The 143258-nt window shown below is 47.3% G+C and overlaps 2 protein-coding genes across 2 annotated transcripts; one reads left to right on the top strand and one right to left on the bottom strand.

Annotated features, from left to right (window-relative positions):
• Positions 1-18730: 18730 nt before the first annotated feature.
• On the top strand, positions 18731-20297 carry LOC136289068 (transient receptor potential cation channel subfamily M member 8-like). The gene is made up of 3 exons (XM_066182533.1): positions 18731-18782; positions 19134-19252; positions 19968-20297. Exons 1-3 carry the CDS (start codon positions 18731-18733, stop codon positions 20295-20297), a joined length of 501 nt encoding a protein of 166 aa, XP_066038630.1.
• Positions 20298-64367: 44070 nt separating this feature from the next.
• On the bottom strand, positions 64368-112637 carry LOC136289067 (serine/threonine-protein kinase PAK 3-like). The gene is made up of 12 exons (XM_066182532.1): positions 112598-112637; positions 110697-110786; positions 110277-110314; positions 109710-109832; positions 107411-107545; positions 73333-73674; positions 70261-70373; positions 69505-69622; positions 68562-68661; positions 67919-68115; positions 65819-65956; positions 64368-64451 (listed from the first exon to the last, which is right to left on the bottom strand). Exons 1-12 carry the CDS (start codon positions 112635-112637, stop codon positions 64368-64370), a joined length of 1518 nt encoding a protein of 505 aa, XP_066038629.1.
• Positions 112638-143258: the final 30621 nt, after the last annotated feature.

Below are 143258 nucleotides of genomic sequence, written 5' to 3'. Positions count from 1 at the left end.
GCTTTGGGAGGCGGCCACTCCTGTGCACCCTCCTCTCCCAGCCTTTTCCAGTCTGCTCGGCCGTCCCTAAAGTGACGAGGCCCTCTGGTCCATGACCACAGGGACTGTGTGGGGCAGCCCGGGCACAGGGCACCAATTCCAGGGACAGCAGGGAGCAGGGGGTCTCACCTGGCCAGCAGAGCCACAGCATAGTACTGGGTATTAGCACAGAGCATGGTGTCCCAGCCATGCTTGGACTCCACAACCAACACCTGATTCTCACACTCCAGCCGGCAGAGCAGGGACTTCATGACCTGCACTGCAAACCTGTGTGCAGAGCAAAGCCCGGGTCACATTAGGAGCACTGGCACTGGCCACAAGGACATGGGAAGGACGGGAGGACAGAGACCTGTTGGGGTCGCTGGGAAGGTGGTGTTCCTCTCGGCACGCTCTCCAGAAGCGATCGACTTCCTGTGGTGGCATCTGCTGTGTGGTGATGACAACATGGAAAAGCAAAGCCACAAAGAGGCGGGAGGAATAAAGGGTCATAGCCTCGTGGCACTCAGGCACCTGGAGAATCACCCACACCACCAGAGTTGCCTGCAAAAGAAGTTGCCAAGGAGAGCGCTCAGTGCGAGGTGTCCATGTGGCAGGGCCCCAGGGGAGACGCAGGGGGAGCAGCGGGCCTGGTGGCCCCTGAGCCTGCCCTTAGGCCAGGTTTCAGCCCAGGGCCTGAGGCAGGGAGAGGATGGAGAGCTGCTGGAGAGGTGACCTGGGGGTGAGCAAATGCCCAGAAACTCACAGCCAGGGCAAAGACGCCATCGTTGTCCCCATCGGAGGTGAACATGCTGTGCAGAGGCCAATCCTCCATCACACAGAGCAGTGTTGGCAGAACCATCTCCACTGTGAGACTCGATGAGCCTATGCTTCTCCACATCATTGCAGCAGCTCTGTGGGATCAGAGCTCTGTGTCAGGGACATCTCAGCCACACTACCATGCCCTGTGCGGCTCTGGGGGCCGGGTGACAGAGCCCCGGTGCCCTGAAGGGCAGGGAGGGAGCACGGCAGCAGGCTCGGGAAACAGAGGGGCCCGAGGGTCCCGGACCTGTTTGCCGCTCTGGCAGAGCCCATTGCACGGGCCGTGCAGGGCCATGGCCCTAAAGGCCGGGGAGGCCTGAGCTCTCCAGGCAGGTGGGCCCATACCTGTCACATGTTGGGGCACAGCGCAGGAGGGTCAGCACCACGTCAGCTGGGTGTTCTTCGGCCAGCCTCACGATGTTCATGGGCAGCCTGGTATCCACATTTCTATGCGATGCAAGATTCTGGTGCATCTTCTTTACAATGGCTGGCACCTGGAAAGGGCATGGGGAAGACTTGGGCCGCTGTCTAGGAGAGCAACTTCACCAGCTTCCCCCAAGAATCGCTTCCCTTCCTGCCACGCTGTGCCGGCCTCAAAGGCTGAGGGGGCCCAGTGGCCGTGGCTGGAGATGACACACAATCCTGGGAGGCCTCTAGCCCCGGCCCCAGGCTGTTTACCTGCTGCTCAGAAGAAATACCACTCTTCTGGATAAAATCCTCAGTGGGAGCAGGAATGGCAGTGGGAGAGGCCGTGGCGCCAGTATCTCTGATGCCCTGAGTCTCTCCAGTGTCAGCCGTTTGGAGGGCCACATCCTCAGCCACTGCCTTGTCAGCCCTTGCCCTTTGATCATTCAACGCAGTGTCAAAATTTTCTGAGGGCTCAGCCAAATCTGTGTTGACATCAGGCTCTGCCTGGGGCTCGGTCAGCCCACAGTCAGGCTCAGCTGAGCCCTCAGCTGCCGTGGTGCCGGTGTTTCTACGCCGAATGCGCAGGAATTCTCGGATCATCTGCAGGAGAACAAAGGACAGGGAAGAGAGACGTGTTCCATGGACTGCTCCAAGCGCGGTGCTCGGCTGAGCAGTGACAGCAGGCCCAGCCCAGGCGGGGATGGCTGCAGGTACCTTCAGTGTCCTGCGGAAGCTTCCACCGGCAGGCCTCTGCTCTTGTGTGCCGTCCGTGGCTGCATCTGGCAAAGAGCGAGAGCAGCCAGAGCTGAGGGGCTGCGGGAGAGGCCGGAGAACACAGCCCAGCCCTGCCCTCCCCAGGCTGCGATAGGGACGGGACGGGATGGGGCCACGTTGGCTGCAGCCATCAGCCCTGTGGCCCAGCTGTGCCACTCACCATCCTGTAGTGTCTGGATCCGCTCGGGCTCTTCAGGCTCCTGTGCTGGGGTAGCTCCAGGGCCTTTGCTTTTTTTCCCCCTGAATACTTTGGACAGGCCGAGAAATCTGCCCGCCATGCCACAGCACCTTTCAAGAGAGATGCCTCAGGAAAGCACTGAGGCAACAAGTTGTGCACTTGCGCCTTGAAAGCGCCTGTGGCAGAAGAAGCCTCAGGAAGGCTGCAGGACAGCAAGTCCTGCACTCTGGTCTCAAGGGCTCCTGCCACGATGACAGGAGGTTCCTCGTAGATGATTCAAGTCACCAAATCCCACAGTCCGGCCTGGAGGCCACAGGCCACAGGGATAAGAGATGACTTGGAAAGCCTCCGAGTCACCAAGTCGTGCAGTTTGGCCCTGAGGTCAGCTGCACAACTCACTCCTTGTAGAAGCTCTGGGTCAGGCACAAACGAGTGCGCTGTGCGGGGGCTCCTCACAGCACCGCTCTGGCGCGTCCTGTCCCGTCGCCTGCTCCAAGGAATGTGGCCTGGCTGCATCACCGCCAGCACCTATGTCCCCACGTGTCACAAAGGGTCCTTGGACACCCTGTGCCGTTCAATGCCACGGTGACCGCGCTGCTGCACCGCGTCACAAAGGGCCAATGCACACACTGCCACCTGCCCTGGGGCCGCTCCCAGCCCAGCCAAAGTGGCCCAGGTTGGAAGGAACCCCTCTCCCCAAGTGTCTAAGACAGCCCTGAGACAGCATTTTTCGCAGCGGCTCAATCCATGGGCAAACGCTGCCCTGCTCTGCGGGCTCAGGGCAGCAGAAGGAGCCCCCAGGGCCGCCGATGCAGCCGCAGCGGGAAGGGCACGGGGCCTCGCACAGAAGCTGGCACGGCCTCCCTGGGACACGTCCCAGCCGGTGGCCGTCCTAAACCCGCGGGTGTGACACAGATGAGGAACCTGTGGGCCGGGGCACGGGCACTGCTCTGACCCCAGGGGCCAGGGCAGCGCTGAAATCGGCAGGCGTGACGGAGCCCCCGCCCAAGCAGAGCTGCCGCCCCCCCGAGCCCTGGCAATGCTGGTGCCATCTCCTGCCCCAGAGACCTGTGCCCCGGGGCGCTTCTCTGCCACAGGGCAGCCAAAGCCAACGGGCCCTGGCGGCTGGGCTCCTTCCTACAGGGGATGTTGGCAGGAGCACCTGGAGCAAGTGCTGGCAACACTTGGTCTCTGTCAGAAGCTCTTACTCCATGCTGAAATTGTTTTCTACTTGGAGTGATTTCCTGAAGCACAAAATCACCCTGGCAGCAGAGGCATAGAAGGAGCTGGCATTTAAGAATCCTCAACTCGGGAAAGCTTTTCTTCCCATTACTCAACTCAAGTAGTTGCAAAAAGTTGCCAACTTGCTAAATTAAGAGCAATGGCCTGAGAACCTGATAGATTTGCAAGTTTCCTTCCCATCTCAAAGCAGTGTTAGAAATGATCAGAGCTAATTTCCAAAATCAAAGATTTAGTTAACAAATTTGAAAAGCAATTTCGGGAAATGCCACGATAAATCAGGACAACATCGATCAAATGTTGGTTGGTCAATCCGGGAGCAGCACAGGGTTCTCCTCCGGAGTACTGCCCACAAATTCGGGGTCTCAGGGGAGGTGTTTGAGACCATTTTTCTACCCTGAGGCAAAAACAAGACGGTAACAAAGAACCCGAAGAGCATGACATCATGTACATAAGAGAATCATTGAAATGTCTGGTGTCCGCAAGGGATATCTGAAAGAGTTTCCTGAGAAATTGAAAAGACGTCTGCATGAAAAGTCTCCGAATCTTCTGTCAGAAGGTTTCTGTTGCCCTCCGCCCAGATTGGTATGGGATCTCCTGATGAACTGTGAAGATGTGGTCCGCCCATGCTTCATGGGACCTTTCCCGCTTATCTCTCTGGCAGATGTCCAGGTAACACCTTTGGACTGTGAAAAGACTGTGGTATGCAAAGAGAGGCCCTGGAAGTGTTTCCAGCAATTCTGGGGATTTTACCTTCCACTGCAAAGTTTTAAGACACACAATTTTAATCCAGGAATTTAATACTATGTATCAATTACAGCAGCAACACCTTTGCCTTAAGGTCATCCACTGCATGTCACTTTGCAAAGCAGAAGACCACACAGAGACAAAATAAAGGCCTTGCTTTGGTTTCAAACATTTTCCTAGGAAGGCATGAGAAGAACCTGATTCTCTTAAGGAATCAAAGCTCTCCAGGAATGAAAGTCCACTCAGTGTTACAAAAGTAGCCCAAACAAATGAGTAGATTGCAAGAGGGCTAATCCTCCCCCTGCTCCAGATATCAAAGTGGCCAAGAAAGTAGAGCTCTCCCCTCTTCTTCTCTGCAGGAGAAGCAGGATGACTAAGAGAAAAAGTCCCAGCTATTCCTTCAGTCCTCCATCACCAAAGCTGTGCCATAGCACAGGTGCTGCCTTCAAAGTGACCCCAGTTCCAGCCTAGACTTCTCACCTTCCAGACAACTCCTTCCCCAACACGCCCAGCAGCACCAACCCCAGCTCAACACCCTGCCAAGACCCGCAGCTGTCCCCATGCCTGCGCAGAGCTTTGCCACCCCCTGGTTCCCTGCACGTGCCGTGGCATGGCACTCAGGAGGATGTGCTCCAAGGCCTTCCCCGCTAGCAAGCTCAGGCTGCCAGGCCTACAGTTCCTGGATCATCCTTCCCACCCACCCTTCCCGTGCACGGCTGGTCCATTTGCGCTCAGCTCCGACTTGGCCGCTTCAGCAGGACTGCTGCTAAAGGATGGAGAGCAGCCTGGCAAGCTCCTTCTCCAGCTCCCTCTTTACTCTCGGGGGCAGGTAGAACATGCCACAGGAAAGCAAGCAGTGCCAAAAGACATGGGCCAGCATCAGGCACATTGAGGAATGAAACAAGGCCTTTGTTCGATGGAAGGAAGCACAAGCAATTGACAGAAGTGAAGAGGACTTAGCACAGATATCCAGAAGTCCTTAGCACCAGTGAACATCAGAAAAACCTGGAAGCCTAACTTGACATGAGAGTGACTTGACAAAAAGCTTGAGACATAGCCTTTGGGAAGACCTAAGGGCGGCTACAGAATCAGCCCTGTGCAGGGAAGGCATGAGGAAGATGAGCTGCTTTGGTGCGCTGAGACTCCTCCTGGCCAGCAGGTAGACACTAGGTTCAAGTCTAGGATTCTGACGCAATGTGTTTCCTTCTAAGCCCCTGCCTATGGAATCACCTCAGCAGTCTAAAGACGGAAGGGATTTTTGATAGAATTCCTACAGAAACCCACTGAAATTTGGACGTGGCAAAGAAGCCTTGTGCTGGGGTGCAGAGCCCTAACCTCCTGCCAATAAAAGAGCTCTTGGTGGACAATGCATTTGTCTGCTGATTTCTTTGAATTCTAGAGACCTCTCAGGACTGCTCTATCCTGAGGGAAGGCCCTTGGCCTTGAGCTGCAGGCACCCGTGCAAGCTTCAGATCAGCTCCCTCAGCTTCCAGGACCTCTCTTGGCCGGCATCCTGACGGGGAGGCAGGACTGCTGCCAGGCACTGCTGGGACCCAGCAGGACAGGACCGGCTGTCTCGTGTCTACGCAGCAGCCCCTGACACAGCCAGGGTCATCCCGAAAGCAGACAAGGCTCACGTGTCAGTGGAGAGGGGCAAGGAGCGCTGGGCTCCTCTCAGGGTGTCTCAGCTGGGCCTGCTCCACAAGACGCCCCCATTTGAAGGTGTCACGATCCGCTCACACAAGCGGGGTTCGTGATGGTTCGTTTTAGGGATCTCAGAGCACGAAAGACTCAGCGGGGGACAAACTCAGTTTACTCAATCACAAATGCACCTTTATTTAGTGCCAACATATGCGATAGTAGGGAGAGAAAAAGAGAATAGTTAGAAAAACAGAAAAGAGGGGAAGGGGATTATGGCTACCAACATGGAAGGTTGAGTCCTCGAGGCTTTTGAAGATGCCTATAGACGCGAGTTTCTCCAGTGGGGTGATCACAAAATTGAGCGAGGGTTTCCAGGGTTTCTATAGTCCTCTCCGAAGCGACAGGCAGTTGGCCAAACAGGTGGGGGAAATCATTGCAGTGTGTTCATTTAGAGAACCCAGAACAAGTCGGTCGTCAGCACGTACACTGTCAGCCAGTACAAGTCAGCAGCTGCAGTGCCAGCAGGCACAGTCACTTCACCGTGACTTGCCCATTGTATCTGCTCAGGTTCTGATGTTCCGATATGGGTGCTGGGTTTTTCCATCGAACACACCTGCAGGAAGCACTTGGCCAACATCCCACCTCAGCCAGGCCAGAACTCCTGTATTGAGATTTTAAAGTCCCTTTTAGGGGTTTCAGTCTCTGTCCTTGACGATGGTCGTGAGGCAGATGAGGGATCTTCAGACTGTCTCTTACAGAAGGCCTGCTAATGCCCAGCTGCCAGAAATGCCTGCCTTGTTCTCTCCAAGATGCAGAGAAAGAGGCAGGGAGCAGAGCGCCTTGGGAGGCAAAGCTTCCAAGCCTTTTCTGAGGCCACGCACACACCAAGAGCAGCCAAGACTCTCCCTGCTGCCTGGCCCACACAGCCCAGCTCGGTGCTGGCCCTCTGGGCCGCAGCAGCTTCCAGCAAGCAAGAGGCAAACACATATTGCGAGGAGTTGAAACACAGCAGACAGGTAAGATGTGAGACGTGTGTGTGGGAAGGCCTTTGAATTCACAGCTCTCCAAGACAGCTTTGGGGCTGGCAGCTGGACAGAGATGCTCCTGCTCACACCTGTGTCCAGAGAGGGGGAACACACCCTGCTGCAGGTGCTTGCCTTGGTCTCTGCAGGTCCAGCTGGATTCCAAACCTGCTCTTCACAGCCTTCTCCCTTCCCTTGTCCATCTGCCAAGTGCAACGGGCCTCAGGGACTGAAAGGACCACAGAAAACCAAAGGGGACAGTTCTTCCTACATCACGGGGAGCTCCTAGGAAAACGCTTTCCTTCAGCAGCAAGCCCCTTTCCCCCAGAGGCCTTTCCCCAGATTGGAAGCTTTCCTGGGGAACACCAAGACACTCTTAAGAAACCCTGGCAAGGCTGAATTCCCTCTGGACCTTTCTGGACAGGCGCTCCAGCTCTAGCTGGCATTTCCCCCAGTGTGATTCCAGCTGGAGGTTGACACATGCAGCCCCAGGCCCCCTACAAACACAAGCTGCCCGCTGCCTCCACTCCTGCCTGCGCTCACAGCAGCAAAAGCAGGCTCTTCCCGGCCAGAGACCAGAGAGCCCTGATCCCGCAGGACGCTCTCGCCAGCACCTTCCAGGACTCTCCGCTGTGCACGCAGCACTTTTCATGCCCGCTCTCCACAGCCTTTGGAAGACAGAGCACAACCTGGCTGGCGCTGCCATCAGCACACTGCAAACACGGGCAGAGGAAGGAGAAGCAGGGGCTGCTTTGCGGCCATGCCCAGGAGAGACTGGAAGGCTGCCCTCCCTCTGCTCTCACTCGCTTGGCTTTCTGGCAGCCTCTGAGGCAGGGGCTGCGATTCCTCAGCTCTGGGCACCAGAACCGCAGCCGGGATCCCGGCACTGCCTGACGGCGCTGGGGCCATTGGCTGGGTCACGCGTCCGAGTCTCGGCCACCGTGCTGCTGCTGCTGCTGCTTCACTTGCCCTTAGGCACACCCCAAGCTCCCTGTTAAGGCCTGGTGGTCTCTGCTTCTGCCATCTCCCCGACCCTGTGCAGGGATGGAGCACTGCTGTGCTTTCAGCAAGCTATTCTTGAAAGCTTCCAGCATTCCAAGCTCCTTTGCCCTCTGTAGATACTTGCCATGGAATCCCTCACAGCTGGCTTCAGAGCGTCCTCAGGTTGGCTCTCTCAAAATCCGGGAGCTTCAGGCTGCTCAGTAGGACCTTAAACTGCACAGTGTTGTGGAACTAGACCTTCAGCACAGGCACCTTTCCAGCCTGACGCGGCCTCGCTCCTCTGTGTCTCTGCACAAAAGACGGCGCGCAAGAGGACGGCAGCAGGGGCCTGTGTGTGCTAGGGCTCAGATTTTACACCGTTTCAGCTCCACAGAGACGCAGGTGAAGTGAAGAAGCCAAAGTGTTTATTAATTCAAGGCGAAGCAAAGGGATGAGCTGGGAGGGAATAAGGGGGGATGGGCAGGGTCTGAGGGCTGGAGGGAGGGAGCTAACTACAAAGAGGGAGAGGTGTGAAGCCAGGAGAATTGTGCTCAGCCTCAGCTGTGCGTGGAGCTCCAGCAGCACTGAGAGATGGTGTCCTCTTCAGTGTCTCCTGGTGTGTTCTTGGGACACCGGTTTGCTGGATTCAGAAGACGTCCCCAGTTGTTTAGCTTTCTGGGGAAAGCGGGCTTCATTTTGCAAGTTCAGAGCATGACGGGCTGTTGTCTTGCTTCTGGGTTAAAGGGCTGCAAGAGCAAAGAACAGAGCCATGGTCAGAGGCTGGATCAGTGGGAATCCTAGGAGATCTTCCTGCCAGGGCCATCCCATCTTGCCCTCGTCCACACAAGGAGCAAAGGCCTCCAGAGCTGAGGATTGCAGCTGTCTGCCCAGGCAGTGCAGCTTCCCCCGCCAGAGCCGCTGACGGCCCGCTGCCCTCACTCACCCTGACTGAGAAGGTGAAGCTGTCCTGGCTGCCCCCTCAGAGAGCGTGTCACGGCCCCAGCGGCACGGCTCCCTGCCAGCGCCGCTGCCAGCCCTGTGGCCACACGGCCTCCTGCCCCGGCAGGGCTCAGCCCGGGCCCTTGCTGCCTAACTGTCCTACCTGTCCCTGTGATATCAAACTGAGGTGGACCACTTGGTCCAGCTACGCTTTCATGTGCTCTTAAGACACCGTCCCTCAGACAAGAAATACACAAGATGTACTCAGTGGATCCAGGGAGTCCTTTTCGATCTGCTGTTGCTGAGCAGCAGCTGTGTCAGCGCTGCAGATGAACCGACTGCCCGGGCTCACCTTCTTGGCTTGGGGAGCAAAGGCTCCTTGACACAATGCTCCTGCTGCAGCAGGTTTGGTGCAAGAGCCTGTGTAGATCTGGGAGAAGAAATGAGTTTGGTTCAGAAAGGTGGCTGGCAGAGATGATCCTGAGATGCCGTTCCAAATGCAAGCCCTTAGGAAGATGCTGTCAACCTGCCACACTCAGGGCTCTTAAAATGGAATTTTTGCACATCCACTTCCCGTTTGACTGGATGGGTCAAAGCCAAAGACTGGTTTTATTGGAGTTCATGGTCAGATTCATCGTCCATTTTCAGGGATTTTCTGAAGGACGATTTCCACAAGGACCATATTCCACTTCTTCCCAAGGACCATATTCCACTTCCTCCCTCTTTTCCTCCTCCAAGGGCTGCAGACACACTTGCAGCTCCCGGTTCAAATGTTCTACCTCCCCCCACGGAGTGCTCTTGTCCTCCACCACGTTCAGGTCATTCTCAACCGGCAGCATTTCTGGTGGAGGCAGTTCCTGTGGCTCACGCCGATCCTAGGGCTCCTCCTTCTCAGCCATTTGCAGGAGGCCTTTGCAGGCTGCCTGGCCAGATATCAACACTTCCACCTCGAGTCAAAGAGAACAAAGCAGTCAGAGACTACAGCTTGTCCCTCTTAGCCAAGAGTCATCAGCTGTGAGCAAAGGGAAAGAAGAGATTTACAAGGGCTACAGACAACTTGTTTCCATCCTCCATCTTGGGCACCACGTTCCACTGTTAGAACACCACAAGAAACGAGGAGAGCGAGAAGAGGCCAGCAGGAGTCAGTTTGGATGACTGCTGGCCAAAAGGCCAAAGGACTACTTCCATTGTCCAGGGCAGCAGTCGAGATTCAAGATACCAGGAAATGTCCTTCAGAATGGCTGCCACAGACACTACAGCAGGATGGCCCTCAGAGGCATCACCCCACTTGCCTGCTGCTCTGCAGTGGAAAGGCAAGAAGGGCAGAAAGCACCAGCTTGGTGACTGTGGCAGTTATTGCTGTTTCACTCACTTGCTTTTGAAGACTTTGATGGAAGGCATTGAGTATGTCTCTCATTGTTTTCATTTCTTGCTCCATCCTCTTCTCTTTTTCCTTGATCCTAGCCTCCATTTCCTGCAGCCCTGCTTGCAGCTGTTCCTTGTCATTCTGAAGATCAAGTGAGAGGGGACGTTTCCTCATTGGAGTAGCTTCACCTCTCTCACTCACTTGAGGTTGTTGATGTCCCCTCTGCTGATGGAGATTCATCTCCTCTTGAGGATGAATCTCCATCATGTCTTCTGTGTTCCTCCTCTTCACTGCCTTGATGTCACTCTGAGCTTCAGACAGCTCTGCTTGTGGCCCTGCCTTGAGATTCTACGCACACAAACACAGAGCAGGTGACAGGGAGCCGCCATAAGGCTCAGCTTTTTCCTCTTTCAGCCTCAAAATCACATTCACTCAGCCACGTCTTTCTGTGTCCCTGCCCACCTCTGCTTCCACTGCCAACCTCCTTTCCCAGTGCCGATCTCTGCACGTGACAAGGCTCGGTGCTTTCTGTGCCTCTGGGACTCCTGGTCTCCTCAGTCCCAAGAGCTCTGTTTATGCCCCTCTTCCTGCCCTTCACTCTGTCATCTGCAGAGCCAGGCTTACCTCTTCATTCTCCTGTGGCTTATCCACCTGCTGCCTGAGCTGCTCTTCCTGCTCTTGGGCTGGCAACAGCTCTCCCTGAGTCTGGCATGGCATCTCTGAGAGTGCAATCTGCTCATGCCTGTTGTCTGGCAGGAGCTGCACAGAAAGCAAGAGAAGATGGCTTTCAACTTCCCATACAACATCTGTGGGCCAAGACTCCATTACTGATGGGCTCACACATTCCCAAAGCACTGTGCTGCTGTTCTCCTGGCTCATTCTCTGCCCATGGGGAGGCACAGATTCCCAAGTGAAACTGGTAAGATAATCAGGCTCCATACAGGGCTGACGCTCCAACAGCCTCTCAGGCAGATGATAGGAAAAGTGTGGCATTTCTCAAGGCTCTGGTGAGGGCATCCCTCCACTTCTGCTGTGTCCTCTTTGTCTTTCTCTTGTGACTGACACCCAGCCCTGTCGCACAGCTCCATCCTGGCTCTGCAGGTGGCTTCCTCTGCCAGCTCACTGCTTGTGAGAGACACTTCTGGAGTTCATGTTCTCTTCAGGCCTGCGCCGCCATTCCTGCCTTTCTGACATCTACACTCTTTTCAGAAATCCTGCTCATTCAGGAGATAAGGATGTGTGCAAAGATCCTCTGATGGACGTCACAGAGCCTCTACAGCCACCTCAGTCTATGGAGGAGGACCAAGGTCTTTATTCTCCCCCTTTTCTCAACTGAGAATTCTGACTGGCAGTGACAGAGACCCTCATAAGGCCCCACCAGCAAATTAACTTACACACCCCTGAGGATGCCAATGAAGGAAACAATGACCCACGGAATGCATGTATGACCAGAGTCACCAAACACCACCTAAAACATGGAATTATTCCACCTCGCTCGCACAGGCAGAAATTGCAAGAATTAACTGAGCGCTTCAGGGAAGAAGCGGCTGGAGGAGGAAAAGGGCTCTGAGGGGAAAGAAACCCCATGTCTACAGCAGGAAACATCTCTGCCTGCTCAGAATCGGCCCACGGAACATGTCTCTCCTCTTCTTTTGAAAGGGATGCCTTTAGGTGAGCTTTGCAGCTCCAACTGCTTTGCACCAGAGCCGGGAAGATGCAATTGTGTAGATGTTAGATAGATGGAAAGGTGGAGAGATGGATAGACGGACAGATAGAATGTGCAGGGCATTATGGAATGTGATGAGAACCAGAGCACTGCACTGGGAACCACACTCCTTGTGCACCTGTGCTCGGGCAAGTTCTTCTCTTGGAAATTACTACACTGATGGTGCTGAAGTGGCTGGAATCAGAAATTAAGAACAGCCCCATCCCAGTGCCTGTGATCTCTGAAGACAAGCTGGAATGCCAGGACATTGATTTCCTGCTCAGTTCCTAAAACCAACACATACAAATGCCCTGGGATGCCAAAAGGCACGGCACCAGTTAACCTGAAAGTGATGAGCAAGCCCAACTGGCTGCCTCAGCCAAACAACTGTTCAATCTTCACAAACATCCCTGCCGCAAATTACATATTCTCATGCAAAAATGCTGCATCTCCAAGACCTGCAACATTACAAATTAACTTCTAACAGAATCGTTTCCAACACTGGAAAAGGGCAGCAAAACTTGACCTAAAGAGCCATGATGGAAAAATAGAAGAACAGGGATTCTGCACTTACCAAACAAAAAAAACGAACAAAAACAGAAGGGAAAATGCCACGTCGTTCAGTAACTATGGACTTGGAGACAGTGAGGGGAAGGTCAAAGTCAATAATGAGACTCTAATAACATGCTAAAGCTCCCTCAGCACCTCCTCCCTGGGCTTGTCCTCCACACCCTTCCCCAGCTCCCTTGTCCTTCTCTGGACACACTCCAGCCCCTCCATGACGTTCAGCTTCCCAGGGCCCCCAAACTGGGCACAGCTGGAGTGCCCAAAAGACTCTGTAGAAGTGACGAACGACTCGAGAAAACTACAGAAACCTTCCAAAAGCCAAACACAGGTGTCCCAAGTAGGAAAACAAACAAACAAACAAAATCTCTTGACTTCCAGAAGGAACCTGTGCGCCCTTGGGCTATAGCTCTGCAGAAGCCAAGACATAGAGCTTCACTGAACCAGATGCTCACGCAGAGCACCAGCCCATTGGTGCCTCAACGTGGCAGATCAAAGCCCATTGCCCAGCTGTCACTGACTGGGGGGAGACCCTAGGTGCTGGCAGCACTGCAGCACTCAGCATCCTCAGCCAGCAGCAGCAAGTGCTGGCTGGGCAGAAACTTGCACCTCTGCCTTGCACTAAAGACAGCACCCTCCAGAAGTGGCACTTACCGTCTGGGACAGTTCCAGCTGTGGTGTGACCGCTGCTGGAGGCCTGTGGTCATTTGGCTCCTCATTGGCCTCTTCTGCAGGAGCAGAGGGAGCCAGAGGAGAGTCTGCTCTTGCTTCTGTGATCTGTGGACAGAGAGGACGGTGAGATACAGGCTCATTTATAAGCTTCTTTCTCTTCAGCCCTCAAACCACCTGTACTAAGCACAAATCATCGACTTTGAGAGCAATGGGATTCTAAGTCACTCAGACTAAATTCAAATAGGCTGATTCAACTGTGCTGCCAATTGCTCTGAATTAGATTTTCCCCCCTTGGCTACTATGTGGGGGCAACTTTCTCCCTGCAAAACTGGGCTTTTAGTTCTTTTGAAGCTCTGCAATGGAAAATGAGGAAATGGAAAATTAGGAAATAGCCAGTGACGCCTTTGCTCTTGCTGCTGCAGACATGGAAATGGATTTTCCTGCAGCCTGCTCATCTGGTCCTCTGCACTCTACTGCCACAGGCCAAGCTGGCAGCTTGCTGCACAATTCTTAAATGCCAGGAAAATCAAATGTTCCTTTCTTACTCACCTCAGGATCAGAACCTCTGAACGCCCGGCTCAGGTGACCTGCAGTGGGCAAGGGAAAATGAAACAGATTCTTTGAGAACGCTGGAGACAACCAGAGCATTTTTACAGCACCTTCCAAGAAGGCCTCCCAGTCCACATTTTCAAAGTTGTCCCGCTTGACTCAGCAAAGGGAGGAAATGACAGACTCTACTGCCACACACTCTCCCATGGAGGGAACACAACCCCTGCAGGCTCCCTTGCAAATGCTGCCTGCACAGCCCTGGCTACAGACACCCTCTTTTGAGCTGAACGTGTTGACAGCGCTTCACCCAAGCGGCATCCAAATGGCCTTTCTGTTTCCAAATCAACTCAGTCACTAAGAAAGAGCAGGAAGACATACAAAAGCCCGGTTAGGTGACACCCAGGGGAAACCTCTACTTATGTGCCAGCTGTGTCAGGAAATGGCAGCAACATCCGACTCCATAAACAGAGAAAACTACAGCTGCAAGCTGCCCAATCATTGTGGCAGCTGCTGTGCAAGTTTGCAAACTCTAACACTAAAGAAAAGCAAGGCTACTCTCCGTGTTCAGCTGCCCACTGACAAAAGACTCAAGCGCAGGACAAAAGCTCCTGTGCTGAGCAAGTTCAAGAGCTGCTCTGACACCCCTGAGGCCTTCCGTGCACCAAGACAACCTCGGATGTCACCACGACCACGTGGCAACCGTGCCCTGACATCACAAAGCAAACGCTCTGTGATGGTCTGTGAATTGATACAGACCGAGAGACTGATGTCTGTGTAGGCCTAGGCTGCATTTTTACCTCTTTCCCTCCTCGGCTGCCTGTTTCAGCTCTTGTTTTTCCCCCTGTGCCCCCTGTGCCCCCTGTTGCTGTGCCCAGCCCCAGCTGGCGGCCGGGCCGGGCGGAGCAGCAGTTCCAGCCCCGGGTGTCCCTGGAGCGTTGGGAGCTGCCGGTGGCCCCCGGCGCTGTCCCCTGAGGAGCTGCTGAAGGACGGGGAGACACAGGGGGCTGAGGGGGCAGCTCTGCCAGGCCGTGGAACCAATTCCAGAGGCTCCACTTTGGCCACGGCTGCCCTGCCGACCTTGAGGACAGGCAGGGACTGACAGGAGGCAGCGGGGAGAAGCTGAAGGCCACCAGCTCCAGCAGTGAGCAGGGAGCTGCTGCTGCTAGCCCCGAGCCCGGGTGAGGCCGCAGGGCCGGTCAGGCGGGCTGGACTGAGGGTGCCGCGGGGCTTTGGCCCTGGGCCGTGCAGCTGCCCCGGCCGCCACAGCGGCTGTCCTTGGGCAAGGCAGCTCTGCCCGCAGGGCCCGGGAGCTGTGCCCCTCTGAGGATCGTTTCCTGAGGCAAACTCCAACTCTAACCCCGAGCAGGAAGCAGAACCCCTCACAGTGCCTTTGCAGTAGCTTGGAAGGGGAAGGGCCAAGGGAGGAGTTTTGGGGGCAGGAGCCAATACCAAAGCAATAGGGGCAGGGTTCAATGTGGAGTGACAAGGTTTGAGCCAACCAGGCGGAACATCACAACACTGGAGGACTTTGTCCCTGCAATTCTCCAGCCATGCCCAGCACATGCCCCACTTGCGCCCTGGCTGGGCAAGGCAGGCACAGATTTGGGATGGCAGCAGAGCCACACGTTGGCTGAGGACTCGCTGCAAAGGCTGCTGAGAAAACTCGGGGACTCCAGAGTGTAGAACTCCAACCAGAAGCCAGCTGGGCAGGAGAAATCCTTCACCAGGAAAGAAAAGAGAGAAAATGTGGCAAAACCGGTGTGAGGATAACTATGAGAGTCACAAAATGCTCTAAAATCACCATTGCCTAGGCATGTCTTCAGCAAAAATAATTTGTTAAAAACTGAACAGCTTCCATGAAAGATAGATTGCACATTCTCCTTCACTTTCCTTGCTGTGCTAAGTGAAGATGTCCTTATCACTGGGAATTTTTGCCCTTCAGCACCTCCTACACATTCAAAGGTTCTGTACTACCACTTGGCACCATAAATTGAAACCCCTAAAGGGGACTTTAAAATCTCAAGACAGGAGTTCTGGCCTGGCTGAGGTGGGATGTTGGCCAAGTGCTGCCTGCAGGTGTGTTCGATGGAAAAACCCAGCAGCCATATCGGAACATCAGAACCTGAGCAGAAACAATGGGCAAGTCACGGTGAAGTGACTGCGCCTGCTGACTTGTACTGGTTGACACCGTACCTGCTGACGAAAGACGTGTTCTGAGTTCTCTAAATGAACACACTGCAGTGATTTCCCCCAACCGTTTGGCCAACTGCCTGTCACTTCAGAGAGGACTAAAAAAACCCTGGAGACCGCCGCTCACTTTGGAGATCTCAGAACTGGAGAAGATCACGTCTATAGGCATCTTCAAAAGCTTTGAGGACTCGACTCTCCATGTTGGTAGCTATAATCCCCTTCCCCTCTTTTCTGTCTTTCTTACTATTCTCTTTTCTCTCCCCACTATCGCGTTTGTTTGCACTCAATAAAGATGCATTTGTGATTGAGTAAACTGAGTTTGTCCTCCGCAGTGTCCTTTGCGCTCTGAGATCCCTAAAACGAACCATCACGAACCCCGTTTGTGAAAGCGGATTGTGACAAGGTGTAAGCAGGAGCATCTCTGTCCGGCTTCCAGCCCCAAAGCTGTCTCGGAGAGCTGTGAATTCAAAGGCCTTCCAGCACACGTCTCACGTCTTACCTGTCTGCTGTGTTTCAACTCTTGGCAATATGCATTTGCCTCTTGCTTGCTGGAGGCTGCTGCGGCCCAGAGGGCCAGCACCGAGCTGGGCTGTGTGGGCCAGGCAGCAGGGAGAGTCTTGGCTGCTCTTGGTGTGTGAGCGGCCTCAGAAAAGGCTTGGAAGCTTTGCCTCCCAAGGCGCCCTGCTCCCTGCCTCTTCCTCTGCATCTTGGAGAGAACAAGGCAGGCATTTCTAGCAGCTGGGCATTAGCAGGCCTTCAAATGGGGGCGTCTTGTGGAGCAGGCCCAGCTGAGACACCCTGAGAGGAGCCCAGCGCTCCTTGCCCCTCTGCGCTGACACGTGAGCCTTGTCTGCTTTCGGGATGACCCTGGCTGTGTCAGGGGGTGCTACGTGGACACGAGACAGCCGGTCCTGTCCTGCTGGGTCCCAGCAGTGCCTGGCAGCGGTCCTGCCTCCCCGTCAGGATGCCGGCCAAGAGAGGTCCTGGAAGCTGAGGGAGCTGATCTGAAGCTTGCGCGGGTGCCTGCAGCTCAAGGCCAAGGGCCTTCCCTCAGGATAGAGCAGTCCTGAGAGGTCTCTAGAATTCAATGAAATCAGCAGGCAAATGCATTGTCCACCAAGAGCTCTTTTATTGGCTGGAGGTTAGGGCTCTGCACCCCAGCACAAGGCTTCTTCGCCACGTCCAAATTTCAGTGGGTTTCTGTAGGAATTCTATCAAAAATCCCTTCCGTCTTTAGACTGCTGAGGTGATTCCATAGGCAGGGGCTTAGAAGGAAACACTTTGCGTCAGAATCCTAGACTTGAACCTAGTGTCTACTTGCTGGCCAGGAGGAGTCTCAGCTCACCAAAGCAGCTCATCTTCCTCATGCCTTCCCTGCACAGGGCTGATTCTGTAGCCGCCCTTAGGTCTTCCCGAAGGCTATGTCTCAAGCTTTTTGTCAAGTCACTCTCATGTCAAGTTAGGCTTCCAGGTTTTTCTGATGTTCACTGGTGCTAAGGACTTCTGGATATCTGTGCTAAGTCCTCTTCACTTCTGTCAATTGCTTGTGCTTCCTTCCATCGAACAAAGGCCTTGTTTCATTCCTCAATGTGCCTGATGCTGGCCCATGTCTTTTGGCACTGCTTGCTTTCCTGTGGCATGTTCTACCTGCCCCCGAGAGTAAAGAGAGAGCTGGAGAAGGAACTTGCCGGGCTGCTCTCCATCCTTTAGCAGCAGTCCTGCTGAAGCGGCCAAGTCGGAGCTGAGCGCAAATGGACCAGCCGTGCACGGGAAGGGTGGGTGGGAAGGATGATCCAGGAACCGTAGGCCTGGCAGCCTGAGCTTGCTAGCGGGGAAGGCCTTGGAGCACATCCTCCTGAGGGCCATGCCACGGCACGTGCAGGGAACCAGGGGGTGGCAAAGCTCTGCGCAGGCGTGGGGACAGCTGCGGGTCTTGGCAGGGTGTTGAGCTGGGGTTGGTGCTGCTGGGCGTGTTGGGGAAGGAGTTGTCTGGAAGGTGAGAGGTCTAGGCTGGAACTGGGGTCACTTTGAAGGCAGCACCTGTGCTATGGCACAGCTTTGGTGATGGAGGACTGAAGGAATAGCTGGGACTTTTCCTCTTAGTCATCCTGCTTCTCCTGCAGAGAAGAAGAGGGGAGAGCTCTACTTTCTTGGCCACTTTGATATCTGGAGCAGGGGGAGGATTAGCCCTTTTGCAATCTACTCATTTGTTTGGGCTACTTTTGTAACACTGAGTGGACTTTCATTCCTGGAGAGCTTTGATTCCTTAAGAGAATTGGGTTCTTCTCATGCCTTCCTAGGAAAATGTTTGAAACCAAAGCAAGGCCTTTGTTTTGCCTCTGTGTGGTCTTCTGCTTTGCAAAGTGACATTCAGTGGATGACCGTAAGGCAAATGTGTTGCTGCTTCTAATTACTGAGACGATATCTTGGTGTTCAAGATGTTCTGCATAGGGGAATCATAGTTCTTTGCTGTATGTTCAGAGGATAATTAATGTTGTCCTTTGGTGACTTTAAAATCTAACTCATTATCTACTTCCATTTAGGCTTTTTTAAATTTGTTAAAACCCAGGACTGATGAGAAGCAACTTTGCTACGATGCGGTGGTAAATTTCTTTGTTAAAGGATCTAGGAGATCTGCTACTAAACTGCCTTGATAGCTTTGAAAGGGAATTTTTCTATTCTTTTGTAGATCAAAGACATCCTTGAAAGCCCTCATTTACTGACAGTGATCAAAATAGAAGAAGGTGGCAATGAAATTTTGAGCAATGCCATTTCCTTTGCTCTGTACAAAGGCAAATAATTGTTTTTCTGGGTTTGTTTGGGAATTTAATAATAAATGGAAATGGGATGGCTATTTATTCCCTAGAGGAGGTTTCCTTAGAGCAGTGCCATCTCCCTAGAGCTAAGCTCCTGTCACAATGTGGAGCCTGTCTTCTTCTGCTGAAGGGGTGTGGGCAGGCTACAACAGCAGTATGGGATCTCTGAGCGTGGGAAAGATCCAAACCAGGTAACTGGGAAGGCATTTTGGAGAGTCTTGGGGATGCTGGTCGGGCCCCACTTGGGAATCCTGCAGAATCTCCCTGGTGTAGAGGGTGCAGGACTCTGAGCAGCCTGAAGAAAGCCTTGTGCTGATCTTGGTTAGGAAGTGCTCCTGGACCATAAACACATCCCTGAGCCTCCAGCAGCCTCCAGCCCCCAGTCAGGAAGATGTGCATGAGTCTGGGGAAAAAGCCACTTGGAAGAAGTCTTGTCCTGGCAGTGTGAGAAGCAGCGATGATAAATGTGCCTGGTTGTTACTCAGAGATTGTTCCTCGCCTGCAGCTTTCCGCACCAAGGAGCACGACAGGGAGAACTGGAACGGGCAGCTGAAGCTGCTGCTGGAATGGAACCAGCTGGACCTGGCCAGCGACAAGATCTTCACCAATGACCGAAACTGGCAGGTGCAGCCCCCTTCTGAGGGAGTGCTGGCAGCTGTGGGGAGGGACACATCCCAGCAGGAGCCACTGTCTCAGCACCTGGGCCTCTGTGTCAAGAGAGTGTCTATTGCTCCCGCACTGATCGTCACATTCCGTTCAGCCTGGAGAAGAGGAGGTCAGACCTCCTTGGCAGCTGCTGCTTCCTCACAAGGGGCAGCTCCCATCTCTACTGTTACAGGGACAGGACCACAGGGAATGGCTGGAGCTGTGCCAGGGGAGGCTCAGGCTGGAGACCAGGGAAAGGTTCTTCTCCCAGAGGGTACAGGGCGCTGCCCAGGCTCCCCAGGGAATGGGCACGGCCCCAAGGCTGCCACAGCCCAAGGAGCATTTGAGCAACACTCTCAGGGATGCATAGGGTGGCATTGTTGGGGTGTCTGTGCAGGGCCGGGGGCTGGACTCCATGATCCTTGTGGGTCCTTTCCAACTCATTCAGTCAGGATAATCCATAGAGCCAGCTCCATCATTCGCTGATGATCCATCCATTCTATCATCACTGGTTAGAAAGGTGATCTGCCCATGCCAGAAATGCTCTGGGCCATCTAGCCAAGGCAATTGTGCACAGAAAAAGCCCCCGGCCTGATTCTGATGAAAGTGTGACAGTGATTGTGTATCAGGCCATAGATGAAATTTACATGTCTCACATGTGATCCCTCACATTTGCTTTTCCAGTTCTTCCTAGGCTGCTGACCTTCAGGATGTGACGTTCACAGCCCTGGTGAAAGACAGGCCCAAATTTGTCTGGCTCTTCCTGGAGAACGGCTTGAATCTGCGGAACTCCCTCACCCCAGGGGTCCTGATGAAGCTATACACCAACAACTTGAGCAGCCTGGTGTTCTGGAACCTGCAGTTTGCCAAGAACTCCTACAACGATGCCCTCCTCACCTTCCTGTGGAAGATGGTGGAGGATTTCCAGAGAGGTTTCAAAAGAGATTACAAAAACAGCAAGGAGGAGATGGAGATACAGCTTTCAGTGAGTGAGGAGCATTACCACATAACCATCACCACATAATAAGTCATTCACTCTTAACTGCAAATGTCAAGATTAAATTAAATATATGATTTGCAATTGTTTTTTGCTTGTAGCTTACAAGCTTTTCTTGAAAATGTCTTTGTTTCACATTAACTTTTTTGATTAACCAATTCCAGGCAGTAGACAGAAAGGTGGTTTGGGCCCTCCATTCTACACATGTTGTACCTTTAGAGTTTGTGAATTTCTGCAACCAGCTCGATTTCTAACTCATGACTTGTGATGTAACTCCTTTCAGTTTTTATACAGCAGATATCATTTCATATTTCAATTGGAACTTCATATTGTTTCTAACACAATTAGAGGAACTCTAAACATAATGGTAAAATCTTTGTGTACCCAAAATAACCTCTAAATGGTTTCAGTATTATGGAGCTTTTTATTCGGAGCAACAACAAATGGCCTTTATATTCTTGATTTTAACTACAGAGGAAGGGGAGGAAGTGTGCAGTCTGCTCTGCTAGATATGATTGCAGGACCTTGCTCATCAAACCATCTGTTTACCATGACAGCAAAAGCTGCTGTGCATAGTTAGACAAAGGGGCCAGTGGGGTTCAACAGAGGCCAGTTAGGAACGGAGTCACGGCAAGGCAAGCAGATAGTAAGATTTTGCTTCACGGGATCATTGGACAGTCTGAGTTGGAAGACACCCTAAAGATCTCCCCGTGTGACCCACATGCCATGGGCAGGGACCCTTTCCACTAGACCGGATTCCCTAAAACCTCATGCAAGCTGGCCTTGAACACTTCCAGGATGGGGCATCCACAGCTTTTCTGAGCAACCTGTGCCGGTGCTTCACCACCTTCACAGAGAGGAATTTCTTTCAAACATCTAATAATGCCCTGGCCTCTTTCAGTTTGAAAACATTCTTCCTTATCCTATCACTCCATGCCCTCATCAAAAGGCCCTCTCCAGTTCTCTTATAGCACTCTTAGTTGCTGGAAGGTACTCTGAGATCTCTCCAGAGCCTTCTCTTCTCCATTCGGAACAACGCCTGTCAACCGTTTCTCACAGGAGAGCTGCACCAGGCCCTATGACCTGCTCTGGACGTGATTCAGCAAGGTGATGTCCTTCTTATTCTGAAGGGCCCAGAAACGGACCCAGTGGGGTTTCACGAGAGGATAGTAGAAGGACAGAATGCCTTCCCTCAACCTGCTTTGGTCCCATTTCTTTGGCTGCCGCCAAGGACAGAGGCTTTCTAATCTGGGAGCTCACATGTTGGGCTTCTCATCCACCAACACTCCTAAGTCCTTCTTCTTGGGCTGCTCTTAATCTAGTCTCCTCACAGCCTGTAATTTGTGCTTGGGATTGCCTTGGCTCAAGTGCCTGAAGTTCTACTTGGCTTAGTAGAACTTCAGAAGGCTTTTTCATAAACCTTCTAGAAATATAATAGCTTCAGACAATGCAGTCTGCAATGTCACTGAAAGAATATTAGGAAGGAAGATACACAGATGCACAGGTGCAGGCATGCCTCTTAACCTGTGAAAACATGAGCTTTGTCTCTTTGGACAAGTAGGTAAGAAAGAAATTTGAAACTAGTCTCATCTCATGTCTCTCTTTCCCACTGTCGACTCCATCTGCATGGCCAAATTGTCTTTTTTGTTTCTTTTCTCGCTTGAGATGCATCAGTTCAACAGCCAATGAAGAATAGATGTAAAAAACCACCTTAATTTTAGAAAATGGGTAAACCATCCTCCTTTAATTTTCATTGAGGAGGATTTTCTTAAGAACATCTCCTTGGATGCCACTCTGACTCTGAGGTGAGGTTTGGTTTGCCATACACATCCATTCCTCATTAAAAATCCAGTACTTGCCATCTGTCTGAGTCTTCCCTACTGGCAGAGGCAGTAAAAATAGACAACGTGAAAGGCAGAAGGGGACGCTAAAATAAGCAATGGGGAGAATGCTCTCCATCTTTTCTTGGTGGTCTAGGTAGATAATAGGCAGCATTTTGTGCCTCCAAAAAAGCATGGTAGGAAGGGGAGAAGATATTCTGAAAGAGTATCAAAGGCAAAATGTGCAAAGGAAGGGCTAGGTGGATCTACGAGGATAAGTGGAGAGAGTAGGTTTGGGTTTAAAAGATACAAGAAGTTCCTTGAAGGTCCAAGTCAAGTGTGGGAAGACTCCTAAAAGATCTGAGAATTCCATTGAATATCTCACATCAGTTTTCAATTCTTTAGCTGATTTCCACATTTGTTGAATTGACTTCTTTCCAAACAGACTTGGCCCTGAAATAATATGCCCTTGATCTTTGCTAATGTTTGTAACGGAATCAAAATCCCCAAGGATAAAGACATTAGGATTCAGAGGCAAATCTATCTTCATTTTTGTATCTACTTTTCTACTACTTTTCTTTCAAATTAATACTCTTCCTAGCCTGGATTCACCCTTGAAAGTCCACAAGGACAACTACAGAACACTCCTCCACCCTCTCCCGCATTCCTGACCCTGGAGGCAGCAAATTCCTCTTCAGAGAGACAAGTTCTGGTGCAGAGTCCCATTAAGCCTGTTCCTGAAGTTTCAGATAGAAATTGAAGTAGTAATTCTTTCTTCTATACAGACAGATGAAAAAAGCTTGTCTGTGTTGTCACTGTGAATTTTTAAAACTTTTTTTCCTGTCTTCAGGCCTAAAGAGCTGGACTGACACTTTGGCACAGTGGCCCCCTATTGTCCTGCTCTGGGGACTGCTAAGTCTTAACTCTCCAAAAAAATTATACTTTCCTCCACTAAAGCAATTCCAGTTCCTATGTGTAAAATGAAATCAAGGTTCAAAATTCTGTTGATGTCTTTCATTACAATTTGTTTCCACTAATCTTTTAATTCAAAGTCTCCAGTTATTCTCAATCTCACTACTTCTGGTAGCATAGGGCTGGAAACACCTAATCAAACGGTGGGGGCATTTATTGGTATAGTGATGAGAGAAGGGATGGGTCACAGGAAACTGGAAATGTTCAGCTTTTCTGCAAGGGGAAATTGTTCGTAATGTCTTTAACTTTGGGCTGAAAACAAAAGAAGGCACAAAAGAAAGCACAACATCCAGAAGTTGTCTATGGGACAATCCTGAAAGGTCTTTTAGCTTAAATTGTTTCTACATTAGTTCTGAAACATGTGTCTCATAAGGGGAACTCAAAGTTCTCACAAAAGCCTAGGATGGGTCATCTTTCCATGTCTTGCCATCTCAGAGGATGGGGGAGATGGCAACACACCTTCATTTCCCATCTGTGGGTAACCACTCTTTCCTGCTCAGCTGTCAAAGGAAGGGTAGCAGGAGACGGGAGGTTTCATGTTCAGGGTGTGAACTGCTCTTGCACCTGCTGGTGCCCAAGACAGTGCTGGAACAAACTCAGTGGGAAAAGGGAAAAATGCAACAGAGGAACAGGCATGAAAATAGGACTCTCACGTTTTTGGGGGCATGAATCCCAGTATATCACAGCAATTTCCTAGACAACTGCACACCTTCCAACAGAAAGAGAGTGTGCCCTTTATTGAGGTGCTTTTCATGAAGCGTTTTTCTGAGGCCATGGCAGACCTGGCAATAGCTCACTGTAGATCTTCCCACTGAGTTGATTAATGAGCAGGCATTTGGATAAACATGGCCAAAACATCCAAGGACTGTTAATCTCCACGTGCAAAATTGTCTATTTCAACAGTGTGGTAAAAGCAACTTTTAGCCTGCTCCTGCAGCCAGGTCACATGAAATGCTCTTGATGAGTGCATCAGCCCATCCATTGAAGTGATGACCAGCAGAAAGATGGACAAGCTCACAGGGCAGCGTTTCTAGAGCTCAGCCTCCTTTTCCTACACTAATTCAGTTTCTCTCATCTTGAGAGTATAAAAGCACATGCAGGGGCTTGACACACAGGCAGCAACTGACAGGCAGCACAAAAGGACACAGTCTCAAGCTGTGCCAAGGGAAATATAGGCTGGATAGTATAAAAAAGCTTTTTACACAAAGGGTGATAAAGTATTGGTATGGTCTGCTCAGGATGGTGGAGTCACCATCCCTGGATGTGTTTAAAGAAAGACTGGGTGAGGCACTTGGTGCCTTGCTTTAGTCGAGGTGTTAAGGCTGGGTTGGACTCAATGATCTCGAAAATCTCTTCTGACCTAGGGATTTTGCGATTCTGTGACTTATCACTTTGCCCTGTGGAAAATGAAATCCAAGGTTCAACATAATTTGCACCCACACACCTCAGCCACAAGGTCCAGGGCAAGGCTGCTTTGTGTATGGTGAGTGTATGTGTGTGTGTGTGCTGCACTGAGTCTGACAGGTAATATCAAGGCCAGTGGAGGAAGGCCACTTGTTGCTTCTGTCATTGCTGAGGCGATTGTCATTAATCCTCTGTGCTTTCATGTATATAGGGGCTGTGCTCACTGGGGATTCACTTTAATAAATAGCACTTAACGTGAATGCAGGCTTCTGTCATTCCCTCCTGTCCACGTCCTGCTTTTTTCTCCTATTTTTCAGGCACCCCCTGAAGAGTCCCAGGAGCTTTCATAGGGGGCTGCACAGCAGGGAAGAAAAGGTGATGTGCTATTTTTCTGAGGCAGCTTTTCTGTGCCCAGGTGTTGGGGGTTGAGTTTGTTCCTTCTTTCTCTAGGGAATTTTTTCCCCACGAGTTGCCAAGAGGACCGGATGTTGAATACTTGAGAGTGCTTGGCTGAAACAAAGAAGTGGACAAAAGGTAGAAGGGAGAGATAACGCAAGTAAAAGACACAGCTTGAGGCAGCTGCGTGCTTTTCTGCTTCCGGCGTTCGAGAGACGCGTGTCAGCCGCTCCTCGAAGATCTCAGCCGCCGTTTTTCTGCCTCGCCGTCGAGCTGCTTCGGCGCTGCTCCTCTTGCTGCAGCGTGACCCTGCACTCCCTGCGCTGCCGGGACATCCTGCCCCTGCCTGCCGAGACACCCTGCCATCCCAGCTACCAGCCCGGGACTTTTCCACTGTTCCAGCTTGGTGCTCTGAAGATCCTGCAGGGACACCAAAACCAAACTGCCCTGGGTTTTGTGAAACAAAGCCCTCAAAGTTCTTGGTACTGTTGTCGTTTGTCATTAATGCTGTAGTTGTTTGGTGGGGGGGGAGTTTTTTTTGTGTTTGTTTGCTTTGTATTACATACTAGTAAAGAACTGCTATTCCTATTTCCCAAATCTTTGCCAAAGAGCCTCTGATTGTAATTTTACCTAGCAGATACCTGTCTTCCTAAACCAAGACAGATTTTGGCGCCCAACGTGGGGCTTGAAGGCACTAAGAAAAGAAAAGAGAAGAAAAATAGCAGTTCTTAACTAACCTAGTACTTTCTTTTGTGTGCGTTGGATATAAAAACCTCATTAAGCTGCATCATGTGGTCTAACTTAGCCTGGTTTGAGTGGCATGTGGTTGTGGCTGTATTCCTTCCATTTGCAGGCCCTTATCTAAACATGAGCCCTATAACTAAAGCTACTGTGACTGTCATCCAGTTTATTTTATGGCTTAATAAGGTGAAGAACTCATGGATTTTTAATTTCCTCTGGAAGGCAGGCACATGGATTCAGGGCTATCGTACACTAACTGTGTGTTTTTGGAGTTACTTTAACAATGGTACCTACTGTGAAGAAATGACACCGGAGGAAGTTTCTTTTTCCCAACCCTTTACCCATCTCTTTGAGTCTGCCCCACCAGTTTTTGAAGGGTTTAAATCCTCTCTGAATGCTAATAATATCATACAATGGCTGGTGCTGCTAATATGCGTATTCTGTTTAGCATTCAGAGATAAGGGAAGATTGACCTAGATAACCACCCTGATACCTACCCCACAGAATAGGGATGATACCCCAGAGCCTAACTCTGCCCCACAGCCTGCCTCAGAAAAAACCCACCTGGATTGCGTTGAAGTTCTAGTAAAAGAGATAGGCCAAATGCTGAAGGAGTACATTTCCCCAGCTCATGAAAAACCCTCCCCCGGCCCCGAGAAGGCAGAGACTGATAGTGCAGCAGTAGAACCCACAGATGTTACAACTGTCCAGGTTCCAGCTGAACCACAAGGGCAGCCACAGCCAGCAGCAGTCGCCCCTGTGGAAACAAGGAAGTGTAAAGTGAAATCGTCAGATCCTGATATTAAGAGTAAGAAAGGAGGGTCCTCACAATCCACAGAAGAGCCACAAGTTGAGATCATCACTGAGTCCCTGACATATGAAAGTCTACGTAATCTGCAAAAAGATATTGCACGACGAGGACGTGAGGCTTATACAGCCTGGCTACTTCGAGTCTGAGACCTTATGGGTACAAGTGTGCAACTAGATAGTGCTGAAGCAAGGAATTTGGGACCCTTGACCCAGGACTCAGGTATAAATCAAGTATTTGTAAGAGAGCAAGGGCCCCTTTCCCTTTGGGAACGACTTCTAATAAGTGTGAGAAAGAGATTTGTCCACAGAGACAGAATGCAAGAGCACAACAATAGAATGCGATAGAAGACCCTTGAGGAAGAAATCCAACAGTTGAGAGAAATAGCAGTATTGGAAGTACTTTTTAAGAAGACCGGACAGCATGATAATGACCCCGACAAAGTTAAATGCACAAGGCACATGTTGTAAAATCTGGCAACTCATGGACCATCCCAATACGCCACATTCATCGCAACAATTAATGCCGAGGATAACCCAGAGACAGTGAGTTCTGTTGCCAACAAGCTCAGAAATTATGAAAGTATGATCAGTGGCCCAATGCAAGCTCATGTCTCTGCGGTGGTGAAGGAACTCAAAGAAGAGATAAAAGAGGTGAGAGAGGAGATGAGAAGAAACAGTTCCCATGTAGCACCAGTGCGAGTCACAAGCCCCAGAATCAGAGCCCAACATCCCCCAGCGAGAGAGAGAGGGTACACCCCTCGAGCTGACCTGTGGTTTTATCTGCGAGACCATAAGGAAGACATGAGAGCGTAGCATGAGAAACCTACTTCTGTCCTAGCAGCACGGGTACGTGAGCTCAAGGAGAAAAACGCTAACAGAAAGAGTTCCACTAGAATGAAAGTAGCCTCAACCTCCCATGAGCAAGCTGCCAAGTATTACAGAGGTGAGAATGCTGTGTCAAATTCCCTCGAAGGAACCTCTACCATGTATGTCCAAGAAAGGAATAATAACCAGTGCTAGAGGGGCCCTGCCTCTAGCCAGGAAGAGGCACGGAAAAATCGGGTTTTTTGGACTGTGTGAATTCGATGGCCTGGCACATCAGAGCCACAAAAATATGAAGCTTTAGTAGATACTAAGTCGCAGTGTACTCTAATGCCATCAAGACATGTGAGGGTAGAACCGATTTCCATTGCCGGAGTGACGGGAGGATCACAAGAACTGACTCTGGTTGAAGCCGAGGTGAGCCTGACCGAGAAAGAGTGGCAGAAACTTCCGATTGTGACCGGCCCAGAGGCTCCATGTATTCTGGGCATAAACTTCCTCAGGAATGGATATTATAAAGACCCTAAAGGACTCAGATGGGCTTTTGGAATAGCTGCTGTGGAGACAGAGAACATTAAGCAGTTGAACACCTTGCCGGGACTATCAGAGAACCCATCTGCAGTGAGACTCCTAAAGGTAAAAGAACAACAAGTACCTGTTGCCACCTCGACAGTGCACCGTCAGCAGTATCAGACAAATCAAGACGCCGTGATCCCCATCCACAAGATGATCCGTGAGCTGAAGAGCCAAAGAGTGGTCAGCAAAACCCACTCACCCTTCAACAGCCCCATCTGGCCTGTGCGCAAGTCTGATGGAGAATAAAGACTGACTGTGGACTATCATGCATTGAATGAAGTGACTCCACCGCTGAGCGCTGCTGTGCCGAACATGCTAGAACTTCAGTACGAGCTGGAGTCCAAGGCAGCGAAGTAGTATGCCACTATTGACATTGCCAATGCATTTTTCTCCATTCCTCTGGCTGCAGAATGCAGGCCTCAGTTTGCTTTCACCTGGAGCGGCGTGCAGTACACCTGGAACCGGCTGCCCCAAGGGTGAAAACACAGCCCCACCATCTGCCATGGGCTGATCCAGGCTGCACTGGAGAAGGGTGAGGCTCCGGAACATCTACAGTACATTGATGACATCATTGTGTGGGGAAAGACTGCAGCTGAAGTATTCGAGAAAAGAGAGAGGATCATCCAGATTTTACTGAAAGCCAGGTTTGCCATCAAGAAGAGCAAAGTCAAGGGACCTGCCAGAGAGATCCAGTTCCTGGGAGTAAAGTGGCAAGATAGACGGCGGCAAATCCCCACTGAGGTCATTAATAAGATCACAGCAATGTCTCCACCGACCAGCAAAAAAGAAACACAAGCTTTCCTAAGAGCCATAAGTTTTTAGAGGATGCACATTCCTAAGTACAGTCAAATCGTAAGCCCTCTCTACCTGGTTACCCGCAAGAAGAACAATTTCCACTGGGGCCCTGAACAGCAACAAGCCTTTGCCCAGATCAAGCAAGAGATTGCTCATGCAGTAGCCCTTGGCCCAGTCAGGACGAAACCAGATGTGAAGAATGTGCTTTATTCTGCAGCCAAGAACAACAGTTTGTCCTAGAGCCTTTGGCAGAAGGTGCCAGGGGAGACCCAAGGCCGACCACTGAGATTCTAGAGTCGAAGTTACAGAGGATCTGAAGCCAACTACACTCCCACAAAAAAAAAGATCTTGGCCGCCTATGAAAGAGTTCAAGCCGCCTCAGAAGTAATTGGCACAGAAGCACAACTCCTCTTGGCACCCCGACTACCAGTGCTGGGGTGGATGTTTAAAGGAAAGGCTCCCTCCACGCACCATGCCACCGATGCCACATAGAGCAAATAGACTGCCCTCATCACACAGCGTGCCCGTATTAAAAACCCAAATCGCCCTGAAATTTTGAAGATAATTACAAACTGGCCGGAAAGAGAAAACTTCAGTTTCACGAACGAAGAAGAGCAAGTGACACGAGCTGAAAAAGCTCCTCCATACAACCAACTGCCAACAGAAGAAACACACTACGCCCTTTTCACTGATAGTTCCTGTCGCATCGTGAGAATGAACCGTAAGTGGAAAGCAGCCGTATAGAGCCCCACACGACAGGTTGCAGAAGCCACTAAAGAAGACGAGAGATCAAGTCAGCTTGCTGAACTCAAAGCTGTTCAATTAACCCTTGACATTGCTGAAAGAGAGAAGTAGCCAAAGCTCTACCTCTACACTGATTCGTGGATAGTAGCCAATGCTCTGTGGAGCTAGCTGGAAAGGTAGAAAAAGGCCAACTGACAGCGTAGAAGAAAACCAATCTGGGCTGCTAATGAATGGAAGAACGTTGCCACTCGTGTAGAGAAGCTGCCTGTAAAAGTCCGCCATGTAGATGCCCATGTTCCCAAGAGTCGGGCTAATGAAGAACACCAAAACAACAAGCAAGTAAATCAGGCTGCCAAGATAGAAGTGTCAAAGATAGATTTAGATTAGCAACACAAAGGAAAGTTGTTCCTAGCCCGATGGGCCCATGATGCCTCGGGTCATCAAGGCAGAGATGCCACCTATAAGTGGACCCGAGACCGAAGGGTGGATTTAACCATAGACAGTATTTCTCAAGTTATCCATGACTGTGAGACATGTGCTGCAATCAAGCAAGCCAAGCGGGTGAAGCCCTTATAGTATGGTAGGCGGTGGTCCAAATATAAATATAGAAAAGCCTAGCAGATTGACTACATCACCCTTCCCCAAACCCGCCAGGGCAAGCGTTATGTACTAACCATAGTGGAAGCCACCACTAGATAGTTAGAGACCTACCCTGTGCCTCATGCTACTGCCCGGAACACCATCCTGAGCCTGGAAAAACAAGTCCTGTGGAGACATGGCACCCCTAAAAGAATCGAGTCGGACAATGAGACTCATTTCAAGAATAGTCTTATAAGCACCTGGGCTAAAGAACATAGCATTGAGTAGGTGTACCATATTCCTTATCATGCACCAGCGGCCGAGAAAGTTGAACGGTACAATGGCCTGCTTAAAACTACCTTGAAAGCACTGGATAGAAGAACCTTTAAAAATTAAGATACTAATTTAGCAAAGGCCACCTAGTTGGTGAACACTCGAGGGTCCACCAACCGAGCAGGTCCTGCCCAATCTGAGCCCTTGCAAAAAACAGACGGAGATAAGGTTCCAGTGGTACACATGAGAAGTATGCTGAGAAAAACTGTTTAGATTAATCCTGCCTCCAGGAAAGACAATCCCATCCGTGGGGTTGTCTTCGCTCAGGGACCAGATTGCACCTAGTGGGTGATGCAAAAAGATAGAGAGACCCGATGCATACCTCAAGGGGACCTTGTTTTGGAGTGAACTACCCATGACAATGTGGCTGCATCCATATTTGCATATATATATATGTAGTTTTACTAGTTCAAACTCAATGTAATATGTTTGTATGGGAAAAAAATTCGGGGTGAATAATGTTGAGGGTTGAGTTTGTTCCTTCTTTCTCTAGAGAATTTTTTCCCCACGAGTTGCCAAGAGGACCGGATGTTGAATACTTGAGAGTGCTTGGCTGAAACAAAGAAGTGGACAAAAGGTAGAAGGGAGAGATAACGCAAGTAAAAGACACAGCTTGAGGCAGCTGTGTGCTTTTCTGCTTCCGGCGTTCGAGAGACGCGTGTCAGCCGCTCCTCGAAGATCTCAGCCGCCGTTTTTCTGCCTCGCCGTCGAGCTGCTTCGGCGCTGCTCCTCTTGCTGCAGCGTGACCCTGCACTCCCTGCGCTGCCGGGACATCCTGCCCCTGCCTGCCGAGACACCCTGCCATCCCAGCTACCAGCCCGGGACTTTTCCACTGTTCCAGCTTGGTGCTCTGAAGATCCTGCAGAGACACCAAAACCAAACTGCTCTGGGTTTTGTGAAACAAAGCCCTCAAAGTTCTTAGTACTGTTGTCGTTTGTCATTAATGCTGTAGTTGTTTGGTAGGGGGGGAGTTTTTTTTGTGTTTGTTTGCTTTGTATTACATACTAGTAAAGAACTGCTATTCCTATTTCCCAAATCTTTGCCAAAGAGCCTCTGATTGTAATTTTACCTAGCAGATACCTGTCTTCCTAAACCAAGACACCAGGACATTCCTGTAAATGACAGGAGTATTAAGACTCTAACAAAACTCAGATAAAGGGAAAAGATGAAGGGACAAAAGGAATGAAACTTCCTTTAAGCATAATGTAAGCAGTCTCTTCATGATAGCTGAGGTTATTCAGGCTGACAAGTAAGCAATTCTCTTTTCACTTTACAAAAGCATTCCATCTGTGTGCAATGCAGTGGAGCCACAGAAGATCCATGTTTAAATTAAATAAAGCAGGAAAGAAAGCTCTTGACCAGTTCAGTGAGGAAAATCAGTGAGTTTGCTTTTCCAGTTAGCATGGTGAGAAGTGCCCCTTCTCCCTTCTGTTACTCCAATTAAAAATGCTTTCTTTCTCCAGACTATTGCCCTCAAGTGCTCTTGCACTAATTCAAGTGAAAAGTTTTACATTCCATCAGTTCAGAATCTTGCCATGGGAAACATGGCCAGCTCTTCTGTCATGATTCCTTTTATTTCTGATTGACTGATTTGGGGATTTAAAACAGCTCTCACTTTCAATGGCTGCTCAAAGATTTTCTCCTGTACTCATCGAGTCTTCAGACAGAGGGTTCAGGTGATTCTTCTGTCATCTCTGGTGATGAGAAATTCTTAGATGAGAGAAGGAATCCAGATTCAGGTCTGCCTGCAGCCCTTCTGGAAGACAGCAACTCAATGACCGCAGTTCTTGCAGTTTGTGAGGAGACATTAATATCTTATCGGACAATTGGTCATGAGCAGAAGTTCTTGCAGTGAATGTTGAGGCATTTCATGTCTTCCCAGGCCAGACCAACACAGTATTTTGGAGGCCAAATCCACGCTTAGAGCCTTCTTATGCATTGGTTAGGCACTTTGGCACTGTAAGAGGGAAATACAATGTTTTTATGGAGCTGGGGAAGGGGAGAAGGAAAGCAGGAGTAAATTGCCCAGTGACTGCTAATAACTTGAGGTTAGAGCCTCTCCTAGATTTATGCAGGACAGTTACAATGTAAGGAGTGGAAAGAAGGCAAATATTAATTCCTCCCTGTAAATTTAAAAGCTAGGCTGAAGAGAGCTGGATTGACAATTCTTCGGTATTTCTGCTTTCTCTGCAGATCTTGCAGAGCCTTGGCTTCATGCTCATTTTCTGTAGTAAAACAAATGACAGTACATCAGAGGAAAATCCCTCACATTTTAGCAAAGTACTCAGTGGTACATGAACTTAGGACAGTGGTTAAATACTGCCATGGAACTGGATGCTTCCTTCACAAGCAATTTTACACTCTAAAATCAGCAACAAGCGATCTCTGGGTTCAACGGACCTGAATTTTAGAGGCTGAATATCCAAGATATATGCCACCTTGTCTGAAGCTTTGATCTTGTGTTAGAAAGAAAAATAACATTATTATCATGCTGTTCAGCCCAGCTGACAGAGGATTTTGTATTTCAAGAATGCTTTTAAGATGCCTAAATTGAGAACAGAAGGCTGTTCTATTCCTCACTAAATGGAATGAGAGTTGTAGTTTGATCAACATGGTGTTGCCGCTGAAAATAAAGCACCTAAAACACAACAAAGCTAATATGTGATGAAAGAAGATGAACATTGAGTGATTGGCCAAATCTCTACCTGACACAGATAACATAATCACGTTTCTTCATTATAACATTGACACTTGCAGGGATGTGTGGGTCTGTCAGTTCCCAATTCAAAGTAATGCAGCATTGTCAAGCATCAGTGCTCAAAAAAAGTGCTCTGCTATTTACTTCACTCTCACAGGCAAGATGTTAAGTCATGACATTATTTCTATATAGATATATTTGTGGATATAGATGGAATAAATGCACACATACTCAAATTTAGAGATACACATGTGTAAACATGTATTTGTACATACATGTGCAGATGTTGGGGGTTAGGTTTGTTCCTTCTTTCTCTAAAGAATTTTTTCTCCAGAAGTTACCAAGGAGACCAAGTGTTGGAGAGTTGGAGAGTCCTTAACTGAAACAAAGAGGTGGACAAAGTTGGAAGAGGGAGATAAGGCAGGTAAAAGACAGAGCTTGAGGCAGCTGCGGGCTGTTCTTTTTCCGGCGTTCGGCGTTCGGGGAGAGAGAGAAGGGCTATTGCTGGCTGGAAGAGTTTCACTGTGGCCAAAGGGATCCAGTCCTGGAAATCTACTATCACCCGTTCGGCCTGAATCCAGAGTTTTCTCTGCCACCCGCGGGAGCTGGGCCGGCCTTGCCTCGCCTTCGGCTCCTTCGGCGCTGCTCGTCTTGCTGCAGTGTGACCCTGCACCCCCTGCCCTGCTGGGACATCCTGCCCCTGCCTGCCGGGACACCCTGCCATCCCAGCTACCAGCCCGGGACTTTTCCACTCTTTCAGCTTGGTGCTCTGAGGATCCTGCAGGAACACCGAAACCAAACTGCCCTGGGTTTTGTGAAACAAAGCCCTCAAGGTTCTTAGTACTGTTTTTGTTTGTTACTAATGCTGTAGTTGTTTGGTAGGGGTTTCTGTGTTTGTTTGCTTTGTAATACATTCTAGTAAAGAACTGCTATTCCTATTTCCCAAATCTTTGCCTAAGAGTCTCTGATTGTAAATTTATAATTGAAAAAGAAGAAAAAAGGGGTGGAGGGAGGGGTTTACACTCTCCATTCCAAAGGAAACTCCAGTTGTTTTCTTTTTATTACCTGGCAGATACCTGTCTCCCCAAACCAAGACAGCAGATATATATAAATACATTAAAGGAGCTCCTCATTTCTCCACCTCATTTGTACGCTATCTTTAAGTACCTGCTTCTCAAGTGAGGGACTATTTTTGTTCAGTCTCTAGGCCAAGCAAAATGCCTTTTTTTCATTTGGAGGTTCTTAGATTGTGTTGATTTGTTAGGAGGGTTTTTTGCTGTTATTTTTTATTATTAACACAGCTGGAAAAACTGTTCCTGTCACCACATCATGTTTACAAGGACTTGAGTGCTAAAAATAGAAGTTTAATGCTATGTTGACTTAGTCAATTATCTGGTTTGGTTAAAAAATCCCTGCAGAGTGTTCAGAGGAATGGGAAATAATTCCATTACCTTTCCCAATTATTTCCATGACAGTGCATTAAATTAGAAGAAATCAAACTCTTTTATTCTAGAAATCCCAGCAAGGGACGTTTCAGCAGGTAGATGTCCTGTAAAAACATTCACTGCCCAGACACAATCAAGGTGAGCTGTTACAAGACAGGTATAGTTTTTGCTACAAACACCGAGAGCAAAGGCTTGGACCAAGACTGCTGCTGGGATGAGGCAGGTCTCTGTTTAGCTGTGGTCTCACCATGTCCACAGGTCACATGCAAATATTTAATCTTACCTATAAAAATGTAGATAATATTCCTGTCAATGTGGCATTTTGGAAGGGCCGTGTAAATGAAAGATGTGTGGATTCTTTTTTTTCTAGTAGACAGGTGCACAAGTTAGAATAAATTGGCTGCCAGCCCAAATCACTGGAGTGGTCTCTGGAATTCATGCGAGTCTCATCTGATGGTGTTTCTGGTGCATCTTAAGGTGAAGGTTATGCCAGGTGGAAAGTTTTTCCTAGGATGTCCTCAAATGGGTTCTTGGTCTTACACCAGAGAATTTCTAAAGCACAAATGATTGTAATCTCTTAGAGTGACCACAAATTTGGCAAGTATATCTGCTCATTGAAGTTTTATTTTTAGCAAATCCAAACCTGGAACTTGCTTGCAGACAACACACATATGTGCTAGCATCTGTTTTAACTTTGGTTTTAATGTCTGATGTAATTAATTAAAAAAGTGAAATATGAAGGGAAATGAGATGGTGCTTCCTTTAATGTTCCTTTTAAAAGATAAGGATGTTTCATTCTTTTTCACTTAGTATTGGCAGAAAAATCTTGATTGAAATTAAGTTCCAACAAAACCAAGGAAAATATTAAATCTTTGAATGAATATTTTATCCTAACTTCAAACAAGGTCTACTTTCTTTGCACAGGACAGACAAAGACAACCAGAGGTTCTTTTTCCCTCCAAAAAAAAAAAAAAATCATTTCCTGTACATTGAAATTATTACTTTAAGTTAAAGCAAAATAGGCACGTTCATCTTTTAAGCATTAAAAGGGTGACTAAGGAAGTATCTGGAGCTATAAATTGGTTTTATCTGCATCGCAAAATGTTCCTCATTTCATAAAAATGTAGTCACTTGTTTGGAGCTTTAGAAGATGTTGCAAAAAAAAAAAAAAAACAAAATTAAATGAACTCATAGTTACCTCTAAGGATCACGTGAAAATAAATACCTTAGGAGTGAAACTTGCTTTTGACCTTGGCCCTTTATTGATCCATCTCCAGTTATATTTATGCCATTATAGGCATAAAGGTGAGCTACTCACCAAGGTTATTGTTGCTTGCTGTTGCCTGGTGCAAGGAAAGAATAGTGCATTTTTATGTTTTCACCAAGAAAAATGTGTAAATTTTTTATATGCCTCAGACTTAGTTTGGGTGGTTTCATTTCCTGACTTCCTTTCTATCTTCATAATGCAATGCTGATATGAGAGGTGGTACAGAGCAGTAGTAATGTGCTGGGCTTTTAAGAACCTTTATATAATCAGCAAATAATACGGGTGTTGGGGGCTGCTTACCGGCTAGCTCACTCACCGAGCCCACATGAAGGGGTACGGTTCAGTACCTTTCCAATTTGGTGGGTCTGAGCCTCTGGCAGAAGCATGGCAAACAGCGTGGAAGACCAAAGGAGGACTCCCATGTGGGCTTCACCTAGGCTTTATCCCACCCAGAGGGCTCCCCACGTATGAAGTGAGCTTTTGCCCTTGGGTTTCGGCTTAAGTACAGGGGGTGTGGAAAGAATAGGGGACAATCGAGAACCAATCCCAGGGAGGACGGGAGTAACCCAGAACAAGAGGACAATTAGGACAACATCTTATACATACATAATAAACAGAGAAGAAGTCATGGACTCTGCCAATCAGCCCAGCCCCTCAGCAGAGCCTGGGCAGGGATGCATAGTGATAGACAGCACCCACAACTAGGGAAAAACCAAAGAGGGGTTTTTACGTGAGGTAGGTAGAACAAACCATTTTACAGAAATTTGGTAAACCTGAATTTCACGTCCCAACAAGTAAAGAATCAGACAAGGCAAAAAAAAATGATCATGGTCTGAGTCAAGATAGAGCAGTTTGGACAGGCCAAATTCTCTGATCCATGGCCGAGAGTCCATTTTAAGATTTATTGATATCTTCCCACTAGAAGTTACCAGGAGATGAATGGCTGGTAGTGAGACCCTATTCAACAGCAGTAGGGAAACCGTGACTCCCTTACCAGTGTGGGTGCAAGGTCTTGTGGACATGAGATTTGCCAAAGCAATACACTAATGAAATGTACTTTTCATGGGGCATTCTCTTAAGAAACATTGCCGGTGGGAACAAAAGGAACATGTCTTTGTTCCTTGAAGGCCATGTCCCTAAGAATTGGGGCCCATCTGCCTCCTTTCTACCTGACCCTGAAATACATCTCAGAGGGTGCAGAAGTTAATGCAGATCCTGGCTACCATGGACTTTCTCACAATTAGTAGAAAGTACTGTACTGTAATTAAGGGGTGAAGTGGGGCATGATGAATATATGGAAAGGAAGACCCTTAATAACTGATAGAGCCTTGAAAAGAAATTTCTAATTCGTATGCATTTGATGTGTAATGTACCACTTTTAAGACTTTGCCTGGAAGAAACTGCTATGGTTGGTCTTTGAAGGAGTGGTGAGATTAGCATTTCCAAAGGGGGCAATTTCCTGTCTTCTTGGCTCTGTTCAATGAAGGAAATAACTTCCAAGACTGAAGCAGTAGTCAGCCCATCAATCATCCTCACAGCTGGAAACAGGGTCCCAAATGCTGAGTTAATCTGTCACTTAATAAATACATAGTGGCAGCGTATGGTGCTGACACACTCCACACTGTGGCAAAGGACAGAACTGTTTACACAGGCATGCTGCTTTCTCAGGTACCTCCCCACTGGCAGACCCTTTTGTTTGGGAGGATCAATTTACTTTGCACAGTAATTTGACTGAACTGATCAGTTCAGAGAACCTAAGTGTTGGCTAATCCTAGGTAATCCTGTTCTACCCAGATGGAAGGAACAAAGGGTGTTGGCAGCAGGCCAGTTTTTTCTTCATTCTGGAGGATGCTGTCTCTGGGCATGATGAACTTGAATTAAAGCTGATGGTAGGCAGATGTGTAGCCTGTACCCAATGGGTGTCAGAGATAACAGGAGGAAGCTAATTTACATGTCCCAGCCTGGCTGCTGTCCTTAATAGTCCCTCTGCCAGTTGTCCTGACTGGGAGAGGAACACAAACAAAAGTCAGGATTACTAGCTCCAAGAGTGACTGCACTTCTTTACAAACCACATGAGGAATGATAGGCTGGTAAGCAAAAAATAGTAACCCCTCCCTTCAACATGTTTAAAACCACATGAGTAGGACAATTTAGTACAAGTCATGAACATGACATCTTTCTGAATCATGTAAGGACACACCCAGACTGTGCTAGGCACTGCAGAATATGTAACTTTCTAGTTTTAACTTTTAAATTCCTCAATTTTACACTTATGTTTGAAGCCACTAATTCTAAATACTTTGATTACATTTCAACTGGAGTAATAAAACTCAAAGCAGTCTGTAAATATTCAAAGTATTCATTTGAATATTTTCTTTTGAATCAAGCTTGTTGTCTATAGCCAGCACCTTTCTGATTAGTTTTCAACAGAGGTGGTAGATTATTCATTCACTTTAAAAACAGAATAAAATAAAATAAAATAAAATAAAATAAAATAAAATAAAATAAAATAAAATAAAATAAAATAAAATAAAATAAAATAAAATAAAATAATCTCTTTTTAAAAAAACAGCACAATAAACAAATTTCCAAATATCAAAATACATGTTTGGAATTTGTAATGCAGCATGAAACAGTTTCCCAAAACTGGGATTATAGCACTGAGAAATACAATCACACATTTTTAGGGAGTTTCCCCACCTTGTCTTCACAGCATCTTTTTGATACATGGTGCAGGGACTTTTCTTAACTTTTAGCTTGCTGTTCCTTTCAGTTTCCTAACTTTTACCTTGTATTACTTCCATCCCTTTGAAATTGGTGGACTGAAATTGATGGTTAAATATGACCTAGAATTTAGAAATAGCCCCCCACTCTGAGGTAGATCTCATGAACTGAAAGAGATGCGTAATAGACAATTGGTTGGTGATTGTAAATGGTTTTGAGCTATTATGTTTATTTTATGGTCCACTGTTTTTGGATATTCATCTCAGTAGGCAGAACTGATCATCGTGACAGACAAAAAACTGTGAAATGTCCCTTTTCCTCCCCTCTTTCCTCTTCCATGTCCTCCAAACCTGTTCATTCATTTCAACAAAGATGTGCTGGAAGGAAGCTTGGACTGCCAGGAGAATTTTGCCAGAATTCTCCCCAACTTCTAGGAAAGCTTGTCTTGTCCCTTTTCAGCAGTGAAAACTAGAGTTTAGAAAACTACTGCTCAGCAATCTTCCAGGATAAATTAGAAAGGATCAGTGGCAAATACCTTCAAAATCAAGGGATGCAGCTTCCACATCATTGCATAAAAGAAAGATGTGATTTATTCAATAGCAGACAAAGGCAGAGCGGATGACCTTAGTTCACTCAGTAAAAGGGCAGCTCTTCACATGTACTTTTTCAGAAGGTAGTTGTATGTGGAAAGTACATGTAAGAGAGTGTAAATAGTGGAATGTATGTTCCTTATTTTCCTCTTGAAAGAAAAGAACTTCAGAAGAACAAAAATTCAACTAAATTTATTTCTTGCATAGAAGTAGAAGAAAAAAATTTTCCTGCATATTAGTCCTTGTGTTTTTTAATCCCATAGTATATTAGTTCATACAGAGTGTAATATCAACTACAATAAAAAATTCCTATTGGAGGGTATGACTTTATTTTAAATGAATGATGGAACTTTTGAGGAGGGAGATAAAAGGGAAGCCTTGTAGATATTAGATTTGGGCATGGATCTGTTTTCAAAATGATAGGCAAAAGTATATGTTAATGAAGATCTTTTCATTAGATCATTTCAAATTTCAGAAACAATCTGGTGACATACAAACCCTCAAAAATCTGTATTATTAACCACTAGCTGTTTGAGCAACAAAGTCAGAGTTGAGTGTGCTGAAAATAGAATGCCCCACTAGCATGCTTATAATATGTACAGCATTATATACATGAAGTATGCAATATATAAAAGAATCAGTTGCTTTATACCAACTTTCATTTCAAAGTCTATATTTTGCAGCTGAGTTCTGCAAAGCTTTCAAAAGCTGTCTTCCAGATGGAAGTACATCTATATCTTCATATGGAAAGCAATAAAGGCACATTTTCTTATGTAAAGAATGTGGAAACAGGTTTCATATTCTGGGTTGTCTGTTTTGACTAATTTTATTTTCCTTTCTTTACTACCTTTATATATGCAAAGCATAGAGAATTGGCAGAATATTTAGAGACAGCCTCATTTCTAATGGTGAACTCCCACTAGGCTTACCCTCTCCCTAAAAAATACACAGAGAAGATTCCTGAGGTCACAAGTGCTATCCAACAGAAAGGGGACAAATGGACACTCTAAGGAATCCTCGGCAATGGCAGCAGTAAATTGTAGTTACAATTAAAACTTCATTTTATTAAGAGAATATATGGTTAGTAAAGCACAGAATTTATGTTTATGGCACTAGTTCCCTACAACCAGATAGAATATAGTACAACTTATAACATTACTGGGTTTCAAGCTGGGGAAGCATGTCACAGGCAGGTGCCACTCATGCAGATGAGGTCAGTGCTTTGAAGACACATCCCAGAGACTCCTAAAACCTCCTTGGCTGTGATCCAATCTTACCTGTGAGCCTCTGTAAGAGCTAGGCTGAGCAGATGTGAAGTACCATGGATGTCCTCTCCAAAGGAGTGTAAAGGACTTCTCTACATTTTTCATCCTTAAAAAAACAAGGAGAAACATCCTATGCATGGGATACAGTGACAGAACACCACCTAGTGCACTCAACCGGTTCAGTTTTACCTCCATTAGCTCTTCCCTCTCTTTCAGAAAAAGAAAATACAGTACATGAAAATACAGCAACCCTTCATCAAGGAGTATCTACTCCACATCCCCTGAGTTTCTGGCACACACAGCAGGACCTAGGGAAGGAGTTCCAATCCAGAATGTGCGATTGCACAACTGAATTTGGGACAAGGCTAAACAATCAGAGGTTTCAGTTTCAAAAAAGCGGTTTCATCATTTTCTCAAGGCAGAGAGAATACTCAAATTGCCCTTCCCGATAGTTTCAGTAGTTTTTTGATTTATTAAGGTCCTTAGACAAAAATGAGATTCTAGAAAGCGCTTACCTTTGTGTCTCACCATCTTACAGTGTCCACAATACTGACAACAAAGGAGCAAGGAAAACAGCAAATTTTGATTGATTTACTAGCTATCTTTCAAGGTACCTGAATGCTCCTTTTCTGTTTGGCTTGACATACATGATCATTGAGCATAATATAAAGGCAAAACATTAACCTCTTTTGCCTTGTGCATGTCAAGAATCAAAGTTAATAGGACTAGAACCAACGCCAAATAGCTGTTCTGATACGTAAAAACATTATTGGCACAAAGAATTGACCAATATGAATATTTCTGGGTTTTATTTGCTGAATACAATCCTCCTCAAAGAAGAGATCTTCTTGGCAAGAATTCCCTTAATAAATAATCACACTTCTAGAGCTTGACATTTTTGGCTTCAGTTGCAGGAGACATTTTTCCATTTTTGAGGGGGAAAAGTCACCCAGCCCCCATATTTTCTCAGTCAGCAATGTTTTCTCAGACTCCTAGTAAATCAGCCTTCCCGTGTTCATGTGGTTCTTACAGACAGTATCTCATTGTGTCCTGACTGCAGACAATTTATACTAATTTTTTCATAGATTCTGGAAAGAAACCTTTGTGTGACTGTGTAACAGGAGCAGTGGAAAAGGACTGGAATTTGCAGGAATTGTGAACAATTCTCTTCCAATTACACTCATGTAATTAAGAGTGTAATTTGAGGCACAGCTATTATGACCCAGAGCAGCAGGTTTGCTTTCTTACCTGCTTAGGTCATTTCCATCCCTCACTGTGTTTTGAAGGTTTATGTCAGAACATCGAGTGCACGCATAGACAACCATTATCACCATGCTACTTGAGGATATTTTGCTGCATCCCACAACCCCCAGGTACAAAATGATGATGCCCAGGTTGCTTCTGCAGACCCAGTTGCACTTTTGGAAGCATGTAATATTAAAACAGATCCCACTGTCCTGCTAGGCTGCACTGTCCAGCTTGCAGAGTACATAGCAACAAGTGGCCTGTTAAATGATGAAAAATCCTTTAGCTCCTGGCTTTAGATCTCTGGCCTCCCTGCCTGTACCCAGGGAGCAGTCTGGGGGGAAGTCTGGGAAAAGAAATTACATCAAAACCAGCTGTTATATTAAAGCTATTACCATTAAAGATGGACAACATGTTAACCAAAATAGGGTCTTTTTACAGTGTGGGCTTTTGCAATCACTGAGAGTCCAGAGTTGCTTCCTCCCCGCGCACACCAGCCGTCCCCCCCCCCCCCCCCCCCCCGGTCCCCGCTTTCCCACTTTATGGAAACAGCAGTAAATGTCATTCTAAGATGTCCTATTGTCCCTCAAATTATGAGTACATCGTGTTTTATTGAAATCTCTTCTTTCTTCTTTTAATTTACTATGTTTCTCAGCTCTGAGCATTATGTCTTCCCAGCTTCACAGCACAGAAGTGATTCAGCACATAAGTCCTGCTTTTCAGTTGCTCTGACTGACATTTAGAGTTTGCTTGTATTGTAATTATGAATGATAATAAAATCTCTGATTTTCTTCTGGAAATTTATACACAGGAACATAGGAAATAATGTCTACGTTTGCCTTGCTAGTTTCAGTGCTGGCACCTGAAATTATTTTAGGCACAAGTTAAAGTGGATTGTGCCCAACAGAGGATGTCAAATTTTACCATGGGAGGTTTCAAACACCCACTGTGCTGTTCATACACACCTGCATCCAAAATAGAGAAAACCAGCAAGCATCTCAGAATTGTAGAATTACTGACTCATTTATGTCGGACAAGACCTCTAACATCATAGAGTCTGTGCATTTACGCAGAGCTCACAAGCCCATCACTAAACTGTGTCCCCAAACAACACATCTACACATTTAGATCACTCTGGGGATGGTGACTTCAACATTGCCCTGAGCAGTCTGTGCCAGGGCTTGACAACCTTTCCAGTAAAGAAATTTTACTTGATTTCCTATCTCAACCTATTGTGGCCCAACTTGAGGCCATTTCCTCTTGTTCTATCACTTGCTGCTTCAGGGATTTGGCTGTCGTGCATAGAGGAGAAAACAAGGGAAGGAGCATGATGGTGGTGGAGAAGCTCAGAGAAGAATGCATGCTGAGAAGCACCTCTTAAGAGTCCTTCAAACCCAAAATAGTTGTCTGTAGAATATTTGAACAAGAGTAGAGATGGAAAGGACAGCTCCTGAGAAGGAAGTTCAAACTTTTTTCACCACTTCTATTTTCCTCACTTTCACCACTATCATCTCAAGGTTTTTCATCAAATCTCCACTTGTTGCTGTTTCCTCTAACACTCTATGCTCTTTCTATGCCATTCCCTATCAAACTCAATTCTCCCTCTAATCAAATTCTATGTGGTAAACTAAAGGAAAAGAACAGTATTGGAAGTTCAACCAGAAATTTCAGTGAAGACATCGATTTATGGCCTTGTAAATAATCATTTTAAAAAGGTATTACTTTAGGTGACAGAGAAGAGTTGTTTTCAGCGAATGTTTGTCTAAAACCACCAACTGTGTCAGCTGTTGACGTTTGTGAAAAGTAGTTAAAAGTTGAGGAAATCTGGCAAGAGGAGGCAGCTACAACAGTTCATGTGAAGTCACATGATATTCCCAAAACACAGAAGAGCCTGCCTCCTGCTGGTGAAGAAGAGATGGAGAGCAACATTTAGTCTGGAGTAAATATAACTGTTAATATAACTAGAGACCAAAATTAAGCCTATCTGTAGGTGTCTAGTAGCTGTCTCAGCAGTCTACTTACTTTTCCAAACCTGTCTAAGCTTACAATACAGCAATGTGCTCAGAGGAGCTTGATCTGTAAGAAACAGGCTCTTACTTTTTGTTATTCATTAGAATACAGGACTAAAGAGAATACTGTTTAACATGACTTTGTGGTACTCCACTTGAGTAGCTGATGGGTCCTTCACTGAGATAGCGCAGGTCCACTTTTAGGAAGGATGACAGCCTACATTCAAAGAGAGATTTCTCATTCCTAGGTAAGCTGGGTGAAACTCCTCCTCTTCCAAATCATGATACTAAATTTCTAAAACTGAATATGTGAGTGGAGGATAGACAGTTTGATGGCTTTATGGACCAGTTGTGGTGGGTACGTTTTTGGAATAGCAATGGCCTGAGATCCTGCCCCTCATTTTTGTGAGTTCTATGCAAGCCAGTTCACTGGCCTAGGGCCAAATCTCTGCTACGTGTCACCCAAAAGTTGCCTATCCTCCTGTCCTCTTTCTTACTAATCCTAAGGATCTTCCTTTTCTGCCGTTCTACTAGGATAGAAAAGGAAGGGGCTAGGGGGCTCTATTACAACGAGTAACCAGGAAGATGGCTTTCAAAAAAAGTGGTCAGACACCACTTTCTGTTACTGTTTCTATTTTTCCCATCCTTAAAGGAGATGAGTTCTCAGATCATTGGTATTTCCTCTGACTCTCTCAGTAGGCTAACTGGAGCCTCACTTAAATACAGTTAAGCCCATTCCACACGCTTACTTGGAAATTTGGTATTTTGTTGGGAGGAATGGATGAGCTCTGAGTGTATGCACTAACATTTAGGCAAAGCAATGCACTATGGCTCACTCAACAAACAGAAAAGAGTTGGGCAAGAGAACAGAATTAAATTTTAGGGTTTAAAATGTATATATTATTGAGCTTTACAGATCTGAGTAGAAACAAAAGGTGTTTAGGTACCCAAAATTATTTTCTTACATTTCAAATCTCCTTGTAGGATCCAACTGAGCTGCCTTCACAAAGGACTCTTATTCTGTGTTTAGGATGACACTTCAGTAGGTATATGCATACATGGATTTTTCTCACTTTGTGAGAAAATGGATAAGAATACTTTCAACTTTTCTACCTACCAAGGAAACAGTTCTATCTGTAACAGCTAAAAGATATGCAGCTCCAGCTGGTTTGCAAAGTTACAAAGTGTGAAGGGAAGTTGAAAAACCCTATATGAGTTACATGTGGAAGAGCAGAAAGAAAGAAATGACAACTTGTGTTCATTTAAGAGAAACCTTAACAGCAAAAGGATAATTGTCTTGAGGTTTTCCTTCCCCAAGCTCGACATTTAACTGATTCTCTTCCCTTTTTTTAATTTTCTTTTTTTCTTTTTTTTTTGTTTTTTTTTTTTTTTTTTTTTTTTTTTTTTTTTTTTTTTTTTTTTTTTTTTTTTTTTTATTATTTTTATCATAGAAACCAAGACTGAGAAATATGCTTTCAGGAGTATATGTGCATATTTCCCAACAAATCAGGTAGTAGTGTCACTCCATTTATTTATTTGTTTTCAATCGTTGTAAAAAATACCTTCCTTCTGGAAATGTGAAGGATAGCAAAATGATTGGCCAGGGAGACCAAATGCCCCTGTTTTGGTTTAGATCATTTATTTGAGGTTCGTTTTTGGGTACAGGAAGGTTTGTGAGCCATCTTCATTGTCACACCTCATAGAATCATGGAATCATCATGCAATCACTGAAACACAGAATAGTGTGGACTGAAAGGAACTATAATCATCACCTCTATCCAACCCCTCTGTCATGGGCAGGGTCACCTTCCACTAGACCAGGATGCTCTAAGCCCCTTCCAACCTGAATTTAAACATTTCCAGATGTATAAATTCCCTGTGCCAATGTCCCACCCTCCTCACAGAAACAAATTTCTGCCTAAAACTCCCCTCTATTATTTCAAAACCATTCCCTCCTTATTCTATCACTATTTTCCCATGTAAAAAGTTGCTTTTCACCTTTTTTAGAAACTCTCTTTAATAACTGAAAGACCATATCTATCTTACTTCCAGTTTGCTTCAAAACTCTCCGTCAGCCCTCAGAGTCCAGCTACCTGGTGCATCACTAAAAATGATGCAATCACAAGACCAGCAGGTAAGACCTGCTTTCTTCCCCCAAAGACCTGTGATGACCTCTGACACAATGTCGGGCTCACAGCTGAAACTGAAGGCCGAAACAATTTCATTCTGTAAGAGGACAATGGGCACAAGCACTGCTTCAGAGAAATGCTTCTGCCTAGATGCCAAAACTGTGAGAACCTGTGAAGAAGCAATGTCAAGGCCAAGATGTATTGCTCTGCTGAAGCTAAACAGGCCCATTAATACTACTCCTGAAGTAATAATTAATAATAATTAATATTTATTACTACTCCTGAAGTCTTCTAGCACCTCTTTTCGTCCACAAACCTGTCCACTTTCAGAATGTGCTAAATAATACGAAAGACAGAATTTTCCAGTGGCCTCCTTGGTGATGCACCGGCTAGAGAAATACTCATCACAAAATTCTTAATTGTTCCGTGGACGTTGTTTTTGCAAAGCAATATTGGCAAATCTTTGATTTTCTTTTCTGTGCTGAACGACCTCTGTGATTTCCCTATATAGTTTCTAATCATCTAAGCAAAATATTCCCAGTGTTGCTCCTCTTCCTCATAGGAAATTTAACTTTCTGAGGTGGATTAAAAAGTCAGTAGTCCGTGGAAGTCTAAAGTGGTCAGCTAAGCATTAGCATACACAAGTGGCAGAAAAATAATTAAGTAATCCATTGCAGAAAAAAGTCAACTAGGATTCTCTAGTTGAAAAGCAGAAAAAACCCCAGTTCTGACTCAGTACACTGAAAGTACTGAGTTTTTCTATTGATGCCACCGGATAAGAGCTCTAACTTATTTATTTAGCAAGGTCATGGGGTAATTGCATATTTCAGACTGATGTCAGCAAAGTCAATATCTGTCTTCTGAATTCACCATTGTTTCAATTCACTCCTGTCTAATTCATCTCAGAATTGCCCACACATTGTTCCCAACTCGTCAAGAAATGCAATTAACAATTAAAAGGGGAGTAGCCTCTCGACAAATAATTCCACTTAACCATGTTAGACATAAGCTATTAATAGTATTTGCAAAATAGTGGGTGATGAACTAATGAAATACTTCATTCTGTCATGTAAGACAAAATTTCATCCCAATTCCAGACAGGAATATCATCTCAGAGACCGTGCTGCCAAAATGGAACTTTTCCTGATACGTAATGATTCTGTGACAGTTCTGTGTTTCCAGTTAAGGTACTGATGCTTTGGAGTGGCTACCTGGAACAGAGTAGGGGCCCAGAACTGGCACAGCACTCCAGCTGTGCCCGCAGCGCTGCCCAGCACAGGGGGACGGTCACTGCCCTGCTCCTGCTCTTCCCCTATTGCTGACACAGGCCAGGATGCCCTTGGCCTTCCTGGCACGCTGGGCTCACATTCTGCTGCTCTTGACCCGCACCCCTGCCTCCTTTTGTCCCACCCACCTCTCCTGGCACACAGGTGCACGTTTGCTATAAAATACAGCCTACAGGATTTCAACGTGTCCTTCCTGTTCTTAGCAACACAAGACAACAGGCAAGGACCTGCAGCTTCATCCCCGCTCCAGGCTCCAATGCACTTTTCAATGCTGTAAGACTTCACCACAAAATGGAGCAACAGAGACTTGCTGCTTCTGCCTTTTGCCTTACGAGAAGGATTCAGAGCCATATGGTTGCTTTCTTTTGCCACACAGGACAACATGTTGGGGGTTGGGTTTTTTCCTTCTTTCTCTGGGGAATTTTTTCCCCACGGGTTGCCAAGGGGACCGGGTGTTGGATACTTGAGAGTGCTTGGCTGAAACAAAGAGGTGGACAAAAGGTGGAAGGGGGAGATAACGCAGGTAAAAGACACAGCTTGAGGCAGCTGCGGGCTTTTCTGCTTCCGGCGTTCAGGGAGGCGCGTGTCTGCCGCTCCTCGAGGATCTCAGCCGCCGCAAAACACGCCGAGCAGAAGCTGGGCCGCTTTTCTGCCTCGCCTTCGAGCTTCTTCGGCGCTGCTCCTCTTGCTGCAGCGTGACCCTGCACTCCCTGCGCTGCCGGGACATCCTGCCCCTGCCTGCCGGGACACCCTGCCATCCCAGCTACCAGCCCGGGACTTTTCCACTGTTCCAGCTTGGTGCTCTGAGGATCCTGCAGGGACACCGAAACCAAACTGCCCTGGTTTTTTTGAAACAAAGCCCTCAAGGTTCTTGGTACTGTTGTCGTTTGTCATTAATGCTGTAGTTGTTTGGTGGGGGGGGAGTTTTTTTGTGTTTGTTTGCTTTGTATTACATACTAGTAAAGAACTGCTATTCCTATTTCCCAAATCTTTGCCAAAGAGCCTCTGATTGTAATTTTACCTAGCAGATACCTGTCTTCCTAAACCAAGACAGATTTTGGCGCCCAAGTGTGGGGCTTGAGGGCACTGAGAAAAGAAAAGGGAAGAGAAATAGCAGTTCTTAACTAGCCTAGTACTTTCTTTTGTGTGCGTTGGATATAAAAACCTCGTTAGGCTGCATCATGTGGTCTAACTTAGCCTGGTTTGGGTGGCATGTGGTTGTGGCTGTATTCCTTCCATTTGCAGGCCCTTATCTAAACATGGGCCCTATAACTAAGGCTACTGTGACTGTCATCCAGTTTATTTTATGGCTTAATAAGGTGAAGAACTCATGGATTTTTAATTTCCTCTGGAAGGCAGGCACATGGATTCAGGGCTATCGTACACTAACTGTGTGTTTTTGGAGTTACTTTAACAATGGTACCTACTGTGAGGAAATGACACCGGGGGAAGTTTCTTTTTCCCAACCCTTTACCCATCTCTTTGGGTCTGCCCCACCAGTTTTTGAAGGGTTTAAATCCTCTCTGAATGCTAATGATATCATACAATGGCTGGTGCTGCTAATAGGCATATTCTATTTAGCATTCAGAGATAAGGGAAGATTGACCTGGATAACCACCCTGATACCTACCCCACAGAACAGGGATGATACCCCAGAGCCTGACTCTGCCCCACAGCCTGCCTCAGAAAGGACCCACCCGGATTGGGTTGAGGTTCTGGTAAAAGAGATAGGCCAAATGCTGAAGGAGTACATTTCCCCAGCTCATGACAAACCCTCCCCCTGCCCCGAGAAGGCAGAGACTGATGGTGCAGCAGTGGAACCCACAGACGTTACAACTGTCCAGGTTCCAGCTGAACCACAAGGGCAGCCACAGCCAGCAGCAGTCGCCCCTGTGGAAACAAGGAAGTGTAAAGTGAAATCGTCAAATCCTGGTATTAAAGATAAAAAAGGAGGGTCCTCACAGTCCACAGAAGAGCCACAGGTTGAGATCATCACTGAGTCCCTGACATATGAAAGTCTACGTAATCTGCAAAAAGATATTGCACGACGAGGACGTGAGGCTTATACAGCCTGGCTACTTCGAGTCTGGGACCTTATGAGTACAGGTGTGCAACTGAACAGTGCTGAAGCAAGGAATTTGGGACCCTTGACCCAGGACTCAGGTATAAATCAGGTATTTGTAAGAGAGCAAAGGCCCCTTCCCCTTTGGGAACGACTTCTAATGAGTGTGAGAGAGAGATTTGTCCACAGAGACAGAATGCAAGAGCACAACAATAGAATGCGATGGAAGACCCTGGAGGAAGGAATCCAACAGTTGAGAGAAGTGGCAGTATTGGAAGTACTTTTTGGGAGGACCGGACAGCATGATAATGACCCTGACAATGTTAAATGCACAGGGCACATGTTGTGGAATCTGGCAACTCATGGACCATCCCAATACGCCACATTCATCGCAACAATTAATGCCGAGGATAACCGAGAGACAGTGGGTTCTGTTGCCAACAAGCTCAGAAATTATGAAAGTATGATCAGTGGCCCAATGCAGGCTCATGTCTCTGCGGTGGTGAAGGAACTCAAAGAGGAGATGAGGGAAATGAGAGAGGACATGAGAAGGAACAGTTCCCATGTAGCACCGGTGCGAGTCACAGGCCCCAGAATCAGAGCCCAACATCCCCCAGCGAGAGAGAGAGGGTACACCCCTCGAGCTGACCTGTGGTTTTATCTGCGGGACCATGGGGAGGACATGGGAGCGTGGCATGGGAAACCTACTTCTGTCCTGGCAGCACGGGTACGTGAGCTCAAGGAGAGAAACGCTAACAGAGGGAGTTCCACTAGAATGAAGGTAGCCTCAGCCTCCCATGAGCAAGCTGCCAGGTATTACGGAGGTGGGAATGCTGTGTCAGATTCCCTCGAAGAAACCTCTACCATGTATGTCCAAGAAGGGAATAATAACCAGTGCTAGAGGGGCCCTGCCTCTAGCCAGGAAGAGGCACGGGAAAATCGGGTTTTTTGGACTGTGTGGATTCGATGGCCTGGCACATCAGAGCCACAAAAACATGAAGCTTTGGTAGATACTGGGTCGCAGTGTACTCTAATGCCATCAGGACATGTGGGGGCAGAACCGATTTCCATTGCCGGGGTGACGGGGGGATCACAGGAATTGACTCTGGTTGAAGCCGAGGTGAGCCTGACCGGGAAGGAGTGGCAGAAACTTCCGATTGTGACCGGCCCAGAGGCTCCATGTATTCTGGGCATAGACTTCCTCAGGAATGGATATTATAAAGACCCTAAAGGACTCAGATGGGCTTTTGGAATAGCTGCTGTGGAGACAGAGAACATTAAGCAGTTGAACACCTTGCCGGGACTATCAGAGAACCCATCTGCAGTGGGACTCCTGAAGGTAGAAGAACAACAAGTACCTGTTGCCACCTCGACAGTGCACCGTCAGCAGTATCGGACAAATCAAGACGCCGTGATCCCCATCCACAAAATGATCCGTGAGCTGAAGAGCCAAAGAGTGGTCAGCAAAACCCACTCACCTTTCAACAGCCCCATCTGGCCTGTGCGCAAGTCTGATGGAGAATGGAGACTGACTGTGGACTATCGTGCATTGAATGAAGTGACTCCACCGCTGAGCGCTGCTGTGCCGGACATGCTGGAACTTCAGTACGAGCTGGAGTCCAAGGCAGCGAGGTGGTATGCCACTATTGACATTGCCAATGCATTTTTCTCCATTCCTCTGGCTGCAGAATGCAGGCCTCAGTTTGCTTTCACCTGGAGGGGCGTGCAGTACACCTGGAACCGGCTGCCCCAGGGGTGGAAACACAGTCCCACCATCTGCCATGGGCTGATCCAGGCTGCACTGGAGAAGGGTGAGGCTCCGGAACATCTACAGTACATTGATGACATCATTGTGTGGGGAAAGACTGCAGCTGAAGTGTTCGAGAAAGGAGAGAGGATCATCCAGATTTTGCTGAAAGCCGGGTTTGCCATCAAGAAGAGCAAAGTCAAGGGACCTGCCAGAGAGATCCAGTTCCTGGGAGTAAAGTGGCAAGATGGACGGCGGCAGATCCCCACTGAGGTCATTGATAAGATCACAGCAATGTCTCCACCGACCAGCAAAAAGGAAACACAAGCTTTCCTAGGAGCCATAGGCTTTTGGAGGATGCACATTCCTGAGTACAGTCAGATCGTGAGCCCTCTCTACCTGGTTACCCGCAAGAAAAACAATTTCCACTGGGGCCCTGAACAGCAACAAGCCTTTGCCCAGATCAAGCAGGAGATTGCTCATGCAGTAGCCCTTGGCCCAGTCAGGACGGGACCAGATGTGAAGAATGTGCTTTATTCTGCAGCCGGGAACAACGGTTTGTCCTGGAGCCTTTGGCAGAAGGTGCCAGGGGAGAGCCGAGGCCGACCACTGGGATTCTGGAGTCGAAGTTACAGAGGATCTGAAGCCAACTACACTCCCACAGAGAAGGAGATCTTGGCCGCCTATGAAGGAGTTCAAGCCGCCTCAGAAGTGATTGGCACAGAAGCACAACTCCTCTTGGCACCCCGACTACCAGTGCTGGGGTGGATGTTTAAAGGAAAGGCTCCCTCCACACACCATGCCACCGATGCCACATGGAGCAAATGGACTGCCCTCATCACACAGCGTGCCCGTATTAGAAACCCAAATCGCCCTGGGATTTTGGAGATAATTACAAACTGGCCGGAAGGAGAAAACTTCGGTCTCACGGACGAAGAGGAGCAGGAACAAGTGACACGGGCTGAAGAAGCTCCTCTGTACAACCAACTGCCAGCAGAAGAAACACACTACGCTCTTTTCACTGACGGTTCCTGTCGCATCGTGGGAATGAACCGTAAGTGGAAAGCAGCCGTATGGAGCCCCACACGACAGGTTGCAGAAGCCACTGAAGGAGAAGGGGGACCAAGTCAGCTTGCTGAACTCAAAGCTGTTCAATTAGCCCTTGACATTGCTGAAAGAGAGAAGTGGCCAAAGCTCTACCTCTACACTGATTCGTGGATGGTAGCCAATGCTCTGTGGGGCTGGCTGGAAAGGTGGAAAAAGGCCAACTGGCAGCGTAGAGGAAAACCAATCTGGGCTGCTGATGAATGGAAGGACGTTGCCACTCGTGTAGAGAAGCTGCCTGTGAAAGTCCGCCATGTAGATGCCCATGTTCCCAAGAGTCGGGCTAATGAGGAACACCAAAACAACAAGCAGGTAGATCAGGCTGCCAAGATAGAAGTGTCAAAGATAGATTTAGATTGGCAACACAAGGGAGAGTTGTTCCTAGCCCGATGGGCCCATGATGCCTCGGGTCATCAGGGCAGAGATGCCACCTATAAGTGGGCCCGAGACCGAGGGGTGGATTTAACCATGGACAGTATTTCTCAGGTTATCCATGACTGTGAGACATGTGCTGCAATCAAGCAAGCCAAGCGGGTGAAGCCCTTATGGTATGGTGGGCGGTGGTCCAAATATAAATATGGGGAAGCCTGGCAGATTGACTACATCACCTTTCCCCAAACCCGCCAGGGCAAGCGTTATGTGCTAACCATAGTGGAAGCCACCACTGGATGGTTGGAGACCTACCCTGTGCCTCATGCTACTGCCCAGAACACCATCCTGGGCCTGGAAAAACAAGTCCTGTGGAGACATGGCACCCCTGAGAGAATCGAGTCGGACAATGGGACTCATTTCAAGAATAGTCTTATAAGCACCTGGGCTAGAGAACTTGGCATTGAGTGGGTGTACCATATTCCTTATCATGCACCAGCGGCCGGGAAAGTTGAACAGTGCAATGGCCTGCTTAAAACTACCTTGAAAGCACTGGGTGGGGGAACCTTTAAGAATTGGGATACTAATTTAGCAAAGGCCACCTGGTTGGTGAACACTCGAGGTTCCACCAACCGAGCAGGTCCTGCCCAATCTGAGCCCTTGCAAAAGACAGACGGAGATAAGGTTCCAGTGGTACACATGAGAGGTATGCTGGGAAAAACTGTTTGGATTAATCCTGCCTCCAGCAAAGACAATCCCATCCGTGGGGTTGTCTTCGCTCAGGGACCAGGTTGCACCTGGTGGGTGATGCAAAAGGATGGAGAGACCCGATGCATACCTCAAGGGGACCTTGTTTTGGGGTGAACTACCCATGACAATGTGGCTGCATCCATATTTGCATATATATATATGTATTTTTAATAGTTAAAACTCAATGTAATATGTTTGTATGGGAAAAAAATTCGGGGTGGATAATGTTGGGGGTTGGGTTTGTTCCTTCTTTCTCTGGGGAATTTTTTCCCCACGGGTTGCCAAGGGGACCGGGTGTTGGATTCTTGAGAGTGCTTGGCTGAAACAAAGAGGTGGACAAAAGGTGGAAGGGGGAGATAACGCAGGTAAAAGACACAGCTTGAGGCAGCTGCGTGCTTTTCTGCTTCCGGCGTTCGGGGAGGCGCGTGTCTGCCGCTCCTCGAGGATCTCAGCCGCCGCAAAACACGCCGAGCAGAAGCTGGGCCGCTTTTCTGCCTTGCCTTCGAGCTTCTTCGGCGCTGCTCCTCTTGCTGCAGCGTGACCCTGCACTCCCTGTGCTGCCGGGACATCCTGCCCCTGCCTGCCGGGACACCCTGCCATCCCAGCTACCAGCCCGGGATTTTTCCACTGTTCCAGCTTGGTGCTCTGAGGATCCTGCAGGGACACCGAAACCAAACTGCCCTGGGTTTTGTGAAACAAAGCCCTCAAGGTTCTTGGTACTGTTGTCGTTTGTCATTAATGCTGTAGTTGTTTGGTGGGGGGGGGGAGTTTTTTTGTGTTTGTTTGCTTTGTATTACATACTAGTAAAGAACTGCTATTCCTATTTCCCAAATCTTTGCCAAAGAGCCTCTGATTGTAATTTTACCTAGCAGATACCTGTCTTCCTAAACCAAGACACCCCACAGCTTCATGGACAACACAATCACCTCCTTGCAGCTTATCAAAAGCCAGAAGACTCTGTAGAAGTGAAGAACAACTCGAGAAAACTGCAGAACACTTCCACAAGTCAAACACAGGTCCCAAATGGGAAAACAAGCAAACAAAACCTTGTGACCTCCAGAAGGAGCCCCTGCACCCTTGGGCTGTTGCGCTGCAGAAGACATGACACAGAGCTTCACTGAGCCAGATGCTCACATGGAGCACCAGCCCTTTGGTGCCTCAACATGGCAGATCAAAGCCCATTGCCCAGCTGTCACTGGCTGGGGCAAATGCTAGGTCCTGGCAGGACTGCAGCACTCAGCATCCTTAGCCAGCAGCAGCAAGTGCTGGCTGGGCAGAAACTTGCACCTCTGCCTTGCACTAAAGACAGCACCCTCCAGAACTGGCATTTACTATCTCAGGAAAATCTGACTCTGCTGTCACCACAGCTGCAGGGTTGTGGTAACTTTGCTCATTTTGCTCCTCTTTGGCCTCTTCTCCAGCAGAAGGGAGAGCCATCAGCACAGCAGGTGGCTGAGGAGCTACCAGTAACTGTAGCAATGGATCTGCAGCAATGGATCCGCACAACTTGGAATACAAAGTGCTCCAGCCGAACTACCACCTAGAGATATTAGTTACAAGTATCAGCTCTTTGGGAATATATCAAGGCCACAGAGACACAAACTGTTCTAAAAAGAAGAGGAGCCTGGGAAATTGAATACCAGGACAAGAAGAATGAGATAGAGGCCATGAAGGCTCGGAATTATAGCCAATCAAATTGCCTAAGGGACGTGTGCTGAGCAAACAAAGCAGATGAACCGATCAAGAAAGGCATGAAGGTGTGAACAGTGGTCTTACAATCAATAAACATAGTGTAATGTAAATATGAAATGGCTTCTGCAGAAATCTAATTGGTTCTGTTGTTCAGAGGTACCGAGCTCCCACAAGTATCATTCAGATGTATTTGCTGGCAGCCAGAAATGAAAATTCAGGACTCAAGCTGTAGCCCCAAAGAGCAGGGAGATGCTCGAGGAGGCACCACCTTTGTTTCAGCAATTCAGCAAGTGAGCGAGTCCTCCAGTGAAAGGAGCCACTCCCCTCCTTGCCTTCCTTCTGGCAGCTGAGAAGGACAAAGACTGTCCCAAATGCAACTGGCAGGCTGCCACAAGTCTGTGCTTCTTGTGTCTTTTCAACACAGCTCTAGCCAAAGCTGCAGCTACAGCTGACAGCAGAGAGGAAAGCCCCCGAGAGCAGCAGAGTCTGTGGGGGCTGTTGACATTTACCTCTCCTCCTGTGGCAGTGTCGAGTGCTCTACAAACCTCTCCAAAAGTCCTAGAAACAAAAGAGCAACAAAGAAAGGAGAAACCGTTTAGACCTTGGAGTGAAAGCCAGCCCAGACTGGAGATCTCTGCTGGAAATGCCTAGAACCTGCAGGATGCAGAAGGGCTCTGTCAGAAGGCAGATGATGCATTTTGCTCTCAAGCGCATGGCCACTGGGCCTGAAGCATTGAGGATTACTGCCTCAGCTCAGAAAGAGGGTTTCTTCTTTCTTCTCAGGTTTCAGTCTCTAACTTATGCAGTTCTAATCCTGACCATGGAGGATTTCCTTCAGCAAACTCTTGGAAAGAAAGCTATGACAGAGGGTAGGTTTCTCTTTCAGGCAAGCAAGATTCTTCTCCGTCTGTTAGTGTGGCCAGATGATTATAGATATACAAAAATGCAAAGGAAATTACCAGAGAGCTGTCCCATGCTTGAGAGACCAGGAGATCTACCAGGTCATATTCCTTGCTCCAGGCAAGGCCTTGGCAGTGTGACAATTTGACAATTTGACAATGCCTTCTGGTCACGCTTACAAACTCTGACTGATACTGAGAGATGGGACAATCTATCCTCAGTGTCTGAACATTTTTGCAGCTTGCCTGACTTCAGACCTGAAAGATATTCTACCAGGAAAACACCTGGCCCATGGTTTTGTGGTAGGACTCACCCACTGCTGATATTTTTGACTTTGATGTATTCTGTCATAGGATTTTCCATGCTCACAATTGTCACTGAGGAAAACAAAACTCAAGATGCTGACTTTCAAGCAGAGATCCCAGCTTCCAGGAGACACCTAAAAAGGCAGCCCCATTGCTGGGGCTCTGAACCCTTTGTGGTGAGCTGGGTAACAACAACCATAGAACCAGACAGACAGATCTGAAGCAAAAATGGCCAGCAGAGACTGATTTTCTACACAGGTTCCTATGGGGAATCCTAAATGTCCCTGTGATATCAAACTGAGGAGGAACATTTGGTCCAGCTACGCTGCCACGTGCACACAAGACACCGTCCCTCAGACAAGAAATACACACGACGTACTCAGTAGCTCCAGGGAGTCCTCCTCGATCTGCTGTTGCTGAGCAGCAGCTGTGTCAGCGCTGCAGATGAACCGACTGCCCGGGCTCACCTTCTCGGCTTGGGGAGCAAAGGCTCCTTGACACAATGCTCCTGCTGCAGCAGGTTTGGTGCAAGAGCCTGTGTAGATCTGGGAGAAGAAATGAGTTTGGTTCAGAAAGGTGGCTGGCAGAGATGGCCCTGAGATGCCATTCCAAATGCAAGCCCTTAGGAAGATGCTGTCAGCCTGCCACACACAGGGCTCTTAAAATGGATTTTTTGCACGTCCACTTCCCTTTGACTGGATGGCTCAAAGTCAAAGACTGGTTTTACTGGAGTTCATGGTCAGATTTATGTACCATTTTCAGAGATTTTCTGAAGGACGACTGCCACAAGGACCATTCCACTTCATCCCAAGGGCTCTTTCCCCCCTCCAAGGGCTGCAGACACACTTGCAGCTCCCGGTTCAAATGTTCTACCTCCCGCCGCGGAGTGCTCTTGTCCTCCAACACGTTCAGGTCATTCTCAACCGGCAGCACTTCTGGTGGAGGCAGTTCCTGCGGCTCACGCCGATCCTAGGGCTCCTCCTTGTCACTCATTTGCAGGAGGCCTTTGCAGGCTGCCTGGCCAGATGACAACACTTCCACCTCGAGTCAAAGAGAACAAAGCAGTCAGAGACTACAGCTTGTCCCTCTTAGCCAAGAGTCATCAGCTGTGAGCAAAGGGAAAGAAGAGATTTACAAGGGCTACAGACAGCTCGTTTCCATCCTCCATCTTGGGCACCATGTTCCACTGTAAAAACACCACAAGAAACGAGGAGAGCGGGAAGAGGCCAGCAGGAGTCAGTTTGGATGACTGCTGGCCAAAAGGCCAAAGGACTACTTCCATTGTCCAGGGCAGCAGTTGAGATTCAAGATACCAGGAAATGTCCTTCAGAATGGCTGCCACAGACACTACAGCAGGATGGCCCTCAGAGGCATCACCCCAACCCCCTGCATACAGTTTCATATTTTTGAATCACTTCCACAAAATTAATTGCATCAGAATAGAGGTCGCTTTAAAAGTCTCTGGTGGTCATTTGGGAAAGATCTCATGCCTCAAATTCTCCTTTGATGGTCAAGAGCCTCTGAAAACAAATTTCTTCCCCTTAAAGACATTGAAGCTATCTTTTCAGCAGGCCCACTCTCTTTATTCTCCCACCTCAGATAACCACTTGCACTGCTAAGAGGGAATACAGGACTAAGAACTGTCTGGTAAAGCTTAAGGAATTCACAGTTTGTTACGGTCAAACATTTCCCCAATCTTTTCCACTGCACTCTCTTGCCAGCAGACATCACCAACCTGTTCCATTCTCCTTGCAGAACCCTGTACCTGCTATCCATGGGCAGCCAGGAGCAGAGGCAGTCACAGAGGAGACGCACCTGCCACAGCAGGCAGCAACCAAAACCCTCTCGAGTCACAGCTGCAGGCCTGTAACTGCACAGAATGCTCTGGCTGCCCCACTCCTTGTGGGCTTTTGGCTGGAAATGTGTTTTCTGCCTCATGTAGAAGGACCAGAGCTGTGCAAACAAGGGCGGATGGGCCATATTCCAAAGGCACCGCAGTGTGGAGGAAGTGGTGCCCTAATGACTGAAAAATAAAACAACCCACTTTTGCCACATTACTATAGCAGGTAATATCAAATCTGGCCTTTAACTGGAGGCCTCCAGGGGCAGGTATGGAAAAACACCCGCCCCACATAGGGCAAATGTGGTTTTACAAGTGTGGAACATTAGCATAATTGACAAGAATTCTCAATTAGCAGCACAAGAAATGAGGAAATATCCCTGCTTTGTTCCCACCTCCTCTGGAGCCCCTCTTTCTTGCTCCTAGCTGTACTGCCTATCAGTACTGCTGTTTCAACCTTTGCTCCTAGAGGAGGCAAGATCAGATAGGAGACTTTGGAATGTGTTTTGTCTTTCTGCCTATCAGAGGAGGAAAAGTACTGAAGTTACCTAGGAACTATATAACTATACAACAGTAGTCGACAGAGGTAGGAATATATATGAAGGAAATAGAAAAGCAGAAATCGTGTTGGCATTAGAAGGAGACCATTCCGCAACTCCTAACTGAACCAAAATCACCATCAACAGGATTTTCCATCTTGAAAAGACAATGGACAATTCAGAAAGGTCATGTAGACCTTATTCACAGGGTGACAAGGAAGGGAATCTTCCAATGGAGTTGAGGTTTGATAGAGTTTTTATTCTGACTCCCACTCAGGGCTTGAACTGGAGAGAGTCATCCTGAAATGGTCGTCACCACCTCCTGAACTGCCTGCATTGCTTCACTGCAATGATCAGAGATGCCCATCTGGAGAGAGGCTCGGCTGGCATCAAATAGGGATGCAGCACAAAGGGAAAACAACAAGAACAACAACAGCAGCAGCAACAACAACAGCAACAATGGAACCATTACTTTGCAAACTCAGTGCCTCATAGGATCAAGAGGGATTCCCTGGTTCCCAGAAATACGCTGAAATAGGACTGGCAGGACACTCTGCACCTCTGCCTTCATGTCCAGGACCTTGCTATCACAGGCTCATATGGCCCACAACCCCACTAATCCATTCATTGAGGTGTCTTGAGCAGCAGCAGTGGCGCAGCTGAAAAACGTCAGGCAGCAGTTCCCATTCCCTGTGCATGCATGGCAGTAGGGCCAGCACTGCCACGGCCAGGGCCAGGGCCAGGGCAGAGAGCACAGGCAGCACCAATGCCGAGGAGCCGCTGCTCTGACACTGCCGGTGGGACTTCCACTGAGATGAGGCATCTGGGCGTGCCATGAGCACTGAGATGGATTTTGCAGTGCGGCGAGGCAGCTCAGGTGCCTACCTGAGCCTTGAGTAGGCAGCAGCTAGCTCAGCCAGCAGCACCGAAAGGCCAGAGAGCTGCTGTGTTTCAGACTCACAGCAAAGCCCACGCAGCAGGACAATTTCCATGTCAGAACTGCAGAAGCGCTTTCCTCTTGTTACCTTGGTGCATCCCAGAGCAGAATTTTGGACTCCGTGACAGAGAATCTGCTCACCCAAGAGACTGACGACTCCGCTCACAAGGAGTGCAGCACAACCAGAGTGTTGGCAATCCCTGTGGGACCAGCTGAAGATGCCATTGCAGCCGAGGGGACAGCACCACTGCCTGTAAAAAGACAATTCTGGTGAAGTACTAAAAACTCAACAACAGAGCTAACCTCCGGACGACCCTTCCAACCAAACATTGCATTTATATTGGCTCATAAACAAAACAGGCAGGACCGTTACCGGGATGATAGATGAATCCGGTTGGTAGTGCAACAGGTATTTACCTTTCCGCACTTAGAAGCCAGACAAGGCCACAGAATCAGATCTGTGTGGTCTTGTTTGAAGATATATGGTCAAAGCAAACTGCCTTGGTTCCTCTCTGAGCCCGGGCCAAGAGAAGGATGAAATCAGATGTTCCTGCACTAAAAGTTTTGGTAGCTTGTTTATTCAACAGAATAAAATCTGGGGTCTCTAACAGCAAAGTCTGCGGCCTGGCCTGTGGGTGGGCCAGCTGCATAGGAATCCCTGGCTACTGGGAGTGCATTTCCAATCCTTTGGTGTGACAGGGGCTCGCCAGCTGACGAGTGTGTCAGGAGGATGGCAAAGCATATGGGTAACTGGCGATGTACCTTTCTTAATCCCTACGGGCAGTCTTCTGCTGTAATAATCAGGTGCATTGCTTAGCTTATCCTCTGGTACTCCTTTGCTGCTTTGCACTCCAGTAAAAGCCGCTTACTCCTTACGCTGGTGTTGGCGTCTCTGGTGCTGACTGCTGGCAAAACAGCGACACGTTTGTTTCAGAGTTGGACTAGGTGGATGCACAAGATGGCAGCCAGGGCTGAGGCAGCCAAGAACAACATGGCGGCCGGGGCTGGAGCAGCCACGCCCAAGATGGAGGCCAGAGAGCAGAGGCAGCCACGCACAAGATGGCGGCTGGGGCAGGCCGAGCCCTCAGCCGTCTGCTGAAACGGACATTAACAGACACCCGGGAAACGGAGACGGCGTGGCACCTCTGCTCTGCGCACACCAACACAGACCAGCCAGTTTGGAACGGCGGCTGGCAGTATTTGGATGTCGAGGCAATTCAAATAGGTGAACAGAGGAAGAAACTCCGGGGTTTGAATGTTTTCAAATAAAAACTTTTCTTTTTTTTCCAGGAGAGGGCCAAAAGCATTTCCTGTGCAGATGGACTTGGTTTAGCATCAAGAAGCATCACAAGTGGTTTCGTCCAGGCAGGAGTCACAGTGACTGTGAGGTGATGAAAACGGAGATGGGATCCGCTTGGGGCGGATGGTGCAGTGGCTGCTCACCTGCCATGTGTATCCCTCGGGGTACCTCTTTATTTAGAACACTGTGAAGACCCTATAGAATTGAAACACTAATCAAAACTGCAGCAGGAAGTGCAGTGCAGCTGAGGTTGTTCTTAATGGGATTCTTCAAGCTGAGCAGCGACATTCTGTTCAGCAGACGCACAGGCAGGGGCTTCTTGGAGCGCTGCTCTGGCGCCCATTATTTGGAGTAGGGGATGACAGGAGGAAAGAAGAGAAGCCCCTCAGCTTCTGAAGAGGAACAGTCACTGACAGGAAGCAGTGGCTTAAGAAATGTGAGGGGAAAAAAAGGCAGCAAACGTGAGGTGACAAGTGTGAGAAATGTGAATGAAAAAAGGAGGGAAGTGTGAGGGAAGAAAAGGGAAGGAAACCTGAGTGGGAAATGGTGAAAAATGTGAGCGAAAACAGGAGAGGAAGGTGAGAGGAGGAAAAGGCAGGAAATACAATGGGAAAATTCTAAAAACATGAGGGGAAAAGCGTGAGAACTCTCGGGGGAAAACATGGAAGGAAATGTGGGGGGAAAAGAGTGAGAAACTTGACTGGCAAAGAGAGAGAAAGGGGCAGAAAACGTGAGGGGAACATGGTGAGAATCCTGCGGGGAAAAGAGTGAGAAACCAGAGGGCAGAAAAAGGCAGAAAACATGAGGGGAAAGAAAGGTGGGAAGTTTGATGGGAAAAGTGGCAGAAAACAGGAGTGAATAAAGGGCACAAAATGCAAGAGGAGAAGTAAAAGGAACGTGACGGGGAAAGAATGCTAAACGTGAGGGGAAAAGTGTGAGAAATGTGAGAGGAAAAGGGCGAGAAACCGGAGGGTGAAAGTGAGAAACGAGAAGAGAAAATACTGAGAAATATGACGGAGAAAAGAAGAGAAACGTGAGGGGAGAAAAGGGCAGGGTAAGTGAGGGAAAAATGGTGAGAAGCATGAGGGAAGAAAAAACCAGGCAAGAGTGGGAAGGTGGGAAAAGATGAGAGATAAAGCAGGAGGAAAGTGAGCTGAACAGGGTGGGGGAAATGAGAAAAAGTTGGGAGGGAAACACGACAGGAAAACTGTGAGAATTGTGAGTGGGAAGGGGGGGAAATGTGAGATGGAAAAGAAGAGGAAATGTGAAGAGAGAAAAGGAGAGCAGGCAGTGTTGGCACAACAGTTGAAACGATTCCTAACACATTCCCCCATACATTTGCCCACTTCTTGGACAAGCCCGGGCTTTCTCTGTATGTATGTCTCTGTCTCCACCTGGATTCCCACTTGGAAGCGATACAAGGGGCCAGGTCTGCCCCCCACCAGCAGCAGCTGCTCCAAGCCGGGAACGCGACATGTGGTGCTGCTTTCCAGAGGCTTCTGTGTCCCAGGCGAAGCCAAGGCAGGAGTGGTTTGAAAGGTGCTGGCACTGCTGCTGCTCTGTGCCAGAGTGCCCCGGCTGGGCAGGGCACGGCGCCCACTGCGCTGCGGGCTCTTTCTCCTGCCACAGCTGGGCACACCTGGCAAGAAATCATGATGGCTTGTGGGGAAACCAAGGGCTTTGTGGAGGCTGCATTGCTCTGCACACACCCGGGCCACCTGCAGCACAGAGCTTTGGCCCCCAAGAATGGAAACCAGAGGGAAACGGCTGGAAGAAGTTTCATTCTCACCTTTCAATAGAAGGGACTAAAATGGAAGTTCCCAAGCAGGGCCCGGTCCCCGGTGCCAGCTCAGTGTGAGAAAGGAGGCATGACTTTATTTCAGTGCTGCCTGTGCGGGGAATCACTTCTCTAACATGTGCTCACTCAGAAATCTCACCTACTGATTTGTAACCATGGAAATAAGACCTACTCATTACTTTGCAGAAACTCACAGGCTAAATATTCCCTCAAATTATTGGACAAATTTAAATCACGTCTCAGAAGTGAAGAACGAGAGAGTAGGGCTCTCTTAAGGATCTCTGGTGGTCATTCGGGGAACATCCCATTCCTCAAATTCTCCTCTGATGCTCAAGAGCCTCCTAGAACCACTTGCTTCCCCTTGAATGCATTCCCGCTACCTTCTTAGGAGGACCACTCCATTCTCAAGGCTAAGGTAGCCACTTGCACACATTAATCAGTGCACTGGAGGAAATAGACAGCTCAACTCTCTCTGTTAATGCTAAGGGAATTCATGATTTCTTTCAGTTCAAGATTTTCTCAGCACCTTCCTTCTCTGGGAATTGCTCCCAAGCATTTTGTCACTGCACCTTGAAAAGGTGTTTGCTGACTGAAGCCACGTTGTGTCTTTCCTTCAGAAATTAATCAAGAAAACACCAGTCACCTACTGAAAGCCTTCTGCTCCCATCCAAATCAGTTCCCTGCTCAAGCGCAAGCCACAGGCTCATCCCCGATTCCCTCTGTGAGATACAGGGTAATATTTTGCTGCAGCCGGAAGATGATTACAAAAATGAATGAAAATTGTTGGTTCTAGGTACTGTTATTTATGGCTTGGATTTGTTCTAGTTAATTTGTTGGCTTTTGCTGGGAGCTGGGAGAGGGGCCAGCTTGAAGCCCAGACCAAAAGGGAAGTAGTAGAAGAGGGGAGGGGACAGAAAGGTAGGCAGTCAGGAGAGAATAAAAGTTCCCCAGTACCCAGCCAAAGGGAAAGGGCACATGGTTCACCCTGGGCTGGGAAAGGCAATAAAAAGCAGCATTCCATTGCAGTGGGTGTGTGTGTTTGGCCCTTGGGGCAAGCTGTCCCTGCCGCCCGCCAACCTCGGTTCCCTCGGCAGAAGCGCCGTGCCTGGAGGACACTACTCTGTGCTGGAGCCTGCGGAGCAGCCCGGCTCCCTCCCCTGTGCCCGGAGTGCTGCACACACTGCTCCCCTTTGCCAGGAGTTCCAGGGCAGCCGGCACAAGAGTGGGAATCCTCAGCCAGGCCTCCAGCCCTCGGCTGCCGTTTGCCTTTCTCTGCTCCTGTGCAGACTGCAGACGGCCGATGCCACCCGTCTGTGCTGTGCCCAGCTGGGCTACGCTTCCCCTCGGGAGCGGCCGGCTGCCAGCCGGGCTCTGAGAGCGGAGCATTCGCCTGCTCCCAGGCTACAAGGGCCTCCTTGCAGCCTGCCTCTGCCCAGGCTCAGGCTGCTCCGGGCTCTGCCAGGGGCCTCTGCCCTGGGCGAGACTGCGTCCGCTCTCACCTCACAGACGCTGACAGCTCTGCACCAGAGGAAACCTCTCAGAGCACTCTCACTGATCTTGCTGATTTCTCACTTGAGCAAGACTCTCCTGCAGCCAAAGAGATTGCACTTCGGGATACAAATCCAAATGGCACGAACCCAAACGCTCTTGAGTCACAGCTGAAGACCTGCATGTGCACAGGATCTTTTGGCTGCCCCACTCCTCCTTTGGTTTTGCCTGCCAATGCCACTGTCCTTTCTGCCTCAAATTGAAGTACCACAGGTGTGCAAAATACGGTCAGTGGGCCGTATTCCAAAGGCACTGTGGTCTGGAGAGGATGACTGAAGCGGAGCCTTCCCCACTTTCAAGGCACACCTAAGAAGCTGTCAATGTCACTCTGCACCTTCAACAGACAACGGAACACTCAGACAGAAAAGCTGCACTTATTGACAGGGAGAGAAGGAACGGAATCTTCCAGATGAGCTTACGTTTCAGCAATTTTATTTCCTCATAACCCTATTCTATATAGATAATATAGAATATCAAACCTATAATCCTACTCTACAAGCCTTCTCTAAGGTGGTTATTGAGATAACCAGTCATTACATGAATGTCACATTCATGTCTACTCCTTCTTCTTTATCTTCTTCACTGCCATGATCAGCGGTGTCAGGGTGAATGCTGAATTTCCTGATCTTACAAACGGATGCTGTCCACAGGAAAGAAAATAAAAAACACAAACCAAAAATCAATGAACCATGACTTTCCAAGCTTAGTGCTTCACAGGCTCAATCAGGGTCCCTCTGGTTTCTAGAAAGAGCCAGAAACACGACCAGTGGGACAATCTGCACCTACAGCTTCGTATGAGGACCTTGGCATCATAGGCAAACCTGGCCCAGAATCCCACTCATCTGTTTATTCTGGTGTCTTCATCTTGATGGGACTTTTGCCCTGCCGCTGCTCTAGAAATTTCCCTGGGGTTTCCTCTTTCCAGGATACCTCTATGACTCACATAGGTCCCTCTCTTTGAAAGACAGGCACTGTGCTGATTTCCACAGGGACACGGAACAGTGCCTACCTTTCCATGCCCTGCCCCTCCTGTGCTGGCTGGCACCTTCCTTCCCAGCAGGGACAGCCGAGCGGCACTGGATCCTGCACTTCCCTCTCTGCCACACAAGCTGGCAGTAAACCCTGGGGCAGTTGCCATCGGCTTGACTGTGCCAGGCAGCAGATGGGGCTGGGACCAGTCACCCTCAGCTGTCCCTGTCTGCGTGGCAGAAACATCCAAGAGTGGAGGGGGGTACAAACCAGAACCCCTCAGAGGCTCCCAGTGAGCCCTCCACAGCCCCTTCTGCCCACGGCCAAATGCCTGACTGCTTGGCTGGGACTGGTTTCCCATGCTTCCTCCACCACTATTTCATGCCTCTGTTCTCCACATTGCTCTGCTTCAACTCTTTTGCCATTTGATAGAACTGAGCACCCCACCAAATTACAAAACAGGGCAACAGAAACAGTCAGAGGACAGAGCACCTGTCCTCTGAAGACAGGCTGAGAGACCTGGACTTATACAGCCTGAAGAAAGAAGAATGGACCCCAGGGAGACATTATTGCCACCTTCTAAAACTTCAAAGTGGCTTCTGAGGGAAAATAGAAGACTTTTTTACATAGGTCCACTTCCAATAGCAAGTGGGCTAATACTTTTAAACAAAATGGGGATGGAGTCAAAGCAGGTCTAACAACAAACCTGTTTACTCAAAGCATGGTGCAGCACTGGCACAGGTTGCCCTGAGAGCTGGTAGGTGCATTGTCCCTGGAACCATTCAAGGTCAGATGGGACAGGCCTCTGAGCAACCCGATCTCTTCAAAGATGTCCCTGCTCATTGCAGGCCACTTGGACCAGATGAACTTTACAGGTCCCTGCCAGCCCAGGCCACTCTAGGATTCCTCAGCGTTCTCATTTGAAAGCACCAAGTGTGGAAGTGAGGAGGAGGGGAGCTCATCTGATGCCTTGCACTTCAGTGCAGGAGGAGCCCGTCCCTGGGACACTGTTTCCCCTGCGGCCCCTTGGCATTTTACCTGCAGCAGCTCCTTGGCAGACCAGCGCCGTGCCTCGTCTGTCTGCAGGCAGCAGCTCAGGAAGTGACGTGTGCGCGGCAAGAACAGGTTGGGCTGCCACAGCCTTGGTCTCCCTCCAGTGGCTATCAGCAGTTGAGGCTGGAGAAAATGGAAACACCCGGCTCCACCTGCTTCTTTCCCTGGAACTGCAACTGCCCTCCCAGATCCCATTGTTTAAGCTCCACTCTGCAGCGACAGTTTGTGCCCTGGCCGAGAGGCAGAGCTGACTTTCCTGTACCAACAAAAACCCCAATGCCCATGCAGCCACAGATTTCCAACATCCAGCAGATCTTGCTTTGGCAGCTATTTCATTGACTGACGTAGTTAGTGGGAACTCCATCAGCAAAAGCATGTTTCCTTCTCTGAGGATTCACAGCAGCCTGACAGGCTTTTTAGAAGAGGCACTTTGCTAGTCTAACTAACCCTACTATTTCCAAGGATTATTACATGAAAGGCACCTCTGCACTGCTTGTTGGTCCCTTCCGCACAGCTGCCATAAAACAAAACTCATCAGGCCTTTTGTCCTGTTCCAGAAAACAATGGGAATTGGAAGAAATGAAAGGAAATCCACCAGGCGTTCCTCGGGGAAGGAAACAAACATTTGGAATCTCCTATTCAACACAGACACAAAAAGATGCCTGCACCAATCTTTTGCCATGAAAATGCCTCTTTGGGCACAGAGGAGACACCTACAGCTCTGTCTGTCCGCAGTCTGCAAGTTTCAGCTTCTTTATGTGGCAAAAGGAAACCTTCTCATGGTCAAATCAGAGGAAGGAGAAGTGCCATCCCTATGATAAGCCAATGCTCATTTGGATACTCGAGTCAATGCACTCATGGTGTGCCCAGCGCAGAAAGTGCCGGGCAGAGAACGGCAAGTTTCGGCAGGCTCTGCGCATGACACCAGGAGGCTTCTGAGCTGGTCTCTGTAAAAATGCCCATCACAATACCAACAGCTCTGTGCTGCTGGCACTGAAATAGATGGTGACCAAAGAGACTTTGTTATTATCTTCTTCAATCCAGAGAAAAATTTCCAAACCTAAACCAGCAAACAAACTCCCCTTGAGTGCAAATACTTATGGCAGCTTGCTTTCCTTTTCTCACACCGCCAGAGGTGAGATCAAAGGGGCTTTGATCGTGTCCCTCTGCAGCTGAGCTCAGCCACTGGGCATGGTGGGGAGCTGCAGTGCTCCCTGTCATTACAACTGTGCAACCCAGGGCTGTCCCTGCTCCCACGGTAAAGGAACAGCAGCGGCGTCAACCGCACCCCTTGGATCCCAGCCACGGGCACCTGACTGCAAGCCCATCAACTTTTTAAAGTACCCAGAAACAGCTCAGGGTCCGGCATACAATTCTAACTGCAGTTGGGGAGCAACACATCCTGAATTTAGAGAGGCCACCCAGACAGATGTCTTGAAAAGCTGAAAATCTGGATAACTCACAGGATTTGGGAAAGATGCTACAGCATGGAGAAAAATTGTTGTTCTGTGGTCAAAAAAGGAAAAAGGAAGCACGACTGCTTTGGGATTTACTTGGTGATTGTTTCTTTTCTCTTTTGATCTTTCTTTTGGCTTTTCTTTTTCTCTATTCTTTTGGCTTTTCTTTTTTTTTTCTTTCCCTTTTTCACTTGCTTTTGCTATTTTTCCTTTTTCTTTTTCTCTGGGGTTTTCCTTGGCTTTTTCCTCTTTTCTTACTTTGTCTATAAAATTGAAACTGCGAAGATTAAACCTCCCTTTCCAAGGGTACTAAGAACATATCTAACCATTCCACAGTAAAATTCCTTTCCTTCAGAGACAGAGCTCCAACATGGTTCAAAAAGCAAATGTCAGGCATGGCTGGAGGGCAAAATGGCAGGTTTCTGAACTGCTTGACCTTCCACTTCCCTTCTGATGCAACCAAAGCTACAGCAGATGCTGATGTGCTGCAGGGGACACTTTTAGGAGGCCACCTTCTAAAAAGAGCTGCAAGTGGTGCCAGCAGATGGCAATGGGATTTTGTCCAATGGCACACACAACATGGGACAGCTGAGAAAGACAGCGGGATCGGTGAGCATTTGCACCTTACCGAGACAGGAGTTTCATTCCAGGAAGGAACTTCTCCTTCCACCATGTGAATGCCCACGATTCCAAGCGACCAAATGTCTGCTTTGGGGCCATACGGTTGGTCTTTCATAACTTCAGGAGCCATCCACCCAGGTGTCCTGGCCACTGAGCTCTGCCTACTTTGCTCAGGGAGGAGCTGAGCAAAGAGGCCAAAATCAGCTGTGGAGAAAACAACACACAATGAAAACCACCTCAAATTAGGAACCCAAAGAAAAGAATTCCCCGCTCTCAGTCTAAGAATGTGCTCTTGAATCTCCTGGAGCACTGTCCACACTTCCTTTCCTCGGGGCTTAAGCCCAGGAAGTGTGGTATTGGCCACCTGCAAAAAAATGCCAGCTTTCTAAACACTGCTCACAGCAGTGTCCTTTATTCCCCTGAAGCTTTAGATTGTAGCTCTCTCCCTCTGGAAGGGACACAGACCCACGCCACTCTTGACTGCTTGTGGTTCCTTGTCACACCTCTGTGCATGTTGCAATTTTGCCTTCAGCTTGCAACAGGAGCCCCTGCACTCCCACCAGCACCATTTTTGGGGAGCTGGCAGTCACTCAAAGCAGCCCCACGCTCTGCGTGCTTGGAACGCCGCACCTGACTAAGAATACACTGACCCAGCTTGACAGAGCCGTCGCTTCCCAGAAGGATGTTGTGGCTCTTCACATCTCGGTGGATCACGTGCTTCGAGTGAAGAAAATACAATCCTTGCAGGCACTGAGAGAGAAAACAGAAACAGGAGGGCGAAACTTAGGGAAGTGATTTCATCACACAAGAAAGGAAACAGCCTAAAAATTCCCTCTCCAGGGGAATGGGGCGGCATGGCAGAACACAGTGCCAGCGAGAGGAAGAGCTTGCTGCTCCAAGACTAGCAGAGCAGCACCTTTCTAAGGAGAGGCATGCCAGCCTTTGGAAGAGCAGCAGCAACTGCCTTTGTAGACTGCCTTCTGCAAAGCAGCCAGAATGACTGCTGCTGCAGTGCATGTGCTCTCTTCATGCAGAGGTCAAACGAGGGTTGCCAAGAAAGAAAATGTCCCTCCCTTTGCTGTCAAGTTGGATCACTTTTGGCTGGGAGGCTGCATGACAAAGGTTTTATTGCTGGCCTCAGCACAGACTTGGAAGTATCACAGCAGTTCCCTTCCATGAGCAGAGAGCATTTTGGCTGCACTGCTGTCCTTTTCAGCTTAGGACTGTGAGAAATGAATCTCTCTCTTTTGTTTGCACTTTGTTTCAAATCCTGCTGCCACCACCTTGGCTTTTACAGGCAAGGAATGCAGTGCAGACAGGCTTGAGGTAAACATTTAAAGAGGCAAGGCGGAGAAGGGCAGATACAAATACAAGAAACAGAGCGAGAATACAACAGCAGGAGATAAGAGTACAGGATCAGAGTCCAGTGAGTGCAGAGGCCCTGGCAGGCAGTTGTCTTGAGATGCTCTTGCCTGTCCATAGCACACCAGCAATACAGAAACAAAGGCTGGCACATGGAATCACTCCAGTTCTGAGCCCAGTTTCCCAGACCACCCTGCCCAAGGCCTGAGAAGTACAGATGGGATCCCTGACCTCACGACTGATTGCTGCCATCTCGTCTTCAGAAAGGCAGACCTTGCTGATGATTTCACTCAGCGTGCCTCCATCCACGTACTCCATAACCAGCCAGAACTGCTCATTGACAAGGTAGCTGAAAGAAGGAAACAAGGGCATAGACATAAACATGCATGGCTACCTTGGTCTCGTGCTTGATTCTTGTTTCCAGGTCCCTCTGTGACAAGGAGAGAATAAAAGGAATGACATTGCCTCTAGGTTGTGCAGTGTTTGCAGTCTGTCTCAAGGAGAAAGGCAGAGCTGTGAAAAAGGAGATGCCAGCAAGTGAAAAATGCAGTTTAGGAACAGGCCAAATAAAAGACCAGTCAAGCTGCATGTTTCTGGGAAAAAAGCCCCCAGTCTTCCTGCCATGCAAAGCCATGGAAAAGAGGAGACACAATCCAAGGCAAATCCTTGTTTCGTTTATCCGCACCTAAGATGATACTTGAAAAAAAATCAAGCCCCAAAACAACATGGCAGCACTGAACTTGCAGGCTGTTGATTTACTTAGATACGATTGATCCAGGTCTTTGAACACTTTTCAAACTACACATGCCAGGCACGACTCATGCAGGCAAGATGCACTCTCTTCCCATCCATGGCAGATGAACAGAGCAATAAGAATCAACCAATAATTAACAGCTCTATTTTCGGCCAGTGACCAAAGTGGGTTTTTACTTTGCGTCTCTGCAAGAGGTAACCAAACATTCATGGGACAGAAGCACAACAACTCACCTGTCTAAAATGTTGACCAGGTTGGGATTCCCATTCATCTTCATGACCAGTAATTCAGAGAAGGTTAATTCCTTCTTCCGCAGTCCTTGGAGATTGATTTTCTTTATGGCCACCTAAAATGACATTGAAAATCAGTCACTTTCCAAGCTGGTGGCAGGAGACCACAACGCTCATGCAGCGCATGGTTTTGGAATGGCACAGCTAAGCTGTGCCAAAGTGCCTTGGGATTAGACCAAGGAGTAATTAGCAACTGACATTCCAACAGCCCATTTCTCTGCTCCTTTGGGGGCCAGTCACAGGACACGTGGTCACTGATATTTTGTCTTGTCCACTTGGTAACAAGGGTGTCTCAGCTATCACCCACAGACCTCTGAGCACACTCTTTGCTGCTCTTTCTGGGATTCAGAAGTAATCCGCCCCTTACTACTCTGTGGCTACCTCTTGGGCTATGGGCAGGGCTTAGGGCTTTTAGGGATGCCTTGCAGCTCTCTCCCTAAGGGCACTTCCTAAGTGCAGCACTGCAGGTGGCTAAGGGAACTACCAGTGACATTCAGATGTATTTGCTGACAGCCAGAAATGAGAACTCAGGACTCAAGCTGTAGCCCCAAAGAGCAGGGAGATGCTCGAGGAGGCACCACCTTTGTTTCAGCAATTCAGCAAGTGAGCGAGTCCTTCAGTGAAAGGAGCCACTCCCCTCCTTGCCTTCCTTCTGGCAGCTGAGAAGGACAAAGACTGTCCCAAATGCAACTGGCAGGCTGTCACAAGTCTGTGCTTCTTGTGTCTTTTCAACACAGCTCTAGCCAAAGCTGCAGCCACAGCTGACACCAGAGAGAAAAGCCCCCGAGAGCAGCAGAGTCTGTGGGGGCTGTTGACATTTACCTCTCCTCCTGTGGCAGTGTCGAGTGCTCTACAAACCTCTCCAAAAGTCCTAGAAACAAAAGAGCAGCAAAGAAAGGAGAAACCATTTAGACCTTGGAGTGAAAGCCAGCCCAGACTGGAGATCTCTGCTGGAAATGCCTAGAACCTGCAGGATGCAGAAGGGCACTGTCAGAAGGCAGATGATGCATTTTGCTCTCAAGTGCATGGCCACTGGGCCTGAAGCATTGGGGTTTACTGTCTCAGCTCAGAAAGAGAGTTTCTTCTTTCTTCTCGGGTTTCAGTTTCTAAACTGTGCAGTTCTAATCCTGACCATGGAATATTTCCTACAGCAAACTCTTGCAAAGAGAGCTATGATAGGGGCTAGGCTTCCTCTTTCAGGCAAGCAAGATTCTTCTCCCTCTGTTAGTGTGGCCAGCTGATTAGAGATACACAAAAATGCAAAGGAAATTAGCACACAGCTGTCCCACACTTGAGAGACCAGGAGATCTACCAGGTCCTGTTGCCTACTGCAGGCAAGACCTTGGCAGTGTGGAGATGTCTTTGATAACGCCTTCTGGCCAGGTTCACAAATTCTGACTGGTACTGAGAGATGGGACAGTCTAGCCTCAGTGTCTGAACACGTTTGCAGCTGGCCTGACTTCAGACCTGATAGATACTCCACCAGGAAAACACCTGGCCCATGGTTTTGTGGTTGGACTCACCCGCTGCCGATATTTTCGACTTTGATGTATTTTGTCATGGGATTTTCCGTGCTGACAACTGTCCCTGAGGAAAACAAAATTCAAGATGCTGACTTTCAAGCAGAGATCCCAGCTTCCAGGAGACACCTAAAAAGGCAGCCCCGTTGCGTGGGGCTCTGAACCCTTTGTGGTCCGCTGGCTAACAGCAACAACAACAAGCAGACAGACAGACAGACAGACAGCTCTGAAGCACAGATGGCCAGCAGAGACTGATTTTCTACACAAGTTCCTATGGAGAATCCTAACTGTCCCTGTGATATCAGACTGAGGAGGACCACTTGGTCCAGCTACGCTGCCACATGCACACAAGACACCGTCCCTCAGACAAGAAATACACAAGACGTACTCAGTAGCTCCAGGGAGTCCTCCTCGATCTGCTGTTGCTGAGCAGCAGCTGTGTCAGCGCTGCAGATGAACCGACTGCCCGGGCTCACCTTCTCGGCTTGGGGAGCAAAGGCTCTTTGACACAATGCTCCTGCTGCAGCAGGTTTAGTGCAAGAGCCTGTGTAGATCTGGGAGAAGAAATGAGTTTGGTTCAGAAACGTGGCTGGCGGAGATGACCCTGAGATGCCGTCCCAAATGCAAGCCCTTAGGAAGATGCTGTCAGCCTGCCACACGCAGGGCTCTTAAAATGGATTTTTTGCACGTCCACTTCTCTTTGACTGGATGGGCCAAAGCCAAAGGCTGGTTTTACTGGAGTTCATGGCCAGATTCATCTTCCATTTCCAGGGATTTTCTGAAGGACGACTGCCACATGGACCATATTCCACTTCTTCCCAAGGACCATATTGCACTTCCTCCCTCTTTTCCCCCTCCAAGGGCTGCAGACACACTTGCAGCTCCCGGTTCAAATGTTCTACCTCCCCCCATGGAGTGCTCTTGTCCTCCACCACGTTCAGGTCATTCTCAACCGGCAGCACTTCTGGTGGAGGCAGTTCCTGTGGCTCACACCAATCCTGGGGCTCCTCCTTCTCAGCCATTTGCAGGAGGCCTTTGCAGGCTGCCTGGCCAGATGTCAACACTTCCACCTCGAGTCAAAGAGAACAAAGCAGTCAGAGGCTACAGCTTGTCCCTCTTAGCCAAGAGTCATCAGCTGTGAGCAAAGGGAAAGAAGAGATTTACAAGGGCTACAGACAGCTTGTTTCCATCCTCCATCTTGGGATCCACGTTCCACTGTTAAAACACCACAAGAAATGAGGAGAGCGAGAAGAGGCCAGCAGGAGTCAGTTTGGATGACTGCTGGCCAAAAGGCCAAAGGACTACTTCCATTGTCCAGGGCAGCAGTCGAGATTCAAGATACCAGGAAATGTCCTTTAGAATGGCTGCCACAGACACTACAGCAGGATGGCCCTCAGAGGCATCACCCCATTTGCCTGCTGCTCTGCAGTGGAAAGGCAAGAAGGGCAGAAAGCACCAGCTTGGTGACTGTGGCAGTTATTGCTGTTTCACTCACTTGCTTTTGAAGATTTTGACGGAGGGCATTGAGTATGTCTCTCATTGTTTTCATTTCTTGCTCCATCCTCTTCTCTTTTGCCTTGACCCTAGCCTCCATTTCCTGCAGCCCTGCTTGCAGCTGTTCCTTGTCATTCTGAAAATAAAGTGAGAGAGGATGTTTCCTCATTGGAGTAGCTTCACCTCTCTCACTCACCTGAGGTTGTTGATGTCCCCTCTGCTGATGGAGATGCATCTCCTCTTGAGGATGAATCTCCACCATGTCTTCTGTGTTCCTCCTCTTCACTGCCTTGATGTCACTCTGAGCTTCAGGCAGCTCTGCTTGTGGCTCTGCCTTGAGATTCTGCACACACAAACGCAGAGCAAGTGACAGGGAGCTGCCATCAGGCTCAGCTTTTTCCTCTTTCAGCCTCAAAATCACATTCGCTCAGCCACTTCTTTCTGTGTCCCTGCCCACCTCTGCTTCCACTGCCAACCTCCTTTCCCAGTGCCAATCTCTGCACGTGACAAGGCTGGGCACAACTGGAGTGCCCAAAAGACTCTGTAGAAGTGATGAACGACTTGAGAAAACTACAGAAACTTTCCAGAAGCCAAACACAGGTGTCCCAAGTAGGAAAACAAACAAACAAAATCTCTTGACTTCCAGAAGGAGCCCGTGCGCCCTTGGGCTATAGCTCTGCAGAAGCCAAGGCATAGAGCTTCGCTGAGCCAGATGCTCACGCGGAGCACCAGCCCTTTGGTGACTCAACGTGGCAGATCAAAGCCCATTGCCCAGCTGTCACTGGCTGGGGGGAGACCCTAGGTCCTGGCAGCACTGCAGCACTCAGCACCCTCAGCCAGCAGCAGCGAGAGCTGGCTGGGCAGAAACTTGCACCTCTGCCTTGCACTAAAGACAGCACCCTCCAGAAGTGGCACTTACTGTCTGGGAAAGTTCCAGCTGTGGTGTGACCGCTGCTGGAGGCCTGTGGTCATTTGGCTCCTCGTTGGCCTCTTCTGCAGGAGAAGAGGGAGCCAGAGGAGAGTCTGCTCTTGCTTCTGTGATCTGTGGACAGAGAGGACGGTGAGATACAGGCTCATTTATAAGCTTCCTTCTCTTCAGCCCTCAAACCGGCTGTACTAAGCACAAATCATCGACCTTAAGAGCAATGGGATTCTAAGTCACTCAGACTAAATTCAAATAGGCTGATTCAACTGTGCTGCCAATTGCTCTGAATTAGATTTTCCCCCCTTGGCTACTCTGTGGGGGCAACTTTCTCCCTGCAAAACTGGGCTTTTAGCTCTTTTAAAGCTCTGCAATGGAAAATGAGGAAATGGAAAATTAGGAAATAGCCAGTGACGCCTTTGCTCTTGCTGCTGCAGACATGGAAATGGATTTTCTTGCAGCCTGCTCATCTGGTCCTCTGCACTCTACTGCCACAGGCCAAGCTGACAGCTTGCTGCACAATTCTTAAACGCCAGGAAAATCAAATGTTCCTTTCTTACTCACCTCAGGATCAGAACCTCTGAACACTCGGCTCAGGTGACCTGCAGTGGGCAAGGGAAAATAAACCAGATTTTTTGAGAACGCTGGAGACAACCAGAGCATTTTTACAGCACCTTCCAAGAAGGCCTCCCAGTCCACATTTTCAAAGTTGTCCCGCTTGACTCAGCAAAGGGAGGAAATGACAGACTCTGCTGCCACACACTCTCTCATGGAGGGAACACAACCCCTGCAGGCTCCCTTGCAAATGCTGCCCGCACAGCCCTGGCTACAGACACCCCCTTTTGAGCTGAACGTGTTGACAGCGCTTCACCCAAGCGGCATCCAAATGGCCTTTCTGTTTCCAAATAAACTCAGTCACTAAGAAAGAGCAGGAAGACATACAAAAGCCAGGTTAGGTGACACCCAGGGAAAACCTCTACTTACGTGCCAGCTGTGTCAGGAAATAGCAGGAATATCCGACTCCATAAACAGAGAAAACTACAGCTGCAAGCTGCCCAATCATTGTGGCAGCTGCTGTGCAAGTTTGCAAACTCTAACACTAAAGAACAGCAAGGCTACTCTCCGTGTTCAGCTGCCCACTGACAAAAGACTCAAGCGCAGGACAAAAGCTCCTGTGCTGAGCAAGCTCAAGAGCTGCTCTGACACCCCTGAGGCCTTCCGTGCACCAAGACAACCTCGGATGTCACCACGACCACGTGGCAACCGTGCCCTGACATCACAAAGCAAACGCTCTGTGATGGTCTGTGAATTGATACAGACCGAGAGACTGATGTCTGTGTAGGCCTAGGCTGCATTTTTACCTCTTTCCCTCCTCGGCTGCCTGTTTCAGCTCTTGTTTTTCCCCCTGTGCCCCCTGTGCCCCCTGTTGCTGTGCCCAGCCCCAGCTGGCGGCCGGGCCGGGCGGAGCAGCAGTTCCAGCCCCGGGTGTCCCTGGAGCGTTGGGAGCTGCCGGTGGCCCCCGGCGCTGTCCCCTGAGGAGCTGCTGAAGGACGGGGAGACACAGGGGGCTGAGGGGGCAGCTCTGCCAGGCCGTGGAACCAATTCCAGAGGCTCCACTTTGGCCACGGCTGCCCTGCCGACCTTGAGGACAGGCAGGGACTGACAGGAGGCAGCGGGGAGAAGCTGAAGGCCACCAGCTCCAGCAGTGAGCAGGGAGCTGCTGCTGCTAGCCCCGAGCCCGGGTGAGGCCGCAGGGCCGGTCAGGCGGGCTGGACTGAGGGTGCCGCGGGGCTTTGGCCCTGGGCCGTGCAGCTGCCCCGGCCGCCACAGCGGCTGTCCTTGGGCAAGGCAGCTCTGCCCGCAGGGCCCGGGAGCTGTGCCCCTCTGAGGATCGTTTCCTGAGGCAAACTCCAACTCTAACCCCGAGCAGGAAGCAGAACCCCTCACAGTGCCTTTGCAGTAGCTTGGAAGGGGAAGGGCCAAGGGAGGAGTTTTGGGGGCAGGAGCCAATACCAAAGCAATAGGGGCAGGGTTCAATGTGGAGTGACAAGGTTTGAGCCAACCAGGCGGAACATCACAACACTGGAGGACTTTGTCCCTGCAATTCTCCAGCCATGCCCAGCACATGCCCCACTTGCGCCCTGGCTGGGCAAGGCAGGCACAGATTTGGGATGGCAGCAGAGCCACACGTTGGCTGAGGACTCGCTGCAAAGGCTGCTGAGAAAACTCGGGGACTCCAGAGTGTAGAACTCCAACCAGAAGCCAGCTGGGCAGGAGAAATCCTTCACCAGGAAAGAAAAGAGAGAAAATGTGGCAAAACCGGTGTGAGGATAACTCTGAGAGTCACAAAATGCTCTAAAATCACCATTGCCTAGGCATGTCCTCAGCAAAAATAATTTGTTAAAAACTGAACAGCTTCCATGAAAGATAGATTGCACTTTCACTTCCCTTGCTATGATAAGTGAAGATGTCCTTATCACTGAGAATTTTTGCCCTTCAGCACCTCCCACACATTCAATCAAAGGTTCTGTGCTGCCACATGGCACCATAAATGGAAGCAGCCCTGCCCTTGTACCAGTGTTTGCAGCCTGTTCCTCCTCCTGTCTCCACGTCTCAGAAACTGAACCGTCCCCCTCCTGTCCAAACTGTGCCTGAGGGGACTGGGGCCTCCAGGAGCTCAGGAGGCTGCAACACCACTAGAGGTGGGAAGGTTTTGCAAAGGTTTCCTAAGCATGGGTAAACTCTGGGTTTGCCAGTCTTCCCCTGGAACATGTCCTACTCGTGAATGGTCTTGGAGGACACTGTGCCCAGCTCACTCAAGAAAGTTTGTTTTCTTGACGGCTTGAATAGAGGAGAATGAAATTTGTCATTTTTTAGAGTGAAACTTGGGGTTGGGTGCACCTGGGTATGCTTCATTCTTTGCTGCCAAAAGTAGAGGAAAAGCTTTAAATTGCCAACAGAAGCTGACTACCAGCCCACACAGAGACCTGAAGGAGGCCCAGGTGTGCTTGCTGCTCACTGGTGCGAGGGAAAAGCTGGAACAAAATCCCCTTTTATTGCGGATTGAGCCTCAATGCAGTGTTGTCTCCAGGGCTGTCTGTGGTAAGACAAAGTAATCCAGCCAGAAACTGTGCATATGTGAGTTCCAAGAGCAAGCTGCTTCTCCAGAGTGAGGGACAAGGCGAGCCCTAAAGCCTGAAAGATGGTTGGGTACTGGAGAAGGCCAGGCTGTCCTTGTGCAGAGACGGCCCTCAAAGAGGACCTTCACACCTTCTGCTGCTGGCAAAGGGCAGCTGGTGGCCTTCCACAAAACGCTTCTTTTCTCCAGCTCTTCAAAATGTTCCAGCCAGCAACATTCCTGCTGCTCACACCAGCCAATTCCAAGCAGTGCTCCCAGCTTGGCTCTCTAGCTGTATTCCCAAACCTGGGCATTCCCACTGAGCCTGACCTCATCCTAAACCCACTGCAATTAGCGTTTTACAGAATTCTCCTGTTACGTGAGGGTCGTGGGTTGGAGACAGGCACATGACACAGCACGCACCAAAGGTTGTCAGCAAACAGCTCCTTTTATTGTTCACAGCTTCTTTTTAGAGGGGCTTTGAATTTCCCAGGCTTGGATAGCTGATTAGTTGGGATCTCTGCACTGCCCAGCTCTCTGGCCAGTGATGTGTTTGCATCCAGGGCTCAGATGGGGTTGTCTGAGGTCTCTGCTTGAGTTCAATTGTTGACCTAGGGATTTGTTTCTAGAACAAGCCGGGTTAGCCCAATTGGATTTATGACCAGATTTATTTTGTCCAGCTACAGACCAGCTGTGCTGCGACATCTCTGTGTTAGAGACGGTCTGAAGATCCCTCATCTGCCTAACGACTATCCTCAAGGACAGAGATTGAAACCCCTAAAAGGAACTTTAAAATCTCAACACAGGAGTTCTGGCCTGGCTGAGGTGGGATGTTGGCCAAGTGCTGCCTGCAGGTGTGTTCGATGGAAAAACCCAGCATCCATATGGGAACATCAGAACCTGAGCAGAAACACTGGGCAAGTCAAGGTGAAGTGACTGCGCCTGCTGACTTGTACTGGTTGTCACTGTACCTGCTGACGGCCGACTTGTTCTGAGTTCTCTTAATGAACACGCTGCAATGATTTCCCCCACCTGTTTGGCCAACTGCCTGTCGCTTCGGAGAGGACTCTAAGGAGCCCTGAGTTAACCACAGACTTTGTGATCACCCCACTGGAGACACTCGCGTCTATAGGCATCTTCAAAAGCCTCGAAGACTTGACCCTCCACGTTAATCCTAGCTATAATCCCTTTCCCCTCTTTTTCTGTCTTTCTTACTGTTCTCTTTTCTCTCCCCATTATTGCCTTTGTTGGCACTAAATAAAGGTGCATTTGTGGTTGAGTAAACTGAGTTTGTCCCCCGCTGTGTCTTTTGCGCTCTGAGATCCCTAAAACGGACCATCACAAACGCCGCTTCTGTGAGCGGATCGTGACATTAAATTGGTGTCATGGACAGGATCTTGATGGACAGAGGGGTTGCGGGTTTTATATCGTTTGTAAAAGGGGAAGGACCCTCGTCTCAGCAGCACCTAGCACGCCACTTCGGTGAGCGCTGTTAGAAAGCAAGGGGGGGCGAGGGAAAATTCCCGCAAACTGTATACACCCAGGCGAATAGCACTCCCTGTCATCAGGATTTCTCAGAAAGATCTCATTGTGCAAAAGATGGGACTGCAGTTAATTTTTGTGTTTTGGGCTGCTTGGTGTAGTTGAGGAGACAACTATTTGTAACTAAGGTGAACCTCCCAGGCAGTTTTGGTCTCCTCGCCCATTCCAGGGAAGTGAAGGGAAACACCGTTTTAGCTGTGCCTTTGGTGTAACTTGAAGAGTACCTCCCTGAGAGTGGTTTTGGTCCCTTCACAAAATGAATGAAAAAGATAAGTATGCATTTTATGCCTTGTTAGCAAAACATGGTGCTAGACTTTCTCTAGACGGAGAAAGGTGGGCACAGAATAATTGGTTTAACTTTGAAAACATTGTAGATAGAATATATTCTTTGCAACATGATGCTAGATACAAACTGGGCAGAAATAAAAGCATTCTTTGCTCAGTTTTGGGGGCCTGCCTTTCGGCAGCCATAGAAACCCGTTTTGAACGGGTAAGTGAAGAAAAAACAGTAATAGAATCCCTGCTAAATATGGTAGAAGCTTTGAAAGAACAATTAGAACAGGAAAGAAATCAGAATTATTTGCTGCAGATTTCCCTTGCAGAAGGGCGAAGTAAAAACTTAAAATCTGCAGATTCACCCACAGAAATAGAAGGAAAGGAGACGTACAGCCTTAAACAAATATATCCTCAGAAAGAATTAGTACACATGCAAAATTGTGGGGAACTCTGTTGCTCCAACTTGAGACCTCTCATTAAAACAGAATATAATTATATAAATGAAGAGGATCATGATCCCCACATAACCACCAAAGAAATACCATACACAGCCACTGAATTAGCTCAATTAAAGAAAGAATACTCCCGCCTCCCTAGTGAATCAGAGACGGAGTATGTTTTTAGAGTCTCACTCACTGTGGGTGACCAAATTAAATGAAGTGAACAAGAAGCAAGTGGCTATTGGGGACATGGAGTTTTCTTAACAACAGGAAATACGCCTGCTCCATGGTCCCTGACACAGCGCGCAGCTTACTGGGCAGGGGGGTTAAACCCCCTTGAGAGGGGCGACCCTCTGGCAATAGTTGGCACCTCAGACCAACTCCTAGAAAACATACACCAAGCGACGTGCTTGCAAATGATACATGAATGGAAATTAATCCCTGGCTATGAGTCACCATTGCAACAGCCTGTAAAACCTGAGATTATGACCCCCCCTAATTGGAGGTTTGCCAGAGTCTCTTAAACCAACAGCAATTCTTCAGAAAACAATAGCATCTATCTCTCCGGTAGATAGACTTGAAAGATTTCTTGGACATACAAGAGATCAAACTGGTTCCACTGACTTCTCACCTTTCACAACTCCTAGATCACAATGTAACAGCAGTCATAAAGTTGGGACATGGAGTGAGGTAGCAGAAGAGTTAATAAGTTACAGTAGAAAATATGGACCAGTGAAGTACTCAGAGGACAAACAAGAAAAACCCAGAGGAGTCAGGCACATTGCTTCTCCTAATGAAAACCCAGAAAAGGGAAAACAAATTTGCAACCGGCAGCAGCTGTGGTTGCTAGGGCTGAAAAGGGGAGTTCCACGAGAGTAATGGATAAATAGCCGTATGATAAATTGGCGAAAATAATTTCTAATTGGCCCTGTCCCAAACCTATTGTGTCGGAATCATCCAACCGACAACCCAGCGCACCTCCTCTTCCACAAGCCTTGGGCAACAAGCCACAGCACTCCCTAGCACAAGTTTTAACAATAAAACACAGCAAGTGGGGGTGTTCAACAGAAAATAACTTCCCACTTAGAAAGCCTTGGTTTGCAGGTCCCCTTAGAGAGACTACAAAAGCCTTTTCAAGAAGTAAAATTTCAGGGTATCCGGTCGAAAGGAGGTCTGACATGTATCCCACCTGACACCCTAACCTCCTCAGATCAAATTAAAGTGCCTGAGTCCAGGAAAGATCTACAGCATGCCTTGGGATTATTAGTGTTTTGGGGAAAACACATTCCAGATTTTTCCATAATTGCCAGACCTCTTTATGATTTGTTGAGAAAGGGAGTAAAATGGGACTGGAGCCCTTCTCAGGAAAAGGCATCACAGTTGTTGATTTTTGGAGCCACAGCTCATCAGGCCCTAGGCCCTATCCACCCAACAGATCCTTTTCAGGTAGAATGGGGATTTGCTTCCTCAGGGTTGTCAGTACACATATGGCAGTGGGGTCCTGAGGGTCCGACATGGCCTGTTGGTTTTTATTCCCGTGGTTTCAGAGATGCTGAAAAGAGGTATACTACCTGGGAAAAAGGCTTGTTTGTGGTTAGCCTAGCTCTGACAGAAGTAGAGAAGATTGTACCACAACAACCAATTGTTTGGAGAAGACCTTTCCAAGTTTTTAAGTCAGTCACTACTGGGACTCCCCCACCTGATGGGGTGGCCCAGACAGCCTCAGTAAGAAAGTGGTATGCTCAGATTGAACATTATTGTAACATCTTCTCAATAACTGAAGGAGCTGTGGAAAAACTGGCAGTACAAGAAGCAGAAAACTTGGATAGCATCCAAGACAAACCTGCCTCAGTTATAGCCCCTCCCTTTTCCCCCGAACAGTCAGCAAATCCTTGGTTTACTGATGCTTTTCCTTTTGGCCCAACAGCTCCAAGCATAGTTCCCTCACTACGGGGACCAAGTGATTCCAAGAATCCAGCACGTTACCCTGGACAACCTGTTTTGGTGGACCTCCCCACGGAGGGAGAGGTACCACTAGTGCTAAAAACCCCTCTGAATAAATACACATGGGTAACCTTTGGTGCTCTAGGGAAAGAGTATTGAATAAATGCACATTGGAGAATTTCCATTATTCTAACTTTCTGCCTTCTGGTGGCAGATTCTCTTGTGCTTACTTTTTACAGGAGAACTCCGAGGGACATGAAGGCCATATAAACCATGATAAATATCTTAAATTGGGAATTTTGAACAGTATTGATTTAGAGGTATTAATGAACAAATTGGCTTCTACAACTAGGGATTTGACCGAATTACAACAACCATTGCAGTTGTCCTTATTGGTTTTGGGGACACATCAGTGGTTGCTATCAAACACATTATCAAATTGGGAAAAGGTGAATGTGAATGATCACAAAATGTTAATCGATGCACTTGGTGCTACACAAAACAATGTTTCTTTGGCTCTTAGCTGCACCCAGACACAGCTTTGGATGCAGACAGTTGTTGCCTCAATCATAAGGGAAGGAAAAGAAGGCACTTTTCCTACTGAAATTCAGAAAATAATTTGGGACAATGCAAATGATTTTGAAAAGGAATTCCAATCCTGGTGGAAGTTGGTGAACTTTACTTGTAACCCCAATACCAACAGTCACAGCTTTTGTGTTAACCATATGTAATGCCTTTTTGCACTCGATATTCCCCATCATTGCATTAGGACTGAATCATGATAGAGCTGTCCCCTATCTTTCCGAGCATAGGGAATAGGCCTATCAAAATGGTGAGAAATGGCAAACTGTTAATTTAGAGTCATATATTGTCTGTGAAAAACAAGGGTTCATCTGTGAGAGTAATGCAATCATAGCTCAAGACATTTGTTTGGACACAGAGCAAACTATTTGTCATTTTGAAGTACACCCTAACAAAAGTCCTGAAAGAGTGCTTGTGTATATAGGCAATGGACGTGCTTGTGTAAGGACTGCTTGTGATGTAGTGTTTGTAGAAGAAATAGGAGTGAATCTTAAAAATCACTCAAATTTTTGTGTCTGCAATTTTACCCCAATTACAGGATGTGACTTTTCTTGCTCAGCCCCAGTTACATGCTATCACATTTTACAATCACATTTTACCCTGTTTCACCGGATAACATCTGCCCCCATTGGAATGAATCTGACTTTAATTAAGCAATTGTTGCTTCACGAAGACTTAGTAGGAATTTTGGAAAAGGTCAAGAAAAATGGACAGAACACTTTGGTGACAGTCCATCATGATGTGAAAGAAATACATTGTGTTTTAGAAAGGGTCAAAAAAGATGCTGAATACAGGTGGTGGGATATCCTTTTTGGGTGGTCACCTGCTGCCACAGGTATCCTGAACAGAGTATGTCACCCCCCTGTTGTTCTTTCGGTTTTGGTTTTGATTGGTTTTGTCTTAGCAATCATTTTATACATCCTAAATTGGAAAATGATGAAGAAGTTAACCCACTTGGCATCTATAATGGAAGCGCACAGTTTAATCAATACCCCTTTTGCAAGAGACACTCCCAAAGTTATTGACACAAGACGTACTACCCTAAGAGTGAAAATTAGACCTCCAACAGCAGCTTAATTTGAACTAGTTGGTTGCTTGTTTTGATTATTGTTGTTTGTTTTAATTATGTTATATTGTAATCAAAATTAACCTTTTGTTTGAAAATTGTTATAACTTTAAGGAATTTGATGGTTTGTTTTGATTATTTTGATGAAATTGTTTTAATCAATATTGATTGATTTGTTTTGTTTCTATTTCCTTTTCCTATTTCTCCTCTCTCTCTCTCTCTCTTACTCTCTCTCTCTCTCTCTCTCTCTCTCTCTCTCTCTCTCTTTCATACACGCTCTCTACTGTCTCTGTTTTTTCCAGGATATGCTACTAACATGGATGAGTCCTGAAGACTTTGCAAGACTACGGAACCCTGCTGAAGGAGCTCTCTTGACGACAATTGTGAGTCACGGGGTGGTGTACGAGATGGCCTGAAGTTCCCTCATCTGCCTCACGACCATCGTCACGGACAGAGACTGAAACCCCTAAAAGGGACTTTAAAATCTCAACATTGAAGTTCTGGCCTGGCTGAGGTGGGATGTCGGCCAAGTGCTGCCTGCAGGTGTGTTCGATGGAAAAACCCAGCATCCATATCAGAAAATCAGAACCTGAGCAGAAACAATGGGCAAGTCACGGTGAAGTGACTGCGCCTGCTGACTTGTACTGGTTGACACTGTACCTGCTGATGACCGACTTGTTCTGAGTTCTCTAAGTGAACACACTGCAATGATTTCCCCCACCTGTTTGGCCAACTGCCTGTTGCTTCGGAGAGGACTATAAAAACCCTGGAGACCCTCGCTCACTTTTGAGATATCCCCACTGGAGAAGATCACGTCTATAGGCATCTTCAAAAGCCTTGAGGACTCGAACCTCCATGTTGGAAGCTATAATCCCCTTCCCCTCCTTTCTGTCTTTCTTACTATTTTCTCTCCCCACTATCGCATTTGTTGGCACTAAATAAAGGTGCATTTGTGATTGAGTAAACTGAGTTTGTCCCCCACAGTGTCTTTTGCGCTCTGAGACCCCTAAAACGAACCCGGCTTGTGTAAGCGGATTGTGACAAGGTGTGAGCAGGAGCATCTCTGTCCAGCTGCCAGCCCCAAAGCTGTCTTGGAGAGCTGTGAATTCAAAGGCCTTCCAGCACACGTCTCACGTCTTACCTGTCTGCTGTGCTTCAACTCTTGGCAATATGCATTTGCCTCTTGCTTGCTGGAAGCTGCTGCGGCCCAGAGGGCCAGCACCGAGCTGGGCTGTGTGGGCCAGGCAGCAGGGAGAGTCTTGGCTGCTCTTGGTGTGTGCGTGGCCTCAGGAAAGGCTTGGAAGCTTTGCCTCCCAAGGCGCCCTGCTCCCTGCCTCTTCCTCTGCATCTTGGAGAGAACAAGGCAGGCATTTCTGGCAGCTGGGCATTAGCAGGCCTTCAAATGGGGGCGTCTTGTGGAGCAGGCCCAGCTGAGACACCCTGAGAGGAGCCCAGCGCTCCTTGCCCCTCTGCGCTGACACGTGAGCCTTGTCTGCTTTCGGGATGACCCTGGCTGTGTCAGGGGGTGCTACGTGGACACGAGACAGCCGGTCCTGTCCTGCTGGGTCCCAGCAGTGCCTTGCAGCGGTCCTGCCTCCCCGTCAGGATGCCGGCCAAGAGAGGTCCTGGAAGCTGAGGGAGCTGATCTGAAGCTTGCGCGGGTGCCTGCAGCTCAAGGCCAAGGGCCTTCCCTCAGGATACAGCAGTCCTGAGAGGTCTCTAGAATTCAAAGAAATCAGCAGACAAATGCATTGTCCACCAAGAGCTCTTTTATTGGCAGGAGGTTAGGGCTCTGCACCCCAGCACAAGGCTTCTTCGCCACGTCCAAATTTCAGTGGGTTTCTGTAGGAATTCTATCAAAAATCCCTTCCGTCTTTAGACTGCTGAGGTGATTCCATAGGCAGGGGCTTAGAAGGAAACACATTGCGTCAGAATCCTAGACTTGAACCTAGTGTCTACCTGCTGGCCAGGAGGAGTCTCAGCGCACCAAAGCAGCTCATCTTCCTCATGCCTTCCCTGCACAGGGCTGATTCTGTAGCCGCCCTTAGGTCTTCCCGAAGGCTATGTCTCAAGCTTTTTGTCAAGTCACTCTCATGTCAAGTTAGGCTTCCAGGTTTTTCTGATGTTCACTGGTGCTAAGGACTTCTGGATATCTGTGCTAAGTCCTCTTCACTTCTGTCAATTGCTTGTGCTTCCTTCCATCGAACAAAGGCCTTGTTTCATTCCTCAATGTGCCTGATGCTGGCCCATGTCTTTTGGCACTGCTTGCTTTCCTGTGGCATGTTCTACCTGCCCCCGAGAGTAAAGAGGGAGCTGGAGAAGGAGCTTGCCGGGCTGCTCTCCATCCTTTAGCAGCAGTCCTGCTGAAGCGGCCAAGTCGGAGCTGAGCGCAAATGGACCAGCCGTGCACGGGAAGGGTGGGTGGGAAGGATGATCCAGGAACCGTAGGCCTGGCAGCCTGAGCTTGCTAGCGGGGAAGGCCTTGGAGCACATCCTCCTGAGTGCCATGCCACGGCACGTGCAGGGAACCAGGGGGTGGCAAAGCTCTGCGCAGGCATGGGGACAGCTGCGGGTCTTGGCAGGGTGTTGAGCTGGGGTTGGTGCTGCTGGGCGTGTTGGGGAAGGAGTTGTCTGGAAGGTGAGAAGTCTAGGCTGGAACTGGGGTCACTTTGAAGGCAGCACCTGTGCTATGGCACAGCTTTGGTGATGGAGGACTGAAGGAATAGCTGGGACTTTTTCTCTTAGTCATCCTGCTTCTCCTGCAGAGAAGAAGAGGGGAGAGCTCTACTTTCTTGGCCACTTTGATATCTGGAGCAGGGGGAGGATTAGCCCTCTTGCAATCTACTCATTTGTTTGGGCTACTTTTGTAGCACTGAGTGGACTTTCATTCCTGGAGAGCTTTGATTCCTTAAGAGAATCAGGTTCTTCTCATGCCTTCCTAGGAAAATGTTTGAAACCAAAGCAAGGCCTTTGTTTTGTCTCTGTGTGGTCTTCTGCTTTGCAAAGTGACATGCAGTGGATGACCTTAAGGCAAAGGTGTTGCTGCTGTAATTGATACATAGTATTAAATTCCTGGATTAAAATTGTGTGTCTTAAAACTTTGCAGTGGAAGGTAAAATCCCCAGAATTGCTGGAAACACTTCCAGGGCCTCTCTTTGCATACCACAGTCTTTTCACAGTCCTAAGGTGTTACCTGGACATCTGCCAGAGAGATAAGCGGGAAAGGTCCCATGAAGCATGGGCGGACCACATCTTCACAGTTCATCAGGAGATCCCATACCAATCTGGGCGGAGGGCAACAGAAACCTTCTGACAGAAGATTCGGAGACTTTTCATGCTGACGTCTTTTCAATTTCTCAGGAAACTCTTTCAGATATCCCTTGCGGACACCAGACATTTCAATGATTCTCTTATGTACATGATGTCATGCTCTTCGGGTTCTTTGTTACCGTCTTGTTTTTGCCTCAGGGTAGAAAAATGGTCTCAAACACCTCCCCTGAGACCCCGAATTTGTGGGCAGTACTCCGGAGGAGAACCCTGTGCTGCTCCCGGATTGACCACCCAACATTTGATCGATGTTGTCCTGATTTATCGTGGCATTTCCCGAAATTGCTTTTCAAATTTGTTAACTAAATCTTTGATTTTGGAAATTAGCTCTGATCATTTCTAACACTGCTTTGAGATGGGAAGGAAACTTGCAAATCTATCAGGTTCTCAGGCCATTGCTCTTAATTTAGCAAGTTGGCAACTTTTTGCAACTACTTGAGTTGAGTAATGGGAAGAAAAGCTTTCCCGAGTTGAGGATTCTTAATTGCCAGCTCCTTCTATGCCTCTGCTGCCAGGGTGATTTTGTGCTTCAGGAAATCAATCCAAGTAGAAAACAATTTCAGCATGGAGTAAGAGCTTCTGACAGAGACCAAGTGTTGCCAGCACTTGCTCCAGGTGCTCCTGCCAACATCCCCTGTAGGAAGGAGCCCAGCCGCCAGGGCCCGTTGGCTTTGGCTGCCCTGTGGCAGAGAAACGCCCCGGGGCACAGGTCTCTGGGGCAGGAGATGGCACCAGCGCTTGCCAGGGCACGGGGGGGCGGCAGCTCTGCTTGGGCGGGGGCTCCATCACGCCTGCCAATTTCAGCGCTGCCCTGGCCCCTGGGGTCAGAGCAGTGCCCGTGCCCCGGCCCACAGGTTCCTCATCTGTGTCACACCCGCGGGTTTAGGACGGCCACCGGCTGGGACGTGTCCCAGGGAGGCCGTGCCAGCTTCTGTGCGAGGCCCCGTGCCCTTCCCGCTGCGGCTGCATCGGCGGCCCTGGGGGCTCCTTCTGCTGCCCTGAGCCCGCAGAGCAGGGCAGCGTTTGCCCATGGATTGAGCCGCTGCGAAAGATGCTGTCTCAGGGCTGTCTTAGACACTTGGGGAGAGGGGTTCCTTCCAACCTGGGCCACTTTGGCTGGGCTGGGAGCGGCCCCAGGGCAGGTGGCAGTGTGTGCATTGGCCCTTTGTGACGCGGTGCAGCAGCGCGGTCACCGTGGCATTGAACGGCACAGGGTGTCCAAGGACCCTTTGTGACACGTGGGGACATAGGTGCTGGCGGTGACGCAGCCAGGCCACATTTCTTGGAGCAGGCGACGGGACAGGACGCGCCAGAGCGGTGCTGTGAGGAGCCCCCGCACAGCGCACTCGTTTGTGCCTGACCCAGAGCTTCTACAAGGAGTGAGTTGTGCAGCTGACCTCAGGGCCAAACTGCACGACTTGGTGACTCGGAGGCTTTCCAAGTCATCTCTTATCCCTGTGGCCTGTGGCCTCCAGGCCGGACTGTGGGATTTGGTGACTTGAATCATCTACGAGGAAACTCCTGTCATCGTGGCAGGAGCCCTTGAGACCAGAGTGCAGGACTTGCTGTCCTGCAGCCTTCCTGAGGCTTCTTCTGCCACAGGCGCTTTCAAGGCGCAAGTGCACAACTTGTTGCCTCAGTGCTTTCCTGAGGCATCTCTCTTGAAAGGTGCTGTGGCATGGCGGGCAGATTTCTCGGCCTGTCCAAAGTATTCAGGGGGAAAAAAAGCAAAGGCCCTGGAGCTACCCCAGCACAGGAGCCTGAAGAGCCCGAGCGGATCCAGACACTACAGGATGGTGAGTGGCAGAGCTGGGCCACAGGGCTGATGGCTGCAGCCAACGTGGCCCCATTCCATCCCGTCCCTATCGCAGCCTGGGGAGGGCAGGGCTGGGCTGTGTTCTCCGGCCTCTCCCGCAGCCCCTCAGCTCTGGCTGCTCTCGCTCTTTGCCAGATGCAGCCACGGACGGCACACAAGAGCAGAGGCCTGCCGGTGGAAGCTTCCGCAGGACACTGAAGGTACCTGCAGCCATCCCCGCCTGGGCTGGGCCTGCTGTCACTGCTCAGCCGAGCACCGCGCTTGGAGCACTCCATGGAACACGTCTCTCTTCCCTGTCCTTTGTTCTCCTGCAGATGATCCGAAAATTCCTGCGCATTCGGCGTAGAAACACCGGCACCAGGGCAGCTGAGGGCTCAGCTGAGCCTGACTGTGGGCTGACCGAGCCCCAGGCAGAGCCTGATGTCAACACAGATTTGGCTGAGCCCTCAGAAAATTTTGACACTGCGTTGAATGATCAAAGGGCAAGGGCTGACAAGGCAGTGGCTGAGGATGTGGCCCTCCAAACGGCTGACACTGGAGAGACTCAGGGCATCAGAGATACTGGCGCCACGGCCTCTCCCACTGCCATTCCTGCTCCCACTGTGGATTTTATCCAGAAGGGTGGTATTTCTTCTGAGCAGCAGGTAAACAGCCTGGGGCCGGGGCTAGAGGCCTCCCAGGATTGTGTGTCATCTCCAGCCACGCGGCCACTGGGCCCCCTCAGCCTTTGAGGCCGGCACAGTGTGGCAGGAAGGGAAGCGATTCTTGGGGGAAGCTGGTGAAGTTGCTCTCCTAGACAGCGGCCCAAGTCTTCCCCATGCCTTTTCCAGGTGCCAGCCATTGTAAAGAAGATGCACCAGAATCTTGCATCGCATGGAAATGTGGATACCAGGCTGCCCATGAACATCGTGAGGCTGGCCGAAGAACACCCAGCTGACGTGGTGCTGACCCTCCTGCGCTGTGCCCCAACATGTGACAGGTATGGGCCCACCTGCCTGGAGAGCTCAGGCCTCCCCGGCCTTTAGGGCCATGGCCCTGCACGGCCCGTGCAATGGGCTCTGCCAGAGCGGCAAACAGGTCCGGGACCCTCGGGCCCCTCTGTTTCCCGAGCCTGCTGCCGTGCTCCCTCCCTGCCCTTCAGGGCACCGGGGCTCTGTCACCCGGCCCCCAGAGCCGCACAGGGCATGGTAGTGTGGCTGAGATGTCCCTGACACAGAGCTCTGATCCCACAGAGCTGCTGCAATGATGTGGAGAAGCATAGGCTCATCGAGTCTCACAGTGGAGATGGTTCTGCCAACACTGCTCTGTGTGATGGAGGATTGGCCTCTGCACAGCATGTTCACCTCCGATGGGGACAACGATGGCGTCTTTGCCCTGGCTGTGAGTTTCTGGGCATTTGCTCACCCCCAGGTCACCTCTCCAGCAGCTCTCCATCCTCTCCCTGCCTCAGGCCCTGGGCTGAAACCTGGCCTAAGGGCAGGCTCAGGGGGCACCAGGCCCGCTGCTCCCCCTGCGTCTCCCCTGGGGCCCTGCCACATGGACACCTCGCACTGAGCGCTCTCCTTGGCAACTTCTTTTGCAGGCAACTCTGGTGGTGTGGGTGATTCTCCAGGTGCCTGAGTGCCACGAGGCTATGACCCTTTATTCCTCCCGCCTCTTTGTGGCTTTGCTTTTCCATGTTGTCATCACCACACAGCAGATGCCACCACAGGAAGTCGATCGCTTCTGGAGAGCGTGCCGAGAGGAACACCGCCTTCCCAGCGAACCCAACAGGTCTCCGTCCTCCCGTCCTTTCCATGTCCTTGTGGCCAGTGCCAGTGCTCCCAATGTGACCCGGGCTTTGCTCTGCACACAGGTTTGCAGTGCAGGTCATGAAGTCCCTGCTCTGCCGGCTGGAGTGTGAGAATCAGGTGATGGTTGTGGAGTCCAAGCATGGCTGGGACACCATGCTCTGTGCTAATACCCAGTACTATGCTGTGGCTCTGCTGGCCAGGTGAGACCCCCTGCTCCCTGCTGTCCCTGGAATTGGTGCCCTGTGCCCGGGCTGCCCCACACAGTCCCTCTGGTCATGGACCAGAGGGCCTCGTCACTTTAGGGACGGCCGAGCAGACTGAAAAAGGCTGGGAGAGGAGGGTGCACAGGAGTGGCCGCCTCCCAAAGCACCCACGTCCCCTCCAGGGATACTGGGGAAAGACTGCACTTCTGGGAGTCAGTCCTGTGAAAAGTGTGCCCCCCCCAGCTCAGGCTCTTTCTTCCTTTTTGCCCCTGACAGGGAGATGCGCCATGTCTTGATCCCTTTCTCTGCCTGCATCGCAACCCACTTGCTCCGGCTGCTCAGCATTGAGAAGCCAGGCTGCGATCTGCCTTTCCTGGCATTCCTTGTGGAGGTGAGCCTGAAGAGCAGCGCTGCCTGGCTGAGCTGCCTCCCAGCTCTCTGCCCTCTCGCAGCCGCATCCCTAGCCTCCTGGGATGGCACCAGCGCCCTGTGCTGCTGCTGCCTGGGGCTGGCCCTGGGCAGTTCTGGGCTCCTGCCAGCCGGGCCCTGTGCCACTGCCCTGTGCCTTTCAGGTCCTGGAGTGCCTGGACTTAACTAAATGTGGTGGCTGGGTCCTGAGGGTCGTGTCCAGGTACCTGCGGACCGAGTGCAGGAAGAGGTGTCGCCTGGCGCTCAAAGGCCTGCTGGTGCTCAGCAAGGATCCCCTGATGGTGAGAAGGGGGCAGCAGCTGAAGCTGCACTGGGGAGAGCAGCCCCATGGGCTGGCTGGCCTTCAGGAGCTGAGGCAGCTGCTCCCAGCTCTCCTGCCTCAGCTGCCCGAGTGCTTTGGGACAGGCCTTTGGTGTCTGGGCCCTGCGGCAGCAGGCTGGGCTTGCAGTGCCAGGGCGCTGTCGCTGGTGCAGCTGTTCACGGCTTCACAGCGCAGCCTTGTGTTCCACACAGGCCAGAAGAATGTGCTGCCTGTCTGAAAGCTTTGTGGATCTGCTGGCTGATGAAGACGGAGTGGTGGTTGCCCTGACCCTTCGTGTGCTTACTAATATGCTGGAGAGCGAAGACATCCTGGTATCCAGCACCACCGCCCCAAAGCTGGCTGAGGCACTCCTGGCGCTCTTTAACAATGTAAGGTTCTGCAACCCGAGCCACAGGCATTGGGTGCTGCCCAGAAACCTTGTGCTGTCTGCATTTTCAGGCCTTTGCCTAGGTGGGCCTGGAGTAATTGATGCTTAGGTTTTTTCCTTTCCCCTAGGAAAATAGCTACATGCAACTGCTCTCCATGGACCTCTTCTGTAAGGTGATGGAGTTGGTAGTGAAGGAGGGAAAAAAGCCCCTGAAGGCAACTGTCAACAAGAGCCTGTACCTACTTTTAATCTACTGCCATGATGAGAACTGGCGTGTGGCAAATGTGAGGTTTTGTGCATCCCTGGGACGGGGGCTCAGCTGCCTCCTGCCCTGCTGCAGGAGGAGGAGGAGGCTGCGTCCTCCTCCAGGCCTTGGCACAGGGATGCGAGTCCTTGTGCCCTGGGCTGTGGTGCCATCTCTGCATCTCTGCTGCTCTCCAGACCTCTCGGGAAACCCTGCAATGTGCGGCCAAGTTCCTGAAGAGGAGGGATCTCGAGAAGCTCCTGACAAAGGAACAACCGTTGACTATCGATGACTGTAAGGTAAGGATGGCTTGGAGAAGTGGCAGCCTCAGCCTGGAGAAGATCCGTGGCCGCGGGGCTGGCAGCCGTGGCCCCTGCCCAGTGCTGCACCCGGGGGCTCCAGCCTGCGCCCCACACGCCGCTGCCTTCCCTGGGCCCCGCGGGCTCTTCTCCAGGCTCCTGCGGGCCCGAGCCGGGTGCCCGTGGAGTCCCGGCCCAGCGGGGCTGCGGGCACGGGGCGGCACCGCGGCTCCCCGGGCAGCAGCCGGCCCTCTGCCCCCTCCAGAGCCCGGCGCCAGCGGCTGCTGGCCGGGCCTCAGGGCCGTGCGGGCAGGGGAGGCCGGGGCTGGGCACGGCCAGAGCCCGGCCCAGGGGCTGAGCCCGCGCCAACCCTTCCCTCCTGCCGCTCTCTCCAGCTGGCAGACGACAGGATGCGAGCGGCCGAGTACCTGCGCCGGGCCCTGCCCTACCTGGAGAACCCGCAGGAGTCCCTGCCAGAGGCGGCCATGCGGTTCATGGGTGAGCCACGAGCCCGGGCTCCCTCCCCGGCCCGCCGCAGCTCGGCCCCGGCCCCGGCTGCTGCTGCCCCGGCTGCAGCGGCATCCGGGCCCGGCGCCGTGGAGCCCCGCCTGCCCTCGGGGCTGCTGCCGCCCTCTGGCAGCCGTGCCCTGGGGCGGCAGCAGGCGGCAAGGGCCCGGGCTGAGCCCTGCCGGGGCAGGAGGCCGTGTGGCCACAGGGCTGGCAGCGGCGCTGGCAGGGAGCCGTGCCGCTGGGGCCGTGACACGCTCTCTGAGGGGGCAGCCAGGACAGCTTCACCTTCTCAGTCAGGGTGAGTGAGGGCAGCGGGCCGTCAGCGGCTCTGGCGGGGGAAGCTGCACTGCCCGGGCAGACAGCTGCAATCCCCGGCTCTGGAGGCCTTTGCTCCTTGTGTGGACGAGGGCTGGAGAGGGCACAACGCACAGAGATTTCAGGGGCACGTGGGGGATTCGTGGCAAGGACCTTCGGGCTGATCCCAATGTCTCCTGCTTGCTTCTGGGTGGGATGGTTCTGGCAGGAAGATCCCCTAGGATTCCCACTGATCCAGCCTCTGACCATGGCTCTGTTCTTCGCTCTTGCAGCCCTTCAAACCCAGAGGCAAGACAGCAGCCCGTCATGCTCTAAACCTGCAAAATGAAGCCCGCTTTCCCCAGAAAGCTAAACAACTGGGGACATCTTCTGAATCTAGCGAATTGGTGTCCCAAGAACACACCAGGAGACACTGAAGAGGACACCATCTCTCAGTGCTGCTGGAGCTCCACGCACAGCTGAGGCTGAGCACAATTCTCCTGGCTTCACACCTCTCCCTCTTTGTAGTTAGCTCCCTCCCTCCAGCCCTCAGACCCTGCCCATGCCCTTTTTTTCCCTCCACTCTCCACCCCTTTGGACTGATCCTTACCTCCCAGCCCTCAGACCCTGCCCATCCCCCCTTATTCCCTCCCAGCTCATCCCTTTGCTTCGCCTTGAATTAATAAACACTTTGGCTTCTTCACTTTACCTGCGTCTCTGTGGAGCTGAAGCGGCGTAAAAACCTGAGCCCTGGCACACACAGGCCCCTGCTGCCGTCCTCTTGCGCGCCGTCTTTTGTGCAGAGACACAGAGGAGCGAGGCCGCGTCAGGCTGGAAAGGTGCCTGTGCTGAAGGTCCAGTTCCACAACACTGTGCAGTTTAAGGTCCTACTGAGCAGCCTGAAGCTCCCGGATTTTGGGAGAGCCAACCTGAGGACGCTCTGAAGCCAGCTGTGAGGGATTCCATGGCAAGCATCTACAGAGGGCAAAGGAGCTTGGAATGCTGGAAGCTTTCAAGAATAGCCTGCTGAAAGCACAGCAGTGCTCCATCCCTGCACAGGGTCGGGGAGATGGCAGAAGCAGAGACCATCAGGCCTTAACAGGGAGCTTGGGGTGTGCCTAAGGGCAAGTGAAGCAGCAGCAGCAGCAGCACGGTGGCCGAGACTCGGACGCGTGACCCGGCCAAGGGCCCCAGCGCCGTCAGGCAGTGCCGGGATCCCGGCTGCGGTTCTGGTGCCCAGAGCTGAGGAATCGCAGCCCCTGCCTCAGAGGCTGCCAGAAAGCCAAGCGAGTGAGAGCAGAGGGAGGGCAGCCTTCCAGTCTCTCCTGGGCATGGCCGCAAAGCAGCCCCTGCTTCTCCTTCCTCTGCCCGTGTTTGGGGTGTGCTGATAGCAGCACCAGCCAGGTTGCGCTCTGTGTTCCAAAGGCTGTGGAGAGCGGGCATGAAAAGTGCTGCGTGCACAGCGGAGAGTCCTGGAAGGTGCTGGCGAGAGCGTCCTGCGGGATCAGGGCTCTCTGGTCTCTGGCCGGGAAGAGCCTGCTTTTGCTGCTGTGAGCGCAGGCAGGAGTGGAGGCAGCGGGCAGCTTGTGTTTGTAGAGGGCCTGGGGCTGCGTGTGTCAACCTCCAGCTGGAATCACACTGGGGGAAATGCCAGCTAGAGCTGGAGCGCCTGTCCAGAAAGGACCAGAAAGGAATTCAGCCTTGCCAGGGTTTCTTAAGAGTGTCTTGGTGTTCCCCAGGAAAGCTTCCAATCTGGGGAAAGGCCTCTGGGGGAAAGGGCCTTGCTGCTGAAGGAAAGCGTTTTCCTAGGAGCTCCCCGTGATGTAGGAAGAACTGTCCCCGTTTGGCTCTCTGTGGTCCTTTCAGTCCCTGAGGCCCGTTGCACTTGGCAGATGGACAAGGGAAGGGAGAAGGCTGTGAAAAGCAGGTTTGGAATCCAGCTGGACCTGCAGAGACCAAGGCAAGCGCCTGCAGCAGGGTGTGTTCCCCCTCTCTGGACACAGGTGTGAGCAGGAGCATCTCTGTCCAGCTGCCAGCCCCAAAGCTGTCTTGGAGAGCTGTGAATTCAAAGGCCTTCCAGCACACACGTCTCACATCTTACCTGTCTGCTGTGCTTCAACTCTTGGCAATATGCATTTGCCTCTTGCTTGCTGGAAGCTGCTGCGGCCCAGAGGGCCAGCACCGAGCTGGGCTGTGTGGGCCAGGCAGCAGGGAGAGTCTTGGCTGCTCTTGATGTGTGCGTGGCCTCAGAAAAGGCTTGGAAGCTTTGCCTCCCAAGGCGCCCTGCTCCCTGCCTCTTCCTCTGCATCTTGGAGAGAACAAGGCAGGCATTTCTAGCAGCTGGGCATTAGCAGGCCTTCAAATGGGGGCGTCTTGTGGAGCAGGCCCAGCTGAGACACCCTGAGAGGAGCCCAGCGCTCCTTGCCCCTCTGCGCTGACACGTGAGCCTTGTCTGCTTTCGGGATGACCCTGGCTGTGTCAGGGGCTGCTACGTAGACACGAGACAGCCGGTCCTGTCCTGCTGGGTCCCAGCAGTGCCTGGCAGCAGTCCTGCCTCCCCGTCAGGATGCCGGCCAAGAGAGGTCCTGGAAGCTGAGGGAGCTGATCTGAAGCTTGCGCGGGTGCCTACAGCTCAAGGCCAAGGGCCTTCCCTCAGGATACAGCAGTCCTGAGAGGTCTCTAGAATTCAATGAAATCAGCAGACAAATGCATTGTCCACCAAGAGCTCTTTTATTGGCAGGAGGTTAGGGCTCTGCACCCCAGCACAAGGCTTCTTCGCCACGTCCAAATTTCAGTGGGTTTCTGTAGGAATTCTATCAAAAATCCCTTCCGTCTTTAGACTGCTGAGGTGATTCCATAGGCAGGGGCTTAGAAGGAAACACATTGCGTCAGAATCCTAGACCTGAAGTTAATGTCCACCTGCTGGCCAGGAGGAGTCTCAGCGCACCAAAGCAGCTCATCTTCCTCATGCCTTCCCCTGCACAGGGCTGATTCTGTAGCCGCCCTTAGGTCTTCCCAAAGGCTATGTCTCAAGCTTTTTGTCAAGTCACTCTCATGTCAAGTTAGGCTTCCAGGTTTTTCTGATGTTACCTGGTGCTAAGGACTTCTGGATATCTGTGCTAAGTCCTCTTCACTTCTGTCAATTGCTTGTGCTTCCTTCCATCGAACAAAGGCCTTGTTTCATTCCTCAATGTGCCTGATGCTGGCCCATGTCTTTTGGCACTGCTTGCTTTCCTGTGGCATGTTCTACCTGCCCCGAGAGTAAAGAGGGAGCTGGAGAAGGAGCTTGCCAGGCTGCTCTCCATCCTTTAGCAGCAGTCCTGCTGAAGCGGCCAAGTCGGAGCTGAGCGCAAATGGACCAGCCGTGCACGGGAAGGGTGGGTGGGAAGGATGATCCAGGAACCGTAGGCCTGGCAGCCTGAGCTTGCTAGCGGGGAAGGCCTTGGAGCACATCCTCCTGAGTGCCATGCCACGGCACGTGCAGGGAATCAGGGGGTGGCAAAGCTCTGCGCAGGCATGGGGACAGCTGCGGGTCTTGGCAGGGTGTTGAGCTGGGGTTGCTGTTGCTGGGCGTGTTGGGGAAGGAGTTGTCTGGAAGGTGAGAGGTCTAGGCTGGAACTGGGGTCACTTTGAAGGCAGCACCTGTGCTATGGCACAGCTTTGGTGATGGAGGGCTGAAGGAATAGCTGGGACTTTTTCTCTTAGTCATCCTGCTTCTCCTGCAGAGAAGAAGAGGGGAGAGCTCTACTTTTTTGGCCACTTCCATATCTGGAGCAGGGGGAGGATTAGCCCTTTTGCAGTCTACTCATTTGTTTGGGCTACTTTTGTAACACTGAGTGGGCTTTCATTCCTGGAGAGCTTTGATTCCTTAAGAGAATTAGGCTCTTTCCATGCCTTCCTAGAAAAATGTTTGAATCCAAAGTAAGGTCTTTATTTTTCCTCTGTGTGGTCTTCTGCTTTGCAAAGTGACATGCAGTGGATGACCTTAAGGCAGATGTGTTGCTGCTGTAATAGATACATAGTATTAAATTCCTGGATTAAAACTGAGTGTCTTAAAACTTTGCAGTGTGTCTTGGTTTAGGAAGACAGGTATCTGCTAGGTAAAATTACAATCAGAGGCTCTTTGGCAAAGATTTGGGAAATAGGAATAGCAGTTCTTTACTAGTATGTAATACAAAGCAAACAAACACAAAAAAAACCTCCCCCCCCACCAAACAACTACAGCATTAATGACAAACGACAACAGTACCAAGAACCTTGAGGGCTTTGTTTCACAAAACCCAGGGCAGTTTGGTTTCGGTGTCCCTGCAGGATCCTCAGAGCACCAAGCTGGAACAGTGGAAAAGTCCCGGGCTGGTAGCTGGGATGGCAGGGTGTCCCGGCAGGCAGGGGCAGGATGTCCCGGCAGCGCAGGGAGTGCAGGGTCACGCTGCAGCAAGAGGAGCAGCGCCGAAGCAGCTCGAAGGCGAGGCAGAAAAGCGGCGCAGCTTCTGCTCGGCGTGCTTTGCGGCGGCTGAGATCCTCGAGGAGCGGCAGACACGCGCCTCCCCGAACGCCGGAAGCAGAAAAGCACGCAGCTGCCTCAAGCTGTGTCTTTTACCTGCGTTATCTCCCCCTTCCACCTTTTGTCCACCTCTTTGTTTCAGCCAAGCACTCTCAAGTATCCAACACCCGGTCCCCTTGGCAACCCGTGGGGAAAAAATTCCCCAGAGAAAGAAGGAACAAACCCAACCCCCAACATTATCCACCCCGAATTTTTTTCCCATACAAACATATTACATTGAGTTTTAACTATTAAAAATACATATATATATATGCAAATATGGATGCAGCCACATTGTCATGGGTAGTTCACCCCAAAACAAGGTCCCCTTGAGGTATGCATCGGGTCTCTCCATCCTTTTGCATCACCCACCAGGTGCAACCTGGTCCCTGAGCGAAGACAACCCCACGGATGGGATTGTCTTTGCTGGAGGCAGGATTAATCCAAACAGTTTTTCCCAGCATACCTCTCATGTGTACCACTGGAACCTTATCTCCGTCTGTCTTTTGCAAGGGCTCAGATTGGGCAGGACCTGCTCGGTTGGTGGAACCTCGAGTGTTCACCAACCAGGTGGCCTTTGCTAAATTAATATCCCAATTCTTGAAGGTTCCCCCACCCAGTGCCTTCAAGGTAGTTTTAAGCAGGCCATTGCACCGTTCAACTTTCCCGGCCGCTGGTGCATGATAAGGAATATGGTACACCCACTCAATGCCAAGTTCTCTAGCCCAGGTGCTTATAAGACTATTCTTGAAATGAGTCCCATTGTCCGACTCGATTCTCTCAGGGGTGCCATGTCTCCACAGGACTTGTTTTTCCAGGCCCAGGATGGTGTTCCGGGCAGTAGCATGAGGCACAGGGTAGGTCTCCAACCATCCAGTGGTGGCTTCCACTATGGTTAGCACATAACGCTTGCCCTGGCGGGTTTGGGGAAGGGTGATGTAGTCAATCTGCCAGGCTTCCCCATATTTATATTTGGACCACCGCCCACCATACCATAAGGGCTTCACTTGCTTGGCTTGCTTGATTGCAGCACATGTCTCACAGTCATGGATAACCTGAGAAATACTGTCCATGGTTAAATCCACCCCTCGGTCTCGGGCCTACTTATAGGTGGCATCTCTGCCCTGATGACCCGAGGCATCATGGGCCCATCGGGCTAGGAACAACTCTCCCTTGTGTTGCCAATCTAAATCTATCTTTGACACTTCTATCTTGGCAGCCTGATCTACCTGCTTGTTGTTTTGGTGTTCCTCATTAGCCCGACTCTTAGGAACATGGGCATCTACATGGCGGACTTTCACAGGCAGCTTCTCTACATGAGTGGCAACGTCCTTCCATTCATCAGCAGCCCAGATTGGTTTTCCTCTACGCTGCCAGTTGGCCTTTTTCCACCTTTCCAGCCAGCCCCACAGAGCATTGGCTACCATCCACGAATCAGTGTAGAGGTAGAGCTTTGGCCACTTCTCTCTTTCAGCAATGTCAAGGGCTAATTGAACATCTTTGAGTTCAGCAAGCTGACTTGATCCCCCTTCTCCTTCAGTGGCTTCTGCAACCTGTCGTGTGGGGCTCCATACGGCTGCTTTCCACTTACGGTTCATTCCCACGATGCGACAGGAACCGTCAGTGAAGAGAGCGTAGTGTGTTTCTTCTGCTGGCAGTTGGTTGTATGGAGGAGCTTCTTCAGCTCGTGTCACTTGTACCTGCTCCTCTTCGTCCGTGAGACCGAAGTTTTCTCCTTCCGGCCAGTTTGTAATTATCTCCAAAATCCCAGGGCGATTTGGGTTTCCAATACGGGCACGCTGTGTGATGAGGGCAGTCCATTTGCTCCATGTGGCATCGGTGGCATGGTGCGTGGAGGGAGCCTTTCCTTTAAACATCCACCTCAGCACTGGTAGTCGGGGTGCCAAGAGGAGTTGTGCTTCTGTGCCAATCACTTCTGAGGCAGCTTGAACTCCTTCATAGGCGGCCAAGATCTCCTTCTCTGTGGGAGTGTAGTTGGCTTCAGATCCTCTGTAACTTCGACTCCAGAATCCCAGTGGTCGGCCTCGGCTCTCCCCTGGCACCTTCTGCCAAAGGCTCCAGGACAAACCGTTGTTCCCGGCTGCAGAATAAAGCACATTCTTCACATCTGGTCCCGTCCTGACTGGGCCAAGGGCTACTGCATGAGCAATCTCCTGCTTGATCTGGGCAAAGGCTTGTTGCTGTTCAGGGCCCCAGTGGAAATTGTTTTTCTTGCGGGTAACCAGGTAGAGAGGGCTCACGATCTGACTGTACTCAGGAATGTGCATCCTCCAAAAACCTATGGCTCCTAGGAAAGCTTGTGTTTCCTTTTTGCTGGTCGGTGGAGACATTGCTGTGATCTTATCAATGACCTCAGTGGGGATCTGCCGCCGTCCATCTTGCCACTTTACTCCCAGGAACTGGATCTCTCTGGCAGGTCCCTTGACTTTGCTCTTCTTGATGGCAAACCCGGCTTTCAGCAAAATCTGGATGATCCTCTCTCCTTTCTCGAACAGTTCAGCTGCAGTCTTTCCCCACACAATGATGTCATCGATGTACTGTAGATGTTCTGGAGCCTCACCCTTCTCCAGTGCAGCCTGGATCAGCCCATGGCAGATGGTGGGGCTGTGTTTCCACCCCTGGGGCAGCCGGTTCCAGGTGTACTGCACGCCCCTCCAGGTGAAAGCAAACTGAGGCCTGCATTCTGCAGCCAGAGGAATGGAGAAAAATGCATTGGCAATGTCAATAGTGGCATACCACCTCGCTGCCTTGGACTCCAGCTCGTATTGAAGTTCCAGCATGTCCGGCACAGCAGCGCTCAGCGGTGGAGTCACTTCATTCAATGCATGATAGTTCACAGTCAGTCTCCATTCTCCATCAGACTTGCACACAGGCCAGATGGGGCTGTTGAACGGTGAGTGGGTTTTGCTGACCACCCTTTGGCTCTCCAGTTCACGGATCATTTTGTGGATGGGGATCACGGTGTCCTGATTTGCCTGATACTGCTGACGGCGCACTGTCAAGGTGGCAACAGGTACTTGTTGTTCTTCTACCTTCAGGAGTCCCACTGCAGATGGGTTCTCTGATAGTCCCGGCAAGGTGTTCAACTGCTTAATGTTCTCTGTCTCCACAGCAGCTATTCCAAAAGCCCATCTGAGTCCTTTAGGGTCTTTATAATATCCATTCCTGAGGAAGTCTATGCCCAGAATACATGGAGCCTCTGGGCCGGTCACAATCGGAAGTTTCTGCCACTCCTTCCCGGTCAGGCTCACCACGGCTTCAACCAAAGTCAATTCCTGTGACCCCCCTGTCACCCCGGCAATGGAAATCGGTTCTGCCCCCACATGTCCCGATGGCATTAGAGTACACTGCGACCTAGTATTTACTAAAGCTTCATGTTTTTGTGGCTCTGATGTGCCAGGCCATCGAATCCACACAGTCTAAAAAACCCGATTTTCCCGTGCCTCTTCCTGGCTAGAGGCAGGGCCCCTCTAGCACTGGTTATTATTCCCTTCTTGGACATACATGGTAGAGGTTCCTTCGAGGGAATCTGACACAGCATTCCCACCTCCGTAATACCTGGCAGCTTGCTCATGGGAGGCTGAGGCTACCTTCATTCTAGTGGAACTCCCTCTGTTAGCGTTTCTCTCCTTGAGCTCACGTACCCGTGCTGCCAGGACAGAAGTAGGTTTCCCATGCCACGCTCCCATGTCCTCCCCATGGTCCCGCAGATAAAACCACAGGTCAGCTCGAGGGGTCTACCCTCTCTCTCTTGCTGGGGGATGTTGGGCTCTGATTCTGGGGCCTGTGACTCGCACCGGTGCTACATGGGAACTGTTCCTTCTCATCTCCTCTCTCATTTCCCTCATCTCCTCTTTGAGTTCCTTCACCACCGCAGAGACATGAGCCTGCATTGGGCCACTGATCATACTTTCATAATTTCTGAGCTTGTTGGCAACAGAACCCACTGTCTCTCGGTTATCCTCGGCATTAATTGTTGCAATGAATGTGGCGTATTAGAGATGGTCTATGAGTTGCCAGATTCCACAACATGTGCCCTGTGCATTTAATCTTGTCGGGGTCATTATCATGCTGTCTGATCTTCCCAAAAAGTACTTCCAATACTGCCACTTCTCTCAACTGTTGGATTCCTTCCTCAAGGGTCTTCTATCGCATTCTATTGTTGTGCTCTTGCATTCTGTCTCTGTGGACAAATCTCTCTCTCACATTCATTAGAAGTCGTTCCCAAAGGGGAAGGGGCCTTTGCTCTCTTACAAATACCTGATTTATACCTGAGTCCTGGGTCAAGGGTCCCAAATTCCTTGCTTCAGCACTATCCAGTTGTACGCCTGTACCCATAAGGTCCCAGACTTATACAGCCAGGCTGTATAAGCCTCACGTCCTCGTCGTGCAATATCTTTTTGCAGATTACGTAGACTTTCATACGTCAGGGACTCAGTGATGATCTCAACCTGTGGCTCTTCTGTGGACTGTGAGGACTCTTCTTTCTTATCTTTAATACCAGGATCTGACGATTTCACTTTACACTTCCTTGTTTCCACAGGGGCGACTGCTGCTGGCTGTGGCTGCCCTTGTGGTTCAGCTGGAACCTGGACAGTTGTAACGTCTGTGGGTTCCACTGCTGCACCATCAGTCTCTGCCTTCTCGGGGCAGGGGGAGGGTTTTTCATGAGCTGGGGAAATGTACTCCCTCAGCATCTGGCCCATCTCATGTACTTCTTTTACCAGAACCTCAACCCATTTCGGGTGGGTCCTTTCTGAGGCAGGCTGTGGGGCAGAGTCAGGCTCTGGGGTATCATCCCTGTTCTGTGGGGTAGGTATCAGGGTGGTTATCCAGGTCAATCTTCCCTTATCTCTGAATGCTAAATAGAATACGCATATTAGCAGCACCAGCCATTGTATGATATCATTAGCATTCAGAGAGGATTTAAACCCTCCAAAAACTGGTGGGGCAGACCCAAAGAGATGGATAAAAGGTTGGGAAAAAAAAAGCTCCCCCGGTGTCATTTCTTCACAGTAGGTACCATTGTTAAAGTAACTCCAAAAACACACAGTTAGTGTACGATAGCCCTGAATCCATGTGCCTGCCTTCCAGAGGAAATTAAAAATCCATGAGTTCTTCACCTTATTAAGCCATAAAATAAACTGGATGACAGTCACAGTAGCCTTAGTTATAGGGCCCATGTTTAGATAAGGGCCTGCAAATGGAAGGAATACAGCCACAACCACATGCCACCCAAACCAGGCTAAGTTAGACCACATGATGCAGCCTAATGAGGTTTTTATATCCAACGCACAAAAAAGAAAGTACTGGGTTAGTTAAGAACCACTACTTCTCTTCCCTTTTCTTTTCTCACTGCCCTCAAGCCCCACACTTGGGCGCCAAAATCTGTCTTGGTTTAGGAAGACAGGTATCTGCTAGGTAAAATTACAACCAGAGGCTCTTTGGCAAAGATTTGGGAAATAGGAATGGCAATTCTTTACTAGTATGTAACACAAAGCAAACAAACACAAAAATACTCTCCCCCTCACCAAAAAACTACAGCATTAATGACAAACGACAATAGTACCAAGAACCTTGAGGGCTTTGTTTCACAAAACCCAGGGCAGTTTGGTTTCGGTGTCCCTGCAGGATCCTCAGAGCACCAAGCTGAAACAGTGGAAAAGTCCCAGGCTGGTAGCTGGGATGGCAGGGTGTCCCGGCAGGCAGGGGCAGGATGTCCCGGCAGCGCAGGGGGTGCAGGGTCACACTGCAGCAAGAGGAGCAGCGCCAAAGGAGCCGAAGGCAAGGCACGGCCGGCCCAGCTCCTGCAGGTGGCAGAGAAAACTCTGGATTCAGGCCGAACCGGTGATAGTAGATTTCTCAGGACTGGATCCCTTTGGCCACACTGAAACTCCTCCAGTCAGCAACAGCCATTCTCCACTCAGCGTGCTTTGCGGCGGCCGAGATCCTCGAGGAGCGGCAGACGTGTCTCCTTGAACGCAGGAAAAAGAAAAGCCCGCAGCTGCCTCAAACTTTGTCTTTTACCTGCGTTATCTCCCCCTTCCACCTTTGTTCACCTCTTTGTTTCGGTTAAGTACTCTCAGGTATCCAACACTTGGTCTCCTTGGTAACTTGTGGGGAAAAAATTCTTTAGAGAAAGAAGGAACAAACCTAACCCCCAACACCTGGGAGCAGGCGAATGCTCCGCTCTCAGAGCCTGGCTGGCAGCCGGCCGCTCCCGAGGGGAAGCGTAGCCCATCTCGGCACAGCACAGACGGGTGGCATCGGCCGTCTGCAGTCTGCACAGGAGCAGAGAAAGGCAAACGGCAGCCGAGGGCTGCAGGCCTGGCTGAGGATTCCCACTCTTGTGCCGGCTGCCCTGGAACTCCTGGCAAAGGGGAGCAGTGTGTGCCGCACTCTGGGCACAGGTGTGCTATAAACGAGGCTGGGACTTGGATGTAATAAAAAAAGGCACTCGCTTATTCAACTTTAAGCAACCACTGGGAGAGGGAACCCAGGATAAGCCCAGGTTCCTCTCAGCAAGCCAGAAATCCAAAGACAGTGTGACATCCCACTGGGTGCTCCTTCAGAGCCCCAAAGTTCTGAAGAAGGATCTCCCCTACAGTCTTACAGTCTCTTTTATCCTCTTTGGTCCCTCCTGATTGGTGCCTTTTGCATTCTCTTCCTAATTGGTTTGTTGTTCGGGCTCTGTTTGGTCTTGAACCAGAGTCGCTCCTGACCAATCATTTCCCAAGGGCGTCGAGCGATCGGTGTTTCACGCCCACCGATCATGGCTCAGGGTGATGTAACCTGTATGAACTAGATCTTTTCCCCCTTTCCTTTGATTGACATTTACACAGCATTTGACACACCTACAGTGTCGCAGCACCTTATAACCTTTGAATCAATCAAGCCTCTTTAGAACAGATACAACTAGCAACAAACAATTACAGAAGCCCCTTTGAAAGCATTTTATAAAAATTCTCCCCTGGAAAGCTGTGGAACAGATACAAGTAATAACCAGCAACTTCAGAAACAACTGTGAAAGCATTTTATTACAGAGGGAGGGAGCCGGGCTGCTCTGCAGCGTCCGCCAGGCACAGCAGTTCTGCCAGGGGAACCGAGGCCAGCGTGAGGCGGTGACAGCTTCTCCGGTCACATCTGCAGGAGACTGTGCGAGAACAGATGAGAGATCGAACAGAAAGTACAGTGGAGCTCATGGATCAGGATATCCTTGCTTTCCTAGGATACAAACTGCTATAAATGAATGTGCTGCCTAATTTTCCAATCAGGAATAAAAAAACCCAAACAATATTAAATGTAGCAGCAAGTTGAATTTAAGCAGCTTCAAAGTTACAATAATTTGTTAATAGTAGATAATAGTGGTTCCAATATAATATATAAGCAAATCTAAATATACCGTGGGCTACATGAGCAGGACCTGTCCAGCCTCATGTACAAATAAAAAAAGCTCAGAAAAAGAGTTTCTACTTTCTTCTTGGGTTTCAGTTTCTAAACTGTGCAGTTCTAATCCTGACCGTGGAATATTTCCTTCAGCAAACTCTTGCAAAGAGAGCTATGATAGGGGCTAAGCTTCCTCTTTCAGGCAAGCAAGATTCTTCTCCCTCTGTTAGTGTGGCCAGCTGATTAGAGATATACAAAAATGCAGAGGAAATCAGCACACAGCTGTCCCACACTTGAGAGACCAGGAGATCTACCAGGTCCTGTTGCCTACTGCAGGCAAGACCTTGGCAGTGTGGAGATGTCTTTGATAACGCCTTCTGGCCAGGTTCACAAATTCTGACTGGTACTGAGAGATGGGACAGTCTAGCCTCAGTGTCTGAACACGTTTGCAGCTGGCCTGACTTCAGACCTGATAGATACTCCACCAGGAAAACACCTGGCCCATGGTTTTGTGGTTGGACTCACCTGCAGCTGATAATTTTGATTTTGCTTTATTTTTCCGTGGAATTTCCCGTGCTGACAACTGTCCCTGAGGAAAACAAAATTCAAGATGCTGACTTTCAAGCAGAGATCCCAGCTTCCAGGAGACACCTAAAAAGGCAGCCCCGTTGCGTGGGGCTCTGAACCCTTTGTGGTGAGCTGGCTAACAGCAACAACAACAAGCAGACAGACAGACAGACAGACAGCTCTGAAGCACAGATGGCCAGCAGAGACTGATTTTCTACACAAGTTCCTATGGGGAATCCTAACTGTCCCTGTGATATCAGACTGAGGAGGACCACTTGGTCCAGCTACGCTGCCACATGCACACAAGACACCGTCCCTCAGACAAGAAATACACAAGACGTACTCAGTAGCTCCAGGGAGTCCTCCTCGATCTGCTGTTGCTGAGCAGCAGCTGTGTCAGCGCTGCAGATGAACCGACTGCCCGGGCTCACCTTCTTGGCTTGGGGAGCAAAGGCTCTTTGACACAATGCTCCTGCTGCAGCAGGTTTAGTGCAAGAGCCTGTGTAGATCTGGGAGAAGAAATGAGTTTGGTTCAGAAAGGTGGCTGGCAGAGATGGCCCTGAGATGCCGTTCCAAATACAAGCCCTTAGGAAGATGCTGTCAGCCTGCCACACGCAGGGCTCTTAAAATGGATTTTTTGCTCGTCCACTTCCCTTTGACTGGATGGGCCAAAGCCAAAGACTGGTTTTACTGGAGTTCATGGCCAGATTCATCTTCCATTTTCAGGGATTTTCTGAAGGACGACTGCCACAAGGACCATATTCCACTTCCTCCCAAGGACCATATTCCACTTCCTCCCTCTTTTCCCCCTCCAAGGGCTGCAGACACACTTGCAGCTCCCGGTTCAAATGTTCTACCTCCGCCCACGGAGTGCTCTTGTCCTCCACCACGTTCAGGTCATTCTCAACCGGCAGCATTTCTGGTGGAGGCACTTCCTGTGGCTCACACCGATCCTGGGGCTCCTCCTTCTCAGTCATTTGCAGGAGGCCTTTGCAGGCTGCCTGGCCAGATGTCAACACTTCCACCTCGAGTCAAAGAGAACAAAGCAGTCAGAGGCTACAGCTTGTCCCTCTTAGCCAAGAGTCATCAGCTGTGAGCAAAGGGAAAGAAGAGATTTACAAGGGCTGCAGACAGCTTGTTTCCATCCTCCATCTTGGGCACCATGTTCTACTGTTAAAACACCACAAGAAACGAGGAGAGCGAGAAGAGGCCAGCAGGAGTCAGTTTGGATGACTGCTGGCCAAAAGGCCAAAGGACTACTTCCATTGTCCAGGGCAGCAGTCGAGATCCAAGATACCAGGAAATGTCCTTCAGAATGGCTGCCACAGACACTACAGCAGGATGGCCCTCAGAGGCATCACCCCACTTGCCTGCTGCTCTGCAGTGGAAAGGCAAGAAGGGCAGAAAGCACCAGCTTGGTGACTGTGGCAGTTATTGCTGTTTCACTCACTTGCTTTTGAAGATTTTGACGGAGGGCATTGAGTATGTCTCTCATTGTTTTCATTTCTTGCTCCATCCTCTTCTCTTTTGCCTTGATCCTAGCCTCCATTTCCTGCAGCCCTGCTTGCAGCTGTTCCTTGTCATTCTGAAAATAAAGTGAGAGAGGATGTTTCCTCATTGGAGTAGCTTCACCTCTCTCACTCACCTGAGGTTGTTGATGTCCCCTCTGCTGATGGAGATTCATCTCCTCTTGAGGATGAATCTCCACCATGTCTTCTATGTTCCTCCTCTTCACTGCCTTGATGTCACTCTGAGCTTCAGGCAGCTCTGCTTGTGGCCCTGCCTTGATATTCTGCACACACAAACGCAGAGCAAGTGACAGGGAGCCGCCATAAGGCTCAGCTTTTTCCTCTTTCAGCCTCAAAATCACATTCACTCAGCCACGTCTTTCTGTGTCCCTGCCCACCTCTGCTTCCACTGCCAACCTCCTTTCCCAGTGCCGATCTCTGCACGTGACAAGGCTCGGTGCTTTCTGTGCCTCTGGGACTCCTGGTCTCCTCAGTCCCAAGAGCTCTGTTTATGCCCCTCTTCCTGCCCTTCACTCTGTCATCTGCAGAGCCAGGCTTACCTCTTCATTCTCCTGTGGCTCTTCCACCTGCTGCCTGAGCTGCTCTTCCTGCTCTTGGGCTGGCAACAGCTCTCCCTGAGTCTGGCATGGCATCTCTGAGAGCGCAGTCTGCTCATGTCTGTTGTCTGGCAGGAGCTGCACAGAAAGCAAGAGAAGATGGCTTTCAACTTCCCATACAACATCTGTGGGCCAAGACTCCATGACTGATGGGCTCACACATTCCCAAAGCACTGTGCTGCTGTTCTCCTGGCTCATTCTCTGCCCATGGGGAGGCACAGATTCCCAAGTGAAACTGGTAAGATAATCAGGCTCCATACGGGGCTGACGCTCCAACAGCCTCTCAGGCAGATGAGAGGAAAAGTGTGGCATTTCTCAAGGCTCTGGTGAGGGCATCCCTCCCCTTCTGCTGTGTCCTCTTTGTCTTTCTCTCGTGACTGACACCCAGCCCTGTCGCACAGCTCCATCCTGGCTCTGCAGGTGGCTTCCTCTGCCAGCTCACTGCTTGTGAGAGACACTTCTGGAGTTCATGTTCTCTTCAGGCCTGCGCCGCCATTCCTGCCTTTCTGACATCTACACTCTTGTCAGAAATCCTGCTCATTCAGGAGATAAGGATGTGTGCAAAGATCCTCTGATGGACGTCACAGAGCCTCTACAGCCACCTCAGTCTATGGAGGAGGACCAAGGTCTTTATTCTCCCCCTTTTCTCAACTGAGAATTCTGACCGGCAGTGACAGAGACCCTCATTAGGCCCCACCAGCAAATTAACTTACACACCCCTGAGGATGCCAATGAAGGAAACAATGACCCACGGAATGCATGTATGACCAGAGTCACCAAACACCACCTAAAACATGGAATTATTCCACCTCGCTCGCACAGGCAGAAATTGCAAGAATTAACTGAGCGCTTCAGGGAAGAAGCGGCTGGAGGAGGAAAAGGGCTCTGAGGGGAAAGAAACCCCATGTCTACAGCAGGAAACATCTCTGCCTGCTCAGAATCGGTCCACGGAACATGTCTCTCCTCTTCTTTTGAAAGGGATGCCTTTAGGTGAGCTTTGCAGCTCCAACTGCTTTGCACCAGAGCCGGGAAGATGCAATTGTGTAGATGTTAGATAGATGGAAAGGTGGAGAGATGGATAGACGGACAGATAGAATGTGCAGGGCATTATGGAATGTGATGAGAACCAGAGCACTGCACTGGGAACCACACTCCTTGTGCATCTGTGCTCGGGCAAGTTCTTCTCTTGGAAATGACTACGCTGATGGTGCTGAAGTGGCTGGAATCAGAAATTAAGAACAGCCCCATCCCAGTGCCTGTGATCTCTGAAGACAAGCTGGAATGCCAGGACATTGATTTCCTGCTCAGTTCCTAAAACCAACACATACAAATGCCCTGGGATGCCAAAAGGCACGGCACCAGTTAACCTGAAAGTGATGAGCAAGCCCAACTGGCTGCCTCAGCCAAACAACTGTTCAATCTTCACAAACATCCCTGCCGCAAATTACATATTCTCATGCAAAAATGCTGCATCTCCAAGACCTGCGACATTACAAATTAACTTCTAACAGAACCGTTTCCAACACTGGAAAAGGGCAGCAAAACTTGACCTAAAGAGCCATGATGGAAAAATAGAAGAACAGGGATTCTGCACTTACCAAACAAAAAAAACGAACAAAAACAGAAGGGAAAATGCCACGTCGTTCAGTAACTATGGACTTGGAGACAGTGAGGGGAAGGTCAAAGTCAATAATGAGACTCTAATAACATGCTAAAGCTCCCTCAGCACCTCCTCCCTGGGCTTGTCCTCCACACCCTTCCCCAGCTCCCTTGTCCTTCTCTGGACACACTCCAGCCCCTCCATGACGTTCAGCTTCCCAGGGCCCCCAAACTGGGCACAGCTGGAGTGCCCAAAAGACTCTGTAGAAGTGACGAACGACTCGAGAAAACTACAGAAACCTTCCAAAAGCCAAACACAGGTGTCCCAAGTAGGAAAACAAACAAACAAACAAAATCTCTTGACTTCCAGAAGGAACCTGTGCACCCTTGAGCTATAGCTCTGCAGAAGCCAAGGCATAGAGCTTCGCTGAGCCAGATGCTCACGCGGAGCACCAGCCCTTTGGTGACTCAACGTGGCAGATCAAAGCCCATTGCCCAGCTGTCACTGGCTGGGGGGAGACCCTAGGTCCTGGCAGCACTGCAGCACTCAGCATCCTCAGCCAGCAGCAGCGAGAGCTGGCTGGGCAGAAACTTGCACCTCTGCCTTGCACTAAAGACAGCACCCTCCAGAACTGGCACTTACCGTCTGGGACAGTTCCAGCTGTGGTGTGACCACTGCTGGAGGCCTGTGGTCATTTGGCTCCTCGTTGGCCTCTTCTGCAGGAGCAGAGGGAGCCAGAGGAGAGTCTGCTCTTGCTTCTGTGATCTGTGGACAGAGAGGACGGTGAGATACAGGCTCATTTATAAGCTTCCTTCTCTTCAGCCCTCAAACCGGCTGTACTAAGCACAAATCATCGACCTTAAGAGCAATGGGATTCTAAGTCACTCAGACTAAATTCAAATAGGCTGATTCAACTGTGCTGCCAATTGCTCTGAATTAGATTTTCCCCCCTTGGCTACTATGTGGGGGCAACTTTCTCCCTGCAAAACTGGGCTTTTAGTTCTTTTAAAGCTCTGCAATGGAAAATGAGGAAATGGAAAATTAGGAAATAGCCAGTGACGCCTTTGCTCTTGCTGCTGCAGACATGGAAATGGATTTTCTTGCAGCCTGCTCATCTGGTCCTCTGCACTCTACTGCCACAGGCCAAGCTGGCAGCTTGCTGCACAATTCTTAAACGCCAGGAACATCAAATGTTCCTTTCTTACTCACCTCAGGATCAGAACCTCTGAACACTCGGCTCAGGTGACCTGCAGTGGGCAAGGGAAAATGAACCAGATTTTTTGAGAACGCTGGAGACAACCAGAGCATTTTTACAGCACCTTCAAAGAAGGCCTCCCAGTCCACATTTTCAAAGTTGTCCCGCTTGACCCAGCAAAGGGAGGAAATGACAGACTCTGCTGCCACACACTCTCTCATGGAGGGAACACAACCCCTGCAGGCTCCCTTGCAAATGCTGCCCGCACAGCCCTGGCTACAGACACCCCCTTTTGAGCTGAACGTGTTGACAGCGCTTCACCCAAGCGGCATCCAAATGGCCTTTCTGTTTCCAAATCAACTCAGTCACTAAGAAAGAGCAGGAAGACATACAAAAGCCAGGTTAGGTGACACCCAGGGGAAACCTCTACTTACGTGCCAGCTGTGTCAGGAAATAGCAGGAATATCCGACTCCATAAACAGAGAAAACTACACCTGCAAGCTGCCCAATCATTGTGGCAGCTGCTGTGCAAGTTTGCAAACTCTAACACTAAAGAACAGCAAGGCTACTCTCCGTGTTCAGCTGCCCACTGACAAAAGACTCAAGCGCAGGACAAAAGCTCCTGTACTGAGCAAGCTCAAGAGCTGCTCTGACACCCCTGAGGCCTTCCGTGCACCAAGACAACCTCGGATGTCACCACGACCACGTGGCAACCGTGCCCTGACATCACAAAGCAAACGCTCTGTGATGGTCTGTGAATTGATACAGACCGAGAGACTGATGTCTGTGTAGGCCTAGGCTGCATTTTTACCTCTTTCCCTCCTCGGCTGCCTGTTTCAGCTCTTGTTTTTCCCCCTGTGCCCCCTGTGCCCCCTGTTGCTGTGCCCAGCCCCAGCTGGCGGCCGGGCCGGGCGGAGCAGCAGTTCCAGCCCCGGGTGTCCCTGGAGCGTTGGGAGCTGCCGGTGGCCCCCGGCGCTGTCCCCTGAGGAGCTGCTGAAGGACGGGGAGACACAGGGGGCTGAGGGGGCAGCTCTGCCAGGCCGTGGAACCAATTCCAGAGGCTCCACTTTGGCCACGGCTGCCCTGCCGACCTTGAGGACAGGCAGGGACTGACAGGAGGCAGCGGGGAGAAGCTGAAGGCCACCAGCTCCAGCAGTGAGCAGGGAGCTGCTGCTGCTAGCCCCGAGCCCGGGTGAGGCCGCAGGGCCGGTCAGGCGGGCTGGACTGAGGGTGCCGCGGGGCTTTGGCCCTGGGCCGTGCAGCTGCCCCGGCCGCCACAGCGGCTGTCCTTGGGCAAGGCAGCTCTGCCCGCAGGGCCCGGGAGCTGTGCCCCTCTGAGGATCGTTTCCTGAGGCAAACTCCAACTCTAACCCCGAGCAGGAAGCAGAACCCCTCACAGTGCCTTTGCAGTAGCTTGGAAGGGGAAGGGCCAAGGGAGGAGTTTTGGGGGCAGGAGCCAATACCAAAGCAATAGGGGCAGGGTTCAATGTGGAGTGACAAGGTTTGAGCCAACCAGGCGGAACATCACAACACTGGAGGACTTTGTCCCTGCAATTCTCCAGCCATGCCCAGCACATGCCCCACTTGCGCTCGGGCAAGTGGAGCTTTTCAATCAAAGCTTCTCTTTGGCTTTGATTGAAAGTGGAAGTCCTGCTTTTCCCAGGAATTTTGATCCCTTGGTGTTTTGGAGGAAGAAAAAGAAAACAACAAATCACCTGTAGTCTGTGTTGAAGTGAAGTGTATCATGGAGGGCTCAAAGCTCACCAAGGCAAGAGACTGTTGTGTAATTTAAACTGTTCTTTCCCTAATAACAATAATTTCCCATTACATCTTGATTTCAACAAGCACCAGCAGAACAAGTCAGATTCTCTTTTCTTGGTCTGTCCTTTCACATATCACTAAGGAAAGGTGAGGCTGCGTTATTCTCAATTAGATTTTAAATTCTTTGGAAGTCAAAACTGAATTCAAGTCAGAGTCATGAACACTGTAACTTACTTCTAAAATCTTGTATCCTTTTATATTTGCCTAGAGATTTGAGCTCATTCCTTTACAAGAAGAAAACACTACATATGGGACTAATACTTTTTTTGATATGTAACAGTTTTCAACAGAAAAGGGGAAAAAAAGACTTTTGAACACATCTTTACTTACAAGAAAAGTGGCTGCTGCAGCAAATACTTATCAGGACAAAAGAGCATGGGCTGTAATTTTTTATGTTATTTTTATTAAGCTTCTGTTTTCAAGACCCTAAAAACCACACAGCACAATGTGAATCTCTATTTAATCTCCTTAACAGTGCAACTTATGCTGGATTCTGAGAGCCCTGTTTAATTACTTGAATGCTTTGATCGTTCCTGTGAATGTTCAGAAGCCATTAACCGTGGCACTCAGTCTGTGGCAGCTATTTGGTCTTGAAAGAAAACTTTTTACTAATTTTTTTCATATCTCTTCTAAAACTCATCGGGTTTAGTTAATACCAACAGTTAGAAAGCCAAAGCGTGTGGAAAGGGCTATTTATTATTGCAAACATATGTGTTGTCAGAAAATGTCCTTTAGATAAAATCAGAATTTCCAAGGACTCTATCCTCTCCCTCTCTTTTCCTTTATTTTTCCCTTTCCTTTTTTTCCCTTCCCCTTTCCCGTTCCCCTTTTCCCTTTCCGATTCCCTCTTCACTCCTATAGTCTCTTTATTTTCACAGACAGAGGTTTTTAGAATCTGTTCCCTTCAAAGTGATTTACCACCCCTTCATTTCCTTTGACAAATGCTGTTTGAAGGTGTTCTCTCTGTTCTCTGAGAGACATCTCTACACCATCCTGCCCCTGCAGACACTCTTGCTTGGTGGCAGAGGCTGTCACAGCACTGCCAACAACTGTGAAGCCAGAGCTGCAGAATTTGTCATTGCTGGCCTGAAAGTGCTGCATAGCCCTGGAGTGGAGATATCAGTAGAAGCTCATGCTCTGCCTCCCCGTGCTGCCAAATAGCTGCAATTCCTCCGGCTGTGCCCTGAGGAGGAGCAGAGGATGTGACAAATCCTCAGGGACACCTTGGGCTGGGCTCTGGGCAGCAGGACCTTCCCTTGGCACTTCTGCAGACAGGTGTTGCCATGCTCCTCAAAACACTCCTTGCTTTCTGGGAGAAATCTCTTCAGCTTTAGTAATTTAAGACTCTAAAAGAGGCCAAAGATTCAACTCTCTCTTTCTGATAAAGCAGATGATGAGCAGTTCTTCAGCCCACAGAATTAAAAATAAATCCTTTTGACTTAAGTAGCCTCCAAGCACTTATTATTTGAGGGAATTACTTTCCCACACATGGTGTACTTTCCCACTCTTACTGCTATCAAAATCCCCATGTTTGATGCAAACAGCCCCAAGATGTTTTCATTAATAGCTTGTTGAAAGAAACTAAGTGTGTTTTCTAATATAACCAATTAGTTTGAGTTTTGAATGTTTTGCATTTGCAACTGAGGTCCTGTAAACAATTCTAGTTGTTGTCAGTAGGTGAGGTACTTATGAACAAAGAGTTAAGTTTTATATGGCGTTTCCTAATGGATAATGGTCATAAAAAAGAATGGATGTTTGGACAGTGTGTTATTATAATGTGGTATTTTCAAGGTGCGACACAAACATACACACACACACAGAGTGTACAACATCTCTCCTTTATACTTTCCTTTTAAAAATACATAGTTCTAAGAATTCATGAATTTTATTTGGCATAAAAGGCCAAAGACTCAGTAGTAAACACCTCTCTATCCTCTTAGACCTCCATTCTGCCATCCAGGGCAATAGGGTGCTGCATCAAAAGATATTTTTCAGTCAACAGCAGCAGACATAGGCTCCACGGCACCAACCTGCCCTCTTTGTGTGTCAACAGCAATAGAAGTTAGTTCCTTCCAATTCCTAAATGTCAAAAATGATGTATTTTTGTGTGCCAAATACGATGACTTTCGCTGATGTTAGTAACATTTCACTGGGCCAAAGATGATTAAGATTTCGTTATCTTAAAGTTTTACAAAATAGAGATGCAAACATCACAGAAAGCATAGTAAGGATAAAGATTAAATCACCCTGAAAAAAACCCCTCTCTTGGCTGAGGTTTCCACAGAATCACAGCTTGATTCAGAGTCCACTGATACCACCTTACCCTGTCAATGGGAAATCCTGGAAATGCAGAGCATGTCAGCCCCACATCTGGTTCTGAGGCACATTTTTATGTACAACTGTCTCCACAATCTCCAGCAGCATGAGCAAAAGTCACAGCAAAGTCCATTCTAAGGACGGCTTTGGGGGTCCTCTACACCTATTCTGAGTGCACGGGAAAGGCAGGTTCTCCCACAGCAGCAGGTTGGTGAGTCCCATGTCACCTCAGCCTGGTGCTGTCACTGTCCGGTACCTTCTGTGCCCTGAGCCCAGGAAATGGGACACTTTGGCGCTACCAGAGAGATGATTTCTGCTTTGGCTGGACACTGCAGTGTCTCCAGGCTGCCCTGGGCTCTGTTCAGCCCAGGCCACTCCAGCCCTGGGGCAGCTCTCTCACAAGCAGGAGAGCACAGCGTGGATTGGTGCAGCTTCTCTTCAGCTCCCAGCTCCAGGTGTTGTTTCGTGTGGGATGAAGCCTCATGGCTGCACCGGCACTGAGGCAGAGTGTGGGAACAGCACAGGGACAGAGGCCAGCCTGGGCACAGGTCACTGCAGGGTCCCTCAGTTTCACTGGGGACAGACAGTTCTGGAGACAACAGAAACTCCAGAAACACTGCAGAACTGGGAACCAAGGGGATAAAAAAGAGCTTGTGGGCAGACTTTGAGGAGAAAACCTATGAAAACAAATTCAGGTGGACCCGAAGCCAGGTAGGAAGGGGTTACCAACATCAGTGTGTTCCTTCTCCCGAGGAAGGGGAGGAAACCCTCACCAATACCATCACAAGCCTCCGAACAAGAGAGCCAGAGCACTAATGGCTCCCTGTGAGCCCCAGGCTGTGGCTGTGAGCTTCGGGACCTGAGAAAGCATTGGAAGGGCCAGGACAGCACAAAGAGGTGCTGGGGGTGTTTCTGTCCTGAGTTGTCACTGCACTACTGGGGCTTTTCAGCATCAATTAATCCCAGGGGTGTGTGACTGGCACGAGTGCTTCAGGGGTAATACCACTGCTGTGTGCAGTTACAGTTCCTGCACATACTCATATCCCAAATGCATGACATTTTATCAGACATTTCCTTTTTGCTTTTTGATATTAATGAATTTAAAGGGTTTAATGGTGGCTCATTTGATTTAGACATTTTATAATTAACATACTGAAGCAAGAGGTTGGCACTAAATTTTGAATCAATTCTAGAATGCATTCCCAAAAGAAATCAATTGATATCTATTATTTCTTACTCCCATTGTTTGCACCGAAATTTGACTTGCACTCCATTTATTGCAAAATAAGCGACATTTTTCAAGCCGTCTTAATATTTATCAACAATATCTTTTCATTTTAACCTAATCGGCTCTTTGAGGCCAAAATATATAACCCTTCTGAACCAAAAAGAAATATTCAATTTTCTGCATTTCAGATCAAATCACATCTAAATTCCAAGTAAAACACGTCTGAGCTTCGTGTCTCTTTTTCTGACTGCACTCTCACCTCCAAAACCCTGACCTATTCAAAGGCATCGGGTACATGTCATTTAGTGCACCATTATGGGTGGTTTGTGGAGTTGTAGACTGGTGGGGAAAGTGCAGCACATGTCCACACATCACTGTCAACTGCTCAAGACAACCTCAAACTCAAGCTTAACATTTCCTTGTCCCAACAGCTGAGATTTCTCCCACAAATCCAGAAACTGTGTAAACCAACAAAACGTGTGTAATTAACAAATAGGCACCCTCATCATTCTTGTGGTGATTATGAACAGAAAATCATGTCCTTCAGGAACTGGAAATGTGTAGGCTGTGCAGTGGAGAACACTGCATGTTCAGATGGCAGAGGCACTAGAAATCCAAAGCACTACTTTCAGTCTTATGTATCTCTAGTTACCTCAAATTTATGGACAAGAAGCATTTTGCTCCTATTTGCAGCGCAGCTGAGTGTGCAACCCTTTCATACTGTTAAAGAACATGACTCTGTCAAGGGAATATCTGAACAGTTCACGAATCTGAAGAACAAAGTCGTCAAATTTTCCTTTCTCTCTTTCATGTCAATATTGCTGCCTTTTTGTAAGAAGCCAGGCATTTTCTCTCCCCTCTCAGTGGCCAGAGTGGTTTCTCTGTCATCTGTCTGCATGGATCTCCTCACCTCCAGGAACCTGGCTCTGGCTGGGTTTAGGGCACAGCTTGGCTATTTTTGACCTTGCAAGCATCACTTGCTTCTCCTAGCATTTTCTGGGAAGAGCTGAGTGCAGCAGTGTTCCTATGGACTGGCATGAGAGGTCTGTACACTGCTACTTCTTTGTTATTTTGCAGCTAGTGACTGTGATTTTGATCCACAGCAAAATCCTGATGAGAGGGTTATTTCAAGGGAACAGATTGCATTTAAGGAAGCAAATTACATTTATTCCAATGGTAAAATAAAGCAAACAAACAATCAAAGTCCTTACCTCTTGATTGTGTTGATTGATTAATTTCATTTTTTTTTTCTCAAGCATTTGGAGTTTCTTTCTCAAATCCTCAACAGTTTCCATTTCTAATGGATTTCTCTTCTGACATAGCTGTGACTTTTGTTATCATTACCTGAGCTGAAAAATGTGTTTTCAAAAACATGAGTATTCCTTCAAATTTTTAATGCTTCTTTAAATTAATTAGGCCATCATGGGCCCAGAGTTTTAAACATTCACATAAGTAAAATTACTTCAAGCAGTTTTCATCTTACTATTGCTCTCTGAAGAAAGGATTATATAGAATTGCTTATTTTGAAAGCTATGAGAGATGTGGCAGCAGGAACTTAAAAGAGAGATGCACTTCGGATTAACAAAGTTGATTTAAGCGTAACAAGTTCATTATTATTTTTCAGTATCTTTGTTTTCAATAATGAACTTCCATAATTTTTGATCATTAATTTTCAGGAGGCATAAAAACATCATTCCAGTCATTTAAGTTAAAACAACTAACAAGTTTTTTGTCTCCACAGTAAGTCTCATTTCTAGACATGAGTTCCCATCTAAAAACCATCTCTGTCATGAAACAAATGCACTGATGTGGAAAAAAAAAACTCTTTTACACGCTTTGTGTTCAGAGATACGTACATGCAGTTACAAATTAAAACACTACACAATTTAAAGGCTTAGTCCTCCAAACTACCCTGTTTTATCTTAATTTCCACTATTATTTCAGTTAAAACAGAATCTACTTGGCAATTAGCAGAATCACCCCTCAAGCATCACGAGCAATAATAAAAGAGTCAGAAAAAGGTTTCTATATATAAAGTGAAAAACTTACACATAGAATATACAAATTTATACATATATACACATAAATCTGTATATATCTAAGTGTGTGTATATATATACACACACCTATACATATGTATATAAAAATACATATTTATTAACTAGTTAAGTAATTTTAAGTGAAATTATTCAAACTTCAAACTGGACAACTTTTAAGCTATTTTAGTACTTGAAAATCAGTGTTCACATTATTTGATATATGTTGGTTTTCACATTATGTTAAGTACGTAGACTGCAATAATTATTTTCTCTACACAAAAGTGCAAGAGTTTATGGGCAGTGAGCGTGAAATACACCAGTAAAAGAAATATGATTAGATTAAGCACTAAATTGGCATTATATAATACAGAAATGTAAATACTGAAATACTGTACCTTTTTCTACATGAAGTATTTTTTACAGAAATGACACCATACTGGAATTTATTAATAGATCCTTTTAAATAAAAATAAAGTTACCACTTTACCCCTAGATTTGTGTATGGGCACAATTAACATTTTTCATGACCGAAAATTTAGCTGATGGCATGTATGTTTTCTCACATATTTTTTTTGACTGGCAAAAAAGACATGAATGCCATCAGCAAGGGGATCGGTAACTTAGATTAAATCTTGCCTTTTAAGGCATTACTACTACTAAAGGATGAAATTTCGTGTTTTCGCTTCAGACTATAAGTATTTTATAATTTAATAAATACTTACTATACTCCCATTTAAAAAGAAGACAGACTTCATCTGTGAGGTCAGAATAGCTGTATGTCCATCAGAATTTGTCCCACAAGCTGCCCTGTTCTTAACACACTTTATGTATTTAATAAATGTAGGAGGTAAGAATTATTAAAAGCTACATGCACTGCAAGAAAACTAGAAGCTCATTATTAGTTTTCAATACTTACTACCAAAGCCACGTCCAGAGCAAACGACATGACTCAAAGAGCAAGACATTAGCAACAATTAAAAAAATCACTTTAATCCAGCTCAGCTCCTGCAATAGGAAGATTTGGAAATAAGGAGAACCTGAACAGCCAGAGGATCTGTAAGCTGAATAGAATCCTGTTTGTGGTTTGAGACACCCTTTTTTCTTCCTCTCTTTGCAAAACACAGAAGAAATAAAGGCTGATGATTTTTAGTCAGAGGTGGTGAATAAACAGTCTCAGGTGAAGATAACTAAAAGCCAGACAGCACCAAGGGGGAAAAATGAAACCCAGACTGAAAACTGGGGAAGACTTGGTCCAAGAAACAAGGGTTATGGAAAAGGGTAACCATTTATTTGATCTGTAGGCAGCAGGGGAGTAACTTGGCTTCTTTAAACCTGGTGAGATTTAATATTATTTTCATGGAGACCACATGAAATACAAGCAAGAGAATAACCACTTTCTGTAAAAAAAACCTTTAAGGCTTTTATTAAATTACATTGGTTTGTATCACAGTCAGAGCTGAAAAAAAAATCTATTTCTTCCTGCTCTCCTATTAAATATCCATCAACAAAAAAATCATAATGGAAGCACCTACACAATAAAACTTACTCAGAGGAGAAGCTACCTATGCAAGTAACTATTCTGCTTAACTGAATCCAGGGGGCGGGTGAGCAGGGGGGACAGGGAGGAAGAACTTAAAAAAACCAAAACCATACCATGCACAAATTCTATAATACCACAAGCGTTAACAAATTAAGGATGCTGTGGAAATGGAAAACGTGTATTATAGCATTAAAAGAGAGTCTTGGCAAGACTTAAAGCCAACCTCTGCCACCTCAATTAATGTGGAAAACCCTCCTGTGCCTCCTGGGCATTGTTCCTACAAGCTGGCAGAAAGCATCTCTGCCTCCTGGTGACTCTATGGCCGTTTTCATGTATCCACCATATCTGGCTCTTCCTCAGCCTGAATCGCATAATTTCAGGCATCTAGAAAATAAATAAGCCACAGAAGCAGGAATTAAACTGCTAGACTTAAAAATCCAGAATTGGACTTCACCTATTAGCTTTCCTGGAAGAGAACGTTGTCCAAAGCAGGCAAACTCATGGTGGCCAAAACACAGTTTTTAAATCTATAAACTGTGGAGAATTAAAAACATAGTTAACTATGTATACTTCTACTTGATGAGCTTCAAAGATTAGTCTCTTCTATATCATAAAATCATTAAGGTGTCTAGCAGAGAAATATTTTGTCAACCTACTGAAATACTATTTTTTTTTTTACCACTTCTGAGCAGTTACACAAGAGTGTTGCTGCCATGTCACATATGCAGGTATCACACATTCTTAAACAAGTACTCCTAATAAGCAGATATAGCCCATATGCAGTGTTGGGAAAAACTGCTATTGGAAAGGACTTCACAAGGCAGGTTCCTGGGCGGGTGCCTTTGTGAAAGTCAAAACCCACAAGAGAACTGTTCTGTGTTGTCAGTGGGAATTCTCTATAGAACTCGGAGAGACTCCTTCCATAAAAGAACCGATGAAATAATTTTTTTTTTCTTTTATTAATGGTAAAACTGACTGAAATTACAGATTTTGTCTTTTATGTTTTGTGTAGGAAAGGGAATACTTGTAGAAGGAGGGAAGCTCCTCTGAAGCTTTGTTCTGCAAAATTAATCTTCTTACTGTTTATCACACTTTGGTAACGTGAAAGTGCCTCTTGTGCAAATCAGGCATTAAGAAAGGGATGTCTTTTAAAACACTGGTGTTTCTATTTTTGGTTCAAAGCACCAATGATCAAAATGGCAGGTTACAATAAAATCACCTTGTCTGTAGCCATTATATGAGGAAATTAAGGGGGTTAAGAAGCTCAGTACAAGCCCTTCATCCTATTTATTTACCTCTTGTAGTTGTTTTTAGGAAGAGAGCTACATTTGCTTTGAAGTCAAAGACCTGTACACACATATGACAGACGTAGTACTTTTATTTGGAAGTATGTTCCACTAATACACATTTTCTATTTTTTCCTTTTTTTTTTTTTCTGAGACTTTTCCTTCCTTTACTTCACCTCTATGATCTGATGTAGTATGCACTGAATGGATGTGCCAGCTGCCAGAGGACACACTGGGGGCTGTGTTTCATACCTGTTCTCCTGTGGTGCCTGGCGCTGTGTTATCATGAAGTGACTGCTGTGGTTCCAGTTAACAACCTAGGAAATGAAAGGCTGATTTTCGTGCTGACACAAAAACACACCTTTAACACAGAAACATTAATGACTAGGGCTTTGCTCCATTGAATTTGGAATCTGGTTATCTCTTTTAGGGCAGTTAGTCTACTGTGAGTGTTTTGGGTACTATTTTGCTTTCAACAGTCACTGGCTGCCTGAAGATGTCGCTTTTCCACACCTTATTGTGTTTGGCTGGATGCTCCTTTTTCCTTGGGTCCATTTGTCCAGCCTCTTTCCTTGAGTGTGCAATCTGCAATCCCTTTCTTCATCTGCCACTGACAGCACCCGGAGCTGATTGGCCAAAGCTCTTCAGTTCCCACCTTTGGGATGAATCTTTACTCTGCTATTTCCTCAGCAGACTCCAGGCACACAAAACTTCTCGCAAAAGAGAGGATTTCTCTCTGCCCTTCAGGGGAATCCCTTCTTCCCACCACAATCCCAGGTTCACCAACAGGTGTGAGAGAGATCAGCACTCACACTACTTCCCATAGGGCCTTTTCCCTTGGAAGGAGCACAGTTCTGCTGGATCCAAGATCACTTTAGGTACTGCCCTGGGTGTGCCAGAACTCCAGATTTGCCTGCAGACATTTCTGGGTAATATGTGAATACCTTACAATGCTGTTTCTCCACCTCTCACCAAAGAGAATGCATTTCACACCCATGTGTTGGGCTTTCATAGCAAATTGATGGATGCTATACCTCTTGTAGCTTGAGGGAGACAATATTTGAGGTTTTGTTGGTCCTTTTGATTTGGAATAGAGGTTTGGAATATGTAATGGGTGATGCTCAGCACAGCCCTGGTCACAAGGCTTTTTGCATTGCTTTTTTACAGAAGGAGAATCAGTCCAAATGAGAGTGACAATGTATTTTAGTCGCTTATTGTATTATGATAAGCAATGAAATGAGTTCAGGTATTTGTAGCATAGTGGTTAGGCTAATGGTGAGAGTAATTTGCAGAAATGGCCACTATTTCTCACTCAATGGATTTGAAATATCCTTAACTTTTATGCACAAAATCTTCATCTTTGCCTTGACATTTAAGAAGCAGGGGCACTTATTAACCTGAGATGGTTTGCTGTTCCACTAAATTCGTACTGTCAGAGAAGACTGAATATTCCCATAGTGAACTTGCTCATAATGCAATCATGAATATCTCTATTCAAATCCAGAATTATAGAAGACTTAATTTTGTTGTTGGGTAGAGATAAAAGCTGGGGTGACATTTTAGGTTGGGCTCCCTTGCTCCTGCCTTGGATTTTCTTTTTTTTTAAAGGGATATAATTAGAATATTCTAAGCCTTTCAGAATGTATAAACAGCAGGGGAAGCTAATTAAGTGCTTTTAATGGGCAAAACTGTAGGAAAACAACCAAATTAATATAGTCCAGTTCAAAAAAATATAAATACTTCATGTTTAGGCAGAAGAAACAACAAAACATCCACTGTCATTCACCCACTGACAATATTGGATATACCTTTTACTTTCTATAATGCCCTTAATCAACTCAATTTTTCCGAAGAATAACATTTTCCTGAGTCACACCGAGTCACAAAAAATCATTACATCAGAATAGCCAAATTAATTTAAAAAATAAGTGTGCCAGGCAGCATGTCAGTAGTGAAAAAGAGGTGAAAACAACATATTTTCCAAGAGCACTAGCATTGGAGCTTGCATGCAGAACTGAATTTCTTCCACCCCAAAGAACTCCTTCAGGACAGAACATGAAACCTGTTCACTTTTTAGGAAAACATTTTCCCTAAATCACTTTATAAGCAAAAAAAACCTCCTGTAGCATCAATCAGGCATAACTTACTGCATCAGTAAGTGAGTTTATTCCCTGTCATATTAAAACTGGTGAAAGAATTATTAAGTCTTTTTTTTTTTTCCCCCCATTCTCCAGCTGAGCTGTGTTTTCATTTTTTGTGTGCCTGTGTGGCAGATGCTGCTCCATCCTGGGGTGTGCATCCTACAGCCTGCTGAGAGCCCAGGCAGGGCCAGCAGGAAGATGGGAGCTTCATGAATAAACATTTGCTTAAAAACCACATTATTTCATCATGTTCCCTTTCTAGAGTGGTTCCTCCGCTTCTGTAAATTGAAGCAGTCCCGAGGAAAACCTACTGCAGTGCTTCAGTTTCTGCTGGCACAGAGATTTATGTGGGCCCACAACAGGCATTTGCACAACAGCAGTGTCCCCAAATTCACAAACTTCCCATCGACATAATTATTTCATCCCTTTGGGGGTTCCCATCTCCCTCCATTTCTTACCATGATAAAGCAAGGAAAGGAATTTATCAGAAAGTGGGAGAAAGAACGGGAAAATTACTTTAATTTTCAACATTTGGATTTGTTTCTTTACAGTGTAAGTTCTCTAGTACCAGCAGGAGCCAGCTTACATGAAAGGAGGACAGAATGAATTCCCACAGCACAGGAGATTAATCAATTTTCAGAAATTATTCCTGGTTGCAGGTGTCCAATTCGAAACACATGTAAAGAGTCACATTTTGCAGTGTGCAGAAATTGTCTTAAGGATTGGGTACTTTAATATTTAAATGGACATTCAAAAGTATTAGCACTTCAAAAGACTGACCTTAGGCTTTACTACTCAAAGAAGCAGTCACACAAAAATACATAAAAATGTCTCCTTCTCTGATCCAACTATTCCTACTTTTTCTTTTCTCTTACTATTTCTATACATTATGCATGTGTCATATAGAAAAAACTGTGTCAGGAGAAAAAAAGAAAAAAAAACACACACACAAAAACAAAAACAAAAACAAAAACAAAAACAAAAACCACAAAACACCCCAAGAAAAGTTAGGAAAAGAATTACCCTAAAACCTTTTGAAAAATGCCAAGGGGGTATTCCAGCCTGATGATACATAGAAATAAATTTGCAGTTTTCTTTGGTATTTTTCTCAAGTAACCACCTCCCACAGCAACTGCCACCACATGAGGAGAAAGAAATGCCTGAAACAAGCAGTTCTTTTTTCACCTCACAAAAGGAAACGTGCAGGGAGAGACCATGCTTGCAGCACTCTTGTTAGGACTTTATAGAATATAGAGTCATGGATTGAAATCTTCATTCAAAATTAATTTCTTGTGGTCAGTACTGAGTATGGATGTCCTGCACTATCCTAGCAGCTGCAAATTAGTTAATGTTCTATGTTTGTATAACTGAATTTGGGGAGTTTTCCCTTGGTTTTTTGGGGTTTGTTTTGTTTTGTTTTTTTCTTTTTTTTTCTGTGCAAATCCTTCTTTCTTACCCTCTGTAACCTCTCATTGCTCTGCCAAGAAGGCAAGAAATTGCTTACCTGTGCAACACTGCTTAACTAAAACTTGTCAAAAATGAAAATATCATCCATACTTTTTTTTTATGTATTCAACATATTTTTTCTGTATTCAAAAATATTCCATAAACACAACCCCATTTACACATTTTTCAAATAGGTACCAGTTATCTCTCATGAATGTAGAGGGGAAGGAAATCTCAGCAATATTAGCTATCTATATGCACAACAGGGGACAAGCAAAAATACAAATTCACATTGAGAATGGGCATAAACCTTTCTCCCTTCTTACAATTCCTTTAAGATAGCCAAGAACAGATCACAATTACAGTTATCCAGTAGTGCTCTATGCAATGGTTGTCTTTATCCACAAAGACATTATATTATAATATCCTATTATAAAAGAATGTGAGAGCTATTAATGAACTCTATGGCTTTCCTGGACTGATAGCAATGTGATTTTTTCCCATAAAACCAATTAAACAAAACAAAACAAAACAAAAAACAAACAACAAAAAGAAAACCAACTCTGAAGCTGCATGTCCAACCCAACCTGTTCAGTTCCTAAAACAAGTCCTGGCGGGGGGGGAAGAAATAGTTGGAGATAGCCTGGATTTTAACTTTCATGTGAAAATCATCCGAGTTTTGTTGTTTAGGTTTTTTCTTTCTTGGTTGGGTTTTTACACCATTTTCTACAGCAGCACCGTGGATCCACTTGGAGCTGGTGGGAGAGGAGTTTCCAAAGCCTCTCTCTGCAAACCCATCACCCCAGAGGCCATGCTGCTCCCAGCACTGTTATGCTTCCTAACAAAATACCTTATTTCATCACTGGGCTTGTTCTGTGCATTGTTTTTAAGGCCTATAAATGCCAATTTACTGCCATTACAAAACCCACTTCCTGACCACAATGAAACTCTGTTTCAGGAACCCTAAGTTCCTACATCAGGTGCATAAATTTCCATTTCATTCACCAACCACTCAGTGAGATCAGTCAAGCAAATAGGAATGAGGAATTCAGCCAAGTGTGACACCTCTCCCTGGAACTGGGCTGTTGCATGGAGTGTGTTAAGCCGCGCTGGTACTTACCCTGAGGGCAGAAAGTTCTTTAGAGAATAAAAGGAAGTTGTTTTTCCAAGGAAAGCTTTAGAAGTCCATCTTCCAAGACCTGATGTTCTGTTGAAATAGACACAATGGTGGAAGCTCCCTGTGGTGGTGACTTTCTTTGCTCTTTTTGCTGCATCCTTTTCTAAATCTTCCTACAGATTTCGGTTTTTGGCTGACACATTGGAGTAAAAATCATGGTTTGGGAGTTCCAGGTTGGGAGGAAGGTCATCAAATTGTCATTGATCAATTTACTTGCTAATCTACCTTTCCACTCCAAATTTTTTTTGTGCTCAGCAGCAGGGAAAGAATGTAGCCAGAGGAAAGGCAGGGAGATAGGGGCACCAACCCCTCAGTGAGTAGCAAAGGGAAACATTAACTTCAGCAGAGGAAGCAGAGGTCATGAAAGAAGAGCAAGACACAGGCACAACAGCAAGACAATCCCTTAGAACTCTAACGGGAAAAAACTGCAATGAGGGACGAGAGAAGCTCGAGGGCAATGAAGTGAAACTCAGAGGAAGTGGAACAAACAGAAATGGATATCACAGAGATAAAGAATCAAGAGAGTTGGAGAGAGACACACATTTTATAACACATCAACCTTTGCCTCAAATGTGTGACTTAAACTTAGGGCTAACTGCCTGTGTTTCTGCAGAGCATCCAGCTCAGGCAAAGGCCACACTGAACATGCTTGTAAATAATCCATGCCATGGCAGAGGGACAGACTAAATAAAGATTTAGGGGCAGATTAAGTTATAGCAACTAAATGAGTGCAAGCAGTAGCCTAACAGCATTTCAAATTTGTTCCAAAATTGTGAAGGCACTTTATTACATCTGCTTTTACATCACTGCCTGTCTTCTTTACTCCAGTTCTGTGCCCATTTATCTATCCTGCTACTCTCAGCACAGAAGGGAAAATCCACCAGGAATCGTAATCATCTGTTCTAGGTAAGTGAAGAGCAATCACATCCTGCATTCATGGACAGCCTGGGTCAAATCTGGGCTTCTTGGAGATCCAAGAGTGTGCATTTTAAACATTAAAGAGTTTGGGCCAAGCTCAGTGCTGCAAAAAGTTCTGCTGAAAGTGGTAGTTCTTTTAAGGAAAGCAGATTATCAAGTGTGACACTATCCAGCAGATGTGCACACGTTAAATTATTTTTCCATAGGTCAGTGTGATTACCACATAAATAAGGTTTTTTTATTTTATAGATAAATTTGTGTGTGTGTGTGCCTGTGTGTATGTGGAATTGGTTACCAATCTTGGTAAACCTCTGAAGAGGAATTTCAGTTTAAGGAAGACTTGGTTCTCCCTTCCAGATACAAGCCTGAGGTTTTCTTCTTGTGAGAACCTAGACCATCAGTTCTGCCAGAAGGGTTAAGACAATAATAATCAAAATATCTACTGCTAGTTCATTCATAAATTTAATAAAAATGCACTTTTCAAACCAGAGCACGGGTTCTGTATGCAATATTTAACACTCAAATGATACCATGTCTATAGATCTATATAAAAATTATGCATATCTGAAGTAGTAAAGAGCCAAACTGATTATTAGCAAGGTGGTTTATAAATGTAATATTTTTTCAATTTTGTTACTGATAAGAGTCTAAGAGTTCCTTATGGCATTCAGTAATATTGAAGTATATTATGTATGGCCATGCAGCAATATTTGTTTTGAGTCCCAGTTCTCAATGTGTAATTATGAAATAAAATTCATGTCAGAGAGACATTTCCTTCAAGTTTTCAAATCAAAGAGAAAAGGCTGAGGAAGATTTTTTTGATTCACACAGCACACAGGACTCTGGAGAAACAGTGCCACAAAATTACTGTGCAGAAATTAAAGCCTCACCTCTATCTACAAATATTTCAACAAGCCATTTTCTTAAAGAATAAATTAGTGATAAAAGGTGTGAAAAAAGTCACTGTGTCACTGCCAACCTCCACAAAAACTTGGAGGAAATGCAATGGGTTCCTCTTGCCTGGGCCAATATGAAAATTGGTGTAGAATCTTTCAAGTTCCTAAAACATTTTTGGCTCACCAAACTTGTTCAGACTCAAACAGGACTGCAGGGAGGGGACTTCAGGTGCTGCTCGTGATACATAAATGGATGAAGAGATATTATTTACTAGCTTCAAAAAACTGAGTTCAATCCACATTTGTGTATCTTGTGCATCTACTCCCTCACGTTTCCACCACAGAACTAAGATAGACAGCCACAGTGCAAACTCCAAGCTAATTTTAGTAATGAAACATTAGCCTTTGCTGTCTGATAATTAATAACACAGTGTTTGGTTCAACAAGGATGTAATGAAAGTTTCAAATGCAAGCATTATAAATTACAGATACTTTGGGATTATAAATCTCTGTAGTGTTTCTTAATGAAAATTAATTGAACTGACATTGTTTCCAGAGGAGTTGACTCATTTCACCTTCACTTTCAGTATCTGATTAAGCTCTCTGTCTTTCGGAAACATTTGAAATATCTTCCCAGCAAACATGAGCTGAGCACCACCCAGCGTCATAAAGCAAGCCGCCACAAAATCCATCAGCATTGACTGTATGCATAACCTGTCTCCTCGTGGAGATTTAGTAACTTTACATTAAAGGCTGAAATAATTACTTTAGGCTTCATGGATACATGAATATTTCTATTATGCTACTTGATCATCCCTAAAATTGCAACTTTATTAAGAGGTCCCCAGCACAATAACCTGGTCCACTTTGATTAGAAGACCTACTTTCCATTTCTGTCATAAAGCCCCGATGACAGAAGCAGGGTAACAGAGGCTCAAGACTCAATTGATATAAAGTAGAAGACAAAGTAAATGGAAATTAAAATAATAATAAAGTGTAATGTTATCTACTTTCTCAAAAAAAAAAAAAAAAAAAAAAAAAAAAAGACTATCGTACAAATGCTTTGATCTGAAATGTCTGATTAAACGGGAATGTGGCTCATCATTTTCCATGTCATAAAGCCAGGATTAATTCCACCAAGCAGACATTTCATTTTTTTTCTTTATTGGGATCATCCAAAGTCTCGAGCAGCCTAAAATCTTCACATCTGCCTACATACTAAATGTGCAGAAGTTACTGAAAGTATTTCTATATTTTAAAAGCTGTTTATATTATGGGCAAAACCTAGAAAGAGCCAAAAGCAAAGAGCAGAACTGATAACTGACACTCAAAGAATAATAAAGTTTCTGTCCTGAACCAGGCAAATAGAAGATACTTCAGTTTTGATCAAAAGGGTAGAAGAGGTTATGAAGAATTTGGGCTATGAGTAATAAAAAAATTGAACAAATATTTCACCAATTATTCATTTTGCGTTTGAAGTGCTTTTGTTAGAGGAAATATTGCACCCAGGAGGCGGTCCCAAACTTTCCAGCATGAAAGGAAGGATATCTGGGAGGTAAAAGAAGTTTTAAGCTAAGGAACTCCGCTGTCTGAAACCTCTGACTCTCTCTCCTATGTAGCTGAAGTAAGAAAGATCAATTAAACGTTCTTTCACCTTGGAAATCCTGCCATGTGGTTGAGTAAATATCTCTCTCCAAATGAACCTAAGCATATATTTCATTTTAAGCTTGATCTCCCAACTGTTTCCTTTCCTCTGGTCTGCTTTATTTTTATAAAATTTGGCCCTGAAAATACTTTCTCTCTACTTGAGTGCATGTTACTGCTGGTGGTCTGTCACGCGGATCAGAACTAAACAAAGATGGAACTACAAAAGGTTCAGAGAGAAACAATAAAATAAGCAATTTCTGATGCACTACATGGAAAGGTTTAGTCAAACCCAGAATCATTTATGTCTTCGAGCCCTTTTAGTCAGTCTTCCTACAGACTAAAAGGGAAATAACCTAACAAATGAGGAGGAAGACAGATCCTCCTCCCCCTCTAAATCCAGGTTTTCCTCTCCTAACAGTCGCTCTGATTGTATTAAAAAGAAAATCATCACTGAAATGTAATGAGCAAACTTCCCAAGCACTTGGCAAAACACCCTAAGCCTTGGGTCTCCTATGAAAAAGCCATGAAAGTCTGCACAGAAAACTCAGCAGAAATTGAGGTGACATATCCAAAGATGAAAAATATTGCTTTTTATTGTGAGAAATCAAAGATTTAATTTATTGTGACATTCTCACCTGAATGTCAGTTTAAAGAAGAATTTCAAAACCATTCAAACTTTAATAAAGCATTAGTTTCTAAAAGACTGAGTCAGTGCCCCATTAACACTAAAGAGAACTAACCTTTTTTTCTCTCAAAACATTTCAGTGGAATTCAAAATAAATACTGCTGGGCAAAGAAACACAGACCCAAAAATAAACAAAAGTGCAAGAAGGAATTTCTCTGCACTTCCATTATGTTCTTATTTTCTCTGGAAAATTAGATTTCTTGCACTATGCATGTACCCTTTCATAAAAGCAAGGAAATTTCAGAAACTTTAAGAATCTCAAATAGTTAGAAAAAAAGATTATACAAATTCACTGAAATAGTTACATCAACCTCCACAGAAATAATCTTTTTTAGAGAAAAGCAATGTATCATTACCTGTCCCCAAAACCTCCATCTCCTGTGCTATACTTAGGTTTCCACAAAACTCATTGAAGATTTATTCTCATGACAAAGTGGAGCAAATTATTACCACTGACAGCCTGCAAGGATTGTTTAGCTTTGTGCCAGTGTATAGTTTTCCAGTCAGATGGATCACTGCAGTTGCAAACGGTGAAATGGAGAAGAATAGCTGCTCTATGTGCAGCAAAGTGACGCACTAGAACATAATTTTTTTTTTTCCAGGAAAGAATAAACTCTCCTGAAAGGTTAACTGATGTTAGCACTTAATATAAAAGCTGTATTAATGTCATCAGCTAAACCCTTGGCTGAGCTCATGCTGCTGCCTCTCAAGCAATCTTTTGCACTGCTTTAAGGGTACTTAAAACATAACATATGTAATAATTAAACTCAGACTTCAAACTTTTTTGGGTTTAGAGCTCTCTTTACTGCTTCTGGTAGCTACTAAGGGACACAAACACTGTCACACAGTGACAAAGCAGAAAACCCATCAAATGAGGAGGAAGGCAGAGATCTCTCTCTCTCTGCTTCTAAATATAAACGTTCCTCTCATAACAGTCTCACTGGTTGTATTAAAAAGAAAATCATCACTGAAATGTAATGAGCAAAATTCCCAGGGACTTGGCAAAACACCCTAAGCCCTTTACAGGGACTTCCTATGAAGGAGCCATGAAAGATTGCACAGAAAACTCAGCAGAAATTGAGGCGACATATCCAAAAATGAAAAATATTGCTTTTTATTGTGGGATACAGGGAGCTAGTTGGGGCAAGTTCTGTGCACACTCAAAAGAGAAAGCAGCATTATTGCTCTGTGCAAATCTCAGGTATGGGGTGTATAGTCAGGAATAACCTTCAAACTGAGAATATCTATGTGTGGAAGTAGGGGATTATGTAGATTATTTATCAATATGTGAATATAAATCTGTACCTGTGCATGGCAGTGGAAGCTGAGGTATTTGCTGTAAATCAGTGTTCTACTAGGCTTCAAGAGCGGTTACTACATGGCAGGGTTTTTTCAAAAAATTTTCACAATTCCTTATTCTTGTGGATGATCAATGCCCATCAAAAAAGCTGTTTTCTGTTCTTAGACCAATTGTTTTGCTTCCTGGAAATTAAAATAATTTCAGTTTATCAGCCACCATATATATTCACTAGATCAAGTGGCTGGCTGGGATAACTGGGCAGCGACCAGGTTTAACACTCAGTCATTTAATTTATTTTTTAAAATTCTTTTTATACAGGTTTTCAGAACGAGCAATGAGAAGTGATGGAATCACTGACAAATTACACGTTTTAGGAAATACTTTTACTCTCCAAGAGATCAAACTGCAGTCCTGAAGAGAGAACTCCTCAGGTTGAAACCTCCCTATTTTATCTTCATCTCTTTTCTAGAAAGTATTTTACCTTCTCTTCCTGCACTCTGCAGAAAATTAAGCCATAAATCCTGAATTTACTGGGTATAAGTAGAAGGGTCTATGGAATTGCAAAAGTGTTTCTATGAGCAGCAATGTTTTTAGACTGAAGCCATCCCAGCAAAAAGGCAAGAGCAGCCTGGAGAGATGGGGTGTGACTTTGGGGTGGTAGAAAAGTCAGGAGGGTGAATCTATTTGCTGGAATTTCAGCTCGGGGAACTCTTTATTGGCCTTACCACAGCAGTCAGATTTACCTGACTAAAACATTCCTACTCTGAGGACACTGCAGAAGTCCTGCCCTGGGCCCTTCAGGTGCAAATTAAAGAGTTCCCCAGTATCCCCTCACCACTTTTGTTCAAGAAGGCAGAAAGAAATATGATCAAATTCCAGAGCAACAGAGCCCTGAAAACTGAGCTTTGTTTGGATAGCCCCATAAATTCCTACATACTTATCCTACTGAAAAAAAAAATAGTAGGAAAGGACAAACAAAACATTTATATAAATAAAATCAAGCATTAAAACTAGAAATAAAGATAACTATTAATTTACATCATTAAAAAAATAACAACCTTACATCAATCCATGTTTTTTTCTATTAATGTTACAGAACACCATGGAAGGGAGGCCATGTCAGGCACACAGAGCAACAAGTGCACATTAAATTATTTCTGTACCACAAGGAGTAAGATGGAATGCAGAAAACAGCTACAGGCAACCGTGGTGACAATGCAGAAATTGAAATAATTAAACACTAAAAAGCACCCACCAACTCCCACACCCCTTGTCTTTGCCAAGAGAGGTTGGGCTCACGCCCAAGAGGATGACCCTTGAGGTCCCCTTTCAACCTGATATTTTAAATTCGGTGATATCTTGGTGCTGTTCAGTGGTTCAGCTCCAAGAAAACAGAATTTGAGCACAAGCTTAGGGTTAAACTCATATTTACATCTAACAGTCAATTCAAAGTAATAAATTAGCAGAGAAGCATCTCTAGATTCATAAATATTTCTTAAAAGCCTACTATATACGATTCAACATCAGAAAAAAACTGCAGGAATGCTGATTAGAGGACAAGGTTGTATAAGCACAGTACAAAATTAATTTCACAGTAATTAGCACCATATGCAGCTTAGGCATCACACAGATCAGTATATAAAAATGTTGTTGAAAACACATTTGTATTTAAAAAAATAAAAATTAAAAAATCACAAAAGGAGTTATTGAGTGCTTTTAACTGAAGCCCAGCTTGCCTTTGTGTCACAAGTCCCATCCCAGCTCCCTGCTTTTTCTCCAAATGATCATAGCTCTAAAGTGGTTTTAAATTGCTATTGTAGGAAAAGGCAAATTATTTTAGGAGGTTAGAAGTCATCCTGTCACCCTGTAATTTCTTTAATTACAACACTGTGTAGGTGGAGAACGTGCAGAATCTATGTAAGATGTCTCTGTTAGAGAAGTTGCATATTCTCTTCATAGAGCACATAAAGACAGATTGAAGATAGGATTAAAGTTCTGCCTGTTACTCACAGGTTGGGGTTTATAGGACACCACTGCTCCCAGTACATCCTAATCCAGTGCCTCAGTGCCTTCAAGGATGCTGCCACACAACAGGTGAGACAGCTGCTCAATTATTTCATACTCTATTATTGAATTCACAGAAGATGAGCATGAGAAGACTCTTGGGGAAGAGTTTCAGGATTGCCTGGGAATAAACAGAAGCCTGACAGGCCTTTGCCCAGCAAGGATTTATTTGCCTCCTGCACTTGCGGAACATTCAGCAGCTCACTAATAAGAAACAAGGAGCTATGATGCAAGATTTATATGGCAATAATGAGGGGATTTGTTAGCATGATTCTGATTACCCCGTAATGAAAGTCTAATGAAACTAATAAAGCTTCATCACAGCCTGCAGGGGTCTTGCCAGGAGCCAGACACAATGTGGGAATCAGGTTGTGGGAGGTCTTCAGAAAGGCAAGAGAGGAGCAGGTCCCACCTGCCACTGAGGGCTACGGGCTGCTGGGCGCATGTAGCCAACATCAAGCCTGTACCAGAAATGCTCATCCCAAAAGTACAACAGGTCATTTCCCCTCCAGACAGCTGCTGAGAGCATGACAGGAGGAGCTGCGGCAAAGACCAAACCCAGCAAAGTCCCAAGAGGCTGCACTAGAAGGTCATTTTGTATTTGTGCCTGCAAATCACAGAAAACCGAATTTACCACACTCCACCTGTGAGTTCAGGGCATGGATGTGGCTTCTGCATCAAGAGGATACAGTGGGGGGAATACCTGGGCAAGCAAAGGGATGTGAGAGGGTCACAGTCCCTTCTACAGAGGATGGTGGAAAGGCCAGATCTCCACCCAGAGAGAAGGCTGAAGGGGATACACAACATTTCCAAAACCACGGAAGCAACACCTGAATAGAGAACCCTTTATTGCATAATCCTGCACTACCAAAACACACAGCAGAGTGGAGAGGTAGAGATGTATGTAACATCCCTAGTCCATGACATGTGGATGCAGGAGAAGCAGGAGGAGAAAGAATAAGAGTGCGTTGGCTCACACAATCTTCTCAAACAGTGTTAGTTTAAAATGCCACTGTTGGAGACCCAATCTTGGCCTCCATTGACCAATGTACCCAGCAGGTCAGTTCTGCTCTTAACAACTCAGGCTGTGGGAGAAAAAAGGGAGATGTCCTCGGGCTAAACTTGCTGTTCATTTGCCAACAGGTTGACTCCAGACACCTCTTCCCTGAGAGAGAATTTTGTTCTCCCATCAAATCACAAGTGCATCTCTAACTCCAAGGGGTATGGAGAAAGGCAGAAGCAGGCTGCTAGTGCTGCCACAACAATTAATAGAGCCCACAGCCAAATCCACATCTCTTGACAGGAAAAAAAAACAACACCCTGCAGACTGAATAAACTACATGCTCTGGAGTAGCTGATGAGCTGTTGGGCACCACTGAATGTGTAGAGCACTTGAGCATGTTTATCCTGCAGAAGGGAAGAGACCTGGAACCACACGTGTCAGGGAACACATCCTTCTGAAGTGGCACTTAATTCAAATACTGATTTTAATTAGAAGTTAATTAGACAACTTCACAAGGACCAGCTAGCAAGAATTGCTTGGGGTATGCTGGAGTTAATGCTGATAAAGCAGGATTGCCTTGTTAGTGAAAGAAGTCTGTGTTATTCATGATAGGAAACAGACAGCTTTTACCCTCCTGAGGATCACTCTCACCAATGCACTGCCACTCACAGGGAAAAGACAAATTTTCCTCACATCCAAGGGAAATATTTGTATGCTCAGAAGCTCGGCTCACAGACTGTGTAACATTATCTTACATGCAGCCCTCACATGTTTTTCATATCACAAAACTATTCCCAGTTTGAGCTGGACAGATATACTTGTGTATTTTCCAAAACGTTATTATACATCTTCTTTTCCTTATCAATATTTATTTCTTACAAGAGATTTTTGAATAGGTATGAACAGGATACACTTTGCTTTCTTTGTCAGTGATAAACACACATTTATAAAAGAATAAAACCTTTTTACTGAGCTGGAGCAAAAATCAGCCCATTCTTACTTCTTAGAGACGCTGTTTGCAACCTTCACATCATCAGAGGAGAAACAGCTCCATCTACAGGGTACTTGGCTGCACAGTCCCCTGCCTCGTGTTTGCCACACCAGCTGTGTAGTCATCAGGAGCCCTGGGATGTTCGGGCTGGGCAGTGAAGGACGTGGAATGGAAAGCCACGTCCTAAAGCTGAGGAAGAGCTGATTTCCCTGCCTGAACAGGAAACTGATTCATTAACACTTTGTTCTGCCTTTGGCTTGCCTGTTTATCAGTTCTCATTTGCACGGCCCCTGGTAACTGATTTTTGGTTTGCAGCCTACTATCCAACCCCAAACAAACAAAAGTCATGAATTTTGAACCAATTCAGTCATGCAAAAAATAACCGAAAATCTCTTTTAAGTGTCCTGTCTTTTAGAGACATCCAGAAGCCTCTGATCACTCAAAAATTCTATGGACTTGAAGAGAAGTACACCTCCAAAAGTGACTTTTTACTTGTAAATATCCGATAGCTAATACTGGAAAATATTATTAAGAATTTTGAACAAACAGCTTTCAGAAACACATTCCTAGCTGTAGTGGTACTGATTTTTGAAAAATCATGGTTTAGGAGTATGCTTCCTTCACCACCCAACAATTCTGAACCCATCTTGACAATGGTACCATTAAGGTTACTCTCAATATGCATTTTCCAGTATTAAACCCTTTTTAGTCCTCATTTCACAGTACAGCGAGTTTGGCCACAGCTAAGAACAAAAATAGGACGTTATTTCATACAACTTTGAGAATACCCTGATTAAAGGTTTCTAAATTATTTTTAGGCTCTCATGCCTCTGCAATCCTGTGCACAATTTGTGCACACTGTCAAAGCAAAAGCAATGTTTTAATAAAGGCCTTCAGTGAGAATGAAGTACTTGGGGACTGTGGCCATAATTACAGTCTTAATGGGCATTAAGTTAATAATGGTGACAAAACCCAAGCTTTTCAGAAATCAAGTAGTGCTCATTATAACAATGCAGTCTTAATTGAAGGTGAAATACTTAATCTAGATACATTAATAGGAACCAGAGAGAAAACACCTGATTATATTCCAGGTAGAAACAGTTACACTCAAAGCAAATCCAGCAGTGCAAGTTTGGATTCCTGGCTTTTATGTAGCCCTACTTCAGCTATATTCAAGACAGGACTAGTTTAGATCTACCTGTGCCTTATTCCAGAAACATTTTAAAGATATCCATTTCATTTCATAATGTTTCTAACTGATAAAATAGATTAAGTGTCTGTGATGTATTCAGCACAGCTTAGAAAACAGTGAATGGAGAAATGACACAGCCAAGAGTGAAAGGTGGTACTGGACATTTCTTGATTCCACAGGATGAAAAAAACTACCATCCAAATCATTTACAGAATACCTGAGCTATCAAGCAGACTGAGTTTGGGGATTTTTTGGGTAAGTTTGGCTTTTTTTACTTTTTTGTGTGTCCCTGGTCCCCACAGTGCCACTTTCCCTAATTCTGAATCTGTAGCATTCCCACAGTTTACCACAATTTTGAAATACTTCTGAAAGTGCACCAATTCCCACAGCATCAAACTCTCCTCATCTGCTCATCTGCACCAAAATTTCCACAGCAATTCCTCGTCCTCTCCCATCTTGGAACGAGAGCTGGCTTTCTTCATAACACAAAGACTGAAATTTGAACTCTAATGAAGTCTGCTCAGAGTGTACATCTCCCTCTGATTAACCATAATTAGGATATTAGCAGTACCCAGAGGCATCTGCCAGAGTCCGGCAGGACTAACATCAAACCAGACCCAGAAATATTTGTAAGATCACGCTCCCCGTAACTAGCTTATTTATCCCTTTTGCAAGTTTATTCCTGTAACATTCAGAAAACACTGCCTGCACATCATTTTGGGTTATTTCACAGAGGAAAAGGGGTAGATAATTGAGTATAACCATTCCCTGCTTTTTGCAGCACTGCGATGGTTTCAAAGAAAATTTTACAAATTATTCACATTAGCACGTAGTCCTGCTGATGACCAAGAGTCTCACCCTCTGACAGGAGGAGAAGGGTCAGAATTGATCCAGATGTTTCATGGAGGTTTTTCCAACACCCATAATTCTAACTTAAACTACTTAGAGGTATCTTCTGTACCTGTTGGATTTCTGTGTTCAAAACAATCTTTTATAAACAAATATTTCTGAGACAATGTAGTTTAGAGAGTTTTTGCATAGACTGCTGTGCTTAAATCTTATTGTACATCAAGTCTGTAAAATATTAGTTGCTACAGTCCCGGTCTAAAATAAAAATACTGTGTGTTGTTTCTTAAACTCAATTTTTAAGGAAGCTTTTTCAGTTCTAACTGCCACCTAAAAATTTTTTTGTACAACACTTGTGACTACATTGCCTGTTCTCAATAAAACCACCACAAAACTATTAAAATAGATCAGTATTAGACCAGTAACACATTAGATCAGTAGCAAACTGCAAGGTCCTAATATGCTTACAAAAAATGCAATTCAACTACTTCAAGGAAGTAATTTTCCACTTGTGTAAGCCTCAGGTTGATGGAGAGTTAAGGTTGCTTGCTAAAGAAAGATCGATGGTCTGGAATTCCTTCCCTCCTGCAAACAAACTTGAAACAGGAATGTGTGATTAGGACAATGTAGACCAGCTAGAAAAATAAGAAATTGGTAAATTAAGGTGTTGAGCATCAACCAGGAAAGATTTATGATCTGGACATAATGAGTGCTGCAACTGGTCAGTGCAACTGTAATCAGCAAAAGGAACTGTCAGAGAAGTGTATATAAATCCTGGTGTTGTCATTTTTAGTTCAGAGGTAGGCAGTCAAGTGGAAACAGTCATTTTTGCCTGACGCTAGATTTGTATAAGAATTTATTAAATAGATTCTTCTCCTGTGAATTTACTATTCATTCCAGAGATCACACTCAAACAGCTTTCTTCTTTTTTAGAGACAGGAACAGATTCGCTTCTAAGAAAAATTGATTAATTCAGGTTTTGCCAGTGGTTTCATGGTTCACTTTCTTATTCCTTCTTTGGGTCCCCTGCTGGCCCCACACTGAGTTAAGGAACCTTGATTTTTATGGACAACTCAAGCCCAGTGAGCAGCTAGCATGCTGTGCACACAGCCTGCATAAAACATTCATACAGCAGAATTAAAATCTTCTGCTAAATCCTTTATTTGAGTTCAGGATGTCTCTCCCCCCTCTGAGATTCCACAAACAGAAAATTTTTACATTAAATATTTTCTTTGGATTACCTCAAAAAAAGTCTCCATGAAACCGGTTCAGTCTGCACATGGATTCATAATCAGGATAATATATGGGCCCATATTCCCTTGGACTCTCAAAGGGCAATGAAACCATCAGAATTTACTCTGTGCACTGTAAGTCTGGAGAGGCTGGGGTTTTTTCTCCCCTCTCCTCTTTGCAGATTCAAGTAAAAGCCAGTAACTTCTGCATTCACAAAAAAAAAAAATAGAGCAACTCTTCACTGCCTTGAATATCTCCATTAGAGTAGCAGAACAAAAGTGGTACTTTAGGAAAGAGGAATCTTAACCAAAGGTATCATCACTCAAGGAAAAATACATCACGCTAGAGGAATTCAACACCTCCAAGGTGTTACATCTCACTCCTCAGGTGCTGTCGAGGCTAATGTCAAAGATAAATTGCACCTCCACTTACAACTGAATCCATAAAGAGAGGTGTTAATCATTAATCATTACTGTTACTTGCATCACAGGAGGAGCCAACCATCATTAAAATATTCCAGAGGTGCCCAGGTTGTGGTCAGCAGATTCCATTTCCTCCTTCTGATCAGGAAGGAGCCTGACACCTTCTACACATTCTATCTCACTGGGTGACCCCAAAGCACTTCCAGCTCTCTGGAGCCCACGCAAATATTTTCCAAGTGTACCCAGCTATGCCAACTTATTCCCAAACACACCTCAAACAATCTTGTGGGGGTGGCTTTGATTATTGTTTGGATAAGTATATTCAATTTGCAGACTGATCAATGGTTCCTTCACAAAATCATCCCCACATTATTTACATTATTATTATTTACATGATAGCATCCCCTGATAGGTCAGCAAATGTGGAATCTGTCTCTTAAAACATGAAAGAAAAATCATTTTTCCAGTACCGTGCCCTGTCATATTACTGGGGCCATCACATTACTGGCTCCAGAATAGAAAAGGAGCAACTGAATGAATTACTGCAGCAAAACTATTCAGCAAGGGGAAGCTTCAACTTCCTTCACACAAAAACCCAATCTATTTAAAGCTGATATAACACCTTTTCATCTCCTCTCCAATATTATGACTTGGGAATGATGGCATCTTGCTCCCTTCCTCATTATACAGTATCTGAAATTGCCAGCTAAGAAAAAAAACTGTATAATCCAGAGTCAGTGAATGCCTCTTATAAAATATATCTTCTTCAAAAGATACAACGGTCTTGCTGAGAGACTGCAAAACATGAGTCTTATTTCAATTTAATCAGTTCTAAGGGCTGGAAATTGGTAACATGAATACTTTTCACAACATTGTTAATTTAAAATCATTCTGAAGCCAGTAGCTACTCCCAGCTGTCCTATGCAAGGGCTACTGGTTGCCCATGACTGCTGATGAGTTACACATTCTCCTTCCCTTCTTCTATGACAATAAAATCCTGCAAGGATTAAACAGACAAGAATTTCCCAGTGAAACGGACAAGAATTTCTTAGAAGGAAAGCATGTCATAGTAACAGTGTTGTGGTACTCTCAAATGGAATATTTAATTTGGCCTCGTTTTGTTCAATGCTGTAATTTTAAATTATTTGATATTGATTTTTATTTTGTGACTGGATGTATTTATTTAGGAACGGTTGAAAGTCCCATTTTTGTGTCTTTAATTGCTATTCTGTCCCACAGCAAAGCACAAAACCCTGTTTCACTGGGCTGCTGATTCAGAGACAATGTGCTCTGAGGAGCCTGTGCTTCGCTCCTGTGCAGATACCTCGAGATTACACAGCAGATAGACCTCAAAATGACCAACAAAAACCCCAAAATCTGTAGTTTTCCAGTATCTCATTCCCTAGTATACACTCAGTTTCTAGAAAATTTTGTAAGAAGATGTATTTTGCTGTATCCAGTCCTGACCAGGACATCAGTTATGGACAAAAACATCAGCCATAACTACGTCACCTCTGATAACTGATTTTATGTGTTTTTATAATGCAAACAGCAAAACGTGCCTGCAGCATAGGAGTTAACGGCATTTCCTCCCAAAACTTAACATTTATGATAGAATCAGACAAAAATCGACAACTGGAGACCTTCTGAAACTGCTTTAACCTTTCTTGTTCTTCAGGAGGAAGGAGACTATTAACCAACATCATAACTCTATAACCGGACAGCTTTATTTCCATCTGTGTTGGAGAGTAGGAGAGAAGCAGATTTTCAGCACTGAGGCAAATCAAATCAGTCTCTGAAGAATTAATTGGAAAAAAAAAAATTTTAAAGGCATCATCAAGTTAAGCAGCATTGCAACCAACTGAGGGCTGTGTAAATTTCCTTGTAAAGTGGTACTTAACGTGAAAAGAAAGGGCTCAGAAGTGCAATTTGTAGTGTCCTTGGCTTCTTAGACATACAGCATTAGCTCCATATTTTCAGTCTTTGGGGGAAAATACCCGTACACTAGTTAAAATTTCAATTTGAAACTCAGGGTAGAAAAAAATTAGCCTTTTAGAATGGAACTCAAAACAGGAACTGAGCTTTATACCATTTATATGCTGCCAGTGCTGAAAGAAATTAAGTTTGCAGTAGCTGCAGTTTTATTTCGGCAGATTATGTACAATTGTATCATTCTGCAGTCGTTCTTGAAATGCCTAATAAAGCCTGGTGAATTAAGAATAAAATCCAGATGTGAAAAATCAGATACCAGCACGACTGCCTAGGACATTTGGCAGTTCATTTAGAAGCAATACAAGACATTAGGATGGGATCTAATCCTAAAACCTAATTACCACTTTCTGTGTCAGAAATATTATTGTAGGAATGAGGGGCATCACCTTTACAGTCATGAAACTTGTAGATGTTTGATAACTTTATCTTAACAACAATCCATTTAATGTTATAACAGGAACCCCTGGGAAATTTTTCACAAGTGCTTCAGAGAGGTTGGACTTTTCTTCTGAAGGACCACTGGCAGAGATTCCAACTTATGAAAAATCTGATAAAACCAGTATGTCTTTAATTATTCAAGGCTGTAAGTGTTTGAAATCCCTGCTCCCTGCTGAAACCACAGGGTAGTGGACATTTCCTAGCCTTGTTCAAAGTTCTGAAGGAATTAAAAACGTTACCCAAGAGATCCCTGTACTTTAAGCCAATGTTGAAAACTTCTTTCCGTGAAACCACCAGATGATGAAATGACTTAGTTTGGAGAGGAGTTTTTTGTTAGTTGTTTTTATTTTTTTTTTCCCCTGTTGTAAAACTGATTTGACTGCAGCTAAAAAGCTTTGAGGGACACATGTAAAATGTATTCTGTATAAGAACTGTCATCCTGCAGAGTCCTTTTGGTCTCTGATGCTCCTTCATGCGGCACATTAGTTAGAAATATGCTATTTACTTAAAAATAAATCAAACTATTTAATAAGAACTCGGCTTTTCACACAATAAATGTAAAGCATAAATCATTAAGTAGACTATTTCAATGAGTTATTTTGTATTTTTGTTTGATTTGTTAGTGTTCCCTGAGAGCATCATCCAGGCATCCAGTATGCATCACACTATGGGAATTTGGAGCCTCAAAAAATACCAATCCTCCCTGGTTATTGTTTGTTTTAAGGAATCATTAATTGAGGGAATTCTTTCTCACTAAGCACTGTGCTAGCTCATTTAACTCTCAAACCCTGCCCTACTGTCCAAGAGCTACTGTTGCAAATTTACTGCATTACTCAGACATTACTAATTCTTTATTGCTGTGAGTAACTAAGCTTGGGAACGCTGTGGGGTTTGTAACGTCACCTGATGGTTCTTGGTATCTCCTTTGCACAATCTGAGCTTTCAGAAGAGCCAGTAGGGACCAGACTACATCTCAATGTCTCTAAAATTCAACACATTCCTAGTTTGGGAAAGTTATTAGAGTTTGAGTTTCTGTGTTTTTTAGGCTTGAAATTTTACTGTAAGCTTGAAGGAAAAAAAATCTACATCATCCATTAATGCTTAAGAACACAAACAGGGTCTGATCTTAAGCAAACAAAAAGAACTTCAAAACTAAATAAATATTCTCAAAACTATTTTTTCCCCCCCCATCAAAAGCTGAAACTTTTCAGAGAGAACAGAAGTAGTGGGGCACTTAGAATGGAAGACTGACATCAAAAGTGTGCAATACCTGGTAACAATTCATTTCCTCATTGCAAAATAGGATTTCTTGCAACTTCAAGTAAAATACACCTTCTCTAAATGCTATTTTTGTCTGACAAATAAGTCTCAAGTATTATCTGCTTCCTGACATTTTCTACTTGCAGGCCTCAAAAAGACACAGTTCAAAGAATTACAGGATCAAAAAATCCCAGGTACACACATAGAAGCTATAACATATATCTGTCTATATGAGTGTTGCTGGTTTTTTTTCTCTTCTTGTTTGGGATTTTTTGTTTGTTTGTTTGTTTGTTTGCTTGCAGAATTTATTACAAGTTTTAGTTTATGTTGTAAGCTAGAATCAGAATCACAGAAGGGAACGCCCGGAATAATTTTTAAAGCACATTGCCTTTGAACTTAACACAAGTGGAAAGACAATAGAAGTCCTAGAATAACCATAAAAATTTCAATTTCCAGCAGCACTGATGCCAAACACATCCTTGTAGGGAGATTATGCACAAAAAATAATTCAGCAGTATATTAGTTTTGATGCAGAGGAAGCCTACCAAGAGCAGGAGGAGTTTTGCCAAGCCACACTTGTTAAACACAGCCACTGCAGCTCCTTTGTGTTTATCCATCTGTGACCTGAGGAGCAAGGAGTGAATTCTGCCATCGGTTTCTGAATACACAACATATTAATTTGCTAACCAAGCTGGACAAAAGTGCCCCAAATTCATTTAATCTCAGTCAAGTGTCACAAGGACATAATTCCTCAAAATTACCTTGTCTCTCAGCCCACATCACACAAAGTCACACAGCCTTGTACTTCATTGCGCACAAACAGCTACAGACAATTTTCCAGCTGCTGCTTTGTCATCACAGTGGGTTTAATTTTAATATTCTATAAACACTGTTTCAAAAGCTTTGCTTTCCTGTGGTATCCAGACAGAAAATACACTGTACAGGCTCAGAGCACACTGCAGCTGAGGGTTACTGCCTGTTTTGACTTGGAAAGCTATCAGGGAAACTTACTCCATTTCTGATACAAGTAATGGATAGAAAATATCTTACTTTCATGGTTTTAGTCTATACATAAACCATTTCTTCCAGTGATTACTGGCATTCCCTAAAAAACC

The sequence above is a fragment of the Chamaea fasciata genome, unplaced genomic scaffold, assembly GCF_029207755.1.
Source record: "Chamaea fasciata isolate MVZ Bird 193981 ecotype frontalis unplaced genomic scaffold, bChaFas1.0.hap1 SCAF_4, whole genome shotgun sequence".
NCBI lineage: Eukaryota > Metazoa > Chordata > Aves > Passeriformes > Sylviidae > Chamaea > Chamaea fasciata.
This window is presented reverse-complemented; position numbering and strand designations above follow the sequence as displayed.

Excerpts from the sequence above, each read along its gene's own strand:
- LOC136289068 (XM_066182533.1), top strand. The coding sequence starts at position 18,731 with ATGTGGAGCCTGTCTTCTTCTGCTGAAGGGGTGTGGGCAGGCTACAAC. Across the intron at positions 18,783-19,133 it reads GTGGGCAGGCTACAACAGCA|CTTTCCGCACCAAGGAGCAC; the intron begins GTATGGGATCTC and ends CCTCGCCTGCAG. Across the intron at positions 19,253-19,967 it reads CCAATGACCGAAACTGGCAG|GCTGCTGACCTTCAGGATGT; the intron begins GTGCAGCCCCCT and ends AGTTCTTCCTAG.
- LOC136289067 (XM_066182532.1), bottom strand. The coding sequence starts at position 112,637 with ATGGCTTCTGAACATTCACAGGAACGATCAAAGCATTCAA. Across the intron at positions 70,374-73,332 it reads GTCAAAATCTTCAAAAGCAA|GTGGCCATAAAGAAAATCAA; the intron begins GTGAGTGAAACA and ends ATGTCATTTTAG. Across the intron at positions 68,116-68,561 it reads CGACGGCTCTGTCAAGCTGG|CTGATTTTGGCCTCTTTGCT; the intron begins GTCAGTGTATTC and ends TTTTCTCCACAG.